General features: G+C 42.9%; 1 protein-coding gene across 1 annotated transcript; it reads left to right on the top strand.

The window, feature by feature from the left end:
* Positions 1-11,870: 11,870 nt before the first annotated feature.
* Positions 11,871-94,897, top strand: TPH2 (tryptophan hydroxylase 2). The gene is made up of 11 exons (XM_006197834.3): positions 11,871-12,118; positions 14,529-14,681; positions 17,334-17,517; positions 17,628-17,728; positions 22,623-22,690; positions 41,512-41,708; positions 43,422-43,557; positions 59,281-59,407; positions 85,301-85,396; positions 93,710-93,843; positions 93,972-94,897. Exons 1-11 carry the CDS (start codon positions 12,014-12,016, stop codon positions 94,144-94,146), a joined length of 1,476 nt encoding a protein of 491 aa, XP_006197896.1. The 5' UTR covers positions 11,871-12,013; the 3' UTR covers positions 94,147-94,897.
* The last annotated feature ends 21,161 nt before the right edge of the window (positions 94,898-116,058 follow it).

Raw genomic sequence — 116,058 nt, 5'->3', positions numbered from 1 at the left:
AAATAAAAATTACATAGTTCTCAAATGGTCTGGTAGATAGACTTTTTTTTTTTTCCAGAAAGCTAGAGAACCAAATGAACTTTTTTTCTTGCTTGAGCATTAACTGACAATCATGACAGTAGAACCATTAGATTGTAGCTTTTAATATCATATGTATGTTATCTTTCATCAGTTAATAATGAGTAAGCCTATTCAGAGAAAAAGAAAAAAAGTAAACTGATCAAAAACTCGGCATCTCCAGCCTTTCATTTCCTGCTGTTCAGGAAATTGCTGAGAACATCTTGATGTCTTTCTTGTTCTTCCTGGACAGGGTTTTTTGGGAGTTTTTCTACTATGTAACATATAATGTCTACTTTAGAGTTTTAAAAAAATCTTAATACATTTAGTAAGTTGAACTTTTGTCAAGTTTCATTATTAAAGCTACTGTTAAAAGGTTAAAGTGTTTTTACCAAACAGTCTGAATTTCTTTTTAGCCTGTTTTTTATATGGAAGTGATAATAATATAGTGGTAGGGAAAGTCTTCACTTAATCGGAGTTATTGCAGACTCTTGCAAAATTCAGTTAGCAAGGACCGTGTAAACTTGATCTGTTGATATTGCTACAGTAGGTTCAGGTAAATGTCTTAGTCTAACGTTTTAAAGATTTGTTTATTTCAGTTCTTCACAAATGTAAACTATTATGTGCTATAGTATGTGATAATTTAAAGTTAAAATTCAAGTAATTTGGTTGTAGAAAGTATTTTCAGTTCTGTTAGGAGTCCACAGGAAACCTTTTTGTATTGAAGAATCATCTCTGTTTTGATTGTTTCGTGTGTCTAGGATTCTTCATCTCTTTGTAATGTTAGGAACTTTCGTGTCGGTAACGACTAAAGCTTTTTCGAGTGAGGAAAACAGCCTTTTGGGATGGATAGTGATTCTTGCTAAACCTGACATTTCCAAAGGTTTTTATGAATGCCAACTAATTCCTAGGGGAACTTGATATAATTATGCCCATTATTAATGATAGCTTGTATAAAGTAACCCACAATGTTTATTGAAGAACCCAGAACTTCACCTTAGTGTGCAATTATGTGATAAGGTAACGTCATTGCAGCTTGGGGTTCCAGAAGATGCATGAACCTCTTACTGTGTTTGAAGTCTTGTGTACATACATGTGTGTCTGGTGGAGAGATCATATAGTTTTTCAAAAGCTTCCCTGATTTTCCCCAAAAGTGGAGAATAATTGTTACAAATTATATAATGTGAGGATAATAATGTAATTTGACCCATGCTAATGGTTTTATGTGCATAACTCCGTTAATTAAAGTTTCTTCAGAGTGCTCATTTCCACTTCTTGATCTGTATTGTCAAAATACATGTCCAGGCTCTACTTCAGATCTACAGAATCAGAATTTTTGGAAATGAGGTCAAGGACTCTGTTCTACAGGCACCCAGGTGGATCCTGAGCCTCTCTGAAGTCAGAGAAGTGGCCTTGTATATCGAGTTCATGGCTTACCATGTTGACTTATGGTCAGGTAGACAAGTCCCTAAGTTTTTAAAACGTAGTTCCTTGATGTTCTAAGCTGGATTTGCCCTAGTTCTGGCCACCATTTTTTATAAAAAGTGATGACAGTCCTCTTAGCATATTTTATTGTAGGTTTCCCCCTCCGTTCTTAGATTTTGAAGACAAACTTTCAGTGTCATTTTATTTCTGAATATGAAACAGGATTAACTTTGAAATAAACCTGAAAGGTTTCCGTCAGTATCTAATGTTACTGGATCATAAACATCTGTACTTGTAATGTGTACACTGCCATTTGAATGATGCAGTGTATTTGCCTGTTCTCCCCTTGGGTCCTTTAATATGGGGGTTTTAAGTTGTAGATTTTTGAGGGTTATTCTGATTATAAATATTTTTCTCGGTGTCATATAAGTAGACTCCTGTTTTTCAGGCTATCCATCTTAGAGAAAAACAGGGTGTTGTCCTCAGATGCAAAGGTGGGGCGGAGTAGGGCAGTGAGACTGGTCATACCCTGTGACTCTGGATATCCGTGCAGGCTTTTAGCCCATGGGAACCTGTGTTGTTAACAAACTCACTGTAAAGAAAAACTGTGATCAAAGTTTCTTTCTAAGAGCTGTTGGGAATCAGAAATACCCTGTTTTCCTCATGTTCAATCCCTGAGTTAGAATTGGAATGTTAGAATAGTAGGTCAGCTGTTAAACACGCATCCTCAAATACCTACACGGTTTGTTGCTCCTCGCATCTCTATGTGCAAAAGTAGACAGAATGAAAAGAACAAATTCCAGTAAGCTTGGCTGTGATCAATGAGCAGCCCTGTTCTCTTTCAGCCGTTTTAATTAAGAAGACTTATTAACTGCAGAGATGGGTTTTTGTTGTGAGCCAATAGTAGGTATCTCCAACACCACACTAGTCTGGAGACACGAGACCCAGTGGGTTAGCAGACTGCTTGAAAAACACCGCTAGAGCTGTTTTCAGGTTGCTTTCGATGTTGTGTGGCCTGATTGTACATCTCTTTCCCATAGGTGCCACAGGCTCACTTTGCAAAGCAAATTGTTCTCCAGTGGAGAAGCTGTCAAGGTACTTGTGAGCGCTTAGCATTTACACTGCGTGCCCCTGTCCCTGTCTGGCACAGTTTGCAGGAAACATCCAAAGAAAATTTGGGTCACATGCTTTCTGTTAACTGAGTCAAGGGTTAAATGAGCCAAATAGAGTGCTGACTAGGAAGTCGTTAGCAGTTAACAGCATCTAACCCAAATAGACGATGTAAAGACTAAATCGTTAACTTTTCTGAGTGAAATTAAGTTTTCATTTTTTTTATACTCTTAATAGGAGTTATGCTATTACAGATGCACAAATGCTCCTATCCCCTCCTTCCCCGCTTCCAAAATTCAAGATACAGTCTTGCATATGTCTGGGTGTAAAGAAGTTAACTCTAAAACCAATTTTGTTAAATTCCTCAATTTAAATGCAGCTTCTGACGAGATTGGGTGCATTCAGTGGGGTATGGCTGTAGACTAGATGCAATTTCTGAATAACTTTGGGACAAGTATCTATTCTCTTTGGTTTACAGAGCTTTGAAGGATTCTGTATGTAGGCCAGTGGACAGCCCAAATGAGGGGAAACTCAGTCATCAGAACCATCAGGTTCTCACTAGTTTCCTTCACATCCTATTAATTGTCTCCCAAACCAGCCTTTTAAGTTTCTGCTTAGCATGACTTGTTGCAAAGTTTCATTGATTGTGAAGATTGAGGGGAAAATAATCACTTTCATTGTTTCGTATCTAAGAAGAGTGACAAACCCTGGCTTCGTAAACTCCAGCTTACAGAATGGATGGGTTAGTCTTGAAAGAGACATATCTTTTCTTAGGGAAGGAATTTAAGGAATAAGAACGTATCAGCTGAGGTCCAGTGGACTGAATGCAGGTGGCAGAACCCCGGAGCCACAGCCCAGAATCGTTTTTCCTGATCTATTCCTCTGTTCCTAACAGGACTGTAACTGAATCATTCCAGCCGTGAGAACTCACCCCCTGCCTCCACTTTATTTTTTTTTCCTTTAATGCTTGTAGAGGAGGAAATTCTTTGCCACAGAAATTCCCATTTACTTTTGGTTGCTCTCCCAATGTGACTTTGTGATGCTTTTCATATGTCTTGGGTTTGCTGAGTTTTCCGTATCTGAAACTCTGTAGTTCAGAATTAGACATAAAAAGGTATGTTTAGAAGAGTGGGATTTTATTCTGTGAGAGGGCTGGGTAATTATGAGCATTTTATTTGTTCGCTTCACAGTGTGGAGGGGACCTGTGACAGGCCTGGCCTTGGTTAAAGGGGTCCCTCTTATTTTAACTGCTTTCCTAAGATTCCTAGGTTTCCCTTAAGGACTCACGTGGTCTGAGAGCATCACTATGGATTAAAAGTGTATATATATATATACACACACACATTCTTTGTTAAACTTGCTTTTAAAAACCTTGGAAGTTTGGTAGCAGAGCACATACTTAGCGTACACGAGGTCCTGGCTTCGATCCTCAGTACCTCCTCTAAAAATAAATAAATAAACCTAATTACCACCCCCCAAACAAAAACCTTGGCAGTTTCGTGTGCCTTCTTTTTTCTTTTTGTTTTCTTATTTATCTGCTACCACTGACTTGGTTTCTTGGTCACAATTTTGAGTTACATAACATGTAAACACGAATAATAGGAGTTGTTTTGATTGGTGGTGCTTCTGGACAAATCGTACCGCTTGCTTGAGGCACTGGTTTTCTCAAGGAGTTCAGGGTGGCTTGCGGGGGTGTAGATACTTGGATCACCTTGTGACGTGCTTTCTGTTCTTGCCACGGACATGGAGTTCATCCTACAAAACTCTGGGAGACACGTGTCAGGGAAAATTCACACTGGATTGTTCATACTAGAAGATGTCCACTGCGATCACAAACATAAAACAGAAGAGGTAAACTATTTGGGTAAGAGCCTAGGTTTTGGAGTCAGGTAGTCACGGATTTGAGACCTGGCGCCCAGTTGTTTCTTCGTTTTATGACCATGATGATTCTCTCGGAGCCCTCAGTTTCACACCCGCAGGTGGAGATAATACCTACCCCACTCATGAGGAGGAAGTGGAATACACGTGAAATGTTTATTACAGTGCCTGGCATGATTAAGCGTTAATAAATTCTATCATTATTTGACAGCAAGCAAAAATACACCACCACAGACCATTTTTGTTCTTCGAGCTACGCAGTCTACTTTTACTCACAAAAACATGGTGCCTTGGGGCACCATTTGGTTTGTTTTCCATCGGCTGAGGTCAAACCTGAACTGCGTATTCCAGTTTCATCTGAGCCTCTGCCTCACTGACCCCAGAAAAAAATCACTGTCCCCTTTGTGCTTTAGTTTTATGCTCTTCAAATTAGCTTAAATGTGCTTGCCTTTTGTGTCTCCCTTTATGAAAGTTGTCATAAAAACACGATAACGAGAACATAAATGTAAGAGATTTCGTATTTGCTTACTAATAAATCATTCTCAAGTCAACCCTCTTGGACAATATAGCAAATAATCATAAAAAATAAAAATCGCAAGGCATGTCCGCACTAAGCATTTTGAGTAGTACGGGAAATTACAGTGTCTATTTGACAGTCAATGAGCATTTTATCAGGAAACAGACTGATGCCTAAATTTGTGGCAAACGTTTCTGGTTACACTTCCGCATTAGGTCAGGTCTGTCAGGCTCTGATACCAAATCACCCTTTGTGACTTAATTTCAGGTTCTATTGGCTAGATTTCTGGCTTGTTGACACAACCTCCTTGCAAAGTTTAATCCATCTTTTATCTTCGTTTCTATTTTTCCCCCTCAAAATGATAGTTTCCAAAATATTTAGGCGCAATCAACAGGAATAAATACATTTCCATTGTGTCATAAACACCTTCATTTGCTGTAGTATGAGTTGAAGTGGAGGCCACTTGAGTATGGCGTAGTTTGGAAGTTGTCTTCACTTAAGCACAAGGGCACCCCATATTGACTATCATGAGCATTTTATTGACTATCATGACATAATCAATTTTATGAAAACTTCTCTGATTTGCAGTCAGAGTGGGACCTTCTAAGGCCTCAGGTGAACCTAAGACTTTTTCCCCGTACCACTGCCTTAGTATCTAAAAAACCTCTTTGTAGATCCTTAAAGTAACAGGATAGATGACTACTTCATGAGCTATGTGCATGAGAATGGCTTGTGAGTTTGTCGAAAAGGAGATGGTGTTATGTAGAAAGCCTGCTTGCATTTCTTAAAAGTTAGTCATGGTAGGTTCATTGCATTTCCTTTTATTGATGATTGACTATACTACCAAATCAAGGAAATAGACTGGGCGTACGTTTATTCTGGTGTGGTATTCATGTGGTTAAGCTGGAGGAGTTAGGAGTGGATGGTAGTAACAGTGGACAATTCCTGCCACAGACACTAAAATGTACCCTGTAAGCTCTAGGAGCCAAATGACAACTGGGGAGAGAAATCCAGCCGAAGATTGTTAGGCTGAACTTTATAGCACAAAATCAGCCTTTCTCTTGCCTTATTCAATGTGGTTTAAGCATAGAAGGCATACTTATCAAATTTGCCTGTGACACAAACTTGATAGACTGGAATGATGGCTTAAAACCAAAAAGACAAGATTATTTAAGGGAAGGAGATCAGATTTTTTTGTTGCTTCCCAATCTCCAAATAATCACTGTTGATTCTCTTTGCAAATCTCTCCATCTTCTTACATTCCATGTCTATCCTCTAATAGCTTTACCTGCTTTCTCTGTCTACCCTGGGGACTGACCAGGAGAATTCTTTCTTTCCTCTGGTTTATTTCCTTTTATTCTTTCCCCCAAACACATGTCTTTACATCTCTGAAGCTTAGCTTTCCTTTGATGACATTGTATTCCCAGCTGGATCTTTATTTGGCCAGAATGGTGGGGGTGAGTGGTGAGAGAACAGGGGGAGGGAGGGAGGAGTAAGGAGCCCTCAGGGTCTCTCATATTTTGCCTAGAAGTGGAAGTGTGTGTGTGTGTAGAGGGAGAAGTTGAAAGTGGGGGGAGGAAGATGGGTCTGTTCCAATATCCAGTGGACCCTGGATACCCCTTTGTTTATCATTTATATCACCTTTCCCATATCTTTGTCCAAGCCTTCGAGGAGCCCCTTCCTTTTTCCAGGTGATTGAGGGGCTGCTGACATATTATTTCTCTCTTGTTTTTACAGTGGTCCTCAGTGAGGACACATACCTATGTTCAGGACTCACTGACGTCTTTAACATAAAACTTCCCTAATTCTGTGGACCCGGTCTCATCGCTTAGCTCTTCGTCTGGCCATTCATGATGACATGGCCCTCTTCATTTGTAAGGTCGTGTATTCAAAGGTCTCCTTATCTGGCAATATCTTGCTTTTTATACTATCCCACTTTCTGACCCTTGGGCTCTTCAGCTTCTTTGTCCAAACCAATTCGGTTGGCTCATCCTATGACTGCTGGCTGCCCGGTTATCATGGACTAGAAGGACAGTCACCCCATCAAAACCCAGGTATCCACATTTCTTTAATTTCTGCCAAAGATTCCAAACCAATGCCCGCATTTATATCACTTTGGTTTCAGAATCAATGAAGGATAAGGAGATAACTAACACTTTGATCATTTAATATCTGCCAGACACCATGATAAACACTTTATCCACATCCAATTTAATCAGCATGACAGCCCTATAAGATACAGATATTATCACCCTGTATTACAGAAATGAAGCCTGAGAAATGTGACATGGCCTGTCCTCAAATACACTGAGGTGTCAGAGCTAAGATTTAAACTCAGTTTTATCCAAAACCAATGCCCTTCTTCTACGCAGTGTAGTTTAGTTTTTAAAGTTTTAATTTTTTATAATCGATGTCACACATGCATGTGGTTTCCGCAAGATTTGTTGTTATGAGAATTTTTTTCTCCCTCTTTCTCTCCCTCCAATTCCTCCTCCCACTGGCGAGACTTCCAACTTGCGGCTGATTCTTCCGGTATTTACTTCCATGAGCTCAGTGCTGTGACAGGCTTGCGCTGCAGCCACTTTCATTTTCAGCTTGAGGCATTGTCTCCTGACTCCCCATCTTCGAAGATGGAGATGCCTCTTTCCTCCCTTCAGTTCCCGCTATACACACATACACCCTGCTTTATTGTCCCATTTTCTAATAGAGTTGATATCACATCAATTAGGTCAATGAAATTCTTAGCTGAGAAGTGTCTTAGGCCCTGACTTAAATCGTTTTCCTTTGGGAGCTGATTCTTATCAAGATTTTTCATTGGCTAATTTTATATATGATCGTCACCAATCCAACCCCACAATCTCGTTAAACTGGGGCTTGTCAACGGGGCTTCACTGTAGGGTGATCTGATTGCTCCGTTCTGTTCAGAGCGCTCAGTGTAGTTTTAGCAGTTTCCTCTTTTCCAGGTCAGAGTCTCCAAGCTTTTCCCTTTCCCTGGCCGGAGGGTAAATGCCTGCTTCTCAGCCTCCTGTGGATTGAGTCTCAGTATCCAGTGCATGCATTCATTTAATCACTTTTCTTTCAGGACGATGTTATTCTCAGTGATGTCTGGTGCCCTGCAGTCCTCTGCTGCACCTTCTCCAGGAAGTAAGCTCCATTCATCCACCGGGGTGAGCCAGGGAGTGGCTCGTCTATGTAGAACAGCCTTTACAAAAATAACAGTTTTGTTAAGATATCATTCATGTGCCATAAAACTCACTCTTTTAAAGTGTACAATTCATTGAATTTTAATATATTTACAGAGTTGCACAACTATTCCAATATCTAATTTTAGAGTATTTTCATCGCCCTCCAAGGAAGCTCTGTACCCATGAGTGGTCATCCCTAATTCCCTGCCCCCTCCAGCCCCTGGCAACCACTAACCTACTTTCTGTCTGTCTGTCTGTCTGTCTGTCTGTCTCTCTTTTCCTCTCTCCCTCTTTCTTCTTCTTTTTTTTTGGTTTCTCTTTGCCTCTTCTAGACATTTCACATAAATGGAATCATACAATATGTGGTCTTTTGTAACTGGCTTCTTTCCCTTAGTATAATGTTTTCAAGGTTCATTTATGTTCCTAGCACCTTTCAGTACTTCTTTTCTTTATACCATTTATGGACACATCATGTTCTGTTTTGTCTTTTCATTAGTTGATATTTGAGTTCTTTCCACTTTGGGTTATTATGAATAATGGTGCTATGAATATGTATATACAAGTTTTTGTGTGAACATATGGTTTCATTTTTCTTAGGTATATACCTAAGAGTGGAATAGCTGGGTCTAGGTTTAACTTTTTGAGGGAAGTGACATTTTTCCAAAGTGACTCTGCCATTTTAACATACACCTAGGAGTAAAATTATGGGGTTGTATGGTAATTTTATTTCTAACATGTTGAAGGACTACCAAAGTTTTCCAAAGTGGCTGTGCCATTTTCCAATCCTACCAACACTGTATGAGGTTTCCAATTTTCCCACCGCCTTACAATACTTGTCTTTTTTATTTTAGCCATCCTAGTGTTTTATAAAGTGATATCACTGTGTTTTGATTTGCATCTCTCTAATTAGTGATGTTGAACATCTTTTCATGTGCTTATATATATTGCTTGGAGAAATGTCTACTAAAATCCTTTGTCCATTTAAAAATTGGTTTATTTGTTTTTTCATTGTTGAGTTGTAAGTGTTCCTTATAGATTCTGGATACTGTCTCCTATGAGACACATGACTTATAAATATTTTCTCCTATACTGTGGGTTGTCTTTTCATTTTCTTGATGGTGTCCCTTGAGGCACGGAGTTTCTAATTTTGATGAAATCATGTTTATCTGTCTTTTCTTTGGTGGCTTATGCTTTTGTTTTCATATCTAAGAAAAAAATTGCCTAATCCAATGCCATGAAGATATACTCCAATGTTTTCTTCTGAGTTTTATAGTTTTAGCTCTTAAATTTAGGTCAACGATCCACTTTGAGTTAATGTTTGTGTATGATGTAAGGTAGGGGTCCAGTTTCATTGTTGGACTAACAGCTTTGGTCTCATTTCAAGTTTTAAACCCATATATTCAAGCGCTTCCTGGATAGCTTCACTTGGCCATGCAATATGTATAAGATCTAACTTTCAAGAGATTTTTTTCTTCAGTTGCATTATTTATGTGTGGTCTAGTTCAACAAATGACACTATAGTTTACCCAGACCCCCAAGTCAGAGACTTGAGCTATTCTGGCACCTGTTCATCTGCTCCCACACCCAAGTAGTGATGTTGTCCAGTGGATTTCACCCCTTAACATCTCTCGTTCTTTTCATTGTATGCTTAATGCTGTTGTCTTAATCCAGGTCATCATCTCCTGACTACACTATTTCAAGTCCTAAGTGGCTTATGCCTTCAGTCTCAAGGTCCTCCTCCAAGCTGCTACTTTTCTGAAATACCTGTACGGTTATGCTGTTATCTTGTGTAAAGACTTCCAACTGATCTTTCACCTACAGGATAAGGTGATGGAATGAAAAGCCCATTGAATGCCACTCAAGGTTTATCAGCATTTGAACCCTGCTTTCCTCTTTAGCCTTATCTTTCACTGGGCGCCCCTACTCCACCGTTGCTGAGCAACAACGATTCTCTCTCTGTTTTCTTGTGTTGCTCTCTCTACCTGGAATCACCTCCTCACTATCTCCCATCCATTCCAATAACAAACACAAACTTGCTTTTAAATATTCAGCTCAGGCAACACCTCCTGGAGGCCTCCCTTGGCTCCCCTAAGGTGGCGTTGAGCGCTCTGTCTCTGTGCTTCTAACGCCTTCTGTAGACAAGTCAGTGTACTTTGTTTACTTATTTATTTGCATGTATGTTTCTTTCTGCTGTTCTGTGACGTGCTCGAGGAGAGGCACTGTACCTCATTTGTCTTTGCATCCCCAGGACTCAGTTTCAATGCCTAATGTAAAATGAGTGCTTAACCAATCTTTCTTGAATTACACATCTTCTCAAACCCTGATCTAGCTGAGATAATTGATAGATGGTTTCTTGAGCCTACTTTTGTTTCTTTTTTTTTTTAGAATACTCAGGGGGCTGTATAACATAATAGTTGAGAGCATGAATTTTGGAGCCAGACTGCCTAAACTTAAATCCTGTCTCGGCCACTCTTTAATTATGTAAACCTTATGCAAACTACTACCTACATTCTTTGTGCCTCAGTTTCTCCATAGTTACTGCATTGTAAGTGTTGTTGTGATGATGAATAATGTTGTTACCCCAAAAACTGCTTAGAATAGGAATTGGCAAATACTAAGTACTTGGTGATATTAACTATTATTATTAGCATTAATTCAATCAATGTATTTAAACTTCACTTTCTTATTAGGTTACCAAAGCTGATTTTTAGGGGAAATGCATGCCAAATAATATTTCAAGATTATATCACATAATAATCATCCCCTCAAAACTCCAGAAACAATTACAATCCAGTTAATTTTTGCTCATCCATTCCTGCATTGAAAATTTTTCATCTTGTTTTCTATATAGACAAGCAGTACCGGCCTTAGGTTTTGTTTAGTTTCACAGTCAAACAAGTTCATTTGATCAAGAGTCTTCCATCCCTCAGGAGGTTGGAAATATTTTCCTGTAACACAGTAATTTTATGACTTACTAAAATTTACCTAGTAAGTACATTAATTGATCTATGCATTTCAAATGGTTGGACTTGTTCTGGTTTTAAATCATCAAAGGAATGACTGATACATAGGTATTTAGTTTCTTCTTCCTTCCACTAAGTGTGGAAGATTCTAGAGTTAGGGCCTCAGCTATGTCTGTAAGTGGCTAAATCACAACCTCACATTTCCTTTGCAATACAGTCTCCTGAACATTATTGCATAGTGGCATCACACGATTGGGAAAGCAGTTCCTTTTATGAACACCATCACACACACAAACACACACACACACATACATGCATGCACACAGTCACAAGTCATCAGATCAGCAAAAGCTTATTAACAAAATAAAATGGCTTAGGGGTTCTGCAGTGTTGATCTTTCTAAAATTATTTCCCTCCTTTTGAAACACATTGAATTCATAGTCACTTAAAGGCCGACGTTAACTTGCCAGTAGCAGGTTTGAGAGATGAGAGCTAATGTCAGGGGACAGATGTTTTCTTTTGCAAATAACACCCTGTTATGTATTGTTCTCCACCACCTACGCCCAAACCGCTACTCGACCTAGGAAACAAATAGCACCAGGAACACAGATAACCTCAGGCTTCAGGTCTGTAATCTGACCGTGGCCATCGGCAGCCAGAAATGAGTTTCTTTCTAATCAGTCTTCCATCAGTCCCCAGTCACTCATATAAAGGAGCCCGGGGAGGGGAGGATTCGCATTGCTCCCTCTTCAGCACCAGGGTTCTGGACAGTGCCAGACTCCCGCGGCTCGCACGCCGGGTCTCTGTCTCCTCCGGCCCCGCTGCTGCTGCCCCTCTACTGCCCCCTGCTGCAGAGAAAGAAAACTACATCGGGATCCATGCAGCCGGCAATGATGATGTTTTCCAGTAAATACTGGGCAAGGAGAGGCTTTTCTCTGGATTCAGCAGTGCCCGAAGAGCATCAGCTCCTTGGCAGCTTAACAGTGAGTACTGAGTAGCTGGCACTCTTTAGCGGAGTGTTTTCTAGCGTAGCGATCGCCGTATCCTTGCCAGACGGACACCTGTTGTAAACCCACACACCTCAACTCCTTCCTCTTACCTGTCTGCTCTGCCTCCCTCCTGTCCGCCTTCAGCCTTCCTTCTCTCTCCATAAAGTAAAGCCGGTGTGCTGATCGATACGTGCTGAACTTTCTTCCCTTAAAGTTTATAAGTTGAAAATAAAGAGGTTCCTGAACATTAAGAATGAGAGATTGTGTGAACCAGTCTTACATCTATCCAAAGTGTGTAGAATTTTGAAAGGCCATTTATTATGAGTAGGAACAGGGAGAAGAAATTAAATAGATTTCTATGTTTCCTGCAAGATTATTGTGTCTTCTATACTCGCTTCCATTTACAAAGCCTAGTCTTTAAACACAGAAGTAATATTTTCTATTTTTGTCCATAGATGCACGTTATTGGAATAAAAAAGATCTGATTCCTTTCAAAAGTTTTCCCGTGTTCCTCATTACTAGGGTTTTTTTTTTTCAGTTTAATTAATGGGGTAATGAAAGCAATACATCATTTGTTTCAGCATTTAAGGCAGTTTTTGTATTTAAATAATAACAGAATAAAAAAGTAATAATTTGTAGGACTTTAGATCGTGATTTGGGATTTGGGGCAATAGTCACGTAGTTTAATAAAAAAAGACAGTGAAAAAAATGTATTCAGATTTCTAGTTATTAAAATATTAAATATTTCATTACTGTACTACCAGAGTTTATCAACCAACTACAATTCAGTCTGTATCATAGAAAAATCTGTTTTAATATTGTAGCTCCAAATATGTGCCAGAGGGTTGTATTGTACTGGTATATTACTACTGGCTAAAATGTTGAAAAGTAAGCAAGGCAAGTTTTGGAGAACTGTTTAAATCAATTTGCAAAAATGAGTCTAAAAATGTAAATAGATTTCCTAACATTTAAATATCATGAATATTTGAATGAGATAGTACATTAAGGCATTCTGGAGCCATAATGAACTGTCAGAAGGAAAACAAAGAAAACTCAGAGTTATGGTTAATATCTAATAACCCTTTTGTATTAAAAAATGCTACTTAAATATATGGCAGATGTTGAGAGTCCTATGACGTTTGAGCTTTTAATGACTAAACACACTGTCAAATACCAATGCCTGTATAAACGCCTTCTCTCCCTCAAGCCATAAATTACAAAATTATTTATTTCTATGATACATAAATCTAGTGAGTGAGGCAATACTAACATGTGAAAATAAAGCCAGTAGAGAAACCAGAGGAAGATAATGGCAAAGCCCTGTATCAAATGTACATTTCTCTGTTTCCTGAGGAAGAAATAGATCGATGTGACAGCACTACGTCACTGTCTGCCAGGGAGAAGTTTCGATGTTTGCCCAATTCTTCATCTGCATGTAAATAACCCCCGAAATTACATCTTAGTTTGCACAGTCTGTCAAATAAAAGTTTCCAGTTTTTTTAAAATTATGTATTTCTGACTATGTGATCCGAGGTTCTGGAATCTGTCATTTTTGTTTTTAGCCAGCAGGACTAATGGTCACTACTTAGTCATGTATTACAGCATCTGAAATGAGCAATGCAGTGTTCATCTTTTCCAGGATCTCAGATTCTACTCTTGGCTCCTAAGGATGACTTAGTTCTTCCTCCCTCCCTCCCTTCCTTCCTTCCTCTTTCTCTCTCTTTCCCTTGTCTTTGTGTGTGTGTGTGTGGCTGTATTTTAATAGCCACTTTTCAGACACCAGCTGCTGACACAGAGGGCCTTAGCTGAGTACATTTCTTTGTGCTGAACGTCTCCAGATAGATTCACATTGACAGCGTGGATCTAATTGCAGAACGGAAGATTATCGATTTTAGTGCATGTCCTGACATATATCAGAATGAAATGAATATTTTGTTTTTAAGATTTAATCAGCACAAAAATTACTCTTGTGAAAAATATGTTTGGTCTTATTCTTGTTATGTTTGGTAATGAAGATAGCTTCCATATGACTTAACTAGGCTAACAGACCAAATTTCATGCTGTAACATAAATCTAGAAAGAAAGTCAGGAATGATTCACACATGAGACTTTATACTTTATGATGGTGAGGTTTTTGTTGCTATTAAAGTGAAGCAAGTCTGAGTCCCCTTTAATTTCAACCACTGGATAGTATCTTTGAGCATTAGAAAGTAGTGTCCTCGAGTACATTACACCAGTATCATGACCGAAAGTTATCAGTGACTTGGCAACTTCTCCTCGAGTTTGTATGATTTCTAGGGCTCCCAGCATATGAATGGATTATCTGGGGGGAAGAAAACACAGCCATAGAAAACTCTGGAATCCTGACTAATATTTGTGTGTCTGTGTTTCTGCCTTCTTGAAGCTAAATAAGGCTAACTCTGGCAAAAGTGATGATAAAAAAGGCGCCAAAGGAAACAGCAAAACTGACACTGCTACCGAGAGCGGCAAGACTGCGGTCATATTCTCCCTGAAAAATGAAGTTGGCGGATTGGTCAAAGCACTGAAACTCTTTCAGGTGAATGTCAAATATTACCTCACTTTAGAAGTGCCTGTGTGCTGGGTTACAAACCTGAATCTATTTCTGGGTAATGTGTTGAAAGGTTCAAAGGCATCAAACAAACTTTGTGAGACTTTACGAGAGGAGTTGGTCTGTCAAACAAGCAACTAAGCCAATTCGTGGGAATCAGGTTTTATTAATTCAGAGTCAGCCTATTAGGGATTCCGCAGACTGTTGCCAGGTGAGGAAGTCAGTAATTAAAAACTGTGAGTTTCCCACCTGGAAATGCAAATACAAACGGAGCCAGAGAGATCTTTAAATATCAAGAGACTGCAGCCTGATTTGATTTGTTGGCATTTGAATCACGCATGTGTCCTAGAGCACATTTATTGCATAAAATGACACACATGAGGCTGGGCACCCGGTATTCCCCGGAGCCTCACTGTTTCATGAACTTAATGTGTCTTTTGTAAAGATGAGTCACTCTGGTTTATGAACTAGGGCTAGCTCTCTCTTTATCTTACAGAAGTGCAGGAGCCTTTTCAGAGGCTCTTTGAGAGGGAGGACAGAGAAGCCCAGAAAAACGATTGTCTTCTTGCGGGGGTGCCCCTGATGGCTCCCCTGCCCCTCAGCGAGCCCCTCCTTGCCCAGTGCAGTTTTTCTGGGGGCCCTGATGGTGATGAGAGCTGCAAGACAGGGAGCCGAGCTCTGCCGGTGCCTCGGGCTGCTGCGGTGGGAAGATGGTTGGAACTGCAGTCAGAGGGTGCAGACCTGTGTTCTCCTGGCTTGGCTCATCTCTAGCTGCTTCCTAGGCTCAATTTCTTCATGTGTAAAATAGCGATAATAATTCCTACCTAACAAGGTTGTTGTGATTAAATAATATGGGTGGAAGTGCTTTGTAAAGGGTCCAGAGAGGAGGCATTACTGTGATGCCTGTTCGATGACCGGAGAGGGGGAATTAGCAGCCTGATTTGGCAAATATTTCCTTGTTCTCTTTTGACCTTGAAGAGAGCTCAGGCAGCATAAACCGTGGTAATGGAAATCTGGGGAAATATTTTACACGTAATTGTATCATCCCATGCTGTTTCCGTACGGTGCCCACAGGCCAATTCTATTAGACAGCTGGGGGTGGTGGAAAAGTCCCGGAAGAAGGAGTTGGTGGCCCTGAGTCTTCGCTCAACCATCAGCTAGTCATGGGGCCTTAGTTACATCACTGAACCCATGTGGACCTCAGGTTCCTTGTCTAAAAATATCGACTCTGCTTCAACCAAAGGATGTTAAAAGCCCGAAGTGACACAATGTGTGTGAAGACTCTTGAATTTTGAACTTTAATATTAGTCTCACCTTTACTATCTGCTAATTTAGAAAATATGGCCTTATTGAGAAAGTTAATCAACACAGAAATAGAGCATTTAGTGTCCTGGTCACAGAATTAGTTTCTTTATACAGAGAAGGATGCTGTTTGATTTTTACCTTAGTCTGGCACCAGACACTACCTTGCCTGTGCTGAAAATTCAGAGGCCATCCAGGATTGTATCAGGAGTTGTGCTGATGATCAGAGTCTACCGTGGACTGATAGGGAGGGATCTACTTATATGAGGGTGGGTTAGGGTGGAGAGAACTCCTCAGTCTTCCATTAACTCAGGCCAAAGGAAGATTATATCACTGGGGAAATTTAAACCTGAGGATTAAGTATTAAATTGCTGTCCTCAAGTACCTTAGCGTAAGGAGATTCTACTTCTGATACTCATCAGGATAGTTGTAGCAACACATCCCTGGATAAGGCCAGCCTGGAGGTTGCTGAAAGAAACCAGTTACTAAGTGGTTCCGTTTAGGGCTTCCCCTCTCCTCCCCATCCCCTCCCCCTCCCTCCCCCACCTCTCCCTCTTCCCTCCTTTCCTTTCCCTCCTCCTTCTCTTCCTCCCTCTTTTTCTCTGTAGAGATCCTTTCTTGGCTACTTTCCTTGTTTCTTTTTTTTTTTCCCCTACAATGTGGACCACACTTTGGCCAGTGTTTCCCAAACTTCAGTCATTTTCGCATCACCTTCCCACTTTCTGCCTCATTTGCCTGCTATTTGGATTATTAATTAGTTTCCCAAAGATTATCTTATTTTTAAACTCTATTTCAAAAAGAAATGTTTTAGAACTATGGAATCAGGGGTTTGAATTTTAGTTAGATTTTTGGGGGAAAACATATAAAGCAAATAAATAAATCTGGGGACTAGAGGACAACATGATAAACTAACCCCCGCCCCCAAATAATCAAGTGCACCACCAGTGGGATGTGGACTGCCCCGAGAAGTGATAATGTTCATAATTATCATATTTTTGGGGGTCCTTTACATACCTTAATGTGCTCCTTTTAAAAAATGAGATGGGAAAACCTACATGCAGTCACTATTCTTATTAACAGAGATAATTCTTATTAACAGAGATAACTATTCTTATTAACAGAGATATTCTTATTAACAGAGATAATTAACAGAGATATTAACAGAGAAATATTAACAGAGATAATTTCCGTGTTTTAGTCAACAGAGAGAGAGGATTGCCTTTTCCTCTTTGGTGGGCGCGTGGCACATTTTGCTCATGAGTTGAACAAGAACGGCCCATGGCGTCCCTTTTACCGTGTCCTGAAGGTGAGTTAGAGCTGTTGCTTCTGTTTCCACAGGAAAAACATGTCAACATGGTTCACATCGAGTCCAGGAAATCCCGGCGAAGAAGCTCGGAGGTTGAAATTTTCGTGGACTGTGAGTGCAGCAAAACGGAATTCAGCGAGCTCATTCAGTCACTGAAATTTCAAACCACAATCGTGACGCTGAATCCGCCAGAGAGCATTTGGACAGAGGAAGAAGGCAAGGCCAGTTTTTGCTTGTCGGGGGATTTTGCAATAAGGCAAATGTTGCAAAGGGGAAAACACAATCTGTGAGCTAATATTTTTGAACCCACGCTGTGTTTTCAGCAGAGCTGGAGGATGTGCCCTGGTTCCCCCGGAAGATCTCTGAGTTAGACAGATGCTCTCACAGAGTCCTCATGTATGGCTCTGAACTGGATGCCGACCACCCAGTAAGTGTCCCATAAAACCCACTCCTCGTGGCTCTTCCCGCTCCTCCCGTCTGCCAGCCAGGGTCCCAGTCTGTGCCGCAATGCTTTCCTGTACAGCAACTTACTGTTTATTCCTCCTAACTGAGAGCAAACTTTTAAGTGTTGAAGCTTCCCTGCCCATATGTGTGGCTGGAAGCATTTCTGCCTAGCATTTATTTATTATTTTTTTAAAGGATTGGGTAGAGGAGGAGAGTATAAACCTTGGAGAATATTTCCGTGGAATTAGACAGCCTGAAATATACTTGCAGATGGTGACCCTTGGAAAAACGATGAGCTGAAATGGATCACCGCTTTGGGAAACCAGGGGGGACTAGGCATTACAGGGCTCAGGGAGAGACTAAAATTCCCCTTGCCGCTTCCCTTGAATGGAGGTAGTTAGGTGTGGAGTAATGGTCTCCGTGGAAAGGCAGAGGGTTGGTTATAGAATAAGGCTGTCGCGGAAGACACATCCTTCCCCCCATCTACTCTGAATCTATTTACCACCATCCCTCCTCCACGCCAATAAAATGACCACATGTAAAGAAATATGATATGTAGTAAGCACTTCCCACTATTCCCTGTCTCCCCCTTCACATCAATTTTTATTTAACCCAAGAGGCCTGAAACTTCTTTATGGTCGGAGTGAAGTACAGTTAATCGTCTGGGAGAAGCAAGCAATGTACTCATTCTTTACAAGCCGTTTTATCCCCCCAGCGCCCTACGCCTAAAAATGGGCAGGTTAAAGGGTGAAACCCAAGCAGACTGGTCATGCTTATAGGAGCCTTTTCTGGTCTGAGGGTAATGGTTTTCAGATACTCATTTTCTTTAAATGGAGGAAATCTGATAGTGAGACTACATGCAGAGGTCCTAAGGGTGGCCCCAGGACCAGCCACATCGGCCTCACCTGGGGGCTGGTTCTCGCAAGCACACACTTCAGTTTGAGAACCACTGTTTTATAGGAAACTGTGACAACTTCGACAAGAGGGAATTTTTCAGTGAAATCAGTCATTTGGCATAATATACAAATTCAAGTCAATTCAAACCAAACAAACCTAATTTAACTGTACGACTTTTAAAAAGCTGAAATTGCTCAAAGACAGTGTATGACATTTGCCAATATGACCTAAACTTTCAGTATAATTCACAGTAGTTCACATGGAAGGCTCCTGAACTTCAGAAAAATTCTCAAAATTGCCTTTAATAATCATCTATTTGTTTATCTTCTCTTTCCCTGCCTCGGAGCAATCAGAATTAGCACAGAAGCCTGATTTAAGAGATTAGCAAGTAACAGGATCACACAGACACCAGTTGTTAATTTGCAGGGTGACCTTGGGCAAGTCCATGTATTTTTGCAACCAAATTTTTCATGTAAGAGGTGGAAATAAAATTCTTATTGACCTCAGAGGGGTGTTTGAAGAGCCTAGTTAATCAAACAACTGGAAAGCATTTTGGCAAGAGTGAATGCTTAACTCCAGGAGTGGAAATACTGTTTTAAATCATCCAGATCAACGCCTGTACAGTAAAGGATTTCTTGCTAACTTCCTATTTCCAAATGCTCCCCGTAGTCTAATTTGAAAATTACTCAACCTGGAGAAAGGGGGTCAGACATTTTAACGGAACAACCATAGGAACCACTGACCTTGCTGTTAAAAAAAAAAAAACAAAAACCCAATGCCCAGCATCAGTTTTCCTGTGCTTAATTTTGATCCATTCCTCCTAATTACAGCCACCTTATGAAATCTTACTTTCTATGCAGCCACTTGAAATAATTACTTAGCAATCTCCTACCTCACTCATCATTTTTTTTAACCATGCATATTCTTCCATAAGCATACCCAATGTTCATTATGTGAAATTTGATGTTGGTAAGCTGGGTGTTTTTTTTTTTTTTGTAAGTTATTGTTTGATGAAGATAGAAGATCCCCTGAGGCAGGGATTGTTGTGTTAGGATGACATTCTAGTGCTAGGAAGGCTCAGAAGGGGCTTGGAATGTGGGTCGGGCTGCTGGGCTCCCTAGAAAGGGTTAAATATGTAGGCCAGTCCATCTTAAACTTTAATGGACAAACGAATCACCTGGAGGATCTTTTCGACATGCAGGGAGGTGGGGCTGAGGTTAGCAAGCTCCCAGCTGAGGCCTACTCTAGGGGTCTGGGGAGCACACTTTGAGCAGCCAGAGTCTAGACAGGGAGAATCTTTCAAAGTGTGGTTCAAGTTCCCCCCATAAGTGCTGGTTAAAAATGCAGTACCTTGAGGCTCCCCTGAAGCCTACTGAATCAGAACTTCCAGGGAGGGACCCTGGAATCTTCATTTAAAAGGATTTGCAGGAGTCCCCAATGAGCTCTAAAGCTTGAGAACAGACGTCTTAGCCCCCTGATTCACGGCAATAGCTTTCCATTCAAGTAATCTGTGGGGAATTAAAAAATATTTGACTGCCAGGGTCTCAGCTCAGAATGCTTGAATCAGAACTTCTGGGAACGTGTCCAGGTTTGGAGTAGGAGTCAGAGTCCCCTAGATGATCCCAATATTCCAGTGGGGTTGACCTCTTTGGGACGGCTATGCGTGCCAACGTACACCCAGCTGAGCACCTTCCGCTGTGGACTGGGTCTCTGCAACCCTTGATATAAATTGAGAGAGGAAGGGTGGTGCACAGCCAATACTTTCTGAGTGCTAGGGTTGCCAATTTACCAAATAAAAATATAGGATGCCGAATTAAATTTGCATTTTATATAATAAGCAGTTTTTTTTTTTCAGTGTAAGTTATGCCCCACGTATTGCACTGGTGTCCTGTATGTTATCCAGTAACCTTATCCCTGGCTTCAGTTTAGAGCAGATGGCCAAGGCATGCTGTGTCTCTGTGACTGCTGGTGTAGCTACTAGCATCCCTGTTTTGTTTCATCGGTCTGAGGTCCCATCCAGGAAGCTCTGGATCGCCCATAACACTTGCATGATCACCGCCACACTCAGCTGATGAGGCATGATGAGTAAATCATTCTCGAGGGTGCCTAGAAAAGATGCAGGTGTTTGCCGAGAAGTGGGTGGAGATGCTTCAGGAAGCCCAGCAGATTACGATGCTGTTTCCATGGTGTCTGGTTTGGCAGGAACCAGAGAACACAGGCTGTGCTCTTCACACAGCTCTTCCCCTTTATTCACAGCCTGCTTGCTTTCTGAGTAGTAAGGATGCTCGAACCCTTCCGTCTTCCCATCCCAGGTCTCTTGTGATGACTAGTGAGTGTTGAAACCCATACTTTCCAGTGTGACCGTGTCTACCCTTTATAGCATGAGACCTTTTCTTAGGTCACAGACCCATTTATGAATGTGGTAACTATGGTCACAAAATTTTGTATACACACATTTGAAGGCTTCGCAAGCCTGCCTAGGAGCTCCAGTTTAAAAACTCCCAACTCCTAACGGAAGAAACAAAGCACTAGCTTTGGCGCGGGGGTGCTTCACTTCCGCAGGGCACTCCCTCCCTCCCTCTGCTCTTGACCCTCTTGGCATCCCCGAGAGGAAGGCTGTTGGCAACGGAAGTTCTTCGTGTCTGTTCCGCACACAGTCCTGTGAAGGATCTCAAGGCCAGTCCTCCTTCAGCCAGAAGAGAGAACAGAAAGGATTTTCTCTGAGTACGGGTTTCCTCTTGAACAGGCCCCCTCGCATAAGTGTCTGAGTTGACACTGAGTGAGCAGAGGCTGTGCAGATCTCTGTGGGGCTGTCCCAGCCCTCCTCTCAGGGCCCACGATCCCAGCAGCCTGGCCCCTGGCCTGGCCCCCCTCCTCAGACCGGCCGCCGCTCCCTGCTTTCCCTCTGCGGTTGTAGGGGTTTGCAGCTGTAAGAAGTTAAATGGCACCAATTCCTGCTGGGTTTGCGGCAGTTGCAAGAAACAACCCTGGAAAGCATTGATTGTCTGAAAGTACCTGAAGGAAAGGAAAATGGAAAACCTGTTGACAAAAGGAGAGGTTCTTGGGTAATCCAGGAGGCCTCTCAGAAGGATTCCGCTGGATTGAAGAGTGACAGACAGTATGTTTAATTTCCCAAGTGCATGGTGACGGGAAAAACCTTGAGGCTGGCTAAAGGCTGGTCAGAATCATAGAAGCCAGCCAGGGAGGGAGCTAACCTGCTATCCTGTGCACAAGTCTCTTGTAATCGACTTTGTGTTGTTGTGTGGCTATACTCATAACACACAGCAAAACCTCTCTAATTCATCCCATTTGGGGATTTGATGATTATTCCGAAAGACAAAATTTTAATACATGTACAGTTATTGGTCAGTTACACAAAGCAATTAAAGTTAGCTTAAGTCACTGAATAGCCATGTTAAAGGGACCTGTTTTAATGAACAAATAAGATTAATTTGTAAGTAAGATCAATTACACATACATGATACTGGAAAACCAAAGAATATTGTTCACAGTAACAACTGGCTTAACTAAGCCAGTCTGCCTACTTTGTGGAAGGATAAACCTGAGTCTGAATTCCCACGCATCCCAAAAGAGGGCAGCCCGAATTTAATGAGGTTCCGCGGTAGGCACAATTCGCTTCTGCCATTGTCACGAAGACGGCCGTCCAAGGATAAAATTTACATTTGACTTGGACGCTCACTAAACATCATAGTGGTTTTCTTTCTTTTTTTCTCACAGCGATTTTTTTTTTGGATTGGAATACTTAATATTTTTATTACTTTTTTATTGAAGTATTACAATGTTGTGCTAACACAAGGTTGTACAGCATGGTGATTTGTGTATATATTCCTCTTCATATTCTTTCTCATTACAGGCCATTACGAGGTATTGAATATTTCCTCACAGCGATTTTCTTTTAGGCTTTCTGAAGCTAATTTTCTAGCACTCTGTTGAACAACTTAATCTCCTTTCTCTTTAAGGGATTTAAAGACAATGTCTATCGACAGAGAAGAAAGTATTTTGTGGATGTCGCCATGGGTTATAAATAGTAAGTACCTGTGTAAATCTTTCTTGTGACTTGTTGCCGGTGAGTTAGGAAAAAACCCACGCTGTGTTAAACAGACCTGTCTTCTCTTCATTTTGACTTTTGCAGAAAGCAGGCATGAACCATTATAAATACTCACCAACTCTGCAGGCTTTAAATGCCAACACAGATGTTTGACATCCAGGGAATAATTGTAAGATAATGAGAGCCGCAGGCCACATGCCAAGTGCTCCATTTTCACCGGCGCACTCGTGGCTCAGTTAAGGCAAGGAGCCATTTTTCTTGTTCACTCTGTGGGGCCCAGAAAATGTTTTAATTTGACTTTTGACTCGACTTTTTAGTAACCCCTTCCATGTCCAGCTTCGCCAGTGAAAGTTGAGGATTCAGCAAGAATGGCGAAAGGGCAGCCGAAATAAAACAGAAATGCCTTTGCTTCACAGGGAAAGGGGAGCTCCCTGTACACTGGAGGGCTTACGGTAGAGTTTCATCCCCAGTCCGGGGTCAGGGTGGGGATGAGACTGGAGACCGTCAGGACTGGGCCAAGGACCGTGCTGAGTGTATTGTCACCGGCAGCCCCGCAGTGCGGAGACCGCAGGCCGTGTCTAGGAAGATGGCGTGGACGCGAGTCCTCGGTTAATTCTGCTCACACGAGTAAAACTTACAGACTGTCGCAGGGCTGTCGCTGTCTGTCCTTTGGCATGTGATCAGCTGCATGAATCTTGTCATCAGAGCAAAATGCAAATCTGCGCCTGGTAGGAAAGAGGCTTTCTTACCCCAGTTGAGACTGGTGAGAAGGTTGACTGTCCTGTGGGGCAAGTTTCTGGGTGAGAATTTAGGACATTATGTGTGTTATAGAGGGTACCGGTGTGTTTTTCTTCCTTCCTTCCCTACCCCCTTCCCTCCTTCCTTCCTTCCGTCCTTCCTTCCTTCCTTCGTCCCTTCCTTCCTCTCTCCCTCCTTCCCTCCCTCCCTTTCTTTCTTTCTTTCTTTCTTTCTTTCTTTTTTTTTTTTTTAAAGAATCTGATGCACAGGTGCTTAAAGCAAAGTGAGAGTGTTCCCCATCGCACCTCTGATTGACAGCCCTTTGCTCGTTTCTAACCTCCCTTGATGCTTTGGCGCTCTTCCCTTCCCTTCCTCCTCCCAGGCCCCAGGCATCCTTCATCCTTTCTCCATGTTTGTAATCAGGACAACCAGGACTCTTTGGCATTCGCTTTTCCACGTGTGTCTATTCCAGTCCCTCCTCCTCTGTTCCGAGCAGCCTCTCGACCCTCTTTAGACCTCCCCCCATCATCAGTGCTCACGGCTTATCTGGGCTCGGGCCAAACCTCACGCCCCTTTTGGATCCTCAGCATGACTGATCACTAGCCCCGTCACCCAGTGTTTCCTAATTAAATGCCAAGCGAGGACTGATGGGCCAAATTCCCTTTTTCACATCAGGCCCTGAGAAGTGGTTGTGAGCCTGAAGACTGGCTCCCTCTGGTTTGCGGTTGCTCCCTGTGGAATCAGGTCATGTCGGCTTAGATGGGTCCTTACAAGGCGTGTGGGCAGGACGGGCCTTTGGGGCATGACCTGTCCCCGACGTGGTAAAAGCTCAGAGCTTGGCAGAGCCTTTTTCTTGAGCTAAAACAGAGAGAGAGAAATGTATTTAATACATACATGCTGTATGTACTGTATTATATACAAAGGGACAACACATGTTTGTATGTATGTATGTGTATAAAGGATTGTGTTAGTACAGTGGTCAAGGGATTACCTCAAATATTATTTCTTCATTCTTGAGCCCAGAAACTGGACAGACAGGCTGACAGTGTGGTGACACTGGTAGAACTGGTATATATATGAGTGGACCAGTTTCAAGGAGCATTGATAAGGATGAGTCTTACGGTTTTAAAGAAAACCTATTTATATGGAGAAGAGAGGAAAGGAGCATAGAGTTAAAATGATGGCGGGGAGGCTCTCAAAGTGGTAACTAGAGTTTGCGTTTGCCATTGTCTCTTAGCTCAAGAGTGAAATGGAGGTGCGGTGTCTAGGGAACACTGGAGGCTGGACACGGTGGAGGTTTTACGCACAGCAGGGCTGCACGCAGCTGGAGCAGTCCAGGATCTCGTCCGTGTGTGTAGGGGCCTGACTTTTTGTAACTGAATGCCCAAGAGGCTGAGGGAGGCAGGAAACTGCCGAGTCATCATGACACAGGGAGAAACTCCTGTCCCAGGACTCCTACGACTCTCCCAGTTGTCGTGACACCAGAGAGGCCGTGTTATGTTATCTGATGGATACAGAGTCAGAGGACAGGGTGTTTAACTAAGAGAGTTTGAAGTCCAGGGCATTGTATCCCTCTGCCCTGGAAGACGCTGATGACATAGAATAACAAAGTGATTAAAACGGGCTTTGGAGTCAGGCGATGTGGGGTTTGAGTCCTGGCTTCACTCTTTCTAGGCAGGTGGTCAAACCTCACTGTGCCTCTCGGGTTCTTTATCTGGAAGTGGGTCTAACAACGGGACCCACCTCTGGGATGTAGTCAGGATTGTGAAAGAGGATGCAGGCGCTGTGCTGAGCACGGAGATGGTCCAGGATTTGTGATCATCAGTGTCAGTTATGGTTATTACATCCTCCTCCTCCCTTTCCTCAGGCTGGCTTCAGTTTTCAGGTGATCCACTGTTTCATTCTTTAGCTAGGTTAACGCCACTGTTAATGTGCCATCTTAGCAAATACTGTAGCTCCCTAGGGTCCCTAGTTTCTCATTTAAAGGCTGCTCATGAACTGACACTTTTTGTGCTGCCCAACCTCCCTCTTTATGAAGAGATCTCGTAGGAAGCAATCCTAGACCCATTTGGGTGTGTGGGGAAGCCTCCAAGATATTGATGACAGATCACCAGTTGCCTTGGGTGCTTCTTGTAAGTGGACAATGTGAGCCAAGTGCCTGCCAGGAGTGGCTAACTCTGGAAGACACAAATCTAGGACTAGCAGAACCTAGTAGGGAGAAAAGGATTGCTCCTTAGTGCCCCTCACGCCGTCACTGCTGTGGCTTCTCAGAGTGTGAATATGAGGATACATAAGACTTAGCCATTGTGTATGTGTGTGTGTGTGTGCAAGCTCGTGCAACAGTGCTGGTGGGATGGGGCACAGGTGCTCCCAAATCCCAGGTCAGCCTGGGCCATGGTCTCCAGTTTGCCATGCCGTAAGGAAGATTTCCTTTGGGTTTCACAGAAAATAAAGATGCAATTTCTAATTGACATAGGTGTTTTTCTAGAGCTGATGGCTTTCCGACTGAGCAAAGGAAAAAAATGTCGATACGATAATTGCTAAAAACAAACTCGTGATTCAATCTGATTTTCTGAACCAAAGCTTGGAACCACTGGTCTGTGGAGCAGATTATTTGGAATTGGGGTGGTCCTGAAAAATCTGGCATGTGAGATCTCTTCAAATATGGTTTGTTAATAATAAAATTAGGGACCATTTGGACACCGGGAGAAGACTTTCATTCCCTGTTGATAATTCATTCAGGCTTTATGAGCACTAAGAAGTCAAATATATGGTCAGAAATATCGATGGAGATGGAGTGCAGATATTTTGGTGGTGGTGTAGTGATGGGCAGGATGGAGACTGAGGTGTCGATAGGTAAGGGGAAGGAGAAGATGTGAAATCCAGGATAATGGATATCAAAACACTTTAAGGAATTTGTGTTGAATACTGTATTTTTCTGTGATAGTCTTGAAGGGATAAAGCAGGGGGAAAAATCAATCCAAGCAGAGAAAAATAAAAAAAATTCTACTCGACGATGAAAAACAGCAGGCTGAAAGTCCGTGTTACCATGAAAAGGGAAGAGGAGAGGGAGTGGGGCCATGTCACATGCTGAGACCCTTGGTAGGTGCCACTCAGGGGAGATGCTGATTGACAGCGCTGCTGAGAAACAGGATTGATGACCCAGAGGTCCTCCACCCGCAGACCTGCCTGAGCATCGGGGAGGCCTAACTGCCTCACCAGTAACAGTAGAGAAAAATTCATCAGTGCAAACATCATTCTCCATGGATGACCCGAGAAGGAAGGCAGTGAACGAGGAGGGCGCTGCTTCCAAAATCATCCTTGAGACGGCATGCGGATCACATCCCCGTCTTCCGCCACCCAAATAAAAGAAATCCTAGTATAAACAGAAGAAGCACCCCGTGATTAGATGATGGGCAGTGTGTGCAGACGTGCCGTTGGGAGGAAAAGGAGGTGCGTGGGGGGCAGATGGCGTGTGGGGGAAGAGAAAATCAGGACTGTGATAGCGTGGCGGTTAGGTTTGGCTGAAACAATCCAGTTTTCCATCATATTTTAACCCTGGCATTAGCTTTGCTGAGTGTCTGTGGGTTAAACAATTGCTGTATTGTTGGGGAAGAAGAATCAGTAATTTATTTTTTTCCAATCCACTAGAAAGAAACACGTTTTTCTTTCGGGGCTATTACACTGATTATTCCTCAGTAATAGGCATGCATATTTAATTTAATTATGTTTTTGGTGGGGGTAGCGGTAGTTATTTCAAGCCATCTTGCTCTCTTGAAAAGAGGCCCCGAGCCCTGACTTTAATTATGCCACTCTTGTTTGCCTAAATTGATTCTGAATATTACCGTGATGGTGTGTTATGAATGTGCTTTCTCCTGGCTGAAATTCAAGTGGTACATGAATTTCATGGTCTTCTCATGCGGCTGCTTCCTCTTTGATTGATTTATGTTTTTTAGTCCATGTAACAGGGAAATGCAAATATCAATAGGGAAGGTAAATAAGGGAGTTTCAACATGCCAGAATTTGCTTAAAGTTGAAAAACCCCCTAATTTGCCAGGAGAACTTATTTGATTTCAAATTCAGGGGTCTAAGTGATTCCTTAACAGCTCTTAGCCTCAGTTTTCTCCTCTGTAAAATGGAGATAATAGTATCTCTTCCTTTTGTCTGCTGGAAGTGCTTTAGGGATTAAGCGAAATCAATGGATCGTTGCTACACAATGTACTTTATTATTATCTTTATCAAAGCAATAATGAAAGGATCTAGACCAAAAGCCTGAGGTTCCTCAGACTCCCGACCCACTTGGAGGGTTCCTTTCTCCAGTTTCTTTTTTGATCTGAGAGGCAGTGTGTGCAGTGGTTAAGAGGGCAGAAGTTACAGCTGCACTGCCCGTGGTGAGTTCCAGCTTTACTACTTACCAGCTGAGAGACCCCTGTGAAATATTTGTCTTCTGTGCCTCAGTTTCCTTATCTGTAAAATGGGGATAGCTCTACTACTGCTTATGGGATTGCTGTACGGATTAAATGAGCTAGTGTATGAACAGCACTTTGAACACTACAGAGGAACTGCTATATAAGTATTTGCTAATATTGTTACAGTATTTTTCTTACCTGAACTGATCTTTCCTTTATGTCTACCCTCATGCACCAAATCTTTTTATTACCTTTTGGGGAACACATTTCTTTATTCCCCTCAGCTAGGACTTTCTTTAAGCCCTGACTTCCACCTGATTTTTACACTGCATTAGTTATTCATTTCTGTGTAACAAATGACCCCCAAATTGGGCAGCTTAAAACCACAATTATTTTCTCACAACATTTCTGAGGGGCAGGAATGGAGGAGCAGCTTAGCTGGGTGATTCTGGATCAGGGTCTCTCATGAAGCTGGAGTCAAAGCGTTGACCAAAGAAGCAGTCATCTGAAGGCTTGACTGTGGCTGGAGGATCTGCTTCCAGTATGGTCACCGACATGGCAGTTGGCAGGAGGCCACAGCTTCTTGCAGCCTGAGCCTCTGTGCCTTTTATAACCTAGCTTCTGAAAGGACTCTCCATCACTCCTGATGTGTTCTACTGGTTTCATAGCGCAACTCTGACACACTGTGGGAGGGGGCTACACATAGCCCTGAATACCAGGAGGTGGGGTTCATTCAGAACTGTCTTGGAGGCTGGCTACTACATGCATCTAACTTGTACTCAATTTTATTTCTTTAAGACCCTCCCTAACTGCTTTCCCACAGTAGGTTCCTGCATTATCTGCCAAACTAATTTTTGTGAAAGCAGAGTTAGCAGAACATGTGGCAGATGTATAGGCTTTGGAGCGAGACAGAACTGGGCTTGAATTCCTGCTCCACCACTTACAAGCTTTGTGGCCTTGAGCACTGACCCAGCCTCTCTGGGTCTCAGCGCCCTTGTCTTAAAACGGGCACCATGTCTGCCGCGTATGGTTCAGAGGGTTATCAGTCATTACAGATACCAGTGGGTACTAACTGGTGTTGAATCTCTGCTAGATACAATTAGTATTATCCTGTGTTAAGTACCTGATGGTTCCTTGATTCCAGGTAATCATCTGTTAAGCTCACTTAAAATGAACATAGGACCTTAAGGAGTGACTGAATTAAAGAATTCCAGGTTCCACAATGGACTGGGTTAAAGGAGCTTTTCAAAAACGTATATGTGTGTGTAGATTACAGTTTCATGTAACTCATGTGCACAGCTTGCTTCTTCAATCTGAAAAACTGACCTTCTCCAATGCCTTCCCTGGCCAGAGAGTCTCCAGTAAGGTTAGAGAGGGCAGGCTGGGGCTGGGCTCTGCTGGACTCATCCCTGAATGGCTGATGGTGGTAGAAATGTTCACAGAATCTGGACCTCTCGGCTGTCGTGATCGGGCAGTTTTAGCTTCTTTTCGTTAAATTCCTGCCATGAGCTGGACACCATGTTAAACACATCACTTATGCTCTTTCATTAACCTCACAATAGATTAGTCGTCACTGTACTCATTTTGAAGCTGAGGAAGCTGAGGTTCAGAGACATTAAGAAACATACTAAAGGTGACACAACAGACTCTCACTGAATAAGTACCAGTTATTGATGCTCTAATTTCTCTGAAGTTGGGCAGTAAATTGAAGAGTAGAGTTAAAGCAAATCTCTGAAGTCTAGGTTTACTTCCCAGATGACCAGCATAGTTTCTGAGTAAGGTCACTGTCAAGTGTGGCTCTCTTAAAGAATCTACATGTCTTTCTTTGCTCAGGAAGCCACATCTTTCTCTTCTTTTTCTTCTTCTTCTTTTTTTTTTTTTTGGTCTGGAAGTGGCTGTAGCCCTACACTGACATAGGCGGCATCACACACAAGTTGAAAGTAACAGTGACAAGAACGAAGGGACTTGGCATTTTAAAAAGTCGTTCTTCTCTTTACAGAATTCTCAGCATATCTGAAATGCACACAGTTCTTGCACGTACTTAATACACTTAAGACTTTATGGAGCCAAGCCTCAAACCAGCCCAGTCTGACTTCAAGACTGCTGTCCCTCCCAGGGCGCTCGGGACATCTGTCCGTCCCTGCCCTGCGTGGTGGATTCTGCTCTGCTCTCTCAGGCCTGTGTTTTTCTCCCACCCAAAGGCCGACCCTCGTGGGATATATAACAGCTGGAAATAAACACAGCTGAGCTGAGGCCTGAAAAACAATTACCAGGGATTTGTCCCTCTCTGCTTTTTTCTAGCTGCTAGCCTATTTACTTCTTGATTTTTTGATTTACAAAATTGCACCCTTTGTGATTCATTTGCTCCGAGAGTGTAAGTACACAGCTAAACAGAGACTCTAAAACAAAATAGCCCCAAATGGGGACTAGCGGATTTGAAAAGTGCAATCACCCAGCCCAGCAGGCTCATTCAATTTGAGTGAATTTGTGAATATTTCTACTCAGCGCCATGGGGGGGGGGGAGAATGAGAGAGTTCTCTCATTCAGCATGGGGTGGTGATGATTCTAGGTTCCTCTGCCCATCAAAGCAGAGAAGGGCATTTTTGAGCCACCTTCCTTCCTCCCATCCACAGCCCCAAATACCACGTGTTGTCAAAATGAAACCCTCTGGGGCTGAGATTCAATAATATGCCTTGCATTCTAAGATGCCAGATAGATCCACAATTATGGAATGGATTTGCTTGTAATAACCATATTAGGCTTGGAAGCCAGCATCTCACTTCTCAGGAGGTCTCCTCGCTTTTTCCCTTTCACTAGATGACTCAGCAGGGGTCGGCCACAGTCTTGCAAAGAACAGAAAGGAGGTGGATGATCAGAGACAAAGGCTCCAGATAGACACAGGGTGGCGCTGTTTGCTGCCCTGCCTCTTCCCTCCGGATGCCCCATCCTGTGCCTCCTGGGGTTTCCCTGCTCACAGGTAGCTGTGACGATTTGGCTTATGTCTGGGCTGGAGGATTACTGGTGCTGAGTTTTTCCTAGGAGGGATTTGCAATTACTGCAACTTGCAGAAAAATAACGGGTGGCTCCACCCTTCCAGAAATTTCACTTGACCGTAGCATTTCTCATTTCATGCGAGAAGAGGCATGATTTATGGAGGCCACTTGGTTTCAGAATGCAGCTTAAAGGAATACATTACTAACAGGAGTCGTGAGTGCCACATTACCTGTTTTTAGATAGGGGAATCTTAATTGGAAATACCACAAGTAGAAGGGGGAGGAAGAATGAGAGGGAAAAATTATGCTTTCTTAACAGGGGAGAAGAAAACTTTACTGGGGGAGGAGTTTGCAAATTTTAATCCTTAGTAACATTTTCCTCATCAGTTTCATTGGCAGATGGTCACCTTAATGAATTGTGGGCTCTGTTGTGATTTTTTTTTTTCCCCTTCTCTGCCTTTTGGAGAAGAGGCACCTGAGAAGGCAAATATGTTTTCTCCCCGCCTGAGCTAATTTTATCCCGTTCCATTATCCGCCATTGATTTGCTTTCTCAGGTTTTGAATGGAACTGAGATATATGTGGCTGTTTGGGTACTTTGTGATTCCTGCGTAAACACCAGTTGTTGATACTTTAATTTCTTTGAAATGGAGCGGTAAATTGAAAAGTAGAACAAAACCAAATATTTGTCGTACTGGGATCATTTCCCAGATGACTTGAATAGTTTCTGGGGAAGGTCACATTAGGGATTTCAAGAGCCCCTCTCTTGTAGAATTTAAATATTTTTCTCTGCCCAAAAGGCCATACTTTTTTTTCTTTTTCTTTTCTTTTCTTTTCTTTTTAAACCTGCATAGCTGCTTCCATTTGACATAGGTGGTCTCATCCACAAGCTGAAAACAAGAGCAACAGAAGTGAAGGACATGGGTTTTTGAAGAGCGGATTCTGCTCTGTGCAGATTTCTCAGCATATTTGAAATGCGTAGTTCCTGTAAGTATTTAAAAGACATCAACCCTTATGGGCGAATCGTCTTCATGCCGCATGTTTCTCTCTACCTGAAGTTCGACTCGACGGCTCAGAGGAAGGGAGCCTGAAGTTCTCAAAGACAGACAAGAAAGGAAAACTGATTTAGCAAGGGTTTCTCTGTTTCATTTTCAGGGCTTGGTGGGTTTTTCAGATGTGCACCAACGCCTCAGGAGGATGGTGTGTGATTATAGCACGGCTCCCACAGCGGTGGGAGACACTAGCACAGGCTGGCCGGGAGCCCTCACTGCCCAGGACAGAAGTTGCACCGCAGTCTAACTTTTCCACGGGGAATGAGGTACGAGTATTGTCACTCTCCACGAACATGAAGGATTAAAATTACTTCCACAAGTACTGTCGGAGAGGTGAATGGATTTACGAAAGAGGGCGGTTTTTCATCTCCAGACCCATTCCCGGCCCTGCAGGGAGGTGATGAAATTGGATTCATTTCTGTCCCCCTGGAGGAAGGGAACCGGGCACGCTGAGGAGGTGTTGGGTGCCAGGCTTTGGCCCCCCGTCATTGGCAGCTGACATTTTGTTTGATCCTCCGTGTTGGGCGGTTGTCTGTCTTCCCTCAGTTTCGATGAGGAAATGGAGACCAAAGTCATTGCAAGCTACATGCTGGGGACTCAGTGCCTCGCTCGGAGGTGTGCTGATCAAGAGTGGGGTCTCCGGAGCTGGCCTTCCTGGATCTGAGCACCCGCGACGCCACTTACTGGCTGTTTGATCTTGGACAGACTGGTTTGTCTATAAGCATCAGTCTCCTCAACCATGAAATGGGGGTACTCAGAGTCCTCAGTCACCATAGAAGGTAGCTTTATGTGACACGATCCATCTCGTGTGCTATTCTATTGTTTTTATGGTCACAGTTAAATGGATGGATGGATGGATGGATGGACACCATCATTAGAGCCATGAACTGCAGGGTAAGTGCATTCCAAATCACCTGCTACTGAGAGAGGTCAGAGCACAGCACTCAGCAACATTTGGTCCCTGTTGGTCAAGATGTAAGATATATGGGATTGAACTTGGAGTCCAGGGAGAGCCTGGCCTCGGTCTCTTCATCCCAGTGGCCTGAGATCACTGGCTGCCGTTGACTTTCAGCTCCTGTCTGGATCGCGTTCTCTGAGTCCCCCTTCCGGGTGTGTGTCAAGCAGGCACGTGTCAGCGGAGGTCGGACCCGCTGTTGCTATTGCTGATACTTAATTTCATGGTCGTTTTGGCAGAAGGAAATCACTCCTCTAGAAGGCGATGAGGGCTTTCTGCGATGTGGGGAAATGGTGGGAGGCCCTATCCTGGGGTGCACAAGACAAATAAAAACAAATCATTTCCAGGAGTCAAATCTTCCCTCTCCCTCAGGCTCCCTAGGTGCAGTGGTTTATTTTCATTATGTCTCTTATAAAGGCAGCACCAGCATCAACCATGTGAGCGAAACAAGCTAACGTTTTTATGTTTGCTACCGTATCTGAAAGTTCCTTAGGGCCCATAGACTCATTTACGAAAATTCATGTGCGCGAAACTCATTTGCAAAAGCAAATAAAATATGTGATCACGGATGCTCTTTACCTGCCTGGCCTAGGGGACTAGCTGAAAATGAGCTGGGGCCTTCGCAGTTTTCTCTCTGGTGCAGTTCAGTGGTCCCAGGCCACCCGGTCTTCTCATCAAACGAGCTCCTCGTTCAGCCACTTAATGTCAGATGACTTGCATGGTTTCAAATCTTGGTACACAACTCAAGACTTGGTTGTTAAGTCATTGGGCTGAGTTTTGAGTTTCCTTTTTGAAAAATAGCATTTCATCATTGTGCCTGGGGCTTCAAAAAGATCGTTGAAGCTTCATTCATTAAGATGTCCAGTCAAGGAAACATCTCTGTGCTTAGCTGTTTGGTCTTTCTGTCCCTTTGGGTTTGTATCCGTTGCTCTCTTTCCTGATGAGAATTTTGGCTACAAATGTGATGGGTGACAGTGCCTGGGAAACGTGAGCTGAGAAAATTAGGAAAAAAAAAAAACCCTACATGAATAGTAAGCAGTACCTAGGGATAATTGGAAGTTACCAGAAAACTTATTAACATCTCCCAATCTTCGGAGTTTTGTTTTCCATAACAATAAAAATACACGAGGCAGGGACGAGGTTAAGACAAATACCCATCTGCCAGACTCTCTGACAAACGATTTGACTTTTTCTCAAGCTTTAGATGTGGGGCTTGCTTTGGTACAATTGGTTGATTTACTTATTCAACGAACATTATTTATTGAACGCCTATATGTTCCAGGCTTCCTTCTGGGTGGCAGGGATATAAAAATGAACAAAGCAAACAAAAATCCCTGTCTTCAAGGCGTGTACATTGTGATGGGGAGATAGATTTAGCAGTCATATTTTTGGATATTTTTCTTTTTTCCCCTGTGTATTACCGATAGTATTTTATCACAAAGTTATTGAGTGTCCTTTATGGTCTGAATTCTAAAGTGTGGTTTTATCAAATTCGAGTGCCTTAGACTTTTCTCGTGGACTCTTAAAAATCAGTAGATAAAAATGGCATTTGCTTTCGGGTTAAACTTTAATGCAATTCATCCACTTTACTAAGGCTGTTTTTTTTTCCTGGCTGGTAGCAGTATTTTCCCCAGAGTCAAAGACTCCACTTCTTGTGGAACATTTATTAACTATATAGCTCTACTCTGGGGACACTTGGCTGCAGGTGATACCCTTCATGGAGGTGGTACCAACCAGCGTAGTCCGAGGTCACTGGCTGTGGGTGGGAGTCAGCCTGTACTGATAGAAATTTCTACACATTGATGTGTGATCTCAGGTGTCAGGCATATCATAAACATTGGGTGATAATTAATAGTATTTGTGAATGATGAATGTTTTAAAATTACATTAGGTAAAAATCAAGATTATTCTTAGAATAATGTTAGAATGATGTCAGTCTCACTTTTTCATATTCTTCTGTGCTTTCTTGGATGAGGGGAGGAAAAATTGCAGACAGATGGCTCCCTGGAAGTGATGTAGAATCCAGGGTATGCCCATGGAAGAGTGCAGTACACATGTCATAACTTGGGGAGGAACAGAGACTTCCTGCCTTCATGTTCCAGAGTAATTTTTCTCTGAAGTCTTTGTCCAAACCCATACAGGAGCCACTGATTGCTAATGAGTTGCAAAGTTGATGGATTTTTTACATACCACCTCTTCTCATTTCCCTTCTATACCCTTAGGTGGCAACGTCAATCAAGAGAAAAATGCCTAGGGTAGGGAAGGAGAGAAAAGATGAGGCAGAGAGTTTATTCCAGGGAGAAAAATAGCTCTTGAATAAGTGAGGTATTTCCTGCCCCGAGGAACATGTAATGAAATAAAATGGAAAATGATTTCATTCCTGTTTCTATCAGATTCACCAGTCCCGTTAACCAGTTCTCCATTTCCCTTCTGCTCTGCTTAGTCCTTGCCACAGAGGAAATCCAGCTGTTTTCAAAGAACACAGTCTGGATTGTGTTTCAGCCAGTCTTGCCATCCTGATGTAAATCCCATCAATTGCAGATCCTCACATCCTCCTCCACTGAGCAGGGGAATTACTTCCCAACACTGGAGTTCCTGTAAAGATAACACAGGCAGAGAAACTGCGTCTCACCTGAGGATTTCTAGCAGCGAGGACTCCAGGAGGTAGCCAGCATGGACCAGGATAATCAAATGTTTTCCAATTCCTCAAATTAAAAAAAATGTATAAGAAAAGGAGCTTGCTGTTGGACCTGCTGGAGGAGAAGATCAAATAGTTAAATAAAACAAATGCGTTAGTGCTTATTCATCTGGCTATAGAGAGAACTCCTATAATTTCAACCTCAGCGGGGTACACGTCCCCGGATTTCAGTGTAAGAATGTGTTAAACAATGTTGCTCTGGTGGGGAGGGTATAGCTCAGTGGTAGAGTGTTTGCTTAGCATGCATGAGGTCCTGGGTTCAATCCCCAGTACCTCCATTAAAAAATATAAACAAATAAACCTAATTACCTTCCCTCTCTTCCCCCCAAAAGAGCCTTGCTCTAACAAGCTCAGAAAGTAGACAGAATAACTCTGTCTGAACCTGCCCCTAGTTAGCTCTGTCTATGCACTTTCTCCTCTCTCCTCTCTGCAGAGAATAGGCAGGTTTTTCAGAATCATCGCACTGCCTCTAGGAAGAATGGGATTTAACCTTACAGCCTTCAGTATTTCTGAAGAAAGTTCCTAGTTATTTCTGAGTGACGTTTTGCACCAGGAAGCTTTTCCTAGGGTCCAGCTAAATCCCGGCGGTGAACGTTTTAGTCCTTTCCCTGTTCTGTTCGTCGCTGAGCGATGTTTCCCTATCATGTTTATAAACTCTTTGTTTGCCCTTCTTTGGCAAGAGGGCAGAATCTGCAATGAGGAGAAACTACTGAAAGTTGCATCTGTTTTTCTCCAGTGAGTTAGGAATCTGTGAATGCCAATTTTGGTGGTTGTTAAGAATTCTGGAATCCCAAAGAATTCCACATATGTGGAGGGGACTCCCTGGAGACCTAATTACAATATTCACTTGTAATTAGTTTGTCGAGGAGTCTCCTCTTGTTGGGGTTTATACCAACGTAAAATGGTCTTATTTCCCCCACTCCCTGCTCTCAACTGTATTCTGTTGAATCCTACTTTCCTGCGGGGAAGCGAGTTCCTTAGCAACATCTAATTTCATGTCATTTTCAATTGGGGTATTTAAGACCTAGTCTTGCTCATTTAAAAAAAAGATTAATCTCAAACTTGATTCAAAGTGTATTCTCCCTCCTCCTCAGTTCTTTGGAGAGAGAGTGTGAGAGTGTGTGTGTGTGTGTGCGTGTGCATGCGTGCCCACAAGTGCTCTGGTTCTGAGAAATCTTTCCTTCTCTCTTGTAGGACCGCGCTTCTCTGGAGTTGGGGGCTGAGGGGAGGCAGGCAGGAGGCTGAGGGCTTTTTACAGGACTGTTAGAATGTCTGGGGTGGGCTGGCCTCAGGCCACTCTCACCTTTCTGATGGGGTGGTCTCTGTTGGAATATTCTCTGCATACTGTTATGTGTAGTTTTCTCCAGGAAGGACCATTTCCTCCACCTTCACCCCTGCAGATATGCTTCCTGCCTTTCCACGGCCTTGTCAGTGCTCACAGCATCATCCTCTCCTCCAGGTGGGGCACATCAGGCTATGGGCAACCCTCACGCACCTGCCCTTTAGTGCTTCCTCATCAGGGGCGATAGGAGCCCCTGGACTGTTCTTCTGTCTCCTGAATACTAATCAGAACTGGACAGGGTGGGGCTTCTCCATCTTCCTACCTGGCACACCATATCATGTCCCCTGGAAATTTCTAGATTTCACTGGGCATCAGGCTCCATGTTCTCATGAACCTCAAGTTCCAGAGGACACCTGTCAAGGGTCCCCTGGGTCCCCCATAGCACGCCATACTCCTGGGCTCCTGGACGCTTTCCCAGGGACCACAGCTCTACTGCTCCACTGTGGTGGCAGCGCCAGGGAGGCAGGTGGTCCTGCTGCTCAGCAAGTGTCCAGGTGGGAATGGTGATGCCAGACCCTACTTCTCACAGGCGTCTGCAGTCCTTATGAATGATTCTTGTGGCTCTAGCCACCCCCCTCCTTTAGGGAAGGAGGAAGAACCTTCCCTTCCCCTCAAACACCGGCCTCCCCCCAACCCTGCACATCTGACTCCCCTTTAGACTGTGGGTGAGGTTTGGGGGTAGGGTGGGAAGGGTGGCACTAGACGAGTCTGTTGGTGGTAGAGCCATTTCTGCTGCCTCCTGGCAAGCCCTGCAGGGAGATGCTGGCTGCAGCTGCTGGGAGCTTTCTCTAGGGTGCAGAGTACTTACATGACGTCAGCTGTGGGCCAGAGCAGAGTTTTAGGATGCTGGGATATGCTGCCTGTTACATCCATGTTATGACACGTACCCTTAGATGGACATGTAAAGATATGCGGGTGTATGTCCTGGGCCCTAAAAGGATCAGGACAGCCCTCTGCATTCTTCTGTACACCGTTCGCAAAAAGCCCATAACCCATTATAAGCACAGCGGAGGGCAACACCTTTCAATTTTTCCCGTGACTGCGTTTTAATTTTTCCAGTTTTTCCAAATGCCACATTTCAAAAAAAATAAGTGGGTGCCCCTGTACTGCTGGTGCCCCACGCACTGCCTCCCAGTCTTCCTGAGAAGGTTAAATGAGTGAACAAATATGAAAAGCACTTTATGTGGTCTACAAATACATGCTAGTATCATGATTCCATGATTGTATATGAGATTTTCTATGTGTAAGTACACACACCTACAAGCCTTCCTTTAATTTGGTTTGTGAAATGAAGCTGGTGTCTGGAAGAAATTTTCTACTTCATTGGTGTATATTAATCATTAAGACTATAGCCAGTCTTGAGCCAGACTGACTGGGTTTCAAGCATGGCACCATGATTTTAGGCAAATAGCTTAATTTCCTTGAGCCTAATGTCCTCGCCTGTAAAATGGGGATCTACCACCTGGAGTTGTTGTGAGAATCAAATGGGTTAAGTTGTATAAAAATACTTAACTTTAAAAAAGTTTCTGGCACCCAGTAAGTTCTCAGAGATGAGCGATTACTATATACCTGTATTAACTACATAGAAAAATGGGAAATGCCTTATTTTTTCTGTATTTGGGATATTTTTAATAGAAATTAAATGGATAAAACTAGCCTTTATAGCCTTTTAAAAAAATCAACTGCATTTTTACCTTAAATGGTTACCCAGGTTATGGGGGTCAGAGCAGGGTGAGAAATCTTCGGATGTGATCGGAGTCAGACTTAACGTGTTCAGGGAGCCCCAGTGCACCGCACTGGCCGTTAACTCACAGAGCAGGCTAGCGGGCTGTTCAGGCAGGACAGACAAGTGGGGACAAATGAGCCCACACATGACCATTTGTGATGCTGGAGATTCATTATTAAGTAACAGGTAGGTATGGATGGTCCTCAACTTAACGATGATTCGACTTCCTGATGGTGTGAAAGTGAAATGCATTCCGTAGAAACCGCACTTTGAACTCTAATCTTTTTTTTCAAGCTAGTGTGTGATAGGCCGTCTCATTTTCTCTCATGACACCGCGCAGGGGCAGGAAGCCGCAGCTCCCAGCCAGCCACCTGCTTGCCAGGGACGACCAATGGACCTGTGATCATTTGTATAGGCATACAGCCGTTCTGTTTTTCACTTTCAGTACAGCAGTCCATAAATTATATGCGGTACTCAACATTATTACAGAATAGACTTTGTTTTAGATGATTTTTGACCAACTGTGAGTGTGCCGAGCACATTTAAGGTAGGCTAGGCTAAGCCATGATGTTCGGGAGGTTAGGTGTATTAAAGGCATTTTCAACTGACGGTAGGTTTACCGGGAGGTAAGCCCACTGTAAGTGGAGGAAGATTTGTGTAAATCTTTTTCCCACCTGAACGCATGCTTGTCTTTTTTCTGTTGCTTCCTGCTGGCTACGTTTGGCTCCTCTTTCAAATGCTGCACGTTTGCAGATTGATATCGAACAGAAAAGTTTGACCTAACGATTCTTTTCAAATGGCTTCTCAATATTTCATTTATTGTTTCAGCCTCATTGCTTTCTACCTTCTGACGGAGCTCAGCCCTTATTAGCTTTATTGGCTTCATCAACTCAATTTGATTTCGTTGAATTTTCTGGAAACAGAGGCAGACTGTGTATGTTTTTATTTCCTTGCATCCTTTCTATTTTTAATCTTCCCATTTTCAGCTTTCTCCCAAATTAATCAAATATGCTAAGTCTTAGCACTCTTGATCTACTCAGCAAATATTTGAAAGGGTTGTAATTTTTTATTTGTTATCAACAGTCAAATTTAAACAAGGCTAATCTTGTTCTAATTTGGTTTATCATAAGCCCTAGTCTTGGTACTTAGAGAAAACAAATGTTAATTTCTGGGGTTTTATTTATTCAGTGTATGTTATTTCCTTATCCTTTATGTACTACAATTAATTAAAAAAAACTACAAATAATTTGGGGTAGTAGGAACCACATTTGGACCTGAAGCTTAACCAGAAAGCATTCTGGTAAGAGCACATGGAAGTAAGCAGAGGGTTAGAGGGTGGGGATCTGCTTGTGAGCCTGCTCTTGTTACTGTCTTAGCCTGCTTTTACTCCCTGGGGGGCATTTCTGAAAGCCCCCACTTCTGTAGCTGCCACCGCCCGAGGGGCAGCTGCTGCCTGTGCACCAGCTCCTGGGCTCGCTGAGGTGAAGGATGGATTATGTAGATTGCAGGGCAGAGCACCAGCTTTCTGTGTATGTATCGGGCTTTCGTGGGTCGCGTGCCTTTGCTGACTGCAGGGGCAGAACTTGTGAGTGGCCAGGGCGGGCAGTGGGGCAGTGCTACATGTAACTGCCGAGCATGTCATGAGAAGTTTTCTGAAACCCCAATTTCATTTTCAGAATACGTATCTTAATCAGAGTCTAAGTACGGATTCTGGTTCCTCAAGCGATAGCTTGCAAAAGCACGTGTGCTTGTTTTGCACTTTCTGCTGGCCCCACGTGGTATCAGGGGCTCTGGTTCCTGCTCGTGGTTCCTGGCTGCTGTTAAAAGCGTTTTTAAAAAATTGTTTGTTTGTTTGTTTGAAGTATAATTTGAAGTATAATACAATGTGTCAATTTCTGGTGTACAGCATAATATTTCAATCATACATGTATATTTTTAAACTCACCTTTCTTTCTGTCAGAGGACCTGCAGATTCTACCTGGCCAGCAAGGCTCAGCTGAAGTTGTGCCTCCTCCAGGAAGGTCTCCCTGATTACCCCAGTCTAGGGTCACCGCTCAATAGTCTAAACCAGGTGCCAGCTCTCTGCTGCCTGTGGGCCCATGGCCTGTTTTTGCAATCCAAACTTTATTAGAATGTAGCTACACTCATGCATTTACATATTGTCTGTGGCCGTTTCCAAGATCCAGTGACAGAAGTGAGCTGTTTCGATAGAGACCATGTGATGCATGAGCCTAAAATATTAACGTTTTGGCCTTTTAGAGAAAAAGTTCGCTGACCTCTCTCCTAAACTTGGAGGGCTTAATGTGTGCACCTCTCAGCATGATTTGCATTAAGTGCTCCTGTTTTGCAGTTTGCAAAATTCTCACTTTTAAATTTAGCATAGTCTTCCAGCATTGTCCAGACATTTTGCTCACCGAACAAATAATTTGAAAATTCCATTTGGCGATTAGGGTGAGTTCCCCACAAGGGACAAAGAGGGACCCACAGCCTATTTTATTTTCAAGAGACAACATCCATTTATTACTGTTGATTGTTGATTGCAGAAAAGGTTCTCAGAGCACAACTTTGTATCTAAACCAATTCCGTCCAACTCCGAACTCTCCACTTGTTACTGATCTCATCTTCAGAACATAAATCTTGTCCAATGTCCGTAAGGCTATGTGAAGCTGTAACTTATATCATTTACACAAAAGTTTAAAGCGACACACATGCAAAACTAGAAGGTTAGCATTTACCGTAAGAAGTAATACTTAGTGGGATCATCCTTTTGGACACTCAGGCGTCCCACTTTCCAGGAATCTGATTTGCATAGGTATGAAGATGAGGAAACACTCAACTCAGCGACCCAAAGCTAGGTTCATTCATTTCTCTTCTCTCCCGCCTGCCTAGTGGTCAGCCCATCCCCAGGGTGGAGTACACGGAGGAAGAAACGAAAACTTGGGGCGTTGTATTCCGCGAGCTCTCCAAACTCTACCCCACTCACGCTTGCCGGGAGTATTTGAAAAACTTCCCTCTGCTGACTAAATTCTGTGGCTACAGGGAAGACAACGTGCCCCAGCTGGAAGACGTCTCGGCTTTTCTGAAAGGTAAGCTTCCCACGGGCTGTCTCTTTCTAGCCAACATCCTCACGGGCCTTCCCAGGACACACGGGGCAGTAATTGCTCTTTTTCCAAATAAGGAAGAACTCCCTTTGACTTAAGCAGAGGCGCAGTGCACCATCAGTTACCTGGGCTCCTGCAGGAAGCAGAGGAGAGACAGACCCGGCTGTTTGCCCGGCCGAGGCCTTGGTGAGGTCTCTCTGATGGGCTGTTTTATACGGCGAACCCCAAAGGATATTGGCAAGCCCAACTTCGAGCAGCTTTTTTCTGATGCAGGAACGACTCTGCTGGGCCACCTAGGTATGGAATGACCTCAGAGATGACTTTTTATTTGCTTTGTTAAAAGTTAGGGACTGGATGAAGAAATAATCATGGATCATGTTGAACGCTGGTGACTTCCCTCTGGGGGAGTCAGTCAATCAAATCCCTATTTTTAAGTATAAATCGTGTGCCAGGGACTGTTAGAATGACAGGTCTGAGGAGGCCTGAGAAGAGGGCTATTTCCATCCAGGTACCAAAAATCCCAGGATGGACTTGTTTTATATGTTCAATTGGTTTTTGTCTTTAAAAATCATTTCTAACCATTCTGAGGTGCTCCCCTAATGAGCTGAGGTTTTCAGGATGGGAGCCTTTACGATGCTGGTGTCAGAGAGAAGAAAAACCCTCCTGTTGTAAATTTTCTGGGCCTTCGTAGGCAGCCCTTAACGGGGTTAGCACTACAGGGGGATTCCATAGATTTTATTGCATTCTGCTTATTTTGTTTTTTCCTCTTTCCACAAACCAATAGAAAATGTATTGCTTTAGTGTACCTCTTCAAATTGCGGTAATTAATATAATTGTTTTCATAGTATCACAGAAAACAACAAAATGAGATGAAGGATTGGATGGTATTGACAATAGAAAGCTTTAGTGTGAACTGATTCTGTAATATGTGGTAGGCATCATTTTATTTATTTATCTATATTTTTAGGTATAGTTTACATAATATAAAATTTACCCACTGCAATTGTACAATTGAGTGATACTAGCAAATGTATAGAGTTGTGTAACCATCACCAAAATCCAGTTTTATGACATTTCCATCACTGCAGAAAGTTTTTTTTTTTTTTTGGCCTCTTTATAATCAACCCTTGCTCCCACCCCTAACCCTGGGAAACCACCAATCTTTCTGTGTGTAGATTTTCCTTATCTGAACATTTCATGTACACAGAATCACAAAATATGTGGTCTTTTGCATCTGACATCTTCTTTATAATTTATTTTTTTATTGATGCAACATTAGTTTAGAACATTATACAAGTTCCGTGTGTACAATCTGTATTTCTACTTCTGTGCATACTACAGCAAGCTCACCGCCAAAAATGTAATTAGCATCACTTTGGATTACAATCTTCTGCATATTTGAGCTTTCCTAGCCTAATTTGGCTTCTGAATTTAAATCCTTAAAATTTTTTTCACCTTTCTTTCCATTTTAATGAATGTGTCTTGTTCCCCTGGAAACCATCATTCGTGACTGTATATTCGTCATCAGAAGCCACAGACGTGATAGCTGTTAACAGCATATTTCATTCAATTGTCAAGAGTTTTAGGACCTTGGTTACTTTGCCTCGAGGACATCCTTTTACATAACAGGAAGCCCTGCTTGGGCCGTCAAGTCCTATTGGGTTAATATTTAGCTGGCTCTTTCTGTTGCCTCTTTAGAAAGGTCTGGCTTTACAGTGAGGCCGGTGGCTGGATACCTGAGTCCGCGAGACTTCCTGGCAGGACTGGCCTACAGAGTGTTCCACTGCACTCAGTACGTCCGCCATGGCTCGGACCCCCTCTACACCCCGGAACCGTGAGTACCCACACTGGAAACGGGGGCTGGGCAGGGACCACCACCCTGGGAAGCGGTCAGAGCTCACTTTACTTGAAAGTAAATTGGGCCCAGGAACCCTAAACTCCACTGAGGTTATCCCTGCGCTTAGGATGCTGTTTTGCCTGGATAGTCTTGTGAGTAATGGGCTGCCAAGGTCCTCACTGGGGAGCAGAGAGCCCGTGGAGGTTCAGGCAGTTAAAGCAGCTGCTGGCAGTGGAAGTGGGCAGGGATTAGAGCTGAGTCCCTGAAGCCCCCTCCTCTTCCCACGAGGACATGAGGCTCATGGACCAGGTAGGTCCCTGCAGGGTCACTGCATTGTTTTTCACTCCTTTCAGCTTCCCGGAGAGTGTTTTCAGGGTAAACAAAGGTTACTTATAGGACTCCAGACATTTGGAAAAGAAATGCTTCTTAAAGTGGAGTGAGTGCTCAGAGGAGCGTTGTCAGAGAGAGAAAGGCAGTCTCTAAATCTGGCACAGAGAGTGTACAAATGACCCTATTTACAAATAGCAGGCACTTTGTTAGTTCCCTTTGAGTAACTGGCCCCCCTGAGACCTGCGCTAGCGTGCCAACAGGTATGCAGAGAGAGAGAGGGCACAGAAATGAGATTTTAGCCACAGAGGTCTATAAAATTTGGGGGATAATGTGTTACATTTTTACCAAAGTACTTTCAGCCAATTCATTCAGCAAACATTTATGTGCAATGCTAGCAGGGAGGTGCAGTGGATTCAGAGATGAATAAAATATAGCAGCTGTCTTTTTTTTATATATATATATAAAGCCATTCACATCCTGGCAGGGGAGATAGGAACATAAATAATTATGAAAGAGCATGGTTAGGGCTGTCGTGGGGGTGTGTACAGAGGGTTAGGGGGCAAGGGAGGGAGCAGTCCCCAAAGGCTTTTCAGAGAGTGTATAAAATGAGTGGGGGTCTAGAAGAGTGGATAGGAATTTTTTTTTGGGGGGGGATAAATCAAGGTGGGGAGGGAAGGAAAAGCTTTCAAGTCAAAGAAGTAAAAAAAAAAAAAAAATAACCGGAGTAAAGATGTGGAAGGCATGAAAGAGGCATAAATGAGCAAGGCTTGTTACATGAGAGTGGCCAGAGCACAGGTATGTTAGGGGTGAAATGATTCTTCTGTCCACAGTGTAAATAGTTTTTTGTCAAAACAGGACATTTGGGCGTAATTGTGCAGGCAGCAGGGAGGTACCCAAGGTGCTTAAGCATGATCGGGTAATTGTGTCTGAAACAAAGATGATGGGGTGGGGGCTGGGGAAGCGTGAAGAATGAACTAGCTAGAAAGCCAGCGAGGGCTCCCATTCCAGTGAAGGAGTGTGGTTTATAAGGCATTGAACTGGAAAAGGTTAGCGGGATAGGACAAGAGGTCACCTCTGTGCAAAAACATCACCAAGGTGGAATTAACAATATTTGGTGACTATCACAGAGGTAGGGAGACCAGAGGGTCTCTGAGGCAATGCTAAGGTTTTTAGACTGAGGGGCCTAAGTGGGTAGCTTTTTTTAATAATAATTGAAAACACTGGAGGGAGACTAGGCTTGGAGGGAAGAGGGAAGGAGAGAGGGAGAAAAGAGGATTTGGGTTGGGAGCGTCTTGTCTTGGAGGTGCCCATGGATGGGACCTCCCGAGGGAGAAGCCCTTGGTGGAAAGAAATAAGGGCTGAGAGGTCAGGAGTGAACTACAGTTCCTGCTATAGATTTGAGTGTTTTCTTCTCCTGTGTCTCCTCTGACAATACAGACAAGAGGAAGCTACGTCAGAGCGAGTTTCCCAGGAAACTTGGGGTTTGCTAACTTGGGGTTGTTTTTCTAGGCTCTTTTTTGGGTGGGTTTTACATCATTCATTTGTTTTTTAGATTATTGTTGTGCTTTTATGAGTTGGTAATAGAAGTACATGATGCAGCATCCAGAGATTACAGAAGGGCATACTTTTCCAGCCTCTTCTGTTCCCTCAGCACCTACTACATCTTCCTCAGGGGCCACCACTGCTACCAGTGTCCACCGTATCGTTCCAGAATACACTGTGCAGAGACAATTTTTTATAAAGATCCTTTTACTGCTTATGTATTGCAAAGTCCTAAGTCCCTTCCCAGCCACACGCTGTAGTTTGAAGCTATGAAACATTAGACTAGGGGTGCTGTTTCCCTCCTGAGCACTTTCACAGGCATTGTCTTTGAAATGCAATTCCATTTCCTCAATTGAGAACCAACCAGAGGGCAGCTTCTCCAATTTGTGAAGTTCGCGCGGGCTCCTGTGTTTGGTACTTGTCCTCTGCTTCTACATAACCACCTCCAATTGCTGAACTGTTTTTTGTCGGGGAGGCAGGGCTAATGAGACAAAGGTGAGCCCTGAAGACTCAGGTAGAAATGAGAGTGAAAGCAGCAAAAATACATTATCTGAAAAAAGAATTTGATTGTCCTTTTCCGTTTGGGTAGAACATATTTTGCTCTCACAGCTCGCAATACGTGCTGGGTTTTAAACCTGACTTGTTTTTACATTTTATGTTTTAAAACTCTGGCTTCTGTAAACTGGCCAGGTGATGGGACTTGAATTTAAAAGGAAAATTGGATTGGTTTCCTGGGGAGTTTTCTGGCCTGGAGGACAGTAGGGGAATTCCTGGAGAATCAGTGACTCCTGATTTTCCTGGTGGAAAGAGTTGCTTTTCTGTGTGTTTCTACCTGGATTGAAAGGTCACTGATTCTGCTCTAAGTGAGGCCATATTCCTGCTCTGTCTCCCTCTGCCCAAGCGCTGCCCCAGGTAGCCATGCTGCTCTTCCTTGCCCCATAGCTACATACTTCGATCAGCTGTGATTGCAAGCAACTTTGTCGCTAATCGAGTATTGAAGTTTGCAAATGATTTCCTTTAAAAAAATCAGTGGGTCAAACCCAAGGTTATTCCAATAATAGCATCCCTGTAACTCTGTGGAATGAGAGGGAAAGAAGCAATGCTCCAAATTACGTGGGTGTGTGAGCATCGCCCTGTACGTGGATGGTGGCAGAAAAACAATATGAGAGGCCCCACCCTCTCCTGCTCTCCTCTTTACTCTCTGAGAAGGCTGGTGTGGCTCCTGCACCCTCTGACCACCTCATCTTTTAGAACAGGGTTTCTCATACTTGCACTATTGATATTTTGAGTCAGATAATTCTTTCTTGTGGGAGGCTCTCCTGTGTATTGTGAGATGTTTAGCAACAGCCCTGGCCTCTACCCGCTAGATGTCAAGAGGACGCTCCAACCCCTGCCAGATGTGATAACCAAAGATGTCACCAGATGTTGCCAAGTGTCCCCAGGGGGCGCCATCTCCCCCAGTGAGAGCCACTGTTTGAGAAGATGAAACGACAGGTCACGTTAACATTGCTGCTCTGTCTGCCAATTATTGTACCCCTTCCTTTTAGAAGCAACCTGTAGACTTGGCTTCCTTTCTGAACCAGTGTAGTGTTCCCCTGTTTAGCTTCTATTGGTTCCCTCCTTCCTATTGGGAAAAAGTCTGATTTCATCAAATCATGGATTCTGCCTCCCTGCCCGTCCAAAGCCTTCTGCTGAAGCCACACTGGACTTGTCACCATCCCCATGAGCCTGCTGCTTCAGGCCTTCATCCTTCTGCACGGGTGGTTCATTTGGCCCGGACTGAGTCTTGTGAAATCATTTTAAGTCTCAGGATTAAAGTCCAGTCCAGGCCGAGCTAGATGTTGCTGTAGCACTTTGCCTTACTTCTATTTTAGCACTTAGGACACTGTGTGGTAATTATTTGTTCATGTGTCAGTCTCCTTCATAGGACTGTGATTAACTCAAGGCCAGCTGGCAAAGGGAAAACAGGAACAGGAATATCCAGACTGAGGTTGGAGTGGATCTCCAAACCTGGCTTAGAAAGTGAAAACTGAGTCCAAAGTGGGCTGAAGCCATGAACGCCGCTGCCTCTGGGAGGTGCCAGGTTTGAGACGTACTTAGAGCCCCAGCCTCAGTCTGAGGTCGGGGGAGTGAGGGAGCACAGGGCAAGTCCTGGCTACCCGCCGTGTGGTGTTAGCCTCTCCTCCTGCAGGGCTGCAGCCCTGTACTGGTGAGTGCCCTCCACTCCCTCCCACAGCTTTACTCCGATTTCAGGAACTGATACTGGACACCCCTCCATAGAAGAGGCATTTTAATTTTTATTAGCTTTTTTATTGAAGTATCATTGGTTTATAATTTTATGTCAATTTCTGGTATACAGCATAATGTTTCGGTCCTACATATATGTGGAAATATTCCTTTTCATCTTCTTTTTCATTGTAGGTTACTACAAGATACTGAATATAGTTCCCTGTGCTCTACAGTACAAACTTGTTTATCTATTTCATATACAGTAGTGTGTGTCTGCAAACCTTGAACTCCCAACTTATCCATCCCCTTTCCCCTATTGGTAACCATATGCTTGTTTTCTATGTCTGTGAGTCTGTTTCTGTTTTGAAAATAAGTCCATTTGTGTCATTTTTTAAAGATTCCACATGTGAATGACATCATTGGTATTTTTCTTTCTCTTTCTGGCTTACTTAGTTTAGTCTGACAGTTTCTATGTCCATCCATGTTGCTGCAAGTGGCATTATTTTATTCTTTTTTATGGCTGAGTAGTATTCCATTGTATATACATTCCACAACTTCTTTTTTTAATTAAAAAAAAATTTTAAGAATTTTTTTGGGAGGTTAATTAGGTTTATTTATTTTTTTTATTTTTAATGGAGGTAATGGGAATTGAACCCAGGACCTCGTGCATGCTAAGCATGCACTCTACCGCTTGAGCTATACTCTCCTTCCACAACTTCTTTATAATAAAGAATTTTTATATATTCAATGTCTTCAGGCAAAATCATTAACCATTAATGGTGGAATTTTCAGACACGAGCTAAAACTCTGAGGACGGGTCAGTTGGACCAGAATAGTCTTCTCTTCACGTCACACCCAGGAGGGGCAACCTATTCTGTTCATCTGTTTTGCTTTGGGGATGAAGATCATTTAAAAAAAAAAAAAAGATTGTTCACTGTGGACCTGAAAGAGAGGAGGGAAAGGAAATGTGAAAGTTGTCCGCACCTCCTCCTTATTAAAATGAGAGAAAGAGAGGGAGAGAGTAAGGCACGGAAAGAAAAAGAGAGAGACCCAAGTGCACTTCACATGGGGCTAAAAAAACATTTCCCCCCCGCTTTGGGTAATAAACCCCGAATATTGTCTCACTCTAAAGGCAGGAAAGCCCACTGCCCTCTCTTAAAAGCAATGTCAGTCTGTGATGTGTTCTAAGTTATACCTGAGCTACTAAATGTGACGTTAAGAAGATACATCATGATGAGTATACTTCAATTAAAAAAAGAGACAAAGATACACCACGAGCTTGGGAAGTACAGGTGGAGGTCCCTGCAGACTGTCCTGAAGTGAGTGGGTCCTCCTCCCCGAGGGAGGAGAGTAGATCAGAGACGCAGGAACATCTCTGGATTTGTCGCTAGAAGATTCTTGCTGCAGAGGCGTGGTGGAGATCCAGTTTTGGAAAGAAAGCCTTGGCACACTGGGAAGATAAGCGAGTTGGAGGGAGCGATCTCTCCCTCACGCTCTAGACTCGATTGGCCTGGTCTGATCTCTGACGTCAGCCTTCCGGTTTTCCGAGGGTGCTTTGGATTTTCAGCTGTCGTATTTCTCATATTTATCCCACTCCCCCTAGTTTTGCTTTAGTTGGTTTGGCTTTTCTTCTCTGGGCATTTCCTTCTAGGGGATCTGTTGTCTCTATTCTTCGTAGTTCCGACAGACCTGTTGAGTGTGTTTTGTGCAAGGTGCATGCTGAATACTTGCTAACTGAATTTGCATGTGCGCGTGTACCTGTGTATACGATTTTCCATTTTATCTGCAGTCCCGAAGGCCAGTGGTAGCTTAGAAAGGCAGAGCTCTTTAACAAGAAATACAGTTTAATAAAACCAGATTCTCCTGGGGCCAAATCGCATGCTTTTTCTTCAGAAGCTGTGTGCACTGACTGAAGTCTTGGAAATGAAGGAGGGTAAGGCCAGGAAAACCTATTTTCTAAGGTATTATAATCCAGTCTTGTTCTCTCCAGAACAGGCTGCCACCCCCCCCCCACCCCGCCCCAGCTAGATTTCTGGATGGAGAGCAGAGGTGGCCAGACCCCTCATGGTTCTGTACCTTTGGAACATAAAACATTACCCGGGGCAGTGTTGAAATACTTATCTGTAGCACAACCCTCTTACCCACTGTGCGTTGCTCAGGGAGACACAACCAGGAATTTTCAGTATAAACATACAGCCTTCAACATCATTTCTTGGACGTCAAGCCAGTGCAGTATCTGTCTTTCCAGAAGAGCTGTCGCCAAAGTAATAGTGCAGTTGTGCACCAGAAATCCCTTTTGAAAAATGTTTTAATGAGAATGTTTAAAAATATTCCTTCTATTTTATTTTTCCGATGTTACGCTTGATAATGCTAGTAACAAAAATGTCCTTGGTGCAACATAGTATAAGCTTAATCCGTCAGGGAGTTCCAGATTCAGGGCTGCATTGGGATGGTTGATGATTCAGCACGTATGGTTGTGGATCTGTCTTCTGCTCTTTCCTGCTGTGTCGCTTCTCAAACCAAAGAGCAAACTTTCACCATTAGGAAATAATTCATGGCACCACTGACTCATCTTGCAGCATTTATTGCCATAATACAACTGAATGCATTTGCATGAAGGAAAATCTTTCTTGTCACAATTGAACAGTTTAAGGGCAATTAATGTTCTTTTAAAATATAACTGTTTTAAAGTTTAAAAAAGGTTTTTGCAGTCAGGTGATTTTTTCCTTAGAGTTGCTGCTGTGATTCAATTTTACAAGAAAAATCAAAGTGAATTATTTCTGATGTTATTTTTCATGTTTTGAAGCTAAGTAACTGAATTTTATGCTTAACCTTTGCTTGTTAGGACAGAACCCTCTCAAAAACTGGCGATGACATTTATTTCCTTTTCTTGTGGCTCCGACATTCATCCTCATTTGTTAAGTAATCCATATCAGCAGGTGAAGACACAGGCTTTTAAATTTATAAGAAAAGTTGGCTGCCCCCTCTCTCGAACAGATGCCTTTCTCTCGATCTGTAATGAGACGGAAGATAGGCCATTTCTTTCCCAACTTTCCCTTCTTGCTGCCATCTGAGAGATTCTGGGTCTGGAAATTTGTCTGATGTAAGTAAGCCCTGACAGTCATCAGGCTTTGCTGAAGTCAAGTCTGAGCAGGGTCTTACTGCAGAGCGGGGGAGATAAGCCAGAACTTTAGAGAGTTGAACCTCATTCCTATGAGCTCTTGTGTAGCTTAAAATTGCTCTTTCCCACAGATCACCCTGATCTCTGCCAAGCGTGGTGCCAAGCTTCCTGCCTGGCCAGCTGGCTTCCTCCACAGGGCTGCCATCATTTTTGCTGTTCCGGACAGCAGAGCAGCATCGTACTGGCGATTCTCAGAAAATGGCATGTTCTCAGAAAGCCGGTCCCATCTGGCCTCCCCTTCCTGAGCTTTAACCCGGAATTCACACTCCAAGCTTAGCAGCCATCTTCTCCCTGAGAAAATTGGGTTTGACACCCAGGGTCAGTTCAGACGTTAGAGGCTCTAAGACCTGAGAGTATTTTCATCCCTTCCGTCTGCAACATAGGTAATTTCAACAACAATAACAATAGCAGAAGCAATACTACTTTTATTTTTTTACCTATTAATAGCAATTGTGTATTTCAGCTTTTACGTGCCGGGTACTACTTTAAGTGTCGTATGTGGATGAATTCTCTTAATACTCGTAACAACCCTCAGAGTTGTGAGTTACTATTATTATTCTGGATTTGTGGGTGAGGACATTGAGGCACAGAAAGGTTAAGTTAGTTGCTCAAGGTCACACAGCTGGTAAGTGGGGGAGTCAGGATTTGAACTCAGGGAGCTGTGCCAGCGTCTGTGCGATCATCCACTCTTCTATAGGTAACGGTAACGCTAAACAGGAAAACTTAAAACTTGTATGTGTGCTGAAGTTGAATTGCTTCTTTCTTGGTTTTCTAATTACCAGTTTTGTATAAGATGGTTGAGAGTGACACTTTCTTACTTTAATTTGTTGGCCCTGCTTTGCCAGAAGCCCAAGGACTGGGTGTGCCTGTTAGATGGCCTGGCTCTGTGCTGTCTCATCCCATGTTTGGTCCAATTACCAGGCCTGGTCAGAGGCCCACTTTCTTCTTTGATCTTCCCAGGGCCACGGTTAGCCTGCCCCATTTATCAAGAGGAGGCATCTTTTATTTCAGTGGGAAAAAGAAGGGGCAGGTGCCTCACTGTAGAGCAGTGATGCAGATGGGAGGCTGCTGTCTCCGTGTCCTCGGGCAGAAGGCCCTGAGGACTGCGGGCCCGATGTCCAGGCCCCACTCTCAGCTCTCAGTGTGACTGTTGGCAAACCACTTAACCTCCCTGTGTGAGGGGTGATGAAATAACGCTTTGATCTTTGCAGAGGAGAAGTTTTATATAAATACCAAATAGGCCGATACGCCTCAGCACGTCGCAGCGCATCCTCAGTTACGAGGCCACGTTCCTAGACCTGGTCTCCCAGGTGTCCAATCACAATATTGTATCTGGTTTCGTGAGATGCCTCAAAGCAAAAATAACCCCAAAGACTGTAAACTGAGCTTTTTGTCTCAAAAGCTTTGAGCGCTCTTAACAATAGACATCCTATTAAAAAAACCCTACACACAACCCTGTACAGTATTTAAAACCTGTGCATTTTGAAACCAAGTTTGTACCTAAGTGCCTGCTAGAGCCCTGTTGTTCTCTTAGGCTGTTAACAGGAATGACTCGGGATAAAGCTTTCAGCTGTGTGACTGTGTACGTGTGTGTGTGTGTGTGTGTGTGTATACACACACATACATACACATATATACATATATTTTAACAAATTCAAAGCACAATTCCTTTTTTCCCCACCAACTCACCCCCACAAACGTTGCCTTCCCTGTGCGGTGCCTGTAATACAGCATCGGCATTCATAAGCACCCACCCCTGAAGCACAGTTTGTATCCCCTGGGTGCTGCGTTGCCAGGGAGAAGCTCATGTAGATACCTTCAGGTGTGAAAAATGGAGATGACCGGGAAAAAAATTTTTTTAAGGAATATTTGCCTTTTAAATGACAAGTTCAGAAGAAATTCAGAGTGACTGAATTTTAGGCAAGGAAGAAGTCACCAATGGTTGTGCGTCTTCACTGCTGTGGAGAATGACATTGGGTGACAGGTACAGATGCCACCACGAGAGAGGAGGGAAAGGCTCTGACATTCCCCACACGTGGTCTGGCCGGCTAGCGTCATTCCGTCATGTCTGTGAGGTTGGCAGGGTTTTTTGTTTTGTTTTGTTTTTTTAACCAATGGCAGTCCCAGAGTTCAAAGAAGTCAGGGCATTTCCCAATGGTCATACAACTAGAAGACAGCAAAACCAAGACCTAGTCCAGAGCCCTGATGCTACACTGGAAATTAGGAAAACCATGCTTGGGATTCACTTGGGTTTACCTCTGTCTGGTGCAAGAGGGCCCCACCACCTCTGCTTTATTCTGTTGAGTTCACAAAGTAGTTATTAAACATCTGTTGTGTGTCAGGATTGTCTAAGCACCAGGAACCCAAAGAGGAACATGGCATGGCCTCCGTTCTAGAGAAACTTACTGCTGCTTGTTTAAGTGATAAAATATCTTCCAAAAGGGCAACGCTTCCTGAAGTCCAATAGACTTAGTGTCAGTATGATTAACTGTGTGATGATATATTACTTGTTTGGAACTTATATTTCCAATGCATTGTCTTACGATGTTGTTTAAGAACTCCATGAGATTGTGTAACTGAAAAATTGTGCTCTACACTGGAGTTTGACACAACATTGTAAAATGACTATAACTCAATTAAAAAAATGTTTAAAAAAAGAAAAAAGAACTCCTGTACCAAGTGGCTACCATGTTGGACGACGCAGATACGGAATATGTCCCTCGCTGCAGGAAGCCCTGTTGCATGGCACTGCTCTAAGTGCCTTGCTTACACAGGAACGTGGGACACGGACTTAGGTCTGACTCCAGACTACATACTTAGAACCATTATGTTATATTGCCTCCTCAAGATCTAGGGAGAATTTAGTAGTGGTGGGGCAGACAGGGAAAGGGTTACAAATCTCCTGTTTCTTTAAGAAACAAGAACTGTCTGAGATGATGAGGAACTAGGGACCCGAGGACAGTTTCCCATGCAGCCCTATTCTGATACTTGTGAGAACTGGAAACCGTTTCTTTCCCTGGATCAGGAAAGTCAGTACTTGCTGTTTGCCCTCTGATGGAACCATGAGGTGACTTTTGCTAAGAGTTATTCTAGGATTATTTCTTACTTGCTTTTAAGCCTCAGGTCCTAACATAGCACTTGTACTTAATGGGTACACAATCAATGCTTCTTGAACTAAATTTCAAAGAAAAAAAAAATAACGGTCATGTCTTCTGCTGGTCTCAAAAGAATTGCAGCGAAGAAGAGTAACACGGGTGGCCTTCCTTGTGATCCCCAGGGGGAAGAAGGGAAGGTTTCCACCAGGGCAGGGTCCAGGTGCACGGCTTCATAAAAAGAGGGCCACACAGGTATTTCTCTATACTCTGACAGGGACATAAGAGGGACTGATCATAAGAGCTGCCTGTAGTCTTACCTGGGCCAGATTTTACAGTATGCTATTTTCAATTTAAAGAAACTCTATATATGGCTCCAAAGCAAGCACTGAAAAAAAAAAAACAAACCTCCCTCAGTACCAAATTAATTCCCATTATTGCATCCTTAGTGCAGTGAGAACAAACCAAGTCACCCCCTTTTCAATGTGTCCTGATGTGTAATCCCAGATGACTTGTACTTACCCATAAAATGTTGCATAAAAGCTGGAAACCTACCACCACACAAAAAAAAACCCAAACCCTATTTTGGCTCCCAGCTCACCCTCCTGCTTCTTTTCATCAATGCAAACTCCCCACCCCGCCCCCGCCCCACCTTCCTTGCCTTCTCTTCTTGGTTTAGCTGAAGTGTTGGCTTCTGTGTTACGCAGAACACACAAAATCCATGGAAATTGGGCTTCAGAGACCGATGTGCTGATTTGGGATGGGAGGCAAATGTTGAGTTCGCACTCATTGCTTCTCAAAAGCTTTAATTTACAGCAAAAATAAAAAAGTTGTTCAACACGAAGCACGAGGCGTCAGCTTTGAAGACTGATAAGGGGGGACGAATGCCAGACTCATTCTGAATTTGAACTTAACCACTGGCACCCTTCTTTCCCAGCAGCAAAGTGATCACCACGTTCTCAGAATGATTTAAGAATTCTCTGGAGGCATTTTGCCCAGGTCCCTTTGTAAGCTTTAGAATCCTCCTAAACGGGGCTTATCAGAGAAGATTCCAATTTAGAGCAGCCAAAGTATAGTGCCTGATACCAGCTCTAGCTTTTCTATTTTTTTTTCTTCTTCTTTTTTTTTTTTCAAAAGGAGACATGATGTTTTGCAGTGCAAACTGTTTTGAAAGGTCCTACATTTCCAGTGAACAGAGCGCTTTTGTGAAAAGGGCTCTGAAAAGCACTATTCAGGCGAAAATGCATCAAAGGGATGAGTTAAAAAGAGAAAAAGTTTGCCGATGTGGAGATTGGAGGCCGCATGTGCTGACAGGTGCAATTATGGCTAAATAATTGAGTCTTTTAAGAGAGATCTGGTGAGATAAGGCGATGGTTGTGAACTCACACTGGAAACCTGTTCATAATCAGATGCTCAGGGGTCCAGCTGTGGATGACACAGCCTGCGTGGGGATCGCGAGCTTCTTTACATGCAGGACTTAATAGCTATTGCACTTTGTGAAACAGTGTGAAATAGCGTGATTCCAGCCCAACAGAATTCAGTTGGTAACAAAGTTTGAAGAGAAGGCTCAGCCGTCTCCCTCAGACTCCTGATAGTCTGAAACCTCTTTCAGCCCCCGAGTCGTTGTCAGCCCAGCTTCTGAGTCTCCCGTCTCATAGAAACTAAAGATAATGTCAACTTTTCAGAATGAATTCATCACTTTAATTAGCAACACGAAACATCTTTCTTTGCTGTTTGAAGAGTTTCCAGGGACTTCACTTTCCTTTGTCTACACCACGTGCCTTAGCCCAAGACACTGGGATGAGAACAGTCTGGCGGTTATTTCTGAGAATGTTCCACAAAAGTTAATAATCTTGTTTCTGGACCTGAAATGTAGGCGCTCAGAGCCTTGGCTCAGTGAGACGTGGGGTTACTGTGCATACTGCATCTCCACTCGCTCAGGGATCTGAACAGTGGTTCCTTCTCAGCGTCTCTGCCAGGTGACCGAGCAGCAAAGACGGTGCAAACCAGCAAAGTACAGCGTGATCACTTTCACTTAGAAATCCCTGACGTTCCATTAGGAATTCTGTTAGACTTCTTGCTTCAGGCTTTCATTCTTAATGAGACAATATGACTTATTCTGCTGTATTGTATGATTTTTTTCTTTCAAATTTATAATTTCTTCTCTCCTGTGTATGGTCAGATTACCTTGTCGTTGTAATGCTAATAAAGGTTTTAAGTTGGTAAGTTACAGCTTTCTGATAATGACACCTTAACTTAAAACCCAGGCGATAGTTCCTTTTCTACCACAAAGAATTGATTCCTTAATGTTTTTGGATCTCTGGTATTTTCCTTCCTCTTTCCTTTTTAACTGACAACTTTTTACTTTCTTGTCTACCTATAAGCATTTGGACTCCACTAAAAGCTGGGGAGGTAGAACACTGTCTCCTTCAAGTATTTAACAAGCTCGAAAGTAAATCCAGTTTTGCACCAAGAATCCAACACCACAGTAGCCATGACCCGTCTCATTCTCACTTTATAAAGCACCCAGCACAGTGCCTGGCCCATAGCATTCAAGACGTGTTGGCCACTAGAGTTGTTATTTTAGTTTCTGCTTACTTTGTTTATTCGTACTATGAGCTAAGACTCGCCATCTTTAGTATTTCCCTGGAGTTTGACACCTGATCTGATTTTGGAATTATTGTCATGTTTTCTGTCTGGGTCAGTAGAGGGGCTTTAGTGTGTAGGCTGCAGTGGGGATGTTCTGATTTATCCATGGTGGGCCCCTCGATTCCAGCATCAGTGCCGACTGCATGAGCTTTAAAAAAAAAAACTGATCCCACAAGAGAGTCTACAGGGTCCATTCTCAGCAGAGAAGTATCAGACCTTGAATGGAACTGGATGCATGTGGCGGAGTCATGAAAGTTCACCCACATTTCATTATTCCTCAGTACATGTATGTATGTCTGATGTAATTTTAGTGGCATTAAACACGGGCAGCTCAAAATTCTATCATCACATTTAGCTTTAGTTGTAAGTACTAGTTGCTTGAAGCCTGCTAGGAGAGCTCGAGCATCCTCTGATACGACAGTGGGTCTCCACCCTGGCTGTGTCTTACGATTTCTCTGGGAGCTTCTAAAACAATACAGATGCTCAGGTCCATCGCCGAGAGTCCTGATTGGTTGTCTGTAGCACCCAGTCACTGACATTTTTTAAAAGGCTCCTCAAGTAATCTGGAGGGTTAAGGACTGAGTGGTGGGAAAGGAGACTTGGGACGCACTGACTACACTTTCACTTGTGCTAAGCAGCTTGGTTAAACTCTCTCCCCACACCTGAGGCTGTACACCACCCACCCAGTTCTCATTTACTCCACCAGCAGAGTGAAAAACACATAGCTTTGAGTCAGAGGAATTTGATCTCAAATCTTGTCTCTGTCTCTTTTGGTGGTGGTGGGGGTGTAATTGGGTTTGTCTATTTATTTACTTACTTATTAATGGAGGCACTGGGGATTGAACCCAGGACCTCATGCATGCTAAGCACACGCTCTACCACTGAGCTATACCCCCACCCGTCTCTGTGTCTTATTAACAGTGTGTCCTTGGAAAAGATGCTTAAATGTACTGAACTTTAGTTTCCCCATTGATCAAGTGGGGATAAGAAAGAGTTCCTTGTAAGCAAAGATGAAATTACTAAAAGGGATATGAAAACATTTAGCACAGTGCCCAGCACACAATAGGAGCTTGGTGACTGTTAGCTTTCTTTTTTTTTCTCCTTCTGTATTTAATTTCTCCAGAGGTGAAATGAGAGGCTCTGGTAACTTTTAAATTCCCCTTATGCCCTAAAATCCAATGAGTCTGATTCTCCGCCTTAAGCAATGTGATTGGAGAGTAACCATTACGTAATCTTTCCCACAAATTCAGTTTCAACGGAAAAGAGGAGGCTGTTGGCCCACAGTTGATGGGGAATGAACTTGGAGTTTCTTTTAGTATCATGTCCACACATTCTCCTTTGTTCACCTTTTCAATGTGATGTATCTGTGAAGTGGCTGTCCAGGGTTGGCCATGTGGTTTGAGTTGTGGAAACAAGATTTTTTGACTGAGCAATGCCCTCTGTTTTGTGTTGGCGTCCACTTTCTACCCTTGCTTCAACCATATGACCATGCAGCTTACTTTATACTTGTCCTAACGGTGGCAGTACCTGGCTTTTATGTTACTGCATCTCTTTGATATGCTTCAGAGGAGCCCAGGTGAAACCAGGGAACATCTTTCAATTACCACCTGGCTAATTAGTTGTCAAGAAGATAAAATATTCCTGCCTCTTGACCCATTCCCAGAGAGTCATAGGGGAACTCATTCCAACATAGCCCGGTATCAGGAAATAGTTTGTGATTCACAGCAGTAATTCAGGAGTGTGTATGCCTTGCTTCATTGTGACACATACCTGCCTTTGCCTGGTCATCTGGCTCCAAGAGGAAACTCAGGCAAATGAGAGAATATAAACTTCTGTTCTAGGTTACCTAGTTCGGGCTAGTCAAAGCAGAGGGCTGGAGGGTCTTCCAGTGTGCAGGCTCCAGGGGACTGCTGGTGTCATGGACAGAAACATTGTGTTATGGACAGAAACACTGTCTATGGGAAGAGCTAGTTAGTGATGGAGCTAGTTTTGTGACTCTCTGATGTTTCCCAGGGCCTGCAAAGTGTAACGTGAGATGCAGTGTAATTTAAGAATTGAGAACAAGAGTTTAGAAATCATGATAAACTGGATTCAAATTTTGGCTTTTATCACTGTCTATAGCAAGAGTCAGCAAACATTTTCAGTGAAGGGCCAGCTAGTACATATTTTAGGCTTTGCAAGCCATGTGGTCTCAGTCATAGCTACCCAACTCCGCCGTTTTAGCCATAGAGGAGCTGTAGACAACACATCGGTGAATGTGCATGGCTGTGTTCCAATAAAACTTTATTTGCAGACGCAGGCAGGAGGCCGGATGTGGCCTGCAGCTATGGTTTGCCCACCCCTGATCTGTAGAATGTTGCACTAGTAAGTTATTTTAATTCTCTAAGTTTCTCTTGAGTATGAAAAGAGGTAATGTGGGTAGTAAAACACTTACCACATTCTTGGCATATAAGCCCTTGAAAACAGCAGTCGCTATTCTTTTGTTAAAAATAATGTATATCATATGATTCAGGATGCCATTGGGTGTAAGATGCCTCTGGATTTCAGAGATGCTAACGTGATTAAAAAGTCAGCATTGGTGAAATTTGGTAACAGTAATTAATTACAGTAACCAGGTTATATTTCGAATTTTAAGTCTCATTCTGCGGGTCATAGTTGCACTCGTCTGACATTTCTCTGTGATGTTTTTCTTGTCAGGGACACATGTCATGAACTCCTGGGACACGTGCCACTACTTGCAGATCCTAAATTTGCTCAATTTTCACAAGAAATAGGCCTGGCATCTCTGGGAGCATCAGATGAAGATGTTCAGAAACTAGCCACGGTGAGTTCCTTTTCAATCTAAAAAACCGTTCTCTTTCGGTCCACGTGTAAGGTGAGGAACGCGTTCGAGTCAGTGAGTGTAACTGAGAAGGCAGACATTCTGGAGGGGACTTGACTTTTCTCACATTGTGTTCCTTTGAAGCACCATGTGTTCTTGGCTTATTAACTGTCACAATCTTTGTATTTTATCCTTCTTGTTCGGGGATTGGCTGGATAGTAAATCTTTTAGGCTTGCAGGTCGTGAGGGTTCTGTCATAACTACTTAGCTCAGCCAGCGTGGGGCAGAAGCAGCGACAGACAATACATCATTAAGCGTGGCCGTGTTGCAATAAAACTTTATTTATAAAAGCTGGCGGTGGGCCGGATTTGGTCTGTGTGCTGCAATTTGCTGACTCTTGTTCTGGTTCGATGTTTATTTCCTAGAAACATTAGTACTAGTAAGAGTGTGTATTTATGGTAAAGTAGGGGTTGTATTTGGGATTATCTTTGACTAGTCAACATGGATGTGGTCAGACATAATTTGAATAGCAAGGATCTTCTCAAATTAAGTGGTATGAAAGGAAATGCGTAATGTTGGTGGCTGCCTTTAATCTACTGAAGAATTATATCTAGTCAGCTCAAATGCCTTATCTTAGTCCCATTTCAAAGAACCCAGAGTAAGTAAGAGCAAGTTTAGCAAAATCACCTATAGGGGCCAGTCTGTGAGCCTCATTGAGCAAAGTTATTAGCAGAAGGAAAAAGAGACTCTTAAATTGTGTGTGTTTGACCCAGATGCACACCGATGGCGTATTAGGCATGCGGGAATATTCTTTCCTCCCACCAAGAAATAAGTTTTCTCTGAGATTTCTTAAGACACAAAACCCTTTCAGTATATCTTCTGTTTTCTACTTTTGACAGAAATACAGGAATTGAGAAATATTTTTCTACTAAAAGAGAAATAGCGGTGTAAAGCCATGCTGTTGTCGTCAGTAAGGTGACGTGTAGGGGTCAGTGGGGTCCACGGTGAACACAGGCAAGCATCCTCACACCTCCTCTACAGCAGACAGCGGCAGGATGGGAATGTAGGCCTTTGTGTTGCTCGATCTCCAAAATTTTGAGACAGCCTGGAAATCTAGGTTTTTTTTTTTAATAAAATTTAATGATTTGAAAATTTCAGCTCATAAAAAAATCTACTTATGAGCTGAGGAAAATATATTTGTAGGATCGTAACTTCCAATTTGTCACCAGTGCCCTAGGGGTGGTGTCTCATGTAGACTGGCCGTCTATTACTGTGTAACAAATAACTCTAAAATTTAGTGGCTTAGAACAATGCACATTTATTATCTCACGGTTTGTGTGTTTGGAGATTCAGGAGCTGCTTAGCTGAGTGGTTCTGGCTCAGGGGCTGTCTTGAGGTTGCCATTAAGATGTGGGCGGGGCCTGTAAGATGTCTGCAGATTTGGAATCTTCTCTGACTTTCTCCAGAGTGAGCAGAGAGAGAGATACTGAGGGGAGGAAGTTGTAATGCCTTTTGTGACCTGATGATACTCTGATCACGTCCACTGTATTCTCGTCATTAGAAAGGACTCACTCCAGCCCACACTCAAGGGAAGGAGAATTAGTCTCCACCACTGGGAGGAAGCAGCGTCAAAGTGTTTGTAGATGTATTTTAAAACCACCACACCATAAGTTCTGTTATTTGATTCTCACATCTTAGCCTTGGCTTTAAACTCCATGTTTTGGAACTTTTCTGCGCCTTTCAAGTTTCCTTTGAAATTTTCTGGTTTCAGCCTTTGACCCCTGACAGCTTGTACTCTTTTTTTTTTAATTTATTTTTTACTTGAAGTACAGTCAATTTCAGTGTGTCAATTTCTGCTGTACAGCACAATGTCCTAGTCATGCAGATACGTACATATATTTGTTTTCATTTTTTTTCATTAAAGGTTATTACAAGATATTGAACATAGTTCCCTGTGCTCTACAGAAGAAACTTTTTAAAAATCTGTTTTTATATATAGTGGCTTTTGTAAATTTGTAAATCTCAAACTCCCAAATTTATCCCTTCCCACCTCCTTTCCTGGATTGTTTATTATGTTTGAGAGTTTGTTTCTGTTTTGTAGATGAGTTCATAGTGTCCTTTTTGTTTGTTTAGATTCTATATATGAGTGATACCATATGGTGTTTCTCTTTCTCTTTCTGGCTTACTTCACTTAGAATGATGGATCTCTAGGTCCATCCATGTTGCTGCAAATGACATTATTTTATTCTTTTTTATGACTGAGTAGTATTCCATTGTATAAATATACCACAACTTCTTTATTCAGTCATCTGACAGCTTATATTCTTCATCAGAGATGAATATATTACTTAGTTGTCATACTATGAACAGCTACAGACTGGGATTCAACTCTGCCAGGCTGTGTGAGTGTGTGTGTGTGTCTCCCAAGAGAGGAGGAGAAGAAATAAGGTAGGACTTCATGGATGTGAATGTAGGTGGGTCCCAGCGAGTGATCTTTATTTCTTTCTGAAAAGCAATGACAAGAAAGCAATTTCATTGTCCCTTATTTTTACATACTATTAATGATGATTAATTAATTCATCATTCACACTAACATTTACAAAGAATATGACAGGGGGTCCTCACTTTTCAGAAATTCATACCTTATATAGATAAAACTAAGATTTGTCAGAGGAGAGAAACTTGGTGCTGAGTCTAGAAAGATGAGAACTCGGCCAGGTGGTGGGGCAGGGGGAGAGGGTTGGGAGACAGGCAGGTTCAGCCCAGGGCAGGAGATCTCTCTGGTTTGGGGGCTGCACAGGGAGGGCCTGCTCGTTAGTTCAGAGGGCCCTGTGGAGCCAAGGGTGGCCTTTTGTGTTCACGTTCTGCTGTTCCCATAAACAAATTAAGCATGGCTTAAAACAATGCAGATTTGTTGTCTTACAGTTTCATCAAGTCAGACGTCTGGCGCAGTTCTCACTGGGCTAAACTTAAGGTGTCAGCAGGGGTGTATTCCTCTCTGGGGCTCTGGGGAAGAATCCCTTCCCTTGCTTTTCCAGCTGCTAAAGGCTGCCTGTGTTCCTTGTCTTGTGGTCCCCTTCCTCCGTCTTCAGAGCCAGCAACATTGCATCCCTCTGACCTTCCTTCTGTTGTCATGTCTCTCTCTCACTGATTATAGCTGGGAAAGGTCTCTTGCTTTTAAGGACTTGGGTGATTAGATTGGGTCCCCCTGGATAATTCACAATACTCTCCCCACCTCAAGGGCCATACCCTTAGTCATATCTACAAAAATAACATATTCAAAAGTTCTGGAGATTAGGGCGAGGGCATCTTTAGGGCGCCATTATTCTTTGTTTCTATTTTTGCACTTGCAAGAAAAAATTAGTACTTGACCTTGAGACCTATTTTACTAGGGCCAATAAATTTCCTAGGATGTAAGTTTCCTTTTGGAACTTACACTCTTTAGCATGATTCCAACATCCTTGGCCATGGATTGCCCTAGCTCCAGCATCCAAAACCATTTCCATCTCTGAGAGATCATTAGATCATCAGTCATATTTCTCTCTCTCTCTTCCTCTTTCTTCATTGTTCTTTCCCTAGAATGTACCTGCTTGTCTGCAAAAGCCAATTTAAGTCAACAGATACCCTTTAAGTGGCTAAAGAATCTTAGTACCATGAGGTAGGAATAGGGGAAAGACAGGGAGGCAGTACTTGCTTCAAGGAACTCATGATCTAGTACACAAAAATTTGGAAAACGCAGGGTCAGCGTTAGTTTTTCTTCATATACACAAGCAGATACTTAGAGGTGAACTTAAGGGGAATCTTCTAAGTGTGTGTGGGTTCTGAGTCCAGTGTCAGAGACTGGGACTCAGAATGGAGCAGAGGCCAGCAGAGAGGTTTTTCTCTGACTGGAAATAACTGGTGACAGGTTGGGGAGGATCAGGTGTCTCCCGAGGGAGCCCACACGTCTGGAATCTCACAGTGGCTTTGACAGTTACAAAAACCAGAGTGTAAACTTGCAAATGACTGTAACGCAAAAGACCTGGGGCCTCTTCTCAATGCAATGGACAGTCTGGGCAGCTTCCTCACCATGGTTTTGCCTGGTCTGCTCATTTCTTCTTTCCTGATATGGCATGAGCCCCCACCTCAGCTCTCTTTGTTTTTCTGTCTCTCACAAACCTTGTAGTTCTAATTCTTTCCAGTTTTAGAGACTGCCCACTTACTTTGAAAGAAGAAATTTGGGAAGCTTTTTCCGTGTGATGCGGAGAATATAGAGGAAGGTAGACTCGAGGTGTGGGAGGCTAGGGAGATATTTTTTTTCTCTGAAATGATGCTCTAACTGCCATTGACTTCTAGAACCACATCCCATCCCGCAGTTAAAAACAGAGTGAATGGAAAACTGCTGGAAGATGGTCTTGAGAGAAAACACAGATTCCAGTCAGGCAGTTTCAAAGTAAACCTGGGAATAAGTGACCTATGGGATGACATGCATATGAATGACCCTCAAGCCATGTACTTGTTACAGCAGAGTGTCACAGCAACCTGAATCCTGGCGAGAGACCAAGCGATACTCGGAGGGTTGGAGAACTCAGGTTAATTACACCAGCGGGGCCAGAGGAGTTAACGCTTCAAGCTCTGGACCCTGTCTGTAGGTTTACACAGGCTTTTATATAGTTTTAGGTTTTCATTTTTTTTTGCACCGTATGCAGATTAGGTGTTAGAAATGGACCAATCAGGAGCAAGCTAGGTTTGCACCATATGCAAATGAGGTGTTAGAAATGGACCAATAGAATCTTAGGGGTAAGTTTCATTTTCCTAGAAGCAAGCCATTTTACAGAAGCACAAAAGTGAGATAATGTCACCAGGCCAGGGAACCGGATGGCGCCGGTGGGAAAGTAGTGGCCCTGCCTGTGGGTCCCGCTGGTCTTTTCATGGGGCTCCCCACCTTCATGACCCAGTTACAAGGACTAAGAGATTGAAGTGAGGCCTGGCTGGGAGGCATAGAAAGCCCAGTGCTGGGGAGAGAGAGGGGCTGGTTGAGGCCTCAGCTGTCCTGATGAAAAATGGAGGCATTATTAGCTGATTTCCTCCAAGTTGTTCCCATTAAGTCCCCTGAAAAAGTACTAGAATAAAATGAGAGATGAGATGTACCAAAGGAGAAAAATCCATAGAGAGGACAGATGGAAAACCACGGAAAGCACTATTTATACAGAACAATGAGACAGCCCGTATCATTCTTTTACTCTAGGTGAGATTTATATTATTAATGACTCTGTTTGTATAGTGCCTGGTTTTCCTGGTTTAGTGAATTTAAGCACTTACGAAGAAGAGAGTCATGCCTCGGGAAAGTAGACACTTAATAACTTCCTGTGATGTGCTGCAGACAAATCCATCTAAGGGAGAAAACAGCCTCCCCTAGACGTGCTGGGTGCCGCCAAACTCTCGTTTTGTCCAAAGCTGCTTTTGAGCTTGTGGCTCTGATGTCGGAGGCACTAGTCTTGTCTATAGCTGCTGCCTCTCCTTGCTGCATTTCTGCATGTATTTATTTTGACATTTTAATAATGCTCATTTTTTGAGAATGGAGCTATCTTTGCTGTTTTATGTGGGCAACGGTTTCTACTCCCTGAGACCCATTTAAACGGGACTCTTTTGTATCTGAAGGAATTGATGATGGTGCTTTGGCGAATGTATTTGAAGTGCATTGTTTTCCACGTAAATAATTTGCCCTCTGGCGGATAATGAATAAGGCAACTGGATTTGGCAGCCGCACGCTTTTCATCCTCATCGTAGCTGTCCGGGGTCTGTGCGTGATAGATATGCAAAAATATTCCCAGTGAGGGCTGCTTAGCGTGTGCTGTAATTGTCAGACCAGCCACATACCCCTGTCGTGCTGGCTTTGGTGGGTTTAGTAGTTTAGTGTCCTCTTTAAGGACAGTAAACTTAAATGCCTTCAGGGACTAGACAGGTAGCAGACATGTGCAGAACAGCCTGATGGAGGATAATAAGGAAAATTTGAGCCTGTGGAGAACTGGAGAACATGCATTGTATCTAAAGGCCTTCAGATTCAAAAATTAAAACAAAACAAAATGTTCTTTGGCTACAAATCATGTCTGCACGTTGAAACAGAACCACAGGCTCTCAGTTGTCAGCCCTCATATTTAAAGTTGGATTGTACATTAGACTAGGTAGCATGTTGAGGGACCAGGCCGTTGCTAGATTCATCTTTACATCATATTGGACGTTCTCAATTACTGCTTGCTGGACACTGACTATTTTTCCCAAGAAAAGACAGCGATTACTGTGTTCAGTTGAAATATCTTACTGCTGTTGAGAGGTAACTGGTTTTGAATTAGAACTTTAAACAGTTATGAGCATGACTGTCATACATGTGTGCTGAGTATGTGTCAGAGATTTATTTAACTCCTTCATGAGGGGAAAGCAGGATGGTAAATCTAGCTCAGAGGAGGATTTGAGAGACCAAGAAGATACAGTCACTGAAAGAAAGAATCCTGGAACAAGGTGCACAAGGCTTTATGTTCTACAGGGCAAACCCTGTGACCTTAACGTTATCTTTTCTACCTGGCAGAAATCATTTGCATGTCGCATGGACAAAGATGACTTGCAGCTCATCAGTCTTCACAGAATTAACACCTAACTTCACAGCATCTGAGCCTCAATCAATAGTAAATAGGAAGTCAGACAAAGGATCTATTCCCTAGATCAGTGCTTTTCCAATGGTAATGTGTATAAAATAACCTAGGCATCCTGTTATAAGGCAGATTCTGTTCAAGGAGGTCTGGAAGGGAGCCTTGACATTACTGACAAGATCCCAGGTAATGCTGATGCTTCTTGTCCAAGAGAAGCAGGTGACCTGTTAGACAGGTTGGCCTTTTAGACAGTGCTTGAGTCTGTCTTTCAAAAGACACCAGGTCATCCCTTAGCCTTATTTACATATTCAATACTTTTTCTAAGAACTTGGTTAACAGGGTATTGCCAGATAAATATGGTGTGCTGTGACACTGTTACCGAGTCCAAACTCCTACTGCTCGCTGCACGATAAGCCAATAAATTGGTAGACAAGGTGCTGGAGCAAGGAATAATGACTTTATCAGAAAGCCGACAGACCAAGAAGATGGCAGACTAATATCCTGGAGAACCATCTTCCCCAAGGCAGAATTCAGGCTCCTTTTATACTAAAAAGGGGAGATGGTGTAGTTGGCTGTTGCAAAGTTCCTGGTGTCGGAATCCTTTGTTCTCACAGCTGTCCACGTGGTTCAGGCCATGATGTCTCTGTAAACCTCCACCAAGGCAAATGTTATTTTCTATTCTGCAACGTTTTATCTTCCTAGGAATGGGAAAATGTTATACCCTTGAAGGTCAGAACGTTGAGAATGGGCTGTCGTGTCTGTTTCAGGCTGTAGGCAGCATTCTTTTACAAAAGGTGCAGAACCATTAGGACTAAGTCCAGGAAACAGAGCACAGGGTTAGAGCCAAAGGAACAGGTCTAATATGGAGTCAGATTTGTTCTTCCCTATTACAACGCGAGTTTATTTAGCACTTATTCGGAGCCTGAAAATGGACCCTTGCGTCTTTGAGTGACAGGTCGTTTGCTGTTTTGACGCCTTTCCCCAAACAGTGCAACGCCTCCTGCGATGCAGATGGCGTCAGTTCCGTCCGTTCACTTCTTACATCATAAAGGCATTTGAAACAGACAAAGCTGTGCATCGCTTGTTGGATGAAGCAGTCAGCAGGAACAAACCACACATGTTTCCCAAGCAGAATGAATCGGCCTCTGGCCCAGTTGGAATTTTCGCTCTACAGAGTTTTAGTTAGGTCCTCTATTCAGTTCAACCAGGAAACATGTTTACCTTCACTTCCTGATGAAGGGCTTCTGTCACTGGGTCTTGGTAAAGCAGATGAGAGAAGAGTCTTGGCCAAGGGGGATAAAGGGCCAGTCTTTCCCAGGATGTGTTCCCAGGACGTTGAGGCTCATGAAATGTTACTATGGGGTCTCTGATAGAATGGAATATTCTCTCCTAGAATATTTGGGAAACACTGGGTTACATAAATGGCTTTGTTTTTAAAGACTTCTCAGGGCCTTTACTAAGATAATGTGCAGAGTGGATCTCCACAAGTGGTTAAAAAAATTATTTTTCCAAACTGACCATGTTTCTTCCATTTTAGGATGCCGTCGGTTGTAGAACATACTCTTAATTTAGTGGCTTTTATTTTTCAGGGGGGAAAAGACTCAGCTGGCAAAAATTTTGACATTGGCTGTAGGAAGCTCCATTTTAGAAATGTTAAAGTGTGAAAAAGGGAACTTGAAAATTAAGAAAGTACGTTATATGGTTGCAGAAGTCTCTTTTTATGGGACACATATTAGCATCCCAAGCTATTAGTATTCCAAGGAGCACAGTGTGGGAGATACAAGTCTAAAGTGTTTTTGAAAAGGTGAAATTCACTGTGAGCAGAGACTGATCACCAGCTAATTTCTTTTTTTTTTTCGGTAGGAAAGGGTTGTCAAAAATTAATATTATAGGGTTCTGTTTGTAGTTTATCAAAACAAATAATTTATTTGTCCCAAATAAAAAGTTTGCATTGCTTGGGGCTGTGGATGGCCATAAATCAAGTGTGTTTGAATTTCCAGGTATAAGCAGGACTTTCTCATGCTGTGAGCAGTAATGAACTGTACAGTCAGCCTTAAACTAATAATTGACTATAATTCACATTAGAAGTGTAATTATGAAACTAACCTTAGTTGGCTACATTTGCTAATTAATTTTTTCCTGCTTGTGGAGGAATTAGCTTGTTTCCCTGGTCTCTCATGACTTGGCTTACCTGTCTGGGGTGGGGAGCTTACCGGCTTTTAAAAGACATGCCCAGCTCTACTAGTTTCTGCAGAGGGATGACATTAAAAATGGCCATTTTAGTATCTCTACAGAAAGCTGGAAATAAGCCCCAGGCTTATTTATTCCATGTAGAGTCTTTGAACTAGTGGGGCTGTTTGGATCATTTGATACAAAGCTGACAAAAGGCTGGAAGGAATTCCGTCTTACGCATTTTTAATTGAGATGTTTGGATGGATGATTAGTTTGTGTGTTATTTCTAAGAGTAACTTAATTAAAAGTTAATAATATCTATTCCAACTCATTACTTTCCCTTTTATGTCTTCTGCGAATATAGGACAGTCGTCTTGCCTTGCAAGGAGCACTATATTTCTTTAACCAGCCCCATAGGCTTCAGTCCTGTCCTCTGTCATTGTTTTCATCAGTCCCTCCTTAGGTTTTTTTCTGCCTGGATGCTCCAAGGCCACACTCCCTTCTGACTATACTCTCTTCTGAGAACTTTGATACTGGAGCTCAGATTACTTGGCTCTGTCTATATATGTTTCACTTACAAATTCATTGTTTCGTGGTAGGTGTTTGTCATCTATTTATCTTATGATGAGACCACTGCTGCTATCTGAAATTAAAAAAATTAGCTGTATGTTGCTCACTCTGTTTAGACACAAATCTATTTGCAGTCTGGAATAGTTGTGCATTTTTGCAACTCAAATCTTCATCATTTGTAACTATTTCCTAGGGTCCTCAGGGAGCCGTCATACACTTACAGATGAGGAAAAAAAAAGCCTCAATAACCTATTTTAGATATTTGGAAACACAAAAAAACTCGAGCTGCTTTGGTACCCATTCATTCTCTGTTTGTGTGCTAAGCTCTGTACCCACTTAATTTTATCTGCACAGTAGCACCAGAAGTCTGCAGCTGGAGTCTCTCAGCACTTGATGAAGGTGGTATTCGGGATGTGTGGATGGGCAGTAGGTGGTGTGGTGTGATGTGGGGAGAAGGGTCTGAACCTGAAGTGAGCCCAGCGGGGTTTGAGTGCCCGTTTAGTTTTTTCTAGCTTTATTGAGATATAATTGACTTACGACATTGGTGAGTTTAAGGTGTACAGTGTGTTGATTTGATACACTTACCTGTTGCAGAATGATCACCACCATAGTTTTAGCTAACACCTGCATCACTTCACATAATTACCATTTCTCTTTTGTGATGAGAACAGTTAAGATCTCCTCTCTTAGCAACTTTCAAGTATATAATACGATATTATTAACTATAATCATCATGCTGTACATTAGCTCCCCAGAACGTATTCGTCTTGTAACTGGAGGTTGCCATCCTTTGACCAACATTTCCCCTCACCCCCCATCTTCAGGTAACCACCATTCTAATTTGTGTCTCTGTGATTCAGCTTTTTTTAGATTCCACATAAAGTGATGTAACAGTATTTGTCTGTCTGACAGTTGTTAACTTAGTATAATATTCTCAAGTTCCATCCATAGTAGCGAATGGCAGGACTTCTTTCTTTCTCATAGCTGAATACTATTCTGTTTTATACACACACACACACACACACACACACACACGCACACACACAAACATACCACATTTTTATCCATCCATCCATTGACGGACGCTTAGGTTGTTTTCTTATTTTGGCTATTTTGAATAAAGCTGCAATAAACCTGGGAGTGCAGATATCTCTTGGAAATCTAATTTTCATTCTTTTTGTTTCTATATCCGGAAGTAGAATTGCTGGATCACAGGGTAGCTCTATTTTTAATTTTTTGTGGAACCTCCATCCTGTTTCCCATAGTGGCTGCACCAGTTTACACTCCCACCAACAGTGCACGAGGGTTCTTTTCTCTCCACACCCTTTCCGACACTTGTGATCTCTGGTCTTTTTGAGGACATGAGTGCCGGCTTTGTTACTTCTTAACCTTATACTCAGGGACAAATTGCATTCCCTATTTGTGCCTCAAATATCTTCTCTAAAGTGGAGATGTTCGTCTACCACTTGATGCTGGATGAGGAGCAAATGGAATGAAATATTTTGTGATGTAAGCTGTGTGGTTACCTACATTATCCCCACATATGACACCACTCAGTCTCACCCTTACCCCCCAAACCCTAACTGCACCAGAGGAGTTAGTTATATTACTGATTAATTTCACTGTCATTTCAAGCCCCTAAATTCTCGAGTTCTTCATCCAGAGCTAACGCCTCCCTGTGATTCAGAAGCCCTGACATTGAGTCCTTCTTACTTTCTCTTCTCAAAGTAAGCTAGAATGCATTCTTCAAGCACAGAAGATTTGTGCAGTCGTTTTAACTTCCATAAAGAAGGAATTTTCTGGTTTAACTACAATAAAGTCAGCTTTCAAAATCTTAGACTTGTATTAACAGAAATATCTGTGGTGTAATTCCACGTCTAGCAAAAGCAGAGAGAAGATGGTTGGGATTTTTTTTTTTTTATGAGCTAGAACAGTGGAGATAATGTTATATCGAACTATAGGAATTTAATTACCTCATTCTACAAATGTAGTTTTCAAATAAAGGAGTCAAAAGGATTTCCAAAGCAATTCTTCTGAACTGTGATATAAAAACCCAGAACACATTTAGTAGATGTAAAATGTATTACTGTACATTACGAGCCACAGTGAATGGGAACATAATGAGAAACACGACACGGGATGGAACACACAGCGATTAAAAATCTCTTTGCTCCCTTGTAGATGTAGATGTACTGCAGTTTGCTTTGAGTTTTATATGCTTGTCACGGTCAGGATGGGCATTTCTGGACTGTTTCTGATGGGTGGATTTCATACTGGTAACAGGTTTCCCAGAAAATGGAAATGCTGTCATGGGAGGGCTTCTGTCTGGAGAAGGTGTAAGGAAGAAGTGCTGAGAGGACTGGGAGGACTGAATCGCCTGGGGGCCACATGAGTCTGAAAGCCTGTCCTTTCTAGCGTCCACACAAAATCCTGAAAATTGTGAAGACAGTAAATCCTAAGAGTTCTCATCACAGAAACGCTTTTTTCTCCCGCTTTTTCTACACGAGATAATAGACGCTCACTAAACTCCTTGCGGTAACCATTCCTCAGTGTACGTACATCAAACCATTATGCTGTGCACCTTAAATTTACACAGTCAAGGCTGTCGATTATATCTCAGTAAAGCCGAGAAAAGGTCCCCGTTCCCTCGGCAGTGGAGGGAAGGCAGGGTGAATTAGGGCTTCCGATACTGAGAAGTCTTTGCAAAAACCTTTATGTCTCTTCCTTATTACAAAAGTGACACATAGTCATTGTAGAAATTTTTTTTTTAAATGGATAAGCAAGGAAAAGAATGTAAAGATCATTTGTAACAACACAGCCGCGATAACCAGCGTTAGCATTTTGGTGTATAGCCTCCTAGTTTTTCTGAAAAGTCATTTTACCACGTCAAATAAAAACGTAGTAAAAGGGAGTCCTGGCTCTGGAAAAAGGAGCGGTAGGAATGTTCATCCGTTTATCGGACACTTGTGCCATCAGGAGAGACTATCTTTTACATCAACAGAAGGAAGAAGAAATTGGAAGCACTCTAGACTTACGGACTTACAACTTTTCACTCAGGTTAAGTTGCAAAGTGTTTTGGGAAACATCAGATGTAGCTAATGAGTTTCATTTGCTTTTCCTTTTTTTTTCTTTTTGAGAAAAAAATGAGCAGATAGCACTTTTTAAAATGAAAAAAATTGGTCTTCTTATGTATTTCCATCTTCAGTCCTCAAACTTTGCACTGTTCTTGTCCCCGTTAGTGAGTGCTGCTTTAATCAATGTTCACCCCTCCTGCTGTTCTGTTTTTGAGTAAGATCATAAACGCCCTTTCCCACAGCACTTGATCTCAGGTAATCATGCCAGTAGGGAGGAAAAGGGAAAGCTGGGATGAAATATAGTGAACCCTACTATATATACGACAGCATGTGGCTTTCCGTAAGCCTGTGCACTTCAGGGACCGACTAGCAAGGCAGGATGTCTTGGGTGTTCCGATTGCAGGCTTTAGGGTCAGATTACCTGGGTTCGCAGCCGGGTCCATCACTTACCGGCTGGGCAGCCTTGGGTAAGTTAGTTAACCTCTCTGTGCCCTAGTTTCTTCATCTTTAAAATGAGAAGGATAATGTGATCGAGCCTTGGAGCGCTGTTGAGGATTCATGAGATACTACATTGTAATTCTGCTCAGCCCAGTGCTAAGTGTTCAGTAAAAACCGGCTAGTGTGTTTGACATGACCTCACTCTTAAGTGTCCAGGTGACCATGCTGGTAAGACTCAAGTGCAGGAGAGGCCCCTGGAGAGAATTTCTGCTCTTAGTGTGACCTTGGTTAATTCACTGACTTTCAACAACCCAGGTTTTCCCTTCAGAAATGCAGGCTGTGCAGTTTCTATTACAAAGGGGTTTTTGCTGGAGGCAGCAGGCTGCTTTGCAACATGAAGTGTTTTAACCACAAATGATCAAGGTAAGGCCTCCCCTAAGTGATGTCAGACTTCTCCCTGGAGAGGGAGGAGGCCTCCCCTGAGTGAACGTGGAGTGAGGCAAGTTGCAGGGAACAGCTGGGGAAAACAAATGAACAGATACTGTCTGTGCTTTTCAAGCAGGTGAGGAGTGATGCTGTTCATTGGTACAGGCAACACTCCCTTAGGAACCCCAGAAAGCCGTAAATTTGGGGTTTCAAATCTTGGCTGCTCCTCCTTCTGAGTTCAAGTTCCTGAACATTTAAGCCAGGTGTTCACAGTTTGGCTGTCAAATGGTTGCATTAACATGAAAGTATGCAAAGAAACTACTGGAAGAATTCCCAAAGATGTTGCTTGCTCAAGTTCTGATGCATTTTGGACGTGTCTCCATGTATATACACAGACGTCCTATGAACTAGCAAGGCTTAAAAGTTCTCTGAAATAAAACAAGGGGAGATACTTTAATATGACATACTTTAGAAACGTGTAAATGTGTAGCTCTCACAAAACTTTTTTGGAGCTGGTCACCTTTTTGTCTCTCAGATATAATTAAGAAGAGTTCTTCCAAGGTAAAAGTCAAGGTTATTGTCGGCTTGAAAAGAGCCGTTGGATTCTGCTTCTTTGCAAAGATGTTTAGCAAAGGCATGACCTTGCTGGATTCCTACTACCGATCTTTTCCAGAGCTCTGAAAGCATTCAGTGAATATTTATTGAGCATCCACTATGTGTGAGGCATCGGGAATTCAACTGTGAAACAGGTGGACGTGGTTCCACTTCTTGGGGACTTACAGTCTAGTGAAGGCTGCGGATAAGCAGTTAAGTATAACTTGAGTGCAGAGATAGGGAAAGGATGGTGTTTAGGTCAGTTTCAGGGAGAGGAATCAAAGGTGGTTCCTAGGCCAAGACTTTCTCAGCAGTCAAGTTAGTAATTTTTAATTTGCTATCGTGTATATGCTTGCTGAGAAAATAGATGCGAATACTTCAGGAAACCTTTGTATCCCAATGAGCTGTCTTCATGTTGCAAAGCTCCTCCCGCTGGGTTTCAGGAACTGCTGACCTGTGATGAAGCCCGCGCCTCTCAGGAAGGGGATTCTCTGTAGAATCAGAGTCCTCTTGCATTGATTTAGCATTTGGCACGTGTGCATTCATCGGAGTCCCGCAGTGGCCCTGGAGGATGGGCAGGACTCATTACCCCCAGGCACACTCCCTGCCATCCGCATGGTGCTGTATACACAGTTGGTGCCCAGTAAACACTTGGCAAGGAAAGGAATCCCCATTTTAGAGATGCATAAAGGGAGGCTCAGACGAGTGAAATGACTTGTCTGAGGTCGTACAGTAAAACAAGGGCAGAGGCTGGGCATCTGGGTTTTCTGTGTCCTGAGCTGGTGCACCAGACCACTTCTCAGGAGTTCAGGATGTCAGGGCAAGGTGTAAAAGCAGGCGCAGCAGCAGAGACAGACACTTGGGGAGTCCTGGAGGCAAGTTATTGTTACAAAGCTAGATTAAGGGTTTTTAAATCATGCTGTCCTGGGGGTTCCGGCTAATGTCTATGGAAGAAAAAAAAATTATATATTTAGCTCATGTCTTGCTTAAATGTAAAGAATGGCCAGCACATCCACATCAGAGGCTCTCATGTAAACGCCCAGACTCCCAGTTTCTCCTGAAAAGACCAGCCTCTCTAACAGTCTGCCTTTACCTGAGACGCACTTGGCCAGAGCTGAGCTGCTGTTCCCATTAGATGGGACATATGATACTGAATTGGAAAGTGAAATTTCATCTTCAAATATCTGCCTGTCCCCCCGTTACTGACTAGGAGACTCTGCTGACGAGGAGAAGGGAGACGGAACAGAGGGGCTGGCGTTCCAGGCAGCAGGAAACACCCAGGTTCTCTTGGTAGCCAGAGCCGGAACCAGTTTGGCAAAATAGCCTGTCATGAAGCACCAAAATATTTCAGATCGCACCATTCTTTACTGTCTCAGGAATTCTTGCTGTCCTTTACCAGGTCTATTTTATGCCTGTCAGATAATGCATCTGTATCCAATGTAGGCAGATTGCTGTAGTTTAAAGCAATACAACGCAGTATTTAGTTTTGTGCTTTTTAATATGACTTTTTAACATAAACAGGATGTGTTTCATTTCCAACCCAGTTTATCGATCCCAGTCTCAGCTGTCCTGAGCTGGGCTAGTGGCAGTGCTGTTTCTCACTGGCAAAACTCGGAAGACTTGGCTTCCTGTCGTGGCTGGTTTCTAGTGTGATAGGCCTGTGATGCGCCATGTGACTGGTCCAGGGGCCACAAGGGAGACTGAAGGCATCTCCCCTAGGGCAAGCCAGGGAAGGATGACTGTAGGCAAGCTAGACAGGCCCCCATCTTTCCCAGCACACACACAGCTCAATTATCAAGAAAGTGGCATAAATATCAAGTCCTAGGTCCTGCAGCGCTCAGTCACCGAGAACAGAGGGGGGCAGTGTGATCCGGTACAAAAACAGGGACGTTGGGGGTCAGGCACAATTGGTTCCAATCCAACACTTTCGCCCCTAAACTTTCCTAAGTTATTTGATCTAAGTCACAGTTTCCCCATCTGTAAAATAGGGTGTGTGTGTGTGCGCATAGCACTGACATGTAGGAAGAATTCAGTAAATGTTAGTTATTCATTTTATTTTCTCCATCTTACAGACAAGGAACCTGAGACTCAGAAAGGCTAACTTTCCTAAGGTCAAAAAAAAGGCGAACCTGCCCTTGAACCTTGGCCTTTCACCCCAAGGCCAATGCTCTCAATCCACCATGTTACGTTACCTTCACAGTTTCTGCCTCTGGCGGCTGTTGTGAGCACGCCGTGAGGGGTTTCGCACGGTGGTAGAGTGGAGGTTTTAGGCACTGGCAGTGATTATTAGTAAAGCCAGGGCAGCTCAACTGAGCTGAAATTCCATCTAGAGTTTCAATTACCTACAGGCCCTCATTGTGACAGGGACCCCAATTCATAGGGAAATCTTTTCAACCTCATTTGCACGTATAGATGGTGAGTGTCGGCTCTGGGTGTGAGAGATGATGATGGTACTGGTGATGGTTAGTGACTGGAAAAGAAACATGACTTCATGAATAAAAACCTAATACAGAGGACAGCTCAGTGCAACGGAGCGGCGAGAGTGGCTTGCCCTGCTAAACGCACCTTTCTCTCCAGTTTTCAGATGTATAATCATTTTCCAAGAGTCTTGGTCTTGCCTGGAAAGAAATAGCTGAGAAAGTGCCGGCTCTTTAGTCCTGATGTCTGGGAGGGTGTTGCTTTTCGTAGTGCAGGAATAAAAATAAAACGGCCCTCTAAAGGCGGTGGTGACTACCCGCGGCTCACTTGGGAGTCAGTAAAAACCTCGTTTTTCATACGCGCCTCGGAGAGCTGACCTTTAAAATCACCACATCTGGGGAGAATGTGTGATTTGATGCAGAACGTTTTAGGGCAGGCCACACGATGAACGGCTGAGAAAGTCCTCATCAGTTTTCTTCTCCTTCAAGGTGCTCAGCATTGCTTAGGTTATAAAAGTCAGTTCTTGGGCACTTCCAAACCTGCAGCATTTGCTTAAGTAGCTCTTCTGTGCAAAGCAGATGAAACTTCTATATAAATGGAACGCTGATCCATGCACCCGGTACGAAAATGATGGGGGAGTGTGTGTGTGTGAGTCCTCAGAGCGAAGTTTAGCCATTTCAAGGTAGCTAGTTGTAGAGTAAGTTCAGCAAAGGGTCGTTTGTAAATAGATGGGATTTCTGTAAAAGAAGAGCCACACCTTGTGAATCGCTTGGTCAGGGCGTCGGTGCGCTGAGACTCATGCACAACATCTAGGGTCCCGGGAAAAAAACTGAATATAAAACCAGCCTTTGATTTGTGAAACCAAAATACCGGCAGGTTCAGGAGGCATTAGAAAGTAGCCTGTTTGTGCTCCTACTATCCTTTTGAAAGAGCCACAGACTTTTGTGGCAAACAGAATCGGACGGCTGGTCATCGCATAAGTTCATCTCCAGGAGGCAGCAGCATCTCTCACGTGCCGTGGTCTGATGCGGGAAGGTCCAGGCAGGGCTGTTCATTGTGAACCGTCTGGGCTGTGGGGCACTTCAGGGGCTGCATGGATCACAGCCCCACTCCTCCCACCCTGGCCAAGCGCAGTGGGCATTTTTCTTGGATGGTACAATCTTCAGAAACGGCAAACTGAAAACCATCCCCCTCCCCTGACACGATCGGATGAGGATCCAGATGTTGGAATCCCTGGGTGTTCAGGGTTGCTAATGGAGGCCAGGAGCCACGAAACCACAAGATTGCTGAGCCTCTGCCCGAGAGACCTGCCCATCAGACTTCATCCTGGCTCCAGAGGGCCTGCAGGGAGGCTGGCTCGTGGGCTCCGAGGCCCACGGGCTGGTGTCGAGTGGGACATAGAGAGAGGTCAAGGGACTGATCTGTTTCTGAAGCTGAAAGTAAAACATGATTTGATGGCCACAGTAGAGGGATTTTCATCTTTTCAAAAAGTCTAATATTGGAAACTGTGCTGAGGGTAGTAGTCACTGATCTGGAAGATTGGTGTGGAATTCCCACTGGAAAATCCTTTTTGTTTAGCCATTTCCCCCCTTCCTTCCATATCTGCAGAGCCCCTGCCCCCGGTCAGGTAGGGTGTCAGAGGCCAGCCGCGAAGCAACAGCATCAAGTCAGACCCTGTCCTGGACCTCAGGGTCTGGTGGAGGGACCCGGCAAGAAGACTGGGAGTTTCTATCTGGATCTGTACGTGCTACTGAGGGTAGAAGAGGACCCCCTGACCTGGCGGGCTGGCAGGAATTAGGTTGAGGGGCTGAGCTGTGACCGGAGCATCCTGGGCAGGGGGACGGCCGTGTGCAAAGGCTGGACGGGAAACTGAAGAGAGCCCGCTGGTCTGCAGCACGCAGAGTCCCCTGAGGGGTAGGCAATCGGGACGAAAGGGCTGAACGATGAGGCTGGAGGAGGCAGGGGCGAGGTCCTGGGGGGTCTTTCCTGCCATGTGAAGATGTCTGGACCTGCACTCCGGGACGGTGGGGTCTGTGAAAGCCGGTAACTAGGCCACCACGTGGCCATTGTGACCTGACGTTGAGCCCTGGGGACGGAGTGTCTTGGAGTGGGTTTTGTTGGCGTTTTTGGGCTGGACCAGCGGCTTGGGCAGCACTGATGTTCAGTAGAGGCTTGTCGTTCCTGTTAGTCCGTGAGCAGGAGGCAGAGGGTGAGATGCTTCTTTTTTCTTTTTCTAATTAAAAAGTGCCATTCAAGCCTGGTGTAAAAACTAGTAAGTGTTAAATGATAATGAGTCAGGTGGCCTCCTTCGAAGTTGGAAAGGCTCTCAGATATGCTGAAGAAGGCGCAGTAAAACCGAAACGGCCAGAGGGCACGTGGGCAAATCATCATTTGTACTTGAAAGCCGCCAAAAAGATACAGAAAAGGGTAGTCAAGAAACACACAGGAAAGCCCCGCCTGAAACAGTGCTGCTGAAAATCGCCTGTGTCGATGGATTCTTCAAAAACGTTTTCTGCTGGTGCTTTTTTTCCCTATGGATGTGCCTCTTACATTTAATGATCAATTTTCCACAAGGTTTGCCATAATGTTTCCTCAGAGCTTAGGTTTTTACATTTTAATTCATTCCAGGGCTGTTCTTAACCTAGGACAATGTATTGCTGTTTTCACAATTCAGGGTCATCAGTTTTTTCCTAGCTGACAAGACGTTACTCAGATCCCAACTGTCTTCCTTTTCTCGACTTGTTTTTTTTGTCTGTCTTGGTGGGAGGAGAACCACTGGTGAACGAGGCAGTCTCTGCCAGGGCAAGTGGAGCCTGTGGTTTGGTACATCCCATAATCCAACTTACCTCTATCTTCCTATGATTCCCATTTTGGGCTCCCATCAATCACCCCGCTTCCCTAGCCCCTCAGCGGTACCCTTCCCTGTAACGCCCTCTCTTCCCAAGGCTCATCTAAGATCCCATTTATCCTTCAAAGTCCGACACAAGCTTCAGATCCCTGTCTTCGGAGACAGGCAAGCACACTGCAATTTCAAGACAGAAGTTTGTGGTCGGATAAAATGATAGAGCACTATTATTATATTCATCCTGTCTCCCCATCCATATTGTCTCTTTCTCAAGCATAGAGACCATATCTTCAGCTACTTTTATAATCTCAACTAGAGCTCAGAGCAGTAGGATTTAACAAATATAAATTTTAAAAAATGTATTAAGTTGTGATCTGCCGAGAGCTACGGTGATTTTCATTTAGAGGCTCATAGTAAAATAGGAGTGTGCGGATAGCCAAGTGTAGCTGCGCCTGCAAGGCGTCTGGACAGCGATACGTAGGATCTAGGTGGTGACTGGCCCCCAGTCCTGTGGGCACATGGCAGGTGGCTTCCTTTCACCAAGGGGTGGCTTCGAGACATAGTGTGAGCAGCCAGTGGAAACGGAGCGGCTGAAGCCCCCAGACTGCAGCCCGGAGACCAATGTCTTCCAGCTCTAAGTTTCCAGCATTTCTTACACTTGTATTTTACACGGGACTAGCCCTGGGTAAACCAGTGAAGCAGGCAGAATCCCCCTCTGCTATCTTTTGAGGCCCAGCCCCAGAGAGTGTGTCCCTAGTCAGGAACTCTCGCTCTGCAAACAAAGTCTGGGGGTAATCACTGCAAATTTGGTTTTATGTGCGACTCTTGGGAGTGTTGGCAGTTTAAATGGTCAAAGAAACAACGAGCAAATTGCTGTCTGGTGGGAAGTCTTCTACCTTGTGACAATTAAGTGGTGAGTGGGAGGCTTTTGGGGGGGCAGTGAGACCTCTGTGGCCTAAGCAAGGCAGCTTCCGTTGTCACTGTTGTCTCCGGATGTGGATGGTTTCTATCCCAAAGCTTCCTGCTTAGCTCTTAAGCCTCATTCCTGTTCCAGTCCTGTCATCATTTGCAGTTTCATCAAGGTTAAGGGAATTTTGGCCAAAGGTGAGAAGGTACTTGCTGCCTGTAAACTGAAATTTGATGCAGCTAAAACTCAGCTGGGGCTGAGTGATAGAGGGGTGAGTGGGTGGGAACCTTGGACCCACTTCACAACCTCAACATTTTTTCAATTGTATTCTTTGACATGCTAGTTGTTCGATAGATAGATGTAAGAGAAAGCAGGGCTGTGAGACCCAGGGCCCTGTCTCTGTGTTGTTGTCTGCATTTTTATCTGCATCTGTGGGAGGTGCAGACCCTTGGTGTCGGGACATCTTTGTGTGGCATTCTTCCTTTCTGGGATTGAGCCTTTCGTTGTGACATGGGTACCAAACAGAGGAGACGCTCATTACACTTGTGTGGGGCAGGGTCCTGAAGGCCCCAGCTTCATAAGTATTGAGAGTTTATTTTCTAGATCATGACGAAGTGGTGGTGAGGGGCGGGGGGTGGGAATAGCTCAGTGGAAGAGTGTGTGCTTAGCATGCACGAGGTCCTGGGTTGAACCCCCAGTACCGCCATTAAAAATAAATAAATAAATGAACGTAGTTACCTCTACGCCCCAAACAAAAAATTGGAAAGAGATTGAAAAACGTGTACATCTCTTTAGTTGGAGTACGTGACTTAGCAAGAGCTTCAGGCACCTAACACCAGACATAAGAAGGATGTTGCATCCTGTCCCTTATAACTCAGCAGGAACCAGGTGGATTTTGTTGGTGTGCTCAGTGGCCCTGGACTGAGTTCCTTCCTGCACGCACTTGCTGCGCGTTTGGCTAGACCAGAACCGGCGCAGAGTGGTGTACTACCAGCAGTGACCTGAAGATGGCAGCATTGGGCGACCTATCTCATTTTCCTACGCGCCCACCTGCTAGCTCATCCCGGATCTGCTCCACCGCCCTGTTTGGATTTCACATTGTCACTCAGACCTTCTGCTTAATGACTGTTTGTATGTAAATGACTCTGCTTTCCTCCCAGAAAAGAGGTCCGATCTATCATTTCCTGTTTTGGTTTTCAGTGAATGATTACATGTAATTATATTCAAATAAAATATTTATAAATAATTACATGTAATTAGTGGTATGTAAAACTTGGAATTCATGAGCTTAGCTTTGATGAAAGGTACCCTTCAATTTGAGAGGTGTTAGTCTTCGGATTATTATTCGTTTCTGTTTAAAAGACCTTAGTGGCCAAGACTCTGCTGTTTTCTTTTACAGGAGTTCTTAAAAGGTTTAGGGTTTTTTTGTTTTGTTTTGTTTTTTTGGGGTTTGTTTTTTTTTTTTTGGATAATAGGTAAGATATTTACTTGGTAAATCTCTAGGGAATGTATTCCAGATTCACATCTGGAGAGTGCTGTGAGGAAAACAAATTATATTTTCTTAAAATTTCAAGGAGCAATTAGTTACCCTTGAATTCTGCAGGGTCTCCAAGGGGTCATTCAGTCCAGCTTTAAGCAGGCTTTGAATTTATTTATTTATTTGTGGCTTGGGCAGTGTTTTACTAAAGCAGAGTGCACATGTGCACAATCACTGAGAACTTTACCCTCAGTTAAATGCCAAGGTTTACAGCTTCTACACTATTATCTTTTTTTACTTAATTTAACATTATTTTATTTGATTTTATTTGTAGGCTTTGGATTTAAAACCAGACAGAAGTTACGTGCTGTTGCCCCCTGCCCCCCACTAATGATCACACCCAGGATCTTTTTGCATTTTGAGTTCTCCACCGGCATTAAAAACAGAATGAGAAAAATTATCCCGAGGAAGTCCATAATTCAAATTTTGCCAACACCTGAGGTTTGGGAACATTTTACCATTTCTCTCTATCTGTGAGCCACACCTGGAGCTGCAAATGGAAAGCTGTCTGGAGGCAGAAGGTCTAATTCTCTGGGGAGAGGCGGCTGTAGAAACAGCCTCTAGGCTCATTCCTTGGTTGAGGACAGCGGGGAACCAGAGGGAAAGGCGGACAGGCAAAGAGCAGATGGAGCTGTGTAGGGTCAGAGTCTCTGGAAGGATTCCCAGGTGAGGGATGGGGCCAGAGAGCGTTCTAAGCAACGGGAAGGAAGCACCCAGTGGCTCTCTCCTCTGAGGTCGCTCTGATTCTAGAAACACAAGGACCAAGGATACACTGATGGATTTAGCTTGGCATCTTTAGTTGAGTTGACGCAGACCTTTACATTCCTGCCTCAAACCAGGACAGGATGCCAGATCTCCGTGAAGACCGCATGTGTGGTTCCCAGGTTTTTTCAGGGGCTCTCTCAGCCTGCTTTGATTTGGATCATAACCATAGCCATGCATTATGTATTAATTACGCACATCATAGGCTGACCTACATGCTCCTGTAGCTGGCTCCATATCTGCACTATTCTGGAGGCTTTTGAACATGACAGCACGTTTTTTTTTTTTTCACAAACTCTTCTATATTCAACATTAAGGCTGCAAGGATTCCACATCCTGTGCTATACAAATGCAATACAAATGAGAGAAATCAGCCAGAGACAAACTAAGAAGATGCCACGAGATTCTAGTTTTCCTGACTTAGACTATAATTTCCCCATTTTTTTTGGTGGCAAGGGAAATCGTGCATCAGTTAGTCTTTTACTTGGAAACCTTAAAAGGTAACAGATGTTGAGCTCCTAAAACACTGAGCTCTGGATCTCTTAAGTGTCACCATCTAAACTGGTCCCGGGTAAACCACTTCATCTCCTTAAACCTGAGTTTTCCTTTTGGTAAAATAAGAGACTGAACTTCCAGGCCGCTTGTTGTATGACTGTATGATCACCTCACTCCATTGTGCCCACAATTGTACAAAATTTTTCAGAGGACAGGCTTGAGGTCTGTATTTTAACTCTTCCTTCTATTCTGTAACTGAAGTATATGTGACTTATAATATGATGTTAGTTTCCAACGTAGCACTTAGTGATTCGATGTTTCTGTGCATTACAAAATGATCACGGTGGTAAGTCTGGTTATGGTCTGTCAGCATACAGACTTGTTACAGTGCTGTTGACCGTATTCCCTGTGCTGCACATTACATCCTCTTCAGCACACATTCACGTCCCTTATTTTGGTTCTTCTCCTGAGGCCTCTGTGATCCTGACTTCTCCCAACCCTCTGCTACCCCAGCCCAAATCACAGTCTAAGTCGCTCACCACCCTTGTCTCTTGGCTACCACCGCCTTCGAATGGGTCTGTCTGCTCCCACTCTTTACCCGCTATAGTCTGTTCTTTACCCAGCACCAGTGTGATCTTTTGAAAATAAAATCAGAACCCATCTCCCTCCTGCCTAAAACCTTCCAGTGGCTCCCCATTGCCCTAGGAAATACAAGTCTGTTCCTGCCCCTGGACCTTTGCATTTGCTGTTCCCTTTGCTGGGAACACTCTTTGCTCTAGAACTTGACATAAGTGGCTTTTCTATTTTTTTAACAAAAGACTGATTTTCAAGCAGGTTGCAGCTTAAATATCACTCCGACAGAGAGACCTTCCCCAACCCCTCCATCTAAAACAGCCATTTTGTCTGCTTGATAGCTAACATGTCACATGATTTTATTATTTGTACAGCAGATTTCACCTGGAATTATCCTATATTGCTGATTTTTGCTGTTGTTACTGTTGTTGGCTGTCCCATCCCAGTAGCATGCTGGGTGGGACGGGAACTTCGTTGCCTTGTTCTCTGCTAGGGCAGGGTCAGGTGTATAGTAGGTTTGTAGGAGTGTTTGTAGAGAAAGTGAATGAATGAATGAATGTCGTAGGCCGGAAAACTAAGCCCAGAGAGGTTGTGGTCGCTGAGTTAATTGGAAGCAGGGATGAGACTGGAACTCAGTCTCAGTGTGTTTCTGTCCTCCAAGTCCTGTAGCCACACAACAAACCTAACTTAGAAATAATTCATTTGTTATTTATCTATTCACCAAATATTTATTGAGTTCTTATTATGTTTCTGACACTATCCTATATCAGTTGTTCTCAGCCAGCAGTGATGTCGCCCCTCTGGGGACATTTTTCAATGTCTGGAGACATTATTGGTGGTTAAAACTAGGGTGGGGGTTGCTCCTGGCATCTAGTGGACCGAGGCCAGGGATACTGCTAAACATCCTGTAATGTACAGGACACCCCACCTCCACCCCAGCCAGGAGTTATCCAGCCTAACGTGTCGGTACTGCTGAGATTGGGAAATTGTTCCAGATGGACAGACAGGGATACTGCCCTCATGGAGATGACAGTCTAGTCGGGGGGGGACAGATGACAAATAGCACATGCCACACATAAAGTAGAGACTATGTCAAAACAGTGGTATGATGGGAAAGACAGACAAGTCAGAACAGAGTAGAGAGGAGTGCTGGCGGGGGCTCTGGATGGCGACGACAGTGGGAAGGGCTGTAATCTGAGCCTCTTTGGGACATGAATCGGGAAAGGAAGTTTGGCCTCTGGAGGTTCAGCTCCGTGACCTGAAATGGCCAGTCCTTTGGGTCCAGACCACTGCAGATCACTGACCACTTAATCTCAGAGAGCATCCTCACATTTAAAAAAGCATAAAACCCTCCAGAACCAGGTGACACCTGAGCCTCCAAATAAAAATAGAGCAAACTGCCACAGGCTAGGAATAATTCTTATTTTCTGTCCCCTTTCAGGGGTGTTTAAATTCTCTTCTTTCTCAACACCTTCATTGCTCCATCATCACTAATGCAGGAAAGTGTTAATTTGATGTAATTTTTTTTTCAAATTGAACCCATGCCCTTGTGCATGCTAGACATATGCCCTGCTACTGAGCTGTACCCTCCTCCAATTTGGTGTCATTTGTATTGCTTATTGTCAGGTGCTCATTTTCCTCTCAGAGCACAGATAGTATGCTTTCAGTACCTCTCAAAAGCATGGTGAGTTTTTTGGTTGTACAGAGATTTCTCTCTGTCTAGGCTGATTTCCTAGGAACCCAATAGACGCAATTGTAGATTTTAATATCTTGGGGAAGCTGGTAAAACTCAGGCAAATGAAATGGTCTTACTATATGTATTTATATCTGCATGTAATTATATATATATATATATAGGTGCATACAGAGATATACATTTAAAATTTCGCTAAGGAAATGGTAATTTGGTAGGCATATACTTGCTTTCTTTATCTCTCTTGCTTTCTTCAGCACACATTGGCACATAGTAGGAACTCAACAAATGTTTGTTGAATGAATAAACAAACGGCAAAAAAACCCGTTTGGTATTACTGAATTCCAGGCCATTTTTCCACATTTACATGGACTTATTTATGTTACTGAACCACGGCTTAGTAAATATAGTAGCATATTCTTATGGTGTTATCACTGTGACATATTCCTTTGTTTCTAAATCTGTGCTTTTTAAAAATTTTGAAAAGCATTGCAGGGGATAAGATTTGATGCATAGGGTTTCAGAATCCAGGAAGCATCAGACTCTTAGTAGTTAATACTTTTCCCATATACCTGGAACCTAGGGAGGGATTATTAAGCAAAAGAATAATGACAGTAAATGTTCTTGATTCAAGTGTATTTAAATTGACAGTGCTGAAGAAATTATGCACGGTGCACCATTTTATTTCAAGTGCCACTTCATCCTACAGAAGAACTTGTTGCCCAGTTCACTGGACGTGTGTCCTTTTTTTTTCTTTTGTTCTCAGTGCTATTTCTTCACGATTGAGTTTGGCCTTTGCAAGCAAGAAGGGCAGCTGCGGGCGTATGGAGCCGGCCTGCTCTCCTCCATTGGAGAATTGAAGGTATGATGCTGTGAACGAAAATATCCTTCCCGGGCAGACTGGTTCAAGGTCATGGAAAGTATTGATTTGTCTGTCGGAGCCTTTCTACTCGCAGAGGCCCCATAAATATTTAGTGCAGAGGATCTGGCACCTCCTGTGTGAGTGCTGACCTGACTTTTTGCACTTCCGAAAATGGGTCCTGCCTTTGCTGGGTGTGGGGTGTGACTCAGATGGATGAGCAGCCATGTGCACAGATCAGCAGGGATGACGAATGTACGCTCCAGTGCTGGGGGACAAATGACTGGCCTACATGTAGTGCCAAGGAGCGGGCACTGAGCTTGCCCTGAGCTACTGATTGAAATTCCCTCTTGAGGGTGGCTTGGCTACTCTCATTTCTGTCACCCCCATGGCGCCCTTGGGTTCCCCAGCATCTCCTTCCCAAAGGGGAATTTGAGGTTATTTTAGCTTCTTCAAAAATTAATGTAAATTAAAACATTTATGGGCATATGCAATTTAAAAAAAACCCACCTAAAGAAACATGTGGTCAGAGACGTATCTAATACATGTAGTGATGCCTAAGCGATGATAATTTTTTTTGCCTTAAAATATAGTAAAATGATCATTTTTTCAGAAATATTGGTATCGGGGCATTCTGATCGTTTAAATATTCTGGTTACTTAAGAATGACTATCTGTACCATTGGGGGATGGCAAATTCTGATGAATTTAGAATGCATTGTGATGTATGATCTGGAAATGGTCCTGAAAATAATTTAACCTTTCTTTGACTATTCAGACTAAGATCGAGATTATAGGCTATCCTAGGGTTTTATTTTGAGGATTGATTATCCTTACGTAAGATAACTGGATATATATGATTATTGGAACGTTTTGGATGTTTGTACTTTTGAAGGGTGCGGTTGAACTGTAGTTGCATTGAGTCCACTCACTTTATGGCGTCATTCCTTCATTCATTCATTCTGCAGACGTTTGGTTGAGCACCTACTACGTGCATGTACTGTGCCAGGCAGTGAGGGTACAAAGACAAATAATAATGGTGAAGAACAAGAATGCAAAGAAGGTAACAGGGAGGGAGGGTGTAGCTCAGTGGTAGAGCACATGTTTAGCATGCGTGAGGTCCTGGGTTCAATCCCCAGTACCTCCATTATATAAATAAATAAACAAACAAACAAACCTAATTATCCCGCCTCCCCCCAAAATAGAACAGTTGCTAAATAAACATTAAACAAGAAAAAAAAGAAGATAACTTCCTCAAGGGATGCTTAAATAGACCTTAGTGTTTTCAGTGCTTTAAACATAGTCACCCACTTAATTCTCATAACAACCCAACGGGATAAGTAACATCATTCTCACAGATGAGAAAACTGAGGCATAAAGACATTAAGGATCTTGTTCCAGGTCACACAGCTGATGAGTGTTGGAGGTGGTCCCAAGTCCAGGCTCCAGGATATGAGCCTGGACCGTTAGAGCCTATTGCCTGGGGTCCCTGTTTTCAAGGTGCTTACACTCTAGTGCAGGAGGTAAACCAGCAAGATGATACATAATCACAGTGTGACAGTTGTGCCTGGGACGTTTTGAGCCACACCTGGGAAGGCTTCCTGACGAGGGTCCTGCCATGCACGCTGATTTTGGGGGAGTGGGAAGGATGGATAAGGGGAGGGTGAGGTGTGGAATCTCCGCAGACAGCAGTGTGTGCGCCCCACTCAAAGCCTGGCCTATTATGGGAGCTGTCCGAGGTCCTGCCTGCCCTGGAATAGATGATAATGTTTGATATAACAAAAACCCAATGTAATGTGGTACAGTTTTTTTTCTTCCCCCAGTAAGTTCTACACAACAAAAAAGTTCATTTGGGATTCATCGCAGTGCCCTGGCCAAAGCCCACAGCAATAGCATGATGTAAGACTCATGCCTTCTGGAGAGTGTTTCTTGATTTCCCTGAAAAAAGAATTAGGCAGAAAATTCTCCTGAGCTACATCTATTTACATTCTCCTCAGAGGGCTTATAAATTACACCAGAAACAAAAAAAGCAAAATCTCTCTCATGGTCCCAACTTCCGACAGGGTCCTCTGGTCTGGCTAATGAGGCATGTGTAGGCAGCAGTGGGGTGAATCTGTTGTTTTTGTTCCTTTTGGTGCGGACTGAGTCATCTGGAAATGGAAATCGGCCAGGAACATGGACACTGAAGGGCATTGTCTGCCGTGAGTCTTCTCGTTCTGGTCCATCAACTCTGGTCATTAGCATTCTTCCATTCCCAAATTTCAGCACTCCAGCATCCCCACGATTGCTCCTTTGGAGCATTTTTACAACTCAGAAATTCTTTCTATAAGAAATGTCTTCTGATTGTTCACAGAGAATACAGAACATGAGACCTTTCCTTAGCAGCCCTCCCCTCAGCCCATCCCTGCCCCGCTCGGTGTGAGCGTCCAGAACCCTCTCACTGTGCTCATGAAGACGTCTGTCTGACATTTATTTGAATGAACAAAGGCTAGTCCTGGGCCCAGGTGGGATGACATTATTAACAGCATTATAATAATTCCTGTGCAGACACACTTACAGTTTTGAATGCAGTCACCTTTTGCGGTAAAATATTTCTGCTGTTCCAGTTGCAGCCCATACGCTAGGTCCCTGGTAAGTTGTTGGAGGTTTTGATGTAGTCTTTATAACTTTTACATAACTATCCACAATTCCTCCACTTTCCTTGAACGGAACACGTTTTAAAATGTGTGCTTTAAGAGGCTAAATTTTCCAGGGCGTAAATGTCACACTTCACAGCTGGCCAGGTACTTCTGAGCGGTGTATCTGTAGTTTGGAGGATAACTTTCATTTTTCCCTCTCTTTTTTTGGACAGTAATGGCTTATTTTTGGACAATGCTTTTTTTTTTATCTTTGAAGACAGAAATGAAATAAATATAGAAATGATTGTAAAAGCTAATGTCAATCTGATAACTATAAAGACTTTTCTTAATCTCAGCAATGATTGCTCTCTCATTCGAATTATTTGTTCTGTGATGTACTTTCAGGAATCCCCAAAGTGTATTTGGGAAGGGCCTTTTCATATCTTCATCTCTGTGGGGAGCGGTTAATAATGAGTTAGGTCACCCGGAAAACTGCCTTTTAGAAAAGATTGAAAATAGGATAATTGCTTGCTGTTCCCCCATGCTCTGGTGTGTGTTTCCTTTTCCATCTTTTCTGTCTCAGAGTTGCCCTAATATATAAGCTTCTCATTTAAAAAATTAGTATTCACTCATTCACTTATTTTTTCAGCGAACTCAAAATTGAGTCTCAGATTTCAAGGAACTTGAAGTCTCCGGAAGAGAAGGGCTAAGAAAGTGATGATTATAGGTCTTTGCTGAATCTCATTCTTTCAGAGAAGCAACAGTGAAGTTGGTTCACATTAGGTGGTAAGGGACTGATTGCCAATTGATGAATGGGCTGAGTCTTATCTCAAAAAGTGAATCCATCTCAGAAGCAAAAGGCAATTTCCCCTTCTTTTTCATGGGTAAGAGTGAAGTCTAGTTCTTTGTTTCCTTAAGGGCAGAGATTAGATTTTTTTCTGTAAGTGGCTTTAGCACCTACCCCACAGGAGTCAACGGAATATTGCATACGAATACATCAGTTCTACTTTTCAGTTTTGACGAAGCTGGTGGTTTTAAACATTTTAACTGCTGTTATTATTTTGGTTTTAGTTTTGGGATACCCTTGCACGGTGAACTTATTGCATTGCCTTTATATAGCTGTCCGTCAGCATTCATAGGACAGCTTTACATTTATTGCAGTCTTTCATACTTACTACCTCTTGCTGCAACTCTGCGAGGAGGTCAGAATTACTGCCGGGCGGCAGAGAAGGGGCCTGAGGCGTCCGTGGGTTCCCTGAGGTCGTCCAGTAGGTCAGCGGGGTGGCCGGAGCTGGGACTCAGAGAGCATCTGAACTCTCATGCCTTTACCACGTTCGGGTGGCTCGCCCCTCCCTTCCTCTGTCCTTTGCTTTCCTGAAGCAGCACTGTTAGTCATGACAGAGCAAGTACAGGATGCCAGGAACTGGAGAGGGTCTTTGGCTTTTACGGACGAGTTACTTGAGGACGGAGTTTGTTCCCTCCCCTCTGCAGTTGATTCAAACTGCTGAAGCTTTCAACATCACTGGTAAAATAAAATGCGATGCCATCCTCAGCTGGTTTGGCAAGAGGGACGTCGCTACCCCGCTGTGTTTGGTTATCAGGGAGAGCATTTGAGGGAAGCTCAAAAATGTTACATACCTACGTACATATACAAATCTGTATGTTTGTTGTTCGAAAGTGGGAAGAGATGATTGTAGTGTGAGTGGTGAGGTGTTTGCCAATTTTTATTCAGAATCTAGGGTCCAGACTACCTAGACTTCACACTTAAGCTTTTTTCCCAACTGTAACCAGTCCTAATATAGAGGGTGCGATCACAGGTTTATATCTAGAAGAGTTGAGATCTTAACTCTGTGTTATTGCAAAGGCAGGTGGCCGGGAGGAAGGAAGGAAGATTTTAAACTGATGAGCTCAGGGTGGGCGCTGTTGCGGTCCAGGACCCAGCAGCCCCAGAGCTAGGACCACGTTCCTTTCTCTGTGGGCTCCGAGGAGCTGCACTGATGTCGGAAGGTACAGGTGCCTCTGTACCCCAAGCGTCATCTGGAGGCTGAAGTGGCAATGACAGCGAGATTTATGGAGCACTTCCCACCGGCCAGGCACTTTGCATGAATTAACCCTGTTTAATTCTTCCCACGTTCCTTAAGTTATAGATACTGTACGTATCCCCATTTTCCAGATGCACACTGGAATAGGCTTACGGAGATGAAAGAACTTGCCCCCAGTCATGTAGGAACTAATTGGGTTCTGGCAAATTGCTGATGTTGAAAAGACTTTTTTTTATATAAAAGGCTGGACTGGCAAGTAAGTTGTAATTTGTGCACTAAAGCTTATTAATTGGTAACAGCCGTCTCGGTTGGAAAGAGTGGGAAGGGCTGCTCTGGTCAGTTGGTGCTGGCTGGGCTGGAGGTAGGGGATGGTGGTGAGAGGGCTGTGTATTTGCAGGCCCTGTGAAAGCTGTATGGCAAGAGGAGCTTTAGAATTCTTGTGGATAAGATCTTTTCAGTTGATCAAAGAGGAAACTGCATCCTAATGTGGGGAATTTTCACTCTTTTGGTCAGCTACCTTAAGAATCCAGGTCTCCCGGCTCCAGGTCCCGTGTTCTTGTCTTTCACACTATGGGTAAATCCAAAACAGCCCTCTCAGAGAGCATTTAGATCGGAGGAGGTGATTCTCAAGTGTTCCTGCACTTTTAAAATGGCTTGAGAGTAAAAGACTGTCAGCCAGATTCTCTGAGCATTAAGAAGCCTCTCTCTGTGGGAAATTGGATGCATTCTTGCACACTTCAGGATATCAGACCGTTCACACTTTGGGAAGGATTCTCCACAGAGTTCCCTGGAGGCATCAGGCAGTTTGGCTCTATGTTTACAGAGAATCAACTCTGGACATAGAAGAGAGGGCATCACAGCTGCTCCCTGAAACCAAGGTGGCTTAGAGAGATGTGGATTGGACTTGAGAAGCAGACTGGGCAGCTCTACTGGGCAGTGGGCTTTGGAATCAATGGAGACACAAATGCTATTTAATAGCCCTTGTGCCACGCCTTAGTGTTCAGAAACAGGGGACCTTAGGGGCTGCCTGGATGCTCCTGGCAGTCATCACACAGGAGAGCTCCCCCGCAGTAAATGAGAGCACTTACAGGTATGATCGCCACCTCATTTGTTGGCCTCACTCAGTGGCTGCTCCCCCGACTCTGGGCTCTTTGCATTCTCCGGGCGAATCTTTGGGTACCATTATCATCCTCCTATTTGTAACAACCAAGGAACAAAACTGGTCCCATACTCCATGGATGGAGGGGACCCCAGCAGGTAACCAGCATGTTGGACACATCAGGATCCTGAAGATAGACTGCACTGTTGAGAGCTTAGAAAATCAGCTTCCAGTCCCTTTGATTATTACATTAGGCAAGTGTGAGATTACACTGCCTAATGGTCTTTGCCTCAAATTATATGCTGTGAATCCACTGACTTTTCTTGAAGTCTGGGGCAGAGCACCTTGCCCTCTGGGATTTTCCTTGGTCTGCTGTCTCCCCCTTTACCTGTTAAAATGACAAAATGAGCTCATCCTAGTATTTAGTACATTTTTCTAAAACGATGCTGATTTCAGCCTCCGTTACTGGGTGCACACCTTCCAGAGACATCCTCTAGCCGTGGTGACTGCTGAGGCTGCTAATGTCTTATCACAGCGTTCCAGACCAAAGTGGATACGTTTCATCCTCTTCTGTGCTTGTCCTCGACCCAGTGAAGTCTTTGGTGCAGCAGGGAAGCCCTGAGGGACCCATGGCTTAAATATGCGTGTAGCCCGTTCCACCACCCCTCTGCCCAGGGCCCTGAATGCGGGGATGAGAGCCTGCAAACCTCAAGGACACCGAGTCAGCCACTGTCCTCCTTTTCACGGGTCCTGTTGGATAAAAGGGCAGTTAGAGCCCGATACTAAATGAAACGCACCCGGAGCACGTGGCTGCAAAGAAAGCCACTTGTAATTCTAAAAACCGTGGCGAGCCAATAGGAGCCTGATTCTTTGCGGGGGAGGCGACGGCTGTCATCAAAACGCATTTTGTTTCTTGAAACTGTGAAGTTGTTTTAAGAATGTGGACAGAATTATTAGTCACGTGGAACCCCAAGTCCCCTGCACTGCATTGAATCTAGCACAAATGCATCTGCTGGTGTGGTGATATTCTGCTTATAATGAAGTTGTTCTGTGGGCCAAAAAAAAAAGTTCACTCTGAGAGGCCCTCTGCAGTCCCTTACTCACACGTGCTTTGATCTGGACAATGGAACTTTGCAGGAAATCAACTCACCCACGGGACAGGACCCTGTGCCCTCCTCTCTCGCCCGTCAGTCCTTGGATTCCACCTCCTTCGTGGAGACTGCAGATCATTCCACGCATTCTGAAACTGTTGGGGGAATGCACCAAGAATACTGACTAGGAAAGGTTTTTCAGTGTTTCTCCAGGAAACCTTAGCAGTCAGAGATGTGAAGAGTGCTTTGGGTGGAATCCAGAGGCTGGAAGAGACTGTCTTCCGAAGTCACCCAGCCCAAACCTCTCATTTACACTTGAGGAAAAAGAGGCCCAAGGAGGTGAAATCATTTGCCAAGGTTATCCAGTTAGCAGAACACCTGGACTGGACCCTGAGTTTTCTAACTCAGTTGAAGGCCGTTTCTGCTACCCCTTCCTCTCTCTGCCTCGCTCTCCCAATGGATTTACTCTTTAAATGAAGAAATAGAGACTCTAGTTCACAACTGCCTGAGTCTGAGTCACTTTGGATGCCTTTAACCTGCAGAGTTTTGGGATTCATCCAGACTTACCAAATAAAATTGAGGTCTGACTGTCTGTGTGTTTCACAAACTCCTCAGTGATTCTTAGGCATATTCTGTGTGCTAACCACCATCCAGGGGCTATAAATAGGCAGGTGGCAGGTGGTAGGAACGAGTGTAGCATCACTGAGTTTATCAGGAGAGTACAGTCATCCCTGGTTCCTTGCTGTTTGCAGTGCCAGTCATGGAGTGAGCTGAATAGGGCTAATGATGGTTCAAAGAGTGATTACATTAGTTTTCCTGTTTCCCTAATACCTGCTCCGGGCATAACTATAACTATTAATATTAGCTCTTTTTTTTTTCCCACCTGGCAATATTTATCTGCTCCGCTGTGCTTGGTGAAAGGTAAATGAATGCTTTGCAGGTATCCTCTTATGCAGGCCCACTCCAGCCTCTGTTGATACACAGTACCTGGCCTCAAAATGTCTCGTAGTGAGTTCACAAATAGTTCGGTCAGAGTCCCAATTACCTCTCCACGCAGGTAATTATTACTTCTGCCATTTAAGGGAAATTTCAGTCTGTTGCTCATAGCAATAAATTTAGGACCATATTTATGCTTTCCTGCTTCTATTCGTAGTGGAGATTTAAAATTCCATTTCTGTGGGGATACAGCTCTGAAGTGTCCTTCAGCATGAATTTGGCTGATAATAAATAACATAATACTGTAATCTCATTTTTCCCCCTCCGCAGCTAACAGACTTAAAAACAAACAAACAAACAAAACCCCTTAACACTCAATTTACCCTGCATATGGGAGAGTTCCTTATTTCATGGTAGATTAGTAACCGAGCAGTTCCATCAAACGACGGAGCTGTGTTGTAGCCGTGTGACATCGTGACACACTGGAAGCCTCATTGTGGGGTTTAACGGGTTTTGCGGTGTGTTTTGCAGCATGCGCTTTCTGACCAGGCGTGTGTGAAAGCCTTTGACCCAAAGACCACTTGCTTACAGGAATGCCTTATCACCACCTTCCAGGAAGCCTACTTTGTTTCAGAAAGTTTTGAAGAAGCCAAAGAAAAGATGAGGTAACTTTATTTTCCTTCCACCCAGAGAAAATAACTTTAAACATTTTTTTTTCTGGCTCTGTTCCTTCCTTCTCTCTAGCACTTGAACCAAAGTGGCTTGATTGCATATCTTTCTGGTAATTTTGCAGGGACTTTGCAAAGTCAATTACCCGTCCCTTCTCAGTCTACTTCAATCCCTACACCCAGAGCATTGAAATTCTGAAAGACACCAGGAGTATTGAAAACGTGGTGCAGGACCTCCGCAGCGATTTGAACACAGTGTGTGATGCCTTGAACAAAATGAACCAGTATCTGGGGATCTGATGCCTGGGACCAGTGTCGTTGCCAGCGTGATCTTCTGGGGGCTTAGCAGCATTTCAGTCAATGTCATATAATGCCAATAGCTTTCTGTGTCATGGCTTGGGTAGTAAGCATGCAATTCTGTATATTTACCTACTTGTAACTTACTGTGTCAATGTGTGAAAAGACACCATAAAAAACTTGATGACAGATAACTACTCATTGTATGAAAGATCGTAATACATTTAAATGTCTTAAGTAGATCTGACATTCTTGCTCAGTGGCCTCAACCAAACCGCAGCTATTTAAAATTGGTAACAAATAGCCCTCTTGTGATTCTAGCGTGTGACCTTTTCTTTTTCAGAGCTGAGCCTTTCCTCTGTGTTCATTAGATAAAATGAAAATAGCAGTGAAATGGTTTCTGTTTTCTCTTGTATCAGTGTTCTCACAGCATTATTTGAGATAAACCCAGAATTGTATGAAACTTCTCATCACATTAGCAAAAGATTCAGTATTCTGTTTCAAACATTGGAAGTAGTGAACACTTTAGGGGGAATGGCTTTTAGGTTGATTATTTATACAATGTAAAAAAAAAAAAAGCTTCTAGAAGTAGAATATGTACGTTGTACTGGCCTTTACAGAAACTGAGCTGTGGCATGCTTCCCAAAGTATTTTGGAAGAAAACACTTACAGAAAGAACATTAAGAATGACTGAACAGTGGGGAGTAAATCTTGGGACTATGAATTTTATGCTGGAATAAAGTGAACTATCATGCTGAGGTGTTTAACCCATTTCTCTTGGAGAAAAATAATATAGAGCTTTGATTTCAGTGTTACAGAAATTGAGGCTCAGAGAGGTTAAGTAATTTGTCCAAAGTAGCACAGTTTGCCGTGCACCAACATTGACAGCCCATTGCATCTCATTTTTGGATTGCTAAGATGTTCAGTGTGGTGTATGCATGCATTTATGTGTAGTCAGAGAAGGGAAACTAATGCTTTTCAAACCTAATCACAAAACTATCACTAAATCGGACTTGATGTTTCCTCTCACAGCCCCAGACCAAGCTGGCTCTCTGGGAGTCTGTCTACTTGCCCAAAGTTTGAGCAAGTTTAGGCAAACGTAGTGATACACTACGAATTTCTGGTCATCTCTGCCCTAAGAGGCAGAGTGATTTAATCAGGCGATTAAGTGAACAAATAAAAAACTGCAGAATGAGTGAATAAATTTTAGCATCTTCTGATTCCCTCAACAAATGCTTCCACTGTTCTTCTAACTCTGCTTTGGCAGCACAGAATACTGGGGTGGAGGAAGGAGTGGGCAAGAAAAAGCAGAGAAGAATAAGATGACGAAATGACTTTTAAGTGAGCAATTCTAAAATATTTCCTTGAGCAATTTCCAAGGGTGTTCTTTAAGTAAGAAATTACATATCATTTCGAACTAATTCATACTCTTGTATGGCCAGTTCGACTCGTACTCTTGTACGAGTCAAAAATTTTAGACTAAATATATTCAGGAAGAACATGAGACGGAGTTAAAATATTCATCAGAGAGAGGTAAAATTACAACGAATAATCAGAGGTTTGAATGTTAGTCATCTTAACTACTAAGGATCTTTCATTTCTGAAGGATTCTCAGGATGACTGAGTTTTTGAGAAGGGATTTGGTGGACAGAATGAGAGTCATGTAGTTTAAATGCTATTTTAGGTGAAAGATTTAGTGCCTTGGAAGATTATTGGTGGTTGAGAAATGATGAGCGAGCTGAACCCAATAAAAGGATCTAGAATGATCAATTAGTTGTAAATGTCAATTGTTTTATAAATCTATATATCCATCGTTTCTTATATCTGGCTTTGCTCGATGTAGATGACCCCAAGTAATTGGTTACTTACAAATACTAATCCAGAATAATAACCCAGAACAACGAATCCAGAAATTTCCAATAAATAACAAGAGACTAAGAACAATAATTTAGAAATTGCCAGACCTAGTTGCTGAATTTTCTCAAAGGAGAAAATTGGCTAAGAAACTCTTTAACATCTGCTTTCTGTGTTGTTCCCATGATTTGGTGTTGCTTTAGACATGACTTAAAAAACCCATAAGTAGCCATCAAACTTTTCCCTTCTAGCCTTGATAGAAGGGGAGCGTCTTAGCTAAAAGTACTGAAGGAAAAACTATATTTAATTGTAGACAGATTCCCTCAACAAAATTAATGTTTGAGCGATCTTCGGATTGGTTACAGCGGCATCTTCACTTTTCTTACATGTGCAAAAATCTATGTTGTTTCAGAAATAGAAGAGTTGCAAGGTGAATAGGCTTTTCTGCAGAGCTTATTTAGAGATCATACAAGGAGGAGGAATTACGTGATTCTTTTTAGATTTATTCTCCATTTGGAATAGCAGTAAGCATAGTTTTCACCATGTGAAACAATGGAATCGTGGTTTTCGTTTGTTGTGAATGTTTAACATGCAAATGCCATTACGAGGAACAGTGGGGAAAGTCCTGTACAATTTAATAGCCAGCATAGGAAGAAGTGTTGGCAGATGGAAATGGAAGTAGTGCAACAAAATAGTCACAGCCAGCTTCTTGTCATATCTGATACCTGCTCAGTGTAACCATTTGTCTCAATTATGCCTCCTGACTTAAAGCTAAATTAAATAGATCCAAGGGCAATTATAAATTTAAAGACACTTGCTCACTGTCATCTTGCTGTGAATCACTACTTTATTTTGGCTTTGCTGCTGTCTTCTGTAATCAGCTAATCAGAAATCAACCCCAGGTTCCTAGCAAGACCAGGTTTCTTATGGATCACACTTTGCAAAAAAAACAGCCACATTAGTCCAGTTTTTTTTTTCTTGAAGCATTTTTTTTGGTCTGTTTTGAGTTAGGGTCAGGCATCCAGTGTATTCAGTTTATTTGGCATAATAAATTGCTTATAAATTGCATCTTTTAAGAGTAGGGAACTCTGTCCCAAGGTGGTTAAACAATTTTTTTTTTTACATTAGTGGTAAGGGTTGTGAAACTTGGGTGTCTGGCTTAGTCTCATTTATTTACTGTGTAATTTAGAAATGATGCTTTATGGGGATGATGTATCTGTCTTGCTTGCACATGGTAAATGGGCCTGAGCCTAATGAATGTAATGTACTGCAACATTTACCCACACGAAAAGTTCTAAAATGAAAAACAGTGTGCTTTAACGTGGAAGCAAATGGAAATACAAAGTTTCATTTTCAAATGGAGTCATGGCTCACATCATCTCATTTTCTTCATTTGAGGAGGAAAACATTAACACAAGATGTAGTTGTCCTCCAATTCATTTGATCTAATTTCCAACTTCTAGAGAATCAAGCTGCTGATGCTCACTCTCATGAACCTTGTCGTACTTATAATGAAAAAGAAAGCAGCCCATGGTTTTCTTGTGTATCTGAGGTTTGTTTGTTTGTTTGTTTTTCCTCCCTTCAATTTCCAAAGACATTCTCTTATTTGGGGAGATGATTCTTATGCAGATTGTCACGTTCTGGGAAGAGGCAAAGGAATTAATAGTGACATCCTGCTGCTTCTAGTATTTGCATGTTTTCAAAATAAACCAGTTCTGAAATATGGAATGGTGATTCTTTATGATATGACTTGAGGTCTCAAAACATTCATTCAGTGGCTTAAATCATGTCTGGGGCTGTACCAGGCACGGTTCTAGGCACTGAGGACATAGTGGTGAATAAGGCAGAGGAGGTTGATGCCCACTTCGAACTTACATTCTAGTAGAGATGCTATCAAGTCCAAACTCATTCTGCTCGCTGCACGACAGGCCAATAAATCGGGAAATGAGGTTTTGGGGCAAGAAATAATGACTTTATTCGGAAAGCCAGCAGACCGAGAAAATGGCAGACTAACGTCCTGGAGAACCGTCTTCCCCAAGTCAGAATTCAGGCTCCTTTTATACTAAAATGGGGGCGTGGGTAGTGGTTGGTTGATTGCAGACTTCTTAGTGTCTGAATCCTTTGTTCTTGCAGCTGTCCACGTAGGTCAGGTCATGGTGTCCCTGTAAACCTTCAACAAGACAAATGTTATTTTCTGTTCTGCAACTTTTTGTCTTTATATGAATAGGAAAGAGTTAGTACCCTTGAAGGTCAGAGCCTTGCGGATAGGCTGTCCTGTCTGTTTCAGGCTGTAGGCAGCATTCTTTTACAAAAGATGCAGAACCGGCAGGACTAAGCCCAGGAAACAGAGCACAGGGTTAGAGCCAAAGGAACAGGTCTAATATGGAGTCAGATTTGTTCTTTTCTATTACAGAGAGAGATACAGGCAAAGAACCAGATCGTGTGAGATGGTAGCACATTTTATGAAGAAAATAGTTGGGAGAATATGATTAAGAGCAGTGGAGAGGGGAGGGTGTAAGGTTGTCAGGAAAAGCCTGTCTGAACTGATGGCGTTTGATGGAGAACCATGGGATGAGAAGAAGCCAGGCATGAAGAGGGCCATGGAAAGGATGTTTCTGGAAGAGGGCGGCAGCAAGACCAAAGGGTCTGCGGCAGAAATCGATGTGTTTGAGTAAGACAGATTGCCAGTGGACTGGAGTAGAAAGATAAGATGGCAGCATGCGAGGCAACGATGAGATACTACAAGGTTCCAGAGGGGTAAAGTGCACTCTAAATGCAGCGAAGTCACTGGGGGACTGTAGACAAGACCTGATTTACATTTTTAAGAGGTTACCCAAGCTGCTGTGTGGAAACGAGTTGTAGGGCGATTGGAGGGTGGGGTGAAACCAATTAGGAGACCATTGCAATACTGGGGATCTACAAAGTCAATATCTTACTGGATCATGGTGGACATTATTATTATTTATAAAATTTTTTTGAAGAGTGATTTATTTTTTTTGGAGAGGGGAGGTAATTTGGCTTATTTATTTATTTATTTACTTTTAATGGATATACTGGGGATTGAACCCAGGACCCCCTGCATGCTAAACATGCACTCTACCACTTGAGCTAAACAACCCCCACTCCTGCCATGGTGGACATTATTAAATATAGTTTTAATTAGACTCACAGACATAGAGAACAAACTTATGGTTACTGGGGGTAAAAGGGGTGGGAAGGGATAAATTGGGAATTTGGAACTTGCACCTCTTGTGGAGTGATGGGAATGTTAGCTATCTTGATTGTGGTGGTGGTTTCAGGGTGTATACATCTATCAAAATTCACTAAATTATACATCTGAAATACGTGTAGTTTACTGTACAGGAACCATACCACAATAAAGGTGTTAAAAAATACACATGTCAGTTTTAGCAGTGAAAAATGTTCTCCTTATATGGTTTGAAACATTCAGAAAAGGCAAGAATCTTGTCAGCATTTTAATTTGGTTCATATGATCATTCACTGTCTTTCACTCCCTATATTTTTTTCAGCTTTATTGAGGTATAATTGACAAATAAAACTTTAAGATTTTTAAACTGTAAAAAGAAGTTGTAATTAAATAGTTAAGAAGGTGAGTTAGAACTGCCAGAGGAAACACCGGGGGAAGCTGGAAGAAGCAGTATCTGAGTTGATTACCATTTGGCTGGAGAAGCAGACAGCCAGTGATACTGTGTTAAACTTGCCCTGGACAGGTTTTAAGGATAAAAAGCCAGGCCAGAAAGCAAATGCAAAAATTATTTTTCTTGTGATTCACAGATACTCACTGCATAAGCAAAATGGAGTATGGAGAGTGGGGCATTATTGGTGAATGTTGGTGGTGCTGACATACAGGGTAATTGAGGACAAAAAAGCTCCCTTATCTCCAAGCAAACTGAATAGCTGGGTTCACTGTCCCTCTGGCCATGTCTGTAGGATTCAGCCATAAAAATGGAAGTGAATCAGTGAAGTCTATTTGCTCTCTTCTTGCTGCCGTCCGTCTCCCCAGATGTATATTATAGGTGCCCCAGAAAGGTTCATTTGCTATGATTTCTTCCTCCCTCCAAGAAGGATGGGTCTGGTGCAGCAGCTGGAAGTGTTTGTCCTTCTTTGAGAGGATCATAGTGAAGCTGATGTTCAACCCAAGGGCATCTATGGTTATGGTGCCTGCAAATGGCATTCTCATAATCCAGTCTGGGTACAGTTTTTATAATTGAACAACAAAAATATCTGACAGATGTGGGCAGGGTAGTTTGAAAGCTAGTGGCACAAAGAAATCAAGTTCATTTTCTGTCAAAATCAGATCTTTAAAAAAGATGCAAAGCCAGCCCTCCTTTAATAGGCTGAGCTAGAGAATATTAATCATAGGAAGGCGGTAGGAATTTCCTGGTGTCTCCTTCACTCCGGATACCTTGCAGTCTCCTGACTTTTTAGCTTGCTAATTTTCGTGGAACTAGTAAGATGCTGATTCAGTAGGTCTATTATCCCCAAAGGTTTGCAAACCACTGAACACATCTAATGTACAGCTTGCCCAGTTTTAGCGAGCAGCTAACTTTACAGACGTTAATGAGGCCAATTATTGGCAAGTGAATCTGAAGTGAAGAGCACGTGAGGTTTGCCACTATAGTAGTTATTTGTTTATTGGGATTGATTAAGGCAAACTTCCTTTTGATCGTTACATCGGATTGATCACCGCACGTGGCATTATGAAAGAATGAGGTCCCCCCAATCAGACAGTTACTTGGAAGGAAAAACATCTCTGTCTTGCAAGGGTGGAACACGTTCCCCTATTCATTTCAGTGTGGAAGCCTAGCCATTAAGTTGGAATAGGTCCTAATTAGCCTCCTTACAAACCTCTAAAACTTTTTGGTCTTTCCTGTTGAACAGAACTTAAAAGAAGCCTAAATCCCTCCCTTGCCCGCATATCATCAGTATCAAAGAAAATAACTTGCACGGTAATACTTACTGCTGAAAATGAGTGCAGACAGAGCAATCCTGATTTGAAGTGGCATTGGAAAGTATAATTTGATTCACCCAGCCAAGTGATTACTGCAAGTACAGATCATCAGCACGGCCCACTCCTGCACATTTGAATTGGTGATCAGCTGACAGCTAATTGCCAGGCTGAGTCGGCCTCTTGAGCTCCTGCCTGGGAACAGAGGGAAAAGTCACCATGACTCCTACCTAGCATGGACGGAGGTAGCTTTTGGATGTTGGAACTATGCCTTGGAGGGTGGTTGTCATTCCGCTCACGCCGCCAGCTCTTGTTGGCCCAGCATCCATACGTTTTTTTTGTCCAGTAGCTGCACCCCCTCTTTTCTTTTGTGAACACTCTCCTACTTTCAGTCCATGTCCGGGCTGTGGCTGACGCCACCTCCTTGTTCCAGGGCTTGGGCTTCTGACCAAGGCTTCAGTGAGCTATTTTATCCCCCTCCTGCCAAAACTCAGCCTCTGTACCCCACTTACCAAATTGAGACTCAAGGACAGAGTTTTGGATGAAGTAGAAAAGGCAGATTTATTTCTTTGCCAGGAAGAGGAGGTCACTGGTGGCCTAATGCCTCTAAGATTTTGAGCCTCCTGGGGAGAGAAGGTAGGGAGGTTTCATAGTAAGAGTTCAAGAGTTTCCACAGAGATCACATACAGGGCAACAACTTGTTACGAAGTTGTCCTTGTTTTTTTAGATACAGTGGCCTTGTTTCTTCTGCTGAGTATATGATGCTCCCTCTGGCTTGGGGACTCTTCTAATATCCTTGTGCCTAGAACAGAGGTGCTTAGGAAAGGGGCCTGGGGGAAAGTGCTCTAGAGAAAGACTTGTGCAGTTTAAAGTTAGACTCCTGGGCATATATCCAGAGGGAACTCTAATTTGAAAAGATACATGGACCCCAATGTTCATAGCAGTTTATAATAGCCAAGACATGGAAACAACCTAAATTTTGATGGACAGATGACTGGATAAAGAAGTTGTGGTATTTTTATACAATAGAATACTACTCAGCCTTAAAAAAGATTAAAATGATGCCATTTGCAGCAACATGGATGGACCTGGAGATCATCATTCTAAGTGAAATAAGTCAGAAAGAGAAAGAAAAATCCCATATGCTATCACTCATGTAGAATATAAAAAAGAGACAGGAATGAACTTATTTACAAAACAGAAACAGACTCACAAGACATAGAAAACAAACTTATGGCTACCAGGGGAGAAAAGGGGTGGGAAGGGATAAATTGGGAGTTCGAGATTTGCAGATTCTAACTACTATATATAAAATAAGTAAGTGTCTTCTATATAGCATAGGGAACCATCTTCAATATCTTGTAGTAACTTATGGTGAAAAAGAATATGAAAATTAATATATGTACGTACATGTATGACTGAAACATGATGCTGTACACCAGAAATTGAGACAACATTGTAAACTGCCTTTACTTCAATTTAAAAAAAAGTCAGATTGATATATAAAATGCTTCTGGCATTTTAGGCAGGCTGAGGCCTGAGACCTCTTGCTGTGGTATTTGTACAGGCTGGGACAACAGAATACAAAGAAACCATAAGGGATTAAAAATAATTGCAGACACGTGCAGTTGGGGTGAGCCATGAACAGTAAGATGCATAAACACCCACCTGCTGTCTCTGAGGTGTTGGGGGCACAATGAGGGGGATGGGCAAGTCACCTGAGCTCCCCCCCTCTTTCTAGCACAATCATGGTCAGCAAAAGCATGAGAAAAGCCATTTGAACTATTACACAGTTAAGCAGTTAACAAATACCATATGGTCACTGATGACAAAAGGGTCCTGCTCGCTTACACCCCTGCCCTAAACGACTGATGTAGGGCTGGGCCACACTCTGAGATGGGTCAATGAAGGTCAAACACTGGACTTCCCTGGAGCTACTGGGAAAGGGGTGGGCTGCTTTCTTCTGTGACTGGGAAGTGGTGGCATGTGAATCTGGAACTTCCGGGGGTGGCCGTGTAGGGAACGGAGGGCTAAGAGTAAGAGATGGGACAATGATCTTAATCGCCGTCAAACCCGTGGACTGAGCTGTACCGGAAGCTGAGTGTGTCTTTGGACTTTTATAGGCCCCTCCTCCCCTGCTGACACTTTTCCTCCACTGTCACTGGCACCAAAAAGTGCTGATACCCAGGACAAAAGCACAAGGGGAGAGGCAGGGGATTTTGTATTTGCGTTGTTCACATTTTTCCTCCTGGTGTTGGAAGTTGCACCTTCCTGAAGATGCGCTGTTCACATCCTTTGGGCTTGGTCTGTGCCGTAGAGATGGGCGCCTGGACTCTCCATCCTCCACTAGTGCTGGTGACGGGGTGACTTCTTCCCCTGAGCTGTGCCCAGCAACACTGCTGGGCAGAAGTGTTCCTGTGGGTTCCAGGTGGCGATCTGAGATTCAGTCTCTGGGCCACCCATTGGTCCATGGGGAAAGAATACCGAGACAGATTAAACTTAAGGCAACCATATAAAACTTCTCTGGTCCAGCTTTTCACTGTAACTAGCATTAGGAGGGTATGGTTTTCAGTAGAATTGGGCACTTTTAAACTACAAGTCTCTCTCAGAGTACAGAAAAGAGAACGTGGGCTTTGAAATTAGGTAAACAATTGTACAAATTCTTTTTTTCTGCCGACAAACTGGGTGATCTCTGTAGACTTAACTGACATTTTCAGGGCTTTTGTTTTATTTTCTGTAAAATGGGATTGAACACACCTCATTTACATAATTATCATGAAACTTAAATTTTATACATATGCCTAACCATAAAAATTACTTACCAAATGGTAATTTTTTTCTCTTCTTGTTTTTTAAATCTAAATGCCCTTAAATGTCTCCCGCTTTCCCCACCCTTTTAAATGATAAAATCATCGTACTTTAATGGCCCAGAGGTGCTTTACCAGTGTTATGGGCCATTGTTTTTATTTCTGTGACTTTTCATACTTTTATTTGACCAGATTTTAGTAGAACTGACTGAATCTCATTGAGTTGTGAATCTGTAGGCTTGTGGTCATTTGCATGATGGCCTTGAATCATTACCTGGAAAGTCAAAAGCAATGGATACTAACCGATTCAGTGACCTCAGAGATGTTTTGCATTTCTCTCTGGACATCAAAATTTATATCTATGAAATGGGAATAAAAAATATAAAAATCTGTTCAAATTAATGGAACAATATAAAGGCTGGAACTTTCTGGAAGAACAACACTGAGCAAATCGAACTATTATTCATAGTTCACTGAGTTGTGGCAAGTTGACTCAGAGCCATTCCACAACTGTCCATCTCAGAAAAGCTGAAGTGGAAGGCAAACTGGTTGGTGGGCCTATGTTCCAGGCACCAGTCTAGCTACTAAAAGGCAAGCCCCACCAACCCACTCCACGTAAGAGGTTCGGCATCCCCGAGACTCCATTTCAGAGAGCAGTTGAGCTTAAGGTTGTCTCTGATGAAAATAAAATCCTGGTCAAAGGGAACAAATTATATCCATCATATAAATGCATTTTATTTGCAGAGCAGGAAAAGGAAATGCTAAGTGAAAATAGGAAATTGGAATATTATGTGTTGGGCGAGCAGTTCCTTTCATCTCTGCGGCTAATGGACTGAACAGAAAGTGAACAATTTGTTTCATGTGATAATTCACTAACTAACTGACAGGGTTTCCATTTCTGAGCCCCGTTCCACATTCAGCTGCTTGTTTTGTAGTGCACTCGTACAATCATCTGCCTATCTATTGCATCCCATAAACAGGACGGCTGAAATGTTTGTGTGGAATAGCCATAACTGCTTAAATCCTTCCTGTTAAAGGAAGGAGTGAGGGGAAGGCAACGTGGAGTGTCTCTTTCTTGCCTTAAAATGACCATCTGTTTTCTTTGTGACGTCCTCTTCTCTGGAGAATTCGCTTTTGGAGAGAGATTCTAATATGGGGAGGGGAACAGTAGCTGGATTCAGTTTCACTTTTAGCTTCATTCTTGCCTCCTTTTTGGTCTTTGTTGTAAATTAAACAGCTCTGAATGGAGTGCTGGTTCTAACGACCAGCCGAGGCACGGGGCTGCTACCCTCGTGTCCTGCCTCTGCATGAGGCTCTAGGTTAGGTGTGAGGAGAACTCACATGTGACAACCACTCTCATTTCAGTAAGGAAAATAGTCAAAGAGCGATCAACTATTAGCTTTATTTTCCATCCCTAAACATTACTTCGTTGACTTTTATTTTTGTATTGTTTGTATAAGTTGGGTTCACTTGGAAGCTTCATTCCATAGGACCTATGGAACCCAAGAGCAGAGATGTAGCAGACTTTCCAAAGAGACTAGGGCTGGTAACTGGAAAGACCTCTGAAGTTTCTGCCTTCACCTCTGCACGTCTGTTTCATTCCACTCTCTGGGACTCTGTTTTATTCTTACTTTTTCTCTGCAGATGGGATTTTTCTACTTACCCATCTGCGTGGTGGAATATGGTGACTCTATAACTTCTCAGTTGTACATGTGGTGGTTTTAGCCAAAGACAGACTCACTGCCTCTGAATTCAGATTTCAAATTCTTGGGAAAGAGCATCTGATGGATCCAGTGTGGGTCAGCTGTTTGCTCCTGGTCAGTCGACTGTGGTCAGAGAGGAAGAGTAGGGTGGTTTAAATGTGGCTGCAGATATCCTGTTCTGTCGGTGAGAGGCAGTTCTGGGAGAAAACAGGCCAGGCAGGAATCCGAATGGTAGTCAGGATGACAATTGTTGAGCCATCTAGAACATCACTGTGCCTGGTGGAGCTTGTCCTTGGATCTTAAATGGCCAGACTTGGGGTGGGCCCCACCCACTCTGTTTCATTTTTATCACTCTTATTTAGACTTGTCTGCCCATCTGAACGTCCCAGTTAGTGGAGTGCATGAAGTGCACTCATGCTAGTGGTAAACACCACTTTTGGTCAGTCCATTCTCCCCATCTCTCTGCTCCGGAACTGACATCATCTCACACACAGGCTGGAGAGGCCCTTGGGGTTCTCGTACAGGAAAGTGGTGGGCAGAGAGGAGGAGAGGCAGCGGGAACAGAGGCAGAGTGTCAAAGGAGAAAGAAGGGTCAGGAATGTGTGGTTTCAGGGGCGAAAGAAGAAGAGCTTTAAAGGTTGAGGAGCTGTGGACTCCAAAGGGCTGAGCTTCCAGCCCCGTCCGCCCCCCAGTCCTCCAGGCATGGATGGAGCGCTTGTGCCCTGGACTTAATCACGGGTAAAGCCAGACAGGTTCCACGCACATGGACCGTATCTTCCTACAGGGATCCCTGCCTCATTCTGAGAGTGGTCTTTCTCTTTCTTTGGTAAATTTCTTTCCTTGATAAAAGCGAGGTAAATTTTATTGTGGCCCAGTTTCTGCCAAGGTACCATCTGAAAGGCTGGCTGACACAGTGGATCGAATGCCCTTTGACTACTGAGATGACACGTGTGTGAGAGGCTGTGATACCTACGATGGGAAAATTTGGATCTGCTCCCTTTTTTCTGTCTCAGACTTTTCCAGGATTTCTTTTTATCTTGGTATATTGTGATTTGTGATGATTTGTGGTAAAACTCAGAAAAATAAGGGCAGAGGCTCAAGAACCTAAGAGGTCTATGCAGTGTCAAATGCCTCCTTCAGTAGTAGAAAGAAGCTGACAGCTTCGCTAATGCGTCAAAGTGTAAGCCTTTATTTTCACTAAAAATGTTGTCTTTGAATGAACACACTCGATTTTTAACGATACTTCAGCTTCCCTCTCTTTCTTTTGAGATGTGTAATGTATTTTTAACATGAAATAGCGTTTCACCAGCTAATCATAGTTTATCATTTAGAATTACCTATCTCACTCCAGGGAAAATTAGATAACTGCACACGATTATTAATTAGCTTGTTTTGTCGGGATTAATTTAATATCCATTGTTTTTTAGTACAATTACTGTACCTAAAATGAAATCAAAGAGAACATAATGGCGGATTCGTCTGAACATGACATTACCACTCCCTATTTTTCAAAGGCACACGTGCAAAAAAAATTAAAAGTGTCTCTCTTTTATTTTATAGACTAATTCTCCTGGTTCTTCTTCCTGAGTCAGGTTAAAAGCTTAAAAAACAGTCAGTATTCTTCAAATGCAGATAGATCTAGCAGACTTAGAGATTTTCTCTCCTTTATGTAATGACTTGTGTTTGTTGAATGTATTCACTTAACATATTTATTGTAGTAGTTATTGAAATATTTCCATACATATGGAAAACAGTCTGAGTTTCCTCAAAAAATTAGAAATAGAACTACCATATGATCTAGCAGTCCTGCTTCTGGGAATATAGTCAAAAGAATTGAAATCAGGATATCAAAGGGATATTTGCACCCCTATGTTCGTTGCAGCATTATTCACAATAGCCAAGGTATGGAAACAAACTAAATGTCCACTGATGGATGAGTGGATAAAGCAAATGTGGTGTAGGCATGCAATGGAGTATTCTTCAGCATTAAAAAAGGAAGGAGATCTTGCCATATGCAACAATAGAGTCGAAGCTGGAGGACTTTATGGTAAGTGAAATAAACCAGCGGCAGAAAGACAAATACTACATGATTGTACTTATATGAGGTATCTAAAATAATCAAAGTTACAGAAGCAGAGAGCAGAATGACAGTTGCCAGGGGCCGGCGGGGAGGGGGAAATAGGAAGTAGGTCAGTGGGTTTAAGGTTTCAGTTATGTGAAGTGAACAACTTCTAAAAATCTGCTGTATAACACGCTGCCTGTATTTAACAACATTGTATTGTGCACTTAAAAAATTTAAGAGAGTAGATCTCAAGTTAAGTGTTCTTACCAGAAAGAAAAGAACCCCAAACAAAGGGGCATGAGGAAGCTTTTGGAGGTGACAGGTATCTTTATTACCATGATTGCGGTGATGGTTTCACAGGTATTTGCCTGTGTACAAGCTCATCAAATTGTATAGATGACTGGATAAAGAAGATGTATATTTATACAATGGAATACTATTCAGCCATAAAAACTGACAACATAACGCCATTTGCAGCAACATGGATGTTCCTGGAGAATGTCATTCTAAGTGAAGTAAGCCAGAAAGAGAAAGAAAAATACCATATGAGATCTCTCATACATGGAATCTAAAAAAAAAAAAAAGAAACAAAACATGAATACAAAACAGAAACAGACTCACAGACATAGAATACAAACTTGTGGTTGCCAGGGGGCGGGGGGTGGGAAGGGGCAGACTGGGATTTCAAAATGTAGAAAAGATAAACAAGATTACACTGTATAGCACAGGGAAATATATACAAGACTTATGGTAGCTCACAGAGAAAAAAATGTGACAATGAATATATATGTTCATGTATAACTGAAAAATTGTGCTCTACACTGGAATTTGACACAACATTGTAAAATGATTATAACTCAATAAAAATGTTTAAAAAATTGTATATTAAGTATGTGCAGTTTTTTTTTGTATCTCGATTATACCTCCATAAAGTTGTTAAAAAATAAAAATAAATAGGAAAAAAGATGGATTGGATTATATGATTTCTAATACTACTTCCAGTTACAAAATTTATGACTTTGTGATATGGACCAAGATCTATAGGGCAGATTTCCCCCAGATTTTACAGAACCTATCTACCCCTCTCTCATGTGGTTACTCAAGGTTTTCAGAACTGATTAATCTGCCAGAACGTGTATCGAACACTTCTCAGGGTCCTGCCAGCGTATCATATCAGTCCTTTCCCTTCTGCATCTCAGTCACTAGGCGCAGCTCCCTCTAATCACTGTCAGGAGACCCTTCCAGAGCCCGGTTTGAGCCTCAGAGGCAGACAGATGTTCTTTCACCTCAGTCTTTTTAAAAGTTTTGCTTTCTCATCTACCCAAGTCCACAAGCAGCTCTCTCATGTTAATAGCACATTCTTTTTCTATCACTGCTATAACCTACCATCACAAGCTCAGTGGCTAAAACACCACAATCTTCTTGTCTTCGGTCCTCTGGGTTGGAAGTCTGACAGCACTCTCACTGAGCTAAAAGCGAGGTGCCCACAGGGCTGCGTCCTGTCTGGGCTGTAAGGGAGCACCTCCTCCTGTCCTTTCTCCAGCTTCCAGAGACGGCAGCGTTTGTGGCTTGTTGCCCCTCCCTCTCTCTTCAAAGCCAACAACGGCAGGTTGAAGCCTTACATGACGTCACTCTAACCACGCTTCTGTGATCACACCTGCCTCTCTGACCCTTCCTCTTCCGTTTCCCACTGTTAATGGCCCTCATGAACATGGGTCCACCTGGATAATCCAGGATAATCTCCGTGTTCTGAGGCCAGCTAGTTATCAGCCTTCATTCCTTCTGCAGCCTTAGCTCGTCTCTGTTATGGAACCTAAAATATTTGCAGATTCTGCAAATTAAAACAAGGGCATATTTTTGAGGGCATTATTTTTTATGAAGAATTTTAATTAATAATTAATTTATTGGGGGTAATTAGGTTAATTAATTAATTAACTCATTTATTTTAATGGTGGTACTGGGGATGGAACTCAGGACCTCATCATGCATGCTAAGCACGTGCTCTACCATCGAGCTTATCTTTGAAGGAGGAGACAAAGTAGAAGTTGCATGACTTACTTTTACTCATATAACCAAAGTATCATCGTAGGTAAAAACTTTAAATGATGGTAGTGAGACTAGAATTTCAGTTCATCCTCACTGAGGAATGAGGACAAACTTCAGCTAAATATGGCCAAGAGGAATGCTTTTGGCTCCAGTTTTCTCTCCTGTGCCATCCAAATATTGCGAATCCTTTTCTGTGTATCTCCTGATGTTCTTGTTCCACATTAGAAGGCTGCTTCCTTTGAACAGGACATTTCTTACTATTTGCAGCAAATTTTCAGTTTCCTTCTGCTTCTTAGAACAAAGAGTTCATCTTCGTCTTCAAAAGAGACCGCTTCCCGCTTCTACCATGCCGACTACTTCTCATCTGGTCCCGACTCCCCGAGCAATGGTCGCCCTGTTTTTAGGGTCCTCGGCAAAGTCTCTCTCTGTTTGGTGAATTGCCTGGTTATGACAGTTTCATCTCACATTCTGGATTCAGGCAGAAATTCTGGGTCAACCTCTACAGCAGCATAATCACTGTTCTCTGTCCTCTGTCAGATGGTCATAGATCCTTCTGGACCACAGCAGGTCAGTTTAAATTTACCTGCTTCATAACCACATCCATGCAGCCTACCCTAGTGAATGATGAATGCAAAGTTACAACATAATTTATTACATCAAAACTCTTATTCTGATATAAAGGGAATCAAAGGGAAACTTCAATGCAAAGAGTCTCATTTATTCAGGAATTCAGGAACAGCCTGCCTTAAAGGCAAGCGTGTGGCCTCAATGCTTTTGTAACATTGTTCCCATTTTAATAATGATAAGAGTGCAAAAATAACGAAAATCAGTCACTGCCCAGTTCAACCAGGCAGTTTTTTTTTCTACATTTATAAAAGGCTTACTTTAGGAATGAATCATTTGATCTCTCTGGTTTGATTGTCTAAATTACGGTCTAGTTTAAAGTAACATCAGAAGCCCTTTAATCTAATGACGTCAAGGCTGTAGTTAAAATGGTTAATTGAAGAAGTTGGTTGAAGCAGGGAATTATTTTGGAAAGACCTGCCTTAGAGATTTTACTTACCTTAAGAACAGATAAATTGAGACTCATTCACCAATACTTTGGTGTAGACCCACTGTCTTCATTTTGAGTACAGGTGGCCAGATTGGAGTCCTGCATCGTCTTTCTTGCACCAGCCACATTTGTAATTCATGGTGGGTTCTGGTTCGACTTCTTTAAGTGGAGCAGTAACTTAGGATGTGGGCACAGCCACCCGGGTGCTGACATCCTTTACGTTTTTACAGCTTTTCAAAACTCGTATGCTTTAGTGATTCACCTTTATAAAATCTTTCTCAAGCATTCACCATGGTTTTTGAAGAAGCCGTGACTCTCTTTTTGCATTCACATATCACTGCCTTCCATGATAGTTCATTAAATCAGGCAATTATGCAGTTACAAAAACAAGCTTAAGAAACATAAACAGGGTTGGAAACAAACAACTGAGTCTTGGCAAGCATCCAACTCAACTGACGGGAGTAGAACTGAGTGAGTGGATTTCCTGAGTGGTCTCTGCTCTGGGTTTCAACAGAAAAAGCTTTATAGGGAGACGGGGAGGGGGGCTGCAGGGAATCTGGTAAATTGGTTCAGTGCAGGTGAGTGAGGCGAGTTCTACGTCCTTCTGAGACCCCTGTGAAATGTCTTGGAGCGAAATTTAAATGCTACTCACTACGCGTTCGGTTAAGGTATGAAATAAATATTTTGCAGAAACCCAAAACCTTTTAATTTGAGTTTCTGGAAGATTTTACCTTGTCTAAAACACTCATCTTTTTGTTTTTTAATTTCTTTTTATAGTTGATTTCTAACACTCATCTTGACATAATTCTTCGCAGTTTTGGAGCCCAGATAAGTGTCTGGGCTTCCACCTGCCTGCAGCTCTTCTTTCTCCGATCACATCCCAACTTTGTGGTTGTCAATAACCGCAACGTCCCAATCAGCTCTGTTGGAAACAGCCACTTCCTGTCATCACCACTCGTGCTTTGCAGCTTCCTTCAGTAACCTCAACCCTACAAGTCCTTCAGCCCAGTTTGCCTACCTTCCCTGAGCTGCTTCTTGTACACATCTCTTCTTCTGCAGCTTAAATTCCACAGGCAATCATTATCACTCCCTTGCATATACCCTCAACTCCCCTGATGCACTCTCTTTGTTTGGGAACGCCCCAACCCTGGATAAAGCTAGGTCTCATCCTACTCTGTACCTACACCCATGTAACAGAGCGTGGTTGCAGACAGACACACAGCTGCATGACTGGTCTCCCTGTAAATGTGTGATCGCCCCCCTCAAGTGGGCGTTATGCAGCCAGGTCTTACGTAGTCCATTTACGTTCCTTCTCTCCCAGATGGTTCTTTCACACTTCCCCCTCTCTCTTTAAACTCTCGTACCTCCTACTCCATCTTTATCTTAGCCAACCGTGCTTCCTATTCCACTGAGAAAATACAAGCAATTAAAAGAGACTTGCCATAAGCTCCCACCCAGAACTGCCCCTCTTCTAGCTAGTGTTAGTTCCTACATGTGCTGTCTTCACCAAGTTTCCTCTTCTGCTGATGCCTGTCATCAGTATGTGCAAAAAAAAAAAAAAAAGCCGTTTCCCGTCCTATTAAAAAAAAGCTCCTCTTTGAATCTCATTTCTCTCACCATACTTCCCATTTATTTCTCTGCTTCTCTACGTAGCAAATCAGTCTATACCTACTAAGCCTCTCCTTTCCTCCCACTCTTGACCTCATTCCAGTCAAGCTTTTCCCCCAGCACGCCACCAAAATCTAGCAAAGTCACCAGACCTTCACACAGCAGGACCTAATGATAATGTTTCCGTCTTCATCTTACTTCACCGATCAGTCCAGCACTGGGTGCAAAGATCGCTTCCTCTGCATCTGGATCACTTTATTCCCCAGCCTTCCAGCACCCTCCTCTTCTGGGCTATCTCCTATTCCACTGATGGCCCCGACTCGTTCTCCTTTGTTGGGTCTTCCTCATTTCTTCAACCCCTTCACACTGAAGTATTCCAAGGCTTAGATTTCATCTCTTCTTTACCTACACTCACTTCCTTGGAGAGCTTAACTAATTTAATGGCTTTAAATACTATCTCGACACCTATGGCTCTTACATTTGTATTTTAGCCTAAAGCTCTTCCCCAGTATGTGCAACTTCTATTCAATTTCCAGTTTAAAGTCGAATGAGAAACTCAAACTTCATATACCCAAGACTAAGGTCTTGATTTTCTTCCCCAAACTTGCTTCTCCCGCAGATATCCTTATTTTAGTAAATATAACTCTATCCATTAAGTGGTTCAGTGTATCAGTTAGCTATTGCTTCATAACAAACCATCCTACTCTCAAAGACTTAAAACAAGAATCATTTGTCATTATTCATCTGTCTAGAAGTTGATTTGTAGTTAGCTGATCTAGACCGGCCGTGCCAGGCACCTCTGCTTTGGGCTTCAGAGCTACGGCCTCCCTCTGCAGTTCTGTTGGTCACCTGAGAAGCTCTGCTCCACTTCTTCCTTATCTCCCTGGAACAAGCAGGATGGGCAGCAAGTATTCTTCTCATGCTGATGGCAGAGGTGTAAGTGGGCAGGAAACAATGTGTAAGGCGTCTTAAGGCCTAGGCTCAGAACCAGCAGCAGTCACTTCCACCCTCATGTCTCTGGCCAAAGTTAAGTCTGTGGTTGAGCCCTTTGGTCAAGTCATGGGAAAATAGACACTGCCCACAATGAGATCTTGAGAAGGACAGGGTTGAATGAAGAATTAGGGTCATTCAACATTCAGCCAAAATCCTCTGTGTCATCCTTGACTCCTCATCCTCACACTAGCTCCCGCCAACTAATCCGTAAATCCTTTTGACTCTGCCTTGAAAATACATGCCAAGTCTGATTACTTCTCATCACCATCACTGCTACCACTCAGGTCCCAACCACCATCGTGTCTCATTCAGGGAACCACATCTCCTTCTATCCAGTCTCCCTGATGCTGCCCTTTTCTCTTAATGGTCCTCTTCAACATGAAAACCGGAGTGATCTTTTAGAAAATATGTCAGATCTTGTCATTCTTTTCAAATCCTTCCAAATGCTTCCCAACTCTGAGAAAAAGCCTGAGTGCTTATGATGGTCTAAAAGAATGTACACAATTTTGCTCCTGTCCTCTTACCTCTGTGATATCATCTTGACTTCCTCCTGCCTCAGGTAGCTCCAGAAATAATGCACTCCTTGATGTTTCTTGAAAATATCAACTGCACCTCTGTCTCAGGGCCTTCGCACTTGCTGTTCCCGCTGTCTGAAACGCTTTTGCTCTAGATATCAACACTCTAGACATCAACATGAATTGCACTCTTACATCCTACAGGTCTTTGTACAAATTCTCCCTTCTCAGAAAAGCCTTAATTATTCAATTTTCTCCAACCCCCTAACCTCTCCCCAAATCTTGCCACCGCCAGTACTTTCCCATCATCCTTTCCTGCCTTGTTTCTCCATAGTCCTTATCACTCTCAAACATACGTATAATTTATTTATTTATTGTCTTTAATGGAATGAAAGCTCTATTCTTAAAGCCTTCTAGCTAAAGATTTTCCCCCTCTTGTTCACTGTTGTACCTTCAGTGCCTAGAAGAATGCTTGGTGCATAGTAGAGCTTCAATAAATATTTTTTTTTGGAATGAAGGAATAATTGAATGAATTTTACTATTTCATCAATATTTAGTTCATAACTGGTGGAAAGATCATTCCTTTGTTTAATTGTGAATAATTACCAGTAAATATCTCAGGGATGTTTAACTTTCAAAATACTGTTGATTATTTATAGTTTCCTGAAATCGGCTATGGATTTAGAAATTATTTTGTCCAAAAAAATTTATAATTTGGATGTTGACTAATTATTATTAAAGTACATAGTACAGAAAGTGTTCATTGAAATGATTTCTTTCAGCTGAGCTCCATTTCCATCTTTCTTCTTCTTCTTCTTTTTCTTTAATCCATAGTGTTTACTCTGGACAGCACAAAATCTTCATTATTTGTGCTTTTTCTTTTGCAAAATGACTAGTTTTGCAATTTCAGCAAAAATGGCCTCAGTTGGGGAAATAAATAAGTTGAATTCTCCTTTAGGTTTTGAGATGATTAAAACCAAGAATAGGTAGGAAGTTTCTTTCATATGTTATTTCTTCAGCTTTATAATTTTACGTTCAAGCTAGTTTATTTTTCTAAGTCCTCCCTTTTCTTTTCCCTCCTCTGAGGGCAAAGTAAATCGCTTCACCTTGCAGAAATGAGCCAGCAGCATCCTGTAAAATCTTAGAGGAAGCTTATCCATTGTCATTAATTTCGGAAGATTCATGGATCCCTGTAAAAGATATAAATGTCAGTGCTTGGAAGCTGATGATGATGATTTTTTACTTTTCTTCCCTTTCCTATGCAAGGGGTAGGTGGGCATATTTCCTTAGTATTCATGATAGAGACACACGATCAGAGGTAGTCATTCTTCCCCGGCTCTAATGGGAGGGAGTGACTGCTCAGCCAAAAAATAGAGCCTGGTCTGCAGTAAGAATTATGTGTGTTTGGATGAAAGGAATTGGTTTGGGTCTCCTGGCATATATCAATAAGTTTAGTTTCCTTTGTATATCTTATCTTACAAAGTTCCTTTCATTTCTTTTACTTTATGAAAGGTGATTGAAGTAGAGGTTTAAAGGAACTAAATATATGGCTGCAATTCCCTGCAACTATGCTGTTTCCTTCCATATGTCAGGCTGAAGACAATTATCAATAAAACGTATAGAATTATTATTTGGCACTGACACTTACCACTTATCACAGACATTTATAAAGGCACAGGGGAAGCTGGGTTAGGTTTTCCAACTCTTTACAAATAGCTCTTTTGATCTTTGATTGTTTTAATTCATTTAAAATGGTTTTTAAACTCATATTTTTTAAACTTCAATTTTGTATAGAGAAAAAAATCTCTATCCTATTTCTTCATGTTTCATATTCCTGTGGAAGTTGTTTTTTTTTTTTTTGAGGTGGCGTAGGGATGGATAATCTTATTTTTCTCCCTGAAATAATCAAATGACAGTTTTTCTGAATATTTTAAAATACTTACTATTTAATTATTTTATTTTGATGGGGTGGAGGGCAGGTAATTAGGTTTATTTATTTTTAGAGGAAATACTGGGGATTGAACTCGGGACCTTGAACCATGTGAACTATATCCTACCCTGCCCTCACCTCCTACCCCTGGTTGTTTTTCTGTACGTGAGAAAATGGAACTTAAATGTTTCAGTTGAATTGCTGAACCATTTTTAACTGCTGGTATACATTAAGAAAAATACTTCTCATTCATTATTTGCTCTCTTTCCTAAAATCAAAACCATTAGATCAGTGAGTCTGTGAGAAAGACTAGTTGCTTTAGCACTCTCCTATGGAAACCTTTTCCTTGGACTCCTAGTATCTTGGGGTGTTTT

Source organism: Vicugna pacos, chromosome 12, assembly GCF_048564905.1.
Source record: "Vicugna pacos chromosome 12, VicPac4, whole genome shotgun sequence".
Lineage (NCBI taxonomy): Eukaryota > Metazoa > Chordata > Mammalia > Artiodactyla > Camelidae > Vicugna > Vicugna pacos.
The sequence above is the reverse complement of the archived record's forward strand: the minus strand, read 5'-3'. Positions and strand labels throughout refer to the sequence as shown.

What these genes read in the sequence shown, in the direction of transcription:
- TPH2 (XM_006197834.3), top strand. Translation starts at nt 12,014, where the DNA reads ATGCAGCCGGCAATGATGATGTTTTCCAGTAAATACTGGGCAAGGAGA. An exon ending in GTCGCCATGGGTTATAAATA is followed by an intron (nt 22,691 to 41,511) that starts GTAAGTACCTGT and finishes CCGCCTGCCTAG; the next exon opens with TGGTCAGCCCATCCCCAGGG. An exon ending in CGTCTCGGCTTTTCTGAAAG is followed by an intron (nt 41,709 to 43,421) that starts GTAAGCTTCCCA and finishes TTGCCTCTTTAG; the next exon opens with AAAGGTCTGGCTTTACAGTG.